The following is a 106,244-nucleotide window of genomic DNA, read 5'->3' on the forward strand; positions in this document are numbered from 1 at the left end:
CTGAAGTGCCTTTCATGTTCCTTGATTCGTGTTTGGACAATTCTGCTGTGTTGGGAGGTCTCTGTATAGATTTGTCCACAGCTGCATGTTATTCAGTAGACTTCTGCAGAGGTGAGAGGATCCCTCTTGTCCTTTGATGAACGTAGCATTTGTTGGATTTTCTTGGTGGGTCTGTAGATAGTTGTAGGTAGTGTTTATTCATCAGCTTCCCTATGTGGGCAGTGGTTCCCTTGCTGTATAGTAAGATTACTTTTCCTCTGGGTGGATCTTTGTCTGTACTCTCATGGCTTGTTCTTGGTCTTGTAGCTCTTCTGAGGTCTGTGGTGGAGTCTCCATTGGCCTGTAGAGCCCAGTAATTTCTCCTTACTTCCAGAAGTCAATTACATCATTGCTACAACACACAATCAAAACACATAATCATTTAAAAACACTCTGTGTTTGTTTATTTATTTATTTACACACATAAAACCTATTTCTATTAAAAACCTATTAACATGCACAAAACAAAAGTTAGACAGAGTGGAAGTTTAAAATTTGTAATTCAAACTAAATATAATAATAATAATAATAATAATAATAATAGCTTTTGATTATTTTGTTTCAGTGTCCGTGCCTTTGTTTTGTATTGATTAGATTGAAATTACAGGGTGTTTTTTTTTTTTCTGGAAACTGTAACACACACTCAGTAGTAAGACACAAAAGTCTTGGTGGGCTTCTTAAAGGGGCAGGAGCCTCCTTTGCAAGGATGGCCAGGTCTGGCTTGGAAACTAACCAGACACGTGTCTTTGCAGCTGGAGGAACTGATGAACCTTACATTTTAGGAGGAAAAAACCTCCTAATAAAAGGCCAGAAACGAAGCCAAGTGGGCCAGGCTCCAGCTTGCTCCCTCCCCTCTTCCTGCCCTTGCAAAGAGCAGTTTCAAGCCTTGCCCCCCTCCCCTTCCTTCCTTCTTTCTTCCTCTGCTTCCCTTCTCCCCTTTCTCTCCTCCTCTTCTCTCTTTCCTCCTTCAGCCAATGCGATCCCCGGAAGGGTGGGCTTGGGAAGGGAGGGGGAATGGAAAGAAAAAGCCAGGCTCTTCCCTTTGCCACTCTCTTTCTTATCCCAAAGCAGGGAAGTCCTCCAAGGGAGCGTCCCAAAGATCTGGGGGGTCAGGAACCAATCTTTGGCAAACTTTGGCAAACTTTTCTCCGCTTTTGCGCATTGGGTCGCAACTTCTTTCAGCTCCCCCCAGGCTCTAGTTACATATATAGAGAAATACATATATTTCTTCTCTTCCCCCCCCCCCCCTTTCCCCAACAGCAGGGCTTGAGCCACTTCGTCGTCCCTCCCAAACTGGACGCCTGAAGCCAAGATGTCCCAGCTGTCTGTTAAAGAGCATCTGGATGGGATACTTTCCGACTTCGAAGGTAAACTTAATCTGGGATTCCTAGGGTGTATTTACACTGAAGAATGGATGCATTTTGACCCCACTTGAACTGCCCCTATATATAGCAAGATAATAATGTAAATTTTCAAGATGCTTGTCATTTCTCATTTGCGTGACACACCTCCACATTGCTGCGGATGTAGTAACTTGTCGCAACACAGTTTGGAAAGGTTTTTTCATTGTATTTTAACAATGCTTTTACATGGGCCTTTTATCAATGTCGTTGACTATGTTGTGCCCCACCTCCCGCTGAAAGGAGAGGTGAGTAATTATTAATTAATCAATTAATTAATTATTATTGCTCTATTCTACAATGATGCATCCCAAGTGCTCCAGGTTTTCTCCCTTTTCTGGCAAACTTTATTTACTTATTCATTTATGTTGTATTTTATGTATATATATATATATATTTGTACATTTATAAAAATAATATAAATATATCATCAGTCTGTATTTATATTTTCCCAAGGCAAAGAGGTTTGCCACTCTCGACCCAGGTTGAGTGCATAGCATCTATTCAGTCAAATTCATGCAGTTTGACCTCACTTAGAATCATACAGTTGGAAGAGACCCAAGGGCCATCCAGTCCAACCCTCTGCCGTGCAGGAAAAGCACAATCCAGACACCCCCAACAGATGGCCATCCAGGTTGAACTGCCTGGAGCCAATGCTATGGAGTCCTAGGAGTTGTAGTTTTAAAAGATATTCAGTTTCTGCCCAAAAGGGCTGGTGCTTCAACAAACTACAACTCTTGGGATTCCATAGCATTGAGCCATGATGGTGAAAGTGGGGTCAAACTGTAGTCATACTGCAGTATAGACACACTCCTAGTAGGGGCAAAGAGTTTGACTTTTCCCTCTCTCCTGCCAAAAGGTATCTATTTAATTGATATGCCACCTTTCTTCCTCAAGGCCACTCTTTGCAACCCTTAACCCACATTATGGCCTCTTCTACTTCTATATAAAATTATTTGCTTTGCACTGGATTATATGACAGTGTAGACTCATATAATCCAGTTCAAAGTAGATATGAGAATTATCTGCTTTGATACTCTGAATTATATGGCAGTATAGAAGGGGCCTTAGAGTGGCTTTTGAAACAGAGCTTTGGGTGAGTAACTCCTATGGATTACCTTTCTCTGAATTCCTTAGCCAGGGATTCTGGGAGTTGGAGTCCACAGAAATAACACACCCCAAGTTCTAGGTTCAGGCTTCTGTGGTCTTGGCAAACTTGGGTACAGCAGTGCCGTACCTTATGGGGTAGCACTTAAAATAAATGCATTGTCCCCTTAAGAAGGAATTCTACTCTCTAGTGAAATTTTTCATCAGCTACCAGATTTCTAGAATTGCAGGCGAGATGTTGAAAATAGTTAACTAAACAAACAAACAAACAAACAGAAAGCTTTCTGTTTTCTTTGGTAATGTTGTTTTCCTCCTTTCTGTGGATGTTGTAGCAATGCAATGGGCCCTTGGTATCTGGTTTGGATATCAGACCTCCATGGATGCTGCTCATATCCTATTGTACATAATGGCATAGTAAAATGATAAATCAAGGTTTCAGACCCCCATGGATGCTGCTCATATCCTATTGTACACAATGGCCTTAATATAAAATGATAAATCAAGGTTTGCTTTCTGGTTTGTTGAATCCATGAATACAGAACCTATGGATACGGAGGGCAGTCTTTTAAATATTCAATGGGTCTCTTAAGTTACTGCAATGGATGGAGATTTGGGGAGTGGAAAAAATTGGAAGGCAGTATTTTTGTTTTGGAAGCAGAAAGTCCTCATTTTGGCTCCAATGCCTTTCAGAGGTCCATGCTCTACTCTCTTGGTGTACCATTAGCAGTAAGTATATGTATATATATTGAACACAAAGGAGCCTCCAGTTGACTGCAGTTTGAGCAGTTCCAAGGGAGACCTGAGTACAGTCATCTCTCCTTATTTGCAGTTTTGACTTTGTGAATTTGGATATTATTCAAGGACTAGCTTGGGTACCCAGCGTTGCCCGGGTTATTTGAAAAAGTCAAATTTTAATTGTACACAATGCATACAGTTGTTGGTGAAGTACAACTCATAACATACCAGGTTAACCTCGAAAAACTCCATCAGTACTCAAAGTCTGTTATGTTGGGCAAGTTTGCTCTAGATTCATCATTGGTGGGGTTCAGTGTGCTCTTTGGGTCTGGAGTAAACTACGACTCCCACTATGGTGAATCAGTCCCCTCAAACCTATCCAGTAGGTTGAGTTAGCCGTGAGGATTCTGTGTGCCAAGTTTGGTCCAGATCCATCATTGGTGGAAGTCACCGTTTCTCTGGTTGTGGGTGAACTACAACTCCCAGAAAGGAAGGTTAACACCCCCCCCCCTGAAAAAAACCCCCTCCAGTAATCAAATTTCAGCGTATTGGATATGTGTGCCAAGTTTGGTCCAGATCCATCACTGTTTGGGTTCACAGTGCTGTCTAGATGTAGGTGAACTACAACTCCTTCAAATCAATGTGAATTTTCCACAAAGACCTCCAGTATTTTTTTGCTGATCATGAGGGTTCTGTGTGTCAAGTTAGTTCCAGGTCCATCGTTGGTGGAGTTCAGAGTGCTCTTAGATTAAACTATAAATTCCAGTACCAACAACTCCAATAAATCATGGTGAATTCTCCACAAACCTCACTAGTATGTTCAGTTGCTGATAATTCCTCTGTTTGCTGTGTGCCATAGAAAAGAATAGGAAATGGTTAAGGGAGAGGCAGTGGGTGGGGTCATGCAAATTTCACACAAATTGAGAAAGTTTGAAACACTGGGATGCCCATGGTGGAGAAAAAACAGAAAATCCAGGATTACTATGTGTATAGATTTGATTACAAAACTTCTGTCTAGGAATATCTAGGTCTTCCAGTGTGATTCTATGGCCAGCTTCCTGCTGAAGTTGGTCAAAAAGTCATGAGCACCATTGCTGAAACATAAGGGACTGGAAACATTTGGTGATGGGCTGCATATACAACACGTGATGTGACCCCTTTTCCCATGTGAGAAATGTTTTAAATAGGAATTGTGGTATTTAATTGTCTTGGTTTTGTATTGTAAGATGACAGTCTGGAACTGACACTGAGAAATGTGAACAATCAATAAATAATCGCTGTGACAATAGAGAGAGTAATTGTGGTGTTGATAGTTTTCAGCATTGAGCTCTGGAGACCAAGGTTCAAATTCCGGTTTAGCCATTGATTCGAGGCTATTTGAGTCACACAAATAGCCTCGAAAGAAAGAAGGAAAGACAAAGCTCCTCTGTACAAAACTCGCCAAGAAAACCCTGTGATCAGTTTGCCTTCGGGTGTTGCGAGTCAGAAGTGACTTGGAGGCACATTTTAGCCACAATGGAGACATACACAAGAGTGTTGACTCAGGTCACATGTCCAATTGCTGGCCGAAAGGCATTCCCCATGGGTAGATGGCAGGGTGTTGGTATCCTATCCAGTTCTTCACCCCTCCTTTTGACTAGAAGAAGCTGATTTTGTTTTATAATCTGTGTAAACAATCCCTAGATTAAATTTGCAAGAACCAAAGCTTTGTCAACTGATGGGGAGCTGACTCCGTCATGGGTTGAACTGCCATTAAAAGTTTGGAAGAGTACTTGGGAGATTCTGGGATTGGTAGTTCATACACTGGCTAAATGATGCTGGGTAGAGTGGTCCAAAAAGTAATATTCAAAGCTGCATTATTAGGATGGAAACCACTGGCTCCTTTAACTTGGCATGTCCACATTGACTGTGGCCATAACTTTCCACCAATCTAGACAGAATTGATTCAGATTTAATAGAATCATAGAATAATAAAGTTGGAAGAGACCACATGGGCCATTTAGTCCAACCTCCTGCCATGCGGGAAAAGCACAATCAAAGTATCCCTGACAGATGGCCATCCAGCCCCAAAGCTTCCAAAGAAGGAAATTCCTGCTGAGAGGTGGTGGAAGTTGAACCAGGGACCTTTTCTTTGCAAAACCTCTTAACCAAGGCCCCTTCTACACATTATTTGCTTTGAACTGGGTTATATGGCAGTGAGGACTCAGAGCCCTTCCACACAGCCATATAACCTGGAATATCTAGGCAGCTAATTCACAATATCTGCTTTGAACTGGTTGTCTGAGTCCACACTACCATATAATCCAGTTCAACTTGGATTTTATATAGCTGTTTGGAAGGGGCCTGAAATAATCCAGTTCAAATCAGATAACATGGAGTTTCTGCTTTGATAACCTGGATTATCTAGCAGTGTAGAAGGGGTCTAAGACTGAGCTCTACCTGTTCTCCTGATACAATATGTGTGATGTAGATGGATGGATGAATGGATGGATACATTGATTGATAGGTATGCTGTATTGTTTTTGCATGCATTCATGATATCCCACTGATGGCAAACTGAAGGCAAAGATGTCACAAGCTTTTCTAGACCATATTGGTTCAGAAAGGATTTCTACTGCCTTCCTCTGAGGCTGAAAGTATGTGACTTGCTCAGACATGGAAATCACCCAGTGGATTTCCATGACTCGATTCGAACCTTGGTCTCTACAGTTGTCATCCCAACACTAAACCCATACCCCATGCTGGCTTATATTTAGACAAACTCTTGTACTATTCATCATCAATGCCATCTGCAGTGGCTCTCCAGAGATTTAGATAGAGATTTTTTCCTGATATATCTGGAGATTTCAATCTGAAGCTTTCTCAGTCTGTACAACAACAACAACAACATTTTATTACAGTCCATGACCAGCACAAAGCGCTGTCAGTACACATCAAACTGTGGATGTTGCAGTCCATAAATATAGCTGTAATAATGAGTTATTTGTAACTAGCAACTTCCATTGTTTGGATACATTTAGGACTCTTGTGTTTCCAGCTAGGCATTGGTGTTTGAAAACAGAAACATAAAGTATGCACAATGGAGGAATCTCTGGAAAAGATGCTGATATTGGGTCTGAATTCCCCGTCCTTTCTTTAAATGGGTGTGTGTGTGTGTATAGGTGTGTGCTGATAGATCAATAGATCATAGAATCATTAATTGAGTTAGAAGAGGCCTTATGGGCCATCCAGTCCAACCACCTGATAGATAGACAAATAAGATATCAATGTGTTTGTGTGTTTTCATAAGAATCAAGATGTATCAGGTGATATATCTGGGGGTTGGACTGGATGGCCACTGGGGTTGCTACTACTACTACTACTACTACTACAAAGTCCAGGTGGCCATCTATTGGAGGTGCTTTGATAGTGCTTTTCCTGCATGGAAGAAGGGAGTTGGACAGGATGGCTCCTGGAGTCTTCCACTGAAATACTGTTAAGTTTATGTGGATCTAAAAGTTTCCTCATGCCTCACACACACATACCCAAGCCGTCCCCTGCCATACGTTGCTGTGGCCCAGTCTGGTGATCTGGAAAATAAAGTTGTTGTTGTTCATTCGTTCAGTCGTCTCCGACTCTTCATGACCTCATGGACCAGCCCACGCCAGAGCTCCCTGTCGGCCGTCACCACCCCCAGCTCCTTCAAGGTCAGTTCAGTCACTTCAAGGATGCCATCCATCCATCTTGCCCTTGGTCGGCCCCTCTTCCTTTTACCTTCCACTTTCCCCAGCATAATTGTCTTCTCCAGGCTTTGTTGTCTCCTCATGATGTGGCCAAAGTACTTCAACTTTGTCTCTAGTATCCTTCCCTCCAATGAGCAGTCGGGCTTTATTTCCTGGAGGATGGACTGGTTGGATCTTCTCGCAGTCCAAGATCCAACCAGTCCATCCTCCAGGAAAATAAAGTAATAAGAATAATATGTGTAATTTCTTTATGCTTGTGGATAAATTGTATTTCTTGTTGTTTCTTTGTCAGTGTTGATGTTGAGATTGTTTGGTTTGCCTACTCTGAAACATGCAGCATACAATTGTCCTTATTTAGAAGTCTTTATTTATTTATTTATTTATTACTTTACTTGTATACCTCTGTTTCTCAGCCTAACTGGCGACTCAACGCAGTTTACAACAAAATACAACAATCAACAGTATTCAGTTAAAACCATAAAAAACATCATACACAATACACAATATTGGCCCATCAATAACAATCCAATGCATCTCCTGACTAAAATCGTAATCCAATTTCGTCGTCCATATTACCAATCCTTTAATCATCAAATTCATTGCACTGAATTAACCAAATTCCTGTTCGAACATCCAGGTCTTCAGTCTTTTTCGAAACACCATCAGCGAGGGGGCTGATTGTACCTCCATGGGAAGGGCGTTCCAAAGCCAAGTCCCATTCAAATCTTTAATACTATATCTGTCATATACATATATATGTGTGTGTGAATCATATATATCTATCAACATCTATGGCTGTATTTCTCTTTGTCAGGAGGGCTTTGATTATGTTTTCTTGTCCTGGTGAAGGGAGTTGGACTGGATGGCCTTAAGGTAGCATTTCTCAACCTGGTGGTCAGGACCCCTGGGGGGTCATGAGGGGTTGTCAGAAGGGTCGCCAAAGACCACCAGAAAACACAGTATTTCCTGTTGGTCATGGGGGTTCTGTATGGGAAGTTTGGCCCAATTCTATAGTTGATGGGGATCAGTCAAGGTCTATTCCCCCAAACTCCATCTGTGTTCATATTTGGGCATATGGAGTATTCGTTCCAAGTTTGGTGTAGATTCTTCATTGTTTGAGTCCACAGTGCTCTCTGGATATAGGTGAACTACAACTCCAAAACTCAAGATCAATGTTCACCAAACCCTTCTAGTGTTTTTTGTTGGTCACTGGAGTCCTAAGTGCCAAGTTTGTTTCAATTCTATCATTGGTGGAGTTCAGAATGCTTTTTGATTGTAGGTTAACTATAAATCCCAGCAACTACAACTCCCAAATGACAAAATCCATTTTTTTGAGTGATGGTCACTGCTTGGGTTAGTAGGTGTTTTGGGGCCAAATTTGGCGGCAATTCCTTCAGTGGATTTTGAGTTATGATGTCACTCAAAATGAATAGAGCATTTTAAAACACACACACATTTACACACACACTCTTACATGATGCTGGGTCAAAAGATTTTTCCTCATAAAAATGTTATAAATAAACATAGAACAGCAGAAGTTGCTACAGATCATAACCTGAACTGCCCTCTACACAAAACTATCATTCAACAGAGTCACCATCAATTTGAAGACATTTGAGCCACCGTTTAACCCAGGCATCAAAACCATTTTGGAAAAATTCAGGGTTTTGCGTTATGATCCATGAAGCTGTTTTAACATCATTCAATTCATTGAATCTGAAAACACATAGGCTGTTTTTTAGAGGTCCAAACAGGTAAAAGTCAGAAGGGAGCAAATCATCAACATCCTTCAAGTGATGATTTCCTTAGGTGCACAACCATCTTTTGCCAGAAATTCAATGATGACTCTTTCTTTTAGCCTCAGATTCATGGTTCTAATCAATCAGAAAAAGAAAAGACTATATCAATAGAGTAAGTTTACCTCTATCATATCATGTGTAGATAGTCCAGTAGCTGGGAAAGAAATAAAAGTTAGAGTGATGGAGGCATTACTTTTTGACCCACCCTCATATTTGTATAAGGGCCTTGGATATGCCGAGTGCCCTTTTTGAATGTGTACTTTTAAAATAAGGAATGCGAAGTGGCAGCTTGGGGTGTGAAACTGCCACATGAAGATCCCCACACAATTTCCCTCTGACTTTTATTGTTCTTAGCGAGAATTTATTTACATGAAAGCCAGGGGGAAATTGCTCTATTCAGTGGTGCCTTCTGCCCCAAAGATATTTTGCTGTCTGTGCATTGGTTCTTTCCCATCCCACAAGTTGCATTGGGCAATGCCAAGTGATTCCTGTAATAGTGGCCAAATGGGGCACATGCCTTTCTCCTCGAAACCCGAGTATTGTTTTGCAGACGTGGCTTTGTGCAAAGGCTTCCCAGAAATCAAGAAGCTTGAAAAAACCCCTTTTGCTCCCAGGGGCGAGTGGAGCATTTTCAATGAATCACAGCCTGACGCTGCTTGGGCCTGGCAACAAGCCACTCTGGGGAGCAACTGTTTGCCGACACAGGGCTGAAACGCAGGTAATTAACCCAGCCTCGCCGTAGCATTAAGATACACTTTTATCCCAAAGCGTCCATGGGATGGTGGAAGAAAGTACAATAACCGGCTTGTCTCTGTTCAATAGCAAGGGGAGAGGGAAGGGAAAGAGAAGGCTTCCAATTACCAGCTGTCGCTGTGGCTGTGTCTCCAGTTCAGCATTTCACAGATTGTAATTAAGGAAGGTTTTGGAGGAGGAACGAGAACGAGAGCAAAAGAATATGCCTCCAAGGCTGGGCCTCCGCACAGTTGCAAGGGAAATGGACTACTTAGCCCCTCTTTCAAAGGCGGCCCTAGGAATAAAAGGGGGCTCAAACTCAGGGACCCTGAACTATTATTGTAAGATTGGCATTATACAGGATGTGTCTCAAAAGTTTCCCTACATGGGGAAAGTTGCAGCTAAATGTACCATTAGGTATCAAACAGTCATTACAAAAAATACTCTTCCAGGATAAAATAAAAATGTATACAAATAATAATAATAATAATAATAATAATAACAACTTTATTTTTATACTCTGCCACCATCTCCCCAAGGGGACTCGGGGTGGCTTATATGGGGACAAACCTAAATCACAGGTAAAACAACAGTAATTAAAATCAGTCAAAATAAAAACATCATACAGTACAACAACAACAACATGAAAGCAGTATCCTGGCTGAAAAGCAGAATCAGAGATGGATCTGGGCGCACGTAAGTGCAGTGAAAATCCTAAATAGAGCTTGGGAAAGTGCAAAATTCAATTGTGCCCATCTAGCTGGAGTACCTATGGCCATAAGGTGTCAAGATTAGAGGGTGATGGGCAGAACTAAAGTGCAGGAGTTTAGATAGGATGAAGACAATTCTCTGGTGAAACTGCCTAATCACAGGCATAATGGAACATCCAAGTTTTTAAGTCCTTACAGAACGTGGACAAGGTGGGTGCTTGTCTGATCTCCCTAGGGAGGGAGTTCCAGAGCCAAGGGGCCACCACCAAGAAGGCCCTCTCCCTCGTCCCCACTAACCATGCTTGGGACAGCGGTGGAGGCGAGAGAAGAGCCTCGCTGGATGATCTTAGGGTACGTGATGGTTCGTAGAGGATGATGTGATTGCGAAGATAGGTAGGTCCTGAACTATTTAGAACTTTGTAGGTAATCACCTGCACTTTGAATTGGGACCGGAAACTTATTGGCAGCCAGTGGAGTGGCTTAAACTAGGGGATTGACCGCTCCTTGTAGCTAGCTCTGGTTAGCAACCTGGCCGCTAATCTTTGGACCAACTGTAGTTTCTGGGCCGTCTTCAGAGACAGTCCCACGTAGAGTGCATTACAGTAATCCAACCTGGAGGTATATATAAACAAATAAATTTGTTTGTTTTTCCTGTGAATTGAGACTTTGATCTTAGATCCGCTCAATGATCTTAGGCCCCTTCTACACTGCAATATAATCCAGATTATCAAATCAGGTAATCCATATGATTTGCTTTGAACTGGATTATGTGAGTCTACACTGCCCTATAACCCAGTCCAACTCAAGAATCTGGATTTTATATTGCAGTGTAAAGGGGCCTGAATCAAGTCACATGGCAATGGGGAGCCTCCTCTGAATACATCTTGGCCAGAAAACCCCATGATAGAGTTGCCATAAGTTGATTTATTATTATAATTATATTACTTTATTTCTCTTGAAGGAGGCTCAGAAAGGCTTAACATAAAAGCATTAGCATATACTTAAAAATATACAAATATGCAAACATTAAAACAGGATTAAAAATAAACAGTATTTTTAAAAATCCCAATTAAAAACCATTAAAACATATTCAAAGTTAAAGGCATAGGACCACTGGTGATGTTTCAACCTTGACTATTGATCAGTTTTCTAAAGTTTGGGTCCAACTTATCATGAACAGATTTATAGTCCTAGTGAGCTGATTGAGAATTTTTGAGTGCTTTTAATACATTATAATATATATTTAATATGGTTTTACATTGTATGACTTTCCCCCCAATTTCTTGCAAGCTGCCTTGGCTGCAGTAGTGGGAGAAAAGCAGCATATTGATTGATTGATGGATCCCAACTTTCCTGGGATGTAAGAGGGGAAGCAAGGAAACAGAGAAGGAATGATGGAGGAAGAAGGGAAGGAGGGGGTGTTAGATCCACCTGCGCCAGCTTTCCTTGGACCAAGGGGTATGTGTCCGGGGGTGTTTGCTCCTTGCTTGCCAAGGAATGTGCCCACCCCTATAATTAAAGCATTCACCTTTTGGCGACCAGTCCTCTCCATTACCAAAGAAGTGCATTCTTCTCGATTGCATTCCACAGGTCAGACCAGGAGTCAAAAATCAATCCTCAGTTCTTATTGCAGAAGAGTGAGTCTCTTTTTTGCAGCCTTTGAGGTGGAGTTTCCCCGGTGGCGCAGTGGGTTAAACCCCTGAGCTGGCAGGACTGAAGACCGACAGGTCGCAGGTTCGAATCTGGGGAGAGGCGGATGATCTCCCTCTATCAGCTCCAGCTCCTCATGCAGGGACATGAGAGAAGCCTCCCACAAGGATGATAAAAACATCAAATCATCCAGGTGTCCCCTGGGCAACATCCTTGCAGACGGCCAATTCTCTCACACCAGAAGCGACTTGCAGTTTCTCAAGTCACTCCTGACACGACAAAAAAAAAGCCTTTGAGGATTTCCAGAGATGCTTTAGTTAGCAAAGCATCTGACAGTGAAGCTCAGCCACCTTTAAGAGAAAAAAGTAGGATATTATTACTATAATATATAACACTATGTAACATGGTTTGTATTCCTAGGTGATAAATGTCATTTCCTAATTGGGTCTCATTATTACATTGAAAAAGTTAATTAAACTGTAAAAAACTTTGTTTTTGCAGGAGGGATATCCTGCTATAGCACATTTTGCACTAGTTTTTCAGTGACTATCCCATCAAGTCTCAAACAATTCTTTGCAGGTCAGCTGCTGTCCTCACCTTTTTGCCTTGTTTTTTACTCATGTTCTATTTTGAAATGATCATATGACTGGTCAATTAATTTTTTATTATTATTATGTCTCGACCAATTCCTCGTAAAAGCTGGAAGTTTTCTAGCAGCATCAGCGCTGGGAGAATAGTGGAGAATAGGAGGGCCAAAGAAACACAAACCTTCAGAGCAATAGGCAATAAATCTTGGGGTGGAATTCTACTTTAGCTAACTTTACTGTGTATGTATCTACATCTGTTTGGTAAACCACTGCTTTTTCCAGAATCCCTTATTGAGGATGCCAAAACAACATTACAGAAAGAAAAGAAAATAGATTAATTAAAGTACAATCAGCCCTCTGTATGCAATTCTGTATCCGCAGATTAAATGAACCACAGCTCAAAAAATATTCTGGAAAAAAAATCAAAATGAAAGGCTTGATTTTTCCATTGTATAAGCGTAGCACTTTACTACACTTTGTGATCCGCAGGGTTTTCTCCTGGAACCAAAGCCTGAATGTTGAAAAGCATAGATCTATATGTATGGCCACCAAAGTGGCAATTCATGGGAAAAGTGGAGGCTGATGAAATCACAAGGCCTCCTTGGATGCATTTTGGAAGTGGCCTCTCAAAAGCATTTGTTTATTTGTGCAAGGCTTTGCTTGTGTGATTGTATCTTTCAAATGCGCCTGTGTTTTGAACAACAACCAAAAATGGCTAAAACAGACCTTTGAGTCTGCGTGGGAGTCTCTTCCTGACTACTTCTTTTATTTCTTTTGAAGAAGTAATGCCAAGTGAGCAAAAGGTGTTGGATTTCAGATTTGGGGGGGGGGGGGGTGAGGGGGTATGTGTGGATTTTTGGATTTTTGGATACATGTGTTTACATATATATTGACAATAAGAAATCTTGGAGTTGGGAGCCAAGTCAAAGCACAAAATGTATTGATGTTGCATAGACACCTTATACATATAGCCTGAAAGTACTTTTATATACTGCAATGGGTTGCTGTGAGTTTTCAGGCTATATGGATATGTTCAGTAGCATTTTCTCCTGATGTTTCACCTGCATCTGTGACTGGCATCTCTAGAAGTTCTGTTGGCAGTGAGACAAGTACAATGTGTATGTGTGTGTATGTATATGCGTGTGTGTGGTATTTATATATAGATATCTATATATCTTATTTATTTATTTACGAGCGGCTTACAGGATGTATCTATATCTATATACCCTAGCAGCCTTTAAGAAGGCTTTAAAAACTTGCCTCTTCCAATATGCCTTCGGAGAATGACCACTCAACACATTTTGTCTATTTCCATCTACAGTTGTCCCCTCGATAAAGTACCTTCCCCTGTTTCCCTATAAAGGCCAAACTCCACTGGTCCTCCTTCTCGGGCTCCTCTCTCATAAATGCACTTTTTATTCCTAACTCACCCAGGATTTTAAACTTTTAACATTTTATCTCATACATCTGGCCCGCCCTCTGTGTTTGATTTTATTATGTCATTTTATATTGTTTATTTTATCTGTTATTTTATATATTTTGTTATGATGTTTTTTCCTGTTATTTTTTGTCTAATTATGTTGTATTATTTTGGGCTTGGCCTCATGTTAGTTGCCCCAAGTCCTCTTTGGGGAGATGGAGGAAGGTTATAAATAAAGTTTATCACACACACACACACACACACACACACACACACAATTAGCATAGCACAATATCAGTATTATATATTACTATAGTCTACTATACCATTATATTGTGATATTATTAATAATATCACATGTAATAGAAAATATATGATTATAATATTGTATTATTAGTAGTATTATATTGTATTACATTATATGTAATATAAATATAATATAAATATGTGGAATAATGTCCAGGGTGGAAAAAAGAAGCCCTGTCTGCTTAAAGCTAATGTGAATATTGCAGTTAGCCAGCTTGAATAGCATTGAGTAGCCATGAAACTGCAAAGTCAATCAGTGAGGGCATCTGCATAGAGGTAGCCTAACTGTTGTTGCTTGGAGGCAGCCTCTGTTTGGAAACTGTTAACTGGCACGTGATTGTTTGTTGTCTGGAGTTCCTCTGTTTCTGAGTGATGTTCTTTATTTACTGTCTTGATTCTGATGTTTTTTTTTTAAATACTGCTAACCAGATTTTGTTCATTTTCATGGTTTCTTCCTTTCTGCAGAAATTGTCCATGTGCTTGTGGATTTCAATGACGTCTCTGTGTAGCCTGACATAATAGTCTTGTATAATATTTTTAACACTTTGGTGCATGACACTAAATGTGCATCCATTGAAACATCAGAATGCTTTAGTTGCATGGGTAAAATTTCAGATTTTGGAATAGTTTGGGAGTTCTGGACAAGGGATGCTCAATAGCTTTCTGTGGATGCATCTACACTCTATGGCAGGCATGCGCAAGCTTTGGCCCTCCTCCCTCCAGGTGTTTTGGACTTCATTTCCCACCATTCCTAACAGCCTCAGGCCCCTTCCTTTTTAATGTTATGGAATCATGGCAGTTTTAGTTTTACAGAGTCCCGAGTCTTTTCTGCATTTTCTGCATTTTAATTCTACCTAGATTGTCCCGGTCCCTTGAGCTAGCCTTTCCATATTGTCATAGGCGCAATGGGCATGTTTTATGCCTCTCTCCTCCTGGCTTTGTCTGTTTCAGAGGTCAGCCCCAGACTTGTTGGGGGTTAGACTTCCGAGGGCAATGGGGGTCAAAGTGCAGAAATGAACCCCTCATTCTGCCCCGAAGGAAAGTAATGAAACCTTGTCCTTTTGTGGCAGCCGCTTGAGCTACGATATTCAGCCCTGGAGAAAGGCATTGTTTTGGGGAAAGTTCCTCTTTTTTTGGACAATAGCTAACCCACACAATTGAATGGTTTCTCAGTCCTTATATAGACTTTTCCCCCAAGATGGAAATATTAAACTATGAGGAATTCATCCTTATGAGTTTGGTTGACTTGGAGCCCCCATGGAAATTGTTGGAACGAGTTAATCCTGGTTTAACTTGCATCCGAATGATTGAATTAAGGATTGAGCGTATCTATCTCAGCCCAGGATCTGTTTGAAAGACTAAGGCTTCAAAGCATTACAGTAAGGTGGAGATAACAGAAAGGAATCGCCTTGTATGCTTACTCAAGCAATTTCAATAGTCGACCCTCCACCTGGATTTAAAACAAAGCAAATCTGTTGACCGAAGGAGATGAGAAATGATCAGGGAGATAGACTGGCTTCACGTTGCATTATATCTCCCTACCAGTTCCTCTCAGATGTTATCCATTGGCCTTGTGTTAAACCTTATCCAGAAAGAAAAGAAAAGACTAGAAAACCAAAGGGCTTGTGTCTTTGCTTGTGCCTGTTTAGCATTGAGGTCTGTTGTCTGGGATTTGAAGGGCTATGTTGGTATTTGCAAATTTACAAGGCACCATGATTCCAAAAGCAATTGTGGTTATTTTTTAAATTATGCTGTAACCTGCCTTGACCCACAAGGAGAGGTGGGTAAAAAAATATAATAATAATAATAATAATAATAATAATAATATATTTTATTACCTTACCATAGCACACTATATTGTGTTACATTGCACGATTCCAAAAGCAATTGTGTTTATGTGCATTCATTATGCTGTTACTTACCTCGACCCATGAGGAAAGGAGGGTAAGAAATAAAATTATTATTATTATTAAAATTTGTAATAATAATGACAATTATTAACACACTGTATTGTGTTTCACTGCATGATTCCAAAAGGAATAGCACTGCATTGTGTTGTACTGTATGGTGTGATAGATATTGTACGATTCCAAAACTAATTGTATTTTTGTATTGTGTTGTATTCCACTGAAGAAAGATCATAGCAGAGCCCCTGAGCACAGTAATTGTTCTCCTTATAGACTCGCCTAGAGCAGAAATTTGCATTTCCATGTGTTGCATGCAATGTTATTGTATAGCGTGAAAAATCTTTGGATTTTCAAACAGGAAACAATCAGGGCTAGCTAACACCTCCCAACAAAGGAGGATTTCCTCAGGCTTTGAAGCTGCAAGGCTATTCAATGTTAATCAAGCTGGTCAAGTGCAACATTCACACTTGCCTCAAGAAGACAAAAGTTCTGTCTCCCTCTCTGGACATTCCACAGATACATAAACCGCACTTGCCTAGTTTCCAACAGACCTCAGAACCTCTGAGGACGCCTGCCATAGAGTGGACGAAATGTCAAGAGAGAATGCTTCTAGAACATGGCCATATAGCCCGGAAAATTCACAGCAACCTATAGCAAAATGTGCTGCATTATGTCCCTCAGAAACAAAGTTTTTGCAATGTAATAAATTTATAATAATAATAAACTTTATTTATACCCCGCCACCATCTCCCCAATGGGGACTCAGAGCAGCTTACATGGGGCCAAGCCTGGACAACATATTACATCAAAATAAAACCAAAACATAAACAACAAGCAACATCATCAAAAAATTACATAAAAAACAAAAACCCCATATCAATACAATAACAAAATAACATTACAGTCACAGTAACAGTTACATGTTTTAATGACAGAACCAATTAGAAAATGACATTCATAACCAAATAGAGTTACAGAGTGTTACTGGAATACAACTCTAGAGATCAGGGCTCAAATCTGCCATTCAGCCATGGAAACCCATTGGGGCAAGTCTCCGTGGAGAACAAAGGCAAACCCACTTTGACTAAAACTTTCCCAAGAACCCCCTTCTGATAGATCTTCCTTTGGGTCACCATAAAGGAGCAACACATGGGGAGCTTTGCCTTGGACTTTCTTCCTTTTAATGCAACAAACCAGATGTGTAGGTCAAGGATCCAGCTTATTCCCTGGAAGAGCTTATTTAGGACGGGAAATTAGGCTTGATGATCACCAGCTTTATTCCAGACCTGGCCAATCGCATCAGTGATCTTTCATTGACCTTGTAAAATGAGGAGTTTAGCACTCGGGGGAAAAAAAAAGGAAACAGCCCAACAAAACAGAATGACTCTGATAGGGAATGGAGTGGGAAACCTTGTGTATTGCACATACCCAAAGCTTACAATGCAATCATGTTTGTGTCTATATAGATTTTGATGAGGCTTACTCCCATACAGGGCTAGGATTAGAATTTGAAACTGTTTGCACATAACACTATACAGTGGGTTAAACCCCTGAGCTGCTAAACTTGCTAACTGAAAGGTCGTAGGTTTGAATCCGGGGAGCGGCCTGAGCTCCCGCTGTTAGCCACAGCTTCTGTCGACCTAGTAGTTTGAAAACATGCAAATGTGAGTAGATTAATAGGTACTGCTCTGACAGGAAGTTAACAGTGCTCCATGCAGTCATGCCGGCCACATGACCTTGGATGTGTCTATGGACAACACCGGCTCTTTGGCTTAGAAATGGAGATGAACACCAGCCCACAAGTTGGACACGACTAGACTTAATGTCAGGGGAAAACCTTTACCTTATGCAACAATATTTGAAAAGAAATTATGTTCCGGGTTTGAAAGTGTTATTTCCTGTTTAATTGTGCAGTCCTTACTTTGAAAGTTGTTCTACTCCAGAAACTTTGCTTTTTGGCTGCCACAAACTAGGCTGAATTAGTTGAGACTCAATGATGAGATATTCATTGAAACCAGAGCAAAACGTGCTGCAGGATGTCCCTCCTGCAAAAGCAAAGTTTTTGCAATGTAGTAAACATTTTCCATGTTTTTATGACAGAACCAATTCGGAAATGACATTTATAACCCAGGAACAAAACATCACGTTACGTAATGTAATAGTGTGGCGATATTGACCCAAAACTCAATTTCTCCAGGGCATCAGACATTATAAAGCTAGCTTTCCATCTTTGCTGAGGTTAAATGTGCAGGAGCCCTATGAAAGTAGGAAAGCTACAAATTAAGGAAATACTCTTTCTGATCAGAGAAAACACCTTTCTAGGAATTCCTAGATGCTCCAGCACAAAGGGTATGGAGATTCCTAAAGAGAGACTTGGAATCAAATCTGCAAATAATCAAATTTGCAAGAGCCAAACTCACAAATGTGAAAGGCCAATATTATTGAATGAGAGTTTCTTCTGGTTATGCTGGTTATAGAAAGCTGCATTATAATCCAAAAAAAGGAGAGAAATGTTTCAAGCCATTGAGCAATTGAATGCTTCTGCATCACCAGTGATGCAACTACTACACTGTAGAACTAATGCGGTTTGGCACCCCTTTAACTGACATAGCTCAATGATACGAAATCATCGGATGTGTATTTTTACCAGGTCTCTGCAAAAGAGTGTTAGTACCTCGGAAATTGCAAATCCCAGGATTCCATAGCAGTTAGCCACTGCTATGGAATCAAACTGCATTCATGTTACAGTGTGGATACAAACAGTGACCTTCCCTTCATTTTTGCCATGTGTCTCTTTCTACAATAGCACCTTGATATCAATTTGATGGCTGTGACCAAATCCTGGGATTTGTAGTTCCATGTGGTATTCTCTGCTTGAGAGCTCTAATGCAGTGGTCCCTAACCTGTGATCTGTGGACCACCAGTGGTTTGCAAGAGCTAAAATATGGTCCGTGGACTCACCATTATGACACTGTTGCAATGGGAGTGACTGGTCTCCCGAAACCTCCTTATAGTGCCGAGGCTTATTAAATATGGTTTTCTGTGGGCAAGCAGATAACAACTACTAGATGGCATATGTTCTGTATCAGAAACTGGAGCTGATGTGGTCAATCCAATGCAGTTTTCTGAATCAGCACCCCAAATAACCAAACTGAATCTAAAGTTGACCAAAAGCTGATTTGTAACCCTTTTGGTACTAATGTTGGAGAGTGGTCAAAAAGAGATTGGGATCCACTGCTATAATGCCTCATGGAACTAAAAATCCCAGGCTGCAAATGACTGTTGCAAAATCATCAACAGTGCAATAATTCAGTAGCGTGAAGGAGACCTCTGTTCGGGTTTCCAGCTGGGAGGTGGGAGCACACATTCCGGGCCACCAAGAACTAATTTTATGGTGCAGCAAACTTGTCTAAACAGGTTCTCCTGCCTATATGGCTTCAACGGGAAGCCCTTTCTTCCGGGTATAATGTCGACTTGTTCTTGAGTAATTTGGAAAAGCTGTTTTCACAGGCAAGTGAGGGAGAATTTAGCTGTAGAGACACCTGCTCATTTCTGTGATGCACAGTAACAGAGATGGATAACCTGGGCTCATTTAACTGGATTTATTTATTTATTTATTTGCTATACTTGTATACCGCCGTTTCTCAGCCTAGCCGGCGACTCAACGCGGTTTACAACAACTTATAACAAACAACAGTATACAGTTTAAAAGCATAAAAACACAATCCACAGTACATATATCAATAAAACAATCCAATTCATCTCTTGACTAAAATCGCGATCCAGTTTCGTCGTCCAAATTGCCAGTCCTTCAATCATTACACTTATTGCACTGAGTTAACCAAACGCCTGCTCGAACATCCAGGTTTTTAGTCTTTTCCGAAATACCATCAATGAGGGGGCTGATCTTACCTCCATGGGGAGGGCGTTCCATAGCCGCGGGGCCACCACAGAAAAGGCCCTGTCTTTCGTCCCCGCCAGCCGCACCTGTGAAGCAGGCGGGATAGAGAGCAGCCCCCCCCCCCCCAGAAGATCTTAGGGTCCTGGTGGGCTGATAGGCCGAGATACGTTCGGATAGGTAAGTTGGGCCAGAACCGTTTAGGGCTTTAAAGGCTAACGCCAGCACTTTGAATTGAGCCCGGTAGCAGATCGGCAGCCAGTGGAGCTGGTGCAGCAGAGGAGTTGTATGCTCCCTGCGCTCCGCTCCAGTTAGTATCATGGCTGCCGAGCGTTGGACTAATTGGAGCTTCCGGGCCGTCTTCAAAGGCAACCCCACGTAGAGAGCGTTGCAGTAGTCTAAACGGGATGTAACCAGAGCGTGGACTACCGTGGCCAAGTCAGACTTCCCAAGGTACAGGCGCAGTTGGCGCACGAGTTTTAACTGTGCGAATGCTCCCCTGGTCACCGCTGAAACCTGGGGTTCCAGGCTCAACGATGAGTCCAGGATCACACCCAAACTGCGAACCTGTGTCTTCAGGGGGAGTGCGACCCCATCCAATGGGATTCCATCTCCCATCATATCAAGCCAGAATAGTTGTTCATGAGAGCCTTAATTTTTACTGGTTATCCTAGGGTTTGTAGAATGAATGCAGCTTGACACCACTTTAACTGCTTTGGCTCAATGCTATGGAATCCTGGGAGCTGTAGTTTTCCAAGGTCTTTAGCCTTCATTGCTAAAGAGTGCTGGTGTTTCATCAAATTACAACTCCCATTGAGTCATGGCAGTGAAAGCACTGTCAAACTGCATTAATTGTAGTGTGTAGATGTACCCAAGGAGACACTTTTTTCTCAGCCCAACACATCTAACAAGATTGATGCTAGGATAGAACAAAAATGTGTCCAAAAAGAGGAGATGTAATTTATATAAGTTGTTCTTAACTATTAGTCGTTTGTAAGTCAGATGTTTGTAACTTGGGGACTGCCTGTACCTACATTGACACATGGATAAATTGAGTCATATTTTTGTGGGTTAATTTTTGTTGTTGTTATTATTCGTTAGGGTACACAGCATTGCCCAGGTTATTTGAAAAGGTTGTTGAACTACAACTCACATCTGGCAGGTTAACCCCAAAAAACTCCATCAGTACGTACATTTTGTTATGTTGGACAAGTTTGCTCTAGATGCATCATTGCTAGGGTTCAGCATGCTCTCTGGCTGTAGGGTAAACTACAACTCCCACTATGGTGAGTTAGTCTCCTCAAACCCCTACAGAAGGTTCAGTTGGTCATGGGGGTTCTTGTGCCAAGTGTGATCCAGGTCCATCGGTGTTTAGGTTCACAGTGTTCTCTGGATGTAGGTGAACTACAACTTCCCCAAATCAAGGTGAATTTTCCCCAGAGACCTCCAGTATTTTTTTTTGCTGGTCATGGGGGCTCTGTGTGCCAGGTTTGGTCCAATTCCATCCTTGGTGGAGTTCAGAGTGCTTATTGTTTGCAGATGAACTATAAATCCCAGTACCTACAAAATATCCAGGCCAATTCCCCTCAAGACCCAACAGTATTCAAATTTGGGCACATTGGGTATGCATGCCAAGTTTGATCTAAATCCATCATTGTTTGGGTTCATACTGTGCTCTGGATGTAGTTGAACTACAACTCCTAGAAATCCCTCCAAAGACTTCCAGTATTTTTTGTTGACCATGGGACTTCTGTGTGCCAAGTTAGTTCCAGGTCCATCATTGATGGGAGTTCAGAGGGCTCTTAGATTGCAGGTGAACTATACATCCCAGTACCTACAATTCCTATAAATCATGGTGAATTCTCCCCAAACCATTCCAGTATGTTCAGTTGCTGATCAATTCCTCTGGTTGCTATGCGCCATAGAAAAGAATAGGAAAGTGTTAAGGGAGAGGCAGTGGGTGGGGTCATGCAAATTCTACACCAGTGGAGAGAGTAAGAAACACTGAGATGTCTGTGGCGGAGGAAACACATAAAATCTAGGATGAAATTGTCCCCATATGAAAGCCTTCACTTGGGTGGTGAGCAGTATGGTATTTGTGGAGGACATTGACAGGGCTCTTGGACATGTTCATGGTGCTCTCTATAACCTGCAATGCCACTAGAGGGAGGCCATTGGTGTCTCCTGAGTGGTGGGCGCTATAGTATGTGGAGGCAGGAGTGGGACAACCCAGCCACACACACATACATATTTTCACTTTTATTATTTGTTTAGACTACCATGTCGTATCCTGCCTCTAGCCACGAGAGGTAGGTGATAATAATAATAATAATAATAATAATAATAATAATAATAATAAATTAGCTGCCTCTCCCTGTGGTTTGAGACAGGATAAAACATGGTCAAAACAGACAAATACAGCACCATTAAACTGCATATTTCAAAATACACACAACAAAGCCCAACAGCGATATCAATTAAATGCAGGTTGACACTCACAATTCTAAACTTCTACATGAGTATATGTATATGGTCATCATTCCACATTTGGATTTTTAATTTTGGTTTGATTATTCACATGTCCTTTATTTGAAGCTTTTCACTTTCATAAGGGGTCCTGTGCCCCTAACTCCAGCTATTGTGGACGGCTGACGGTAGATATAATTCCACCAAAATGCAAGCAATGTAATGCAAATGTTATACTGTTATATGTGCATGTATTTCATTCTAAAACCTGAATATTTACCAATTTGCAAATGAAGCAATTCCTTAAACTGGCAACAGTTGGGCTTAGGAATGTGGGACCGGGGGTCTGCCTTATAATGCTGTTCTTCTGGACAGTTTGGCCATCTGTTTTAAAAGAGCTGAAGCAATCCTAAGGCAGTTTTGCCTCTTCAGCTGTCATGGACTCACACAGCTGTTCTGAAAAATCCCCATTTATAAAAAGCAGTGTGGTTATGGAACACATTGAGAGGTAGCTGTGCTGGTCATAGAACCAACAATAATAAAATCCATGAAAAAACCAATTACATCCCATAGAAGCATGCCTGGAGGATCTAGGAAAATACTAGAAAGGAGCATAGGTGCATCTACACTGTAGAATTAATGCAGTTTGACACCTCTTTGACTGACATGGCTTAGTGCTATGGAATCCCCAGAGTTGTCATTTGGTGAGACAACAGCACTCTTTGGCAGAGGGGGCAAAAGACCTTGCGAAACTACAGTTTCCATGATCTCATAGCATTGAGCTGTTAAAGGGACACCAACCTGGATTAACTCTGTCCTCCACTGTAAGGATCTTCCATCAGAATAATAATAATAATAATAATAATAATAATAATAATAATATACTTTATTTATATTCCATTCTATCTCTCCGAGGGGACTCGGACCGGATTATAGAATACATATATGGCAAACATTCAATGCCGTTATACCATTAACAAAGACAGACTATACAGAGAAAGAGGCAAGGCTTCTCTCTGTTTCATGTCTGGCATCTGGAGACTGTGCTTGACGTGGCCATGGGGAGGTGCTGTTGTTCCATTTTTCCATGCTGAGAAGCCTGTTGTCCACGGATGCTTTCCTGATCGAATTGCCAGCATGTTTTCAGAGGCACCCTTTACCACCCCGCCAAAGTGGTACCTATTTATATACTCACATTGCTGTTTTCGAACTGCTAAGTAAGCAGGAAGCTAGGGTTGACGGTGGGAGTTCAACCCGTCTCGCGGTTTGAACTGCCAACTTTCCAGTCCGCAATATTTTTTGTAGCTGGTGGTTTCTGTAGCTGTGCTAACCTCAGCCCCTATTTGAGTCCCCAAACATTCCTTGCAAAGTCTGAGCAGGAACATCTTGCTGAAATGTAGCTTGGTTTTCTCCAAACATCCTTTGTTTAGGAAATGCACCCCCATGCCTCCAGCAGGAAAGCGCTTTCCTGTCCCCCATGACACAACAAGGGCTTCAAAAACAGCCTGGCAATAGGGGAGCATCGGGTTTCCAAAGCTGTTGATGCTGCTGATGGACGGTTGGAGTCGCCTTGGGCTCCATATAAATTACTGGTATCTCTTGACACCAACTGGCTACTGAGATGCTTTGCCCCCCCCCCCCTTCCCCGCTTTCCTCCTTTCTCAGAATCAAGGTGCACCTACACTGTAGAAGTAATGCAATTTGATATCACTTTCACTGACATGGTTCAGTGCTATGAAATCCTGGAATCTGTGGTACGGTCAGGACCGGTCCTCTTTGGCAGAGAAAGCTAAAGACCTTGTCAAACTATTAATTATAGCATTTCCTAGCATTGAGCCATGGTAGCTGCAGCATTCATTCTACAGTAGGTGCAAGAGCATGACCCACTTGGACATCTCCAGTGTTTCGCAGTGTCTTCAGCAACCCAGTGGCACCAAATCCTGTCTGATCTTGGGCTGTGTCCACACTACAGAGTTAATACAGTTTGAAACCACATTAATTTCCATGACTCAGTGTTACAGAAGAGAAGCTGGAGCTCATCTAGGAATTGATACGGAGGCATTTTCCTCCAACACAACTCTGTATTATCTGTGGACCAGAGGTCCTTCAGTGTAACCGGGTTTGCTATTATGGCTTCACTTGTCTATGCAAAACCTGGTAATGTCTTCCCTGCATATAGGGAGTCATCCTATAGCTCAGTGTTTCTCAACCTGGGGGTTGGGAACCCGGGGGAGGGAGGTAATGAGCGGGTGTCAGAGGAGTCGCCAAAGACCTTCAGAAAACACAGTATTTTCTGTTGGTCATGGGGGTTCTGTGTGGGAAGTTTGGCCCAATTTTATTGTTTGTGGAGTTCAGAATGCTCTTTGATTATAGGTGAACTATAAATTCCAGCAACCACAACTTCCAAATATCAAGGTCTATTTCCCTCAAACTCCACCAGTGTTCATATTTGGGCATATTGAGTATTCATGCCAAGTTTGGTCCAGAGCCATCATTGTTTGAGTCCACAGTGCTCTCTGGATGTAGGTGAACTACAACTCCAAAACTCAAGATCAATTCCCACCAGAGCCTTCAAGTATTTTCTGTGATCATGGGAGTTCTGTGTGCCAAGTTTGGTTCAATTCTATCATTGGTGGAGTTCAGAATATTCTTTGATTATAGGTTAACTATAAATCCCAAGTGACAAAATCAATCCCCTCCCCAACCCCACCAGTATTCAGATTTGGGCATATTGGGTATTTGTGCTATATTTGGTCCAATGAATGAAAATGCACCCTGCATATCAGATATTTACATTACAATTCATAACTGGAGCAAAATGACAGTTATGAAGTAGCAATGAAAATAATGTTATGGTTGAGGGGTCACCGCAACATGGGGAACTGTATTAAGGGGTCGCGTCATGTTGAGAAATAACGGGGTCCAGGTTTGGGTCCGAAGACCTCCTACTCTGTTCCCACATGCGTTGCCGGCCCCTACTCTCTCTCTCTCTCTCTCTCTCTCACGCACTTCAGCTTGCCCTCCATTCATCACATCGGTTAAACTGCAGGCTGAGGAGGAGAGCAGGCCATCCAGAGAGCCAGATTTGGTTACTCGGGAATGCCATGGGCCGGATCTTTTACACACAGCGGCTAGAGGCAAATAAAGCAGTTACTGTGCTGCCCTCAGGGGGAAACGTTTGATGGGTACAATATCGCCGGGAGATAAAACACGCCAAACAATTAGATGTGAGAGATTAGAGGCCCCAAGGGGAGTGGATCCTCAACCCAACTCCGATTTCCCTGCTTTGGGAGCAGCTCTCAATAGCCCTCCGTTGTAATGGGACGGAGGATGGGGACCGAGCTGTTGCTGATGTGCGTGAGCTCTCTGTATTTTGGTACATCTGGGAAAGAGCTGCCTAACTTTTAACAGCAGGTTTCAAAACAGGACCTCCCATTCACAAGTCCCTTAAGCATTGATTTGAGTGTTTGACAAATCCATCTGGGTAGCTATTAGTGTGTTGTTGTGACAAGAACAGGGAAAGAACCTTGTGGCATCTCGAAGACAGATTTGACAAGATGTGTCTCAACTGCAAAAACTAAGCCAAAGTATGTGAAACCTTTGGAGCTGTGGAAACAGAGCTCACGGGCTATTCAGGTTCCAGAATTTATTTCTTCATTTTATTAGCAAGGAAAATAATAATGTTGTCACCAGGCACCCGCTGTTCCCCCTGAATGTAAATGTTATCTAGGTAGGCAAAGGATGACGTGGAGGCTTCATAAGGACCTCCAAGGCTGTCTTGTGATGTGTAGATTTGCAAACCTCATCATCATTTCTTTCTGAAAGTATTTGTGAGTGCCAGTTCAGCTTTTGAATAGGTTGCAAGGCACCTCATTGCATTCTTTAACATAAATAGGCTAGAGGAGGTATTTTCGCTGCCTTTGTGACAGAGAAGCTTGATCTGGTCCAAGACTCTTGATTCATTACAACAACAGGTTCATATATGTTAATGAAACAAGGTTTTATATGATACACCAATTGTTGCCTTTCTGTCTGATGATACGGCTTATAAGATACTTCTGGTTAATGAGCTTCATGAAGATAATCCTTGGAAAGGTTGCAGAAGAATCAACATCTGTACTTGGCTCTCCACTTGATTTATTTTTTTTACCAGCAATGGAGAACCAAGACCCTTTGGATTAAATCTGATGTATCAAACAGGGAAACTAATCCCTGTTTTTATAAAATGCTGGAGCTTGGAAAGATCTTTGTTTGCACAATAATTCCAAGAATAGATACTGGCTGGAATATTAGTTCCAAAAATGTGTTTTCCACCATGCCATTTACTTTAGCAAGCTTTGAGAACTTCTGGTCTGATGTCTTTTCTTTTTCCTTTTGTGCTACAGCCCTAAAGAGGTCCTTCGATGTAGAAGATGGAGAAGAGGAGCCAGAGTTTTCCCCTTCCTCTCCACCACATTCCCCCTTGAATCCCATCTCACCTGGAGTCCTCCTGACCCCTGGCAATGGAGAGGGGAGGAGAGCTGGGGGTCCAATGCTGCCCTCTTACCAGACTCGCGTCGGCTTGGGCTCCAGCCCAGCTCAGAACCCCAACCCCAAGGCACGGATCAGTGGCAGCCTCTCTTTCAACAGGGGCACCATGCAGCCTCCTCGAGCCAATGGGACAAACCTCACCAGGGTCTCCTCCTTCCAGACACGACTCAACCCCAATGGCTTCTCATCATCCTTGGGGCCTGGAAGTGACAACGAGAGCCTGCATAGCTCATCTTCCAGCTTGGAGTGCCCGATACCCATCAAAGGATCTCAGAATATGGCTCCACAATTGCAGTTACCCACGTCATCTGCTACCCAGCTTTCCAGTCACATCCTGAAGAAGTTCTCCTCCCATGGCAACGTCTTCCATGCCGAGGTGGACCAGCCCATCCAAGAGATCTCAAAAGCTGCTGTGAATCACAGCTCATTGCCCTCGCTGGACCTGCACATTGCCGAAGAACAGGGAATCAGCCTCCCTCTTTGCTCTACTCCAAAACCTGATGCCACAAAGAGCTACAGGGACCAGAACTGTACCTCACCTCCACCAAAGAACAACACATTCATGAGAAAGGAGGCCTTCATTCCGGCCGTGCAAGCTAGCCAGTTGGCAAACAAGGCTGCTCCTGCTCCAGCCTCTAGGCAGACAGCGAAGTTGCAGAAATTCCCCATCAGCCTTGATGGGTTGATTGGAAAGTCTCCAAATGGTGCTTTCCCTATGGCACCAAAGGCTGATTCTACATTCAAACCTTTGTCTAAGGCAGAGCTCCAGGTCAACCTTGGCCCTAGCCTGAGCATGGCCCAGAAACACCCGGAAGTCATCTGGGGAGATCAAACTGTCACAGGGAGCAGCATTTGCCTGCCACCTTCTTCCAGGAGCCTTCCAGGAGCTCCCTTCCAGCTTGTGTCACATCTCCAAATGCCACAAACCACTTCCCGGCCATCTTCTCATGGAGACCCAGCAACAGGATCTCCACAAGAAGAGCCAGGTCCATCAAGTCCAAGAGAAAGCAGCTATGTTCCGATAGAGAAGGTCAACTCTCCTATCTGCCAAGAAGCCCCCAAACTTCATGTTCTGGTGCCGTCTTCTTGCTCAAGTGAAGATCCCCTCATCAGAGCAAACAAGTCACTGGAGGCTTCTTTGGAGCAGAAGGAACTTCAAGACAAGGAGCCATTAAAGGAAGGTAGGTTGGAATCACTGCTGTCATTTTATCAGGGGCACATTTTGTAACTCCTTTGCAGGTGAAACTTCAGATGTGTTAAAAAAATCCAAAATATTGAACTTGGGAGGTGGAAGAGAACTGTCTACACTGATGGAAAAAAATGTACACCACATAGCTGCCTTGAAAGCCTGACATGAAAGCCTAAACAAATTACAGTGTATAAGAAGCACTTTCACTGCTAAACAGTTTATACAGTTTAGCAGTGTATTTGATATTTGCTCTTTCACTCACTGATGCTCCCAAACATATTTCTCCCAGAATTGTCTCTAGGTCCTCCAGTGCAGTACTGTGATACGCTTTTCTGGCTGGAGTGTAGCCAAAATATGGAATTTGCTGTTATCCATAGTTTCAGTCTCCAAGGATATAGGAGCTGTATTGTAATCATATGGATTCAGGGAGACCTTAAATGGTCCTTATTGCCTTTACTATTACCTATACTCCGGAAATCCAGATATTAATGGTGGCAAGATATAAGCACAGTTGAGTATAGGAAGGCTTATATGGCCCAACATGACCTATAAGTTTCTCTGTTTCTGAATGCGTTGGTTGAGTGAAGGTAAACATGGCAACCTTTTTAAACTGATACACCCAGGCCCCTTCTGCACTGCTGTGTTTCATACTGCAGTTTATGAAACTGTATTATAGGCCATCCCTGAGTTACAAACATCCAATTTTCAATCGACCCATAGTTAAGAACAGGGGTGAGACAACAGGAAGTGAGGAAAGTCTATCACTTGGAAGGGAAATTCACTCTGAAAGAGTTATTATCTGGGGGAAAAGGGGCCTCCACTGAAGCTTTATCCCAATCCTTGTTTCCACAGTAAGCCATATTTTTCTAAATCCAATTATCACAGGGATAGGAAGTGAGGTGGACTCTTCCAAACACAGGCACAGACTGCAATGCAAACATCACATGGGGTGTTAACTCTTCCCTGTGCTACCCAGTGCATGCATCTCTCTCTCTCTCTCTCTCTCTCTCTCTCTCTCTCTCTCTCTCTCACACACACACACACACACACACACACACACACACACACACACAGAGGAGTTATACTTAAAATGTACCTGTTCCAACTTCCATATGAATTCAGCTTAAGAACAGACTTACAGAACCTATCTTGTTTGTAACTTGGGGACTTCCTGTATATGGCAGTGCACACTCATATAATGCAGTTAACCTGCATTATAAAACTGTATTATATAGCAGGAGGCTTCCAGGAGCAGAAATTCACCTCACCCTCTGGCCAGGGAAAGGTCATCATGAGAACTTCAGGAGATATCAAGGGCCACAAAAATGTTATTGAGGAGAGGGGGAGAGAGAGAAACACAAGGATAGTCTGTTCTCTTTTGGAGCCCCGCTCCTTTGCTTCAAGCCATTCCTTTTTAATTTGCCATTGCATTTCACAGCATATAAAGCCCTCCAAAAGCTGGGGAACTTATGAAAGCTGTCACTAGAATGAGCCTCACCCAAGTCAGGGAAGATAATAAGGCCGCGAGACTTGTGCAATGCTGCCTTATTATCCCTTCCCTGTTCCTCATCCGAGGCAATAATTGCTGCTGGAAGGAGATCAACAGCATGGCTTTATAGCCTTTCCACCTAAATGTAGGTGGAATCTCTTTTCTTGCCACTTGAATCCTCTGGTTGGTGTTTTGGTCTCTGGAACATTAGAAGCCAAACTAGCTCCATCTTCTTCATGACATCCAGATATTGAAAGATGGCCACAGGCTGAGCATTAATGACCTAGAATCCCAAAATACTCCAGAATCCAAAAGTGTTCATCTGAGATTGTGGCACCTTTGCTTTCTTGATGGTTCAATGTACCTAAACCTGGTTTCATGCATGGCATCATTACAAATTTATCTATATCCATAATAAAAGTGAACATACATATGTATGTGTGTGGCTGGGGTGTCCACTTCCACAAACAGCTTTAACCCACAGGGCTGAGGAGCCACCAAAAGCCCTCCCTCCAGTGACATTTCAGGTTATAGCGAGCACCATGAACATGTAGCCCAACCCCTGCCAATGTCCTCCCCAAACATGATACTGCCCACCACCCAAGTGAAGGCTTTTATTCAGAGATAATTTCTTCCTTGATTTAATGTATTTCCTCCACCACAGGCATCCCAGTGTTTCTTACTCTCTCCATTGCTGTGGAATTTGCATGATCCCGCTCACTGCTTCTCCCTTAACCCTTTCCTACTGTTTTTAATTCTGTCTGCACAACAGAGCAGAACTAATCAGCAACTAAACTTACTGGAGGAGTTTAGGGGATTAACTCCACATGATGGAAGTTGTAGTTCACCTTGCATCAAGTCAGAGCACTGTGACCCCCACTGACAATTGACCTGGACCACATTTGGCACACAGGACCCCCATGAACAAAGAAAAATACTGGAGAGGTTTGGGGGGAATTCACCTTGATAGCCATTGTAGGTACTGGGATTTATAGTCCGCCTGCAATCAAAGAGCACTCTGGACCCCACCAGTGATGGCCCTGACCTAACTTAGCACACAGAACCCTCATGACCAATCAGAGTGCAGGAAGGCTTGGGGGAAATTCACCTTGATTTATAGGCATTATTGTTCACCTACATCCAGAGAGCACTGTCAATGTAAACAACAATGGCTCTGCACCAAATTTGACATGTATATCCAATATGCCAAAATTTGTATATTGGTGGGTCTTGGGGGGAATTGTCCTTGACATTTATTAGTTGTAGGTAGTGGGATTTATAGTTCACCTTCAATCAAAAAGCACTATGCACTCCAATGATGATGGACCTGGACCTAACTTGGCACACAGAGCCCCCATGACCAATTGAACCTACTGGAGGGATTTGACGGGACTGACCCACCCTAGTGAGAGTTGTAATTCATCCTGCAGCCAGAGAGCACACTGAACCACACTGGTGATGCATCTAAAGCAAACTTGCCCAACATGACAAACTTTAAGTACTTATGGAGTTTCAGGGCATGATGTGAGTTGTAACCTGGAATGATGTGAGTTGTAGTTCACCCACAACCTTATACATTTTGTAAAATAAAAAAGCCGAATTCTTCTAATAACCCTGGCAACGCTGGATAACCAAGCCAGTATTGTACAAAATTACCTTCAGGCTATGTGCATAAGGGATATATGAAAGAAATTAATTTCATAATTAGTCTCATCTCATAGATATCTATGAGATATCTATATCTGTGTCTATTGATCCTTCAATGTGTTTATGTATCCCTTTATCTGTTTATTTTTCCATGCAAATACAAGCATTCCACAATTCGGGGGGGGGGGGGGGGGAATCAATATCCGAAATGCTGTTGGTCTAAAACATTTTGGGTCAGGGATATTCAATTTGTTTTGTGCTGGCTTCTCTTATCCAAGCTAAACGTACTCAACACATTCAAAGTCATTCTTCAGAAGCCTTTGCCATTGGGAAACAGCAGTCCTCTTGATCGTAACTATCTTTGCCCACGAGGGATGGGTTGGGATGAAAAAAAAATGTTTTCAGCAGATTCTGAAATGGCTGGGCTGTCGTTTTCAAGTCTAACACAACACTTTTGTACCCATGCCAACCACAGCTATTATTATTTGGGGGAGGGGGTGTTTTTCTTCTGTCTTCTCCTAAGCCCTCTCCCCCGTTTCCGTGACTTCCCTTGTTCCTTTGGCTTTGGGACAAACTCTGAAGTCTTTTTGGCAGCGTTTTTGGCTTCCCACCCTGACTGTCCTGTACTCTACCCTGCAATAAGGGGGGGGGGGGGGGGTGGCGGCAAGGGTCCAAAGTGTTTTTTTTTAAAAAGAGAGGTTTTCACACCTACCTAAGCAATAGGAGGAAGGAACAGCTGTGTAATCACTCAAGGTGAGGTGGGCGTTGGGAGCGGTAAGAGAGGAATTCTGTCCTCTCCCGAAAATCGACTCTTGCAGACACGTTCCCTGTGTCGACGACCGAGACAGGCCCACCCACAATAAAAACCTGCGATGAAAACGACCTTCCCTTTTAGGGCTCTCTCTCACTTTGCGTTGCCAGTTCAGGCCCTGAGATTGTGAAATGTCAGACAAAAACTGGAGACATACAAATGGTTGCAGTGATGTCAGTAAGCATTGTGCATTCCGTTGCTTGCAGCTTGAATTGTAGAATCATCATTATCACCCTCACATTTAATTTATTACCTGCCTCTCCCTGTAGCTCGAGGCGGGATACAGCATCATTAAAACAAGAGTCAAAACACTATTAAAAGACATGCAACAAGATACACAGAGTTAAAGTAAAGGTTTCCCCTGACATTAAGTCAAGTCATGTCCGACTCTGGGGGGTGGTGCTCATTGTCGTTTCTAAGCCAAAGAGACAGCGTTGTCTGTAGACACCTCCAAGGTCATATGGCCAGCATGACTGCATGGAGCACTGTTCCCTTCCTACCAAGTCGATACCTATTGATCTACTCACACTTGCATGTTTTCGAACTGTTAGGTTGGCAGAAGCTGAGGCTAACAGCAGGAGTTCACCCCGCTCCCCGGATTCGAACCGCCAACCTTTCTGTCAGCAAGTTAAGCAGCTCAGTGATTTAATGCATTGTGCGACTCGAGGCTCCCCCACAAAGTTAAAATACAAGTTAAGATCCAGTGATAAAATGCATATTAAAATTCCAGGGGTGATATGCTCACTCCTGGATGTTTTTGTGACCAATCTAGCTGCTGTGTTTTTGAACTTGGTACAGAGGGAGCCCAATATAAAGTGCATCACAGATGTCCAACCTTGAGGTTGCCAGTGCAGAGACTACCATCTTTAGGTTTGTGGATTCTTTGAAGGGGCGCAGCTGGCGCATTAGCCAAAGCGCTCCTCACAGTTGCATCTCCCTGGCCTAGTCTTTGGAGAGACAGATCCAGGAATGTGCCATACTCCCATAATGTTGGAAGAGGCCCCCAAGGGCCATCCACTTCAACCTTATTCTGCCATACAGGAATATACAACAAAGCACTCCCGACAGACCAAAGAAGGAGACTTTGCTGCTTTCTGCAGAAGCATAATCCACGGACAAACAACTCTTACTGTTAGGAAGCATTTGCTGATGTTTAGGTTTTCTTGCAGTGTGAATCCGCTGTTATTCGTTCCCATCAAGTTGATTTTAGCATATAGGGAGCCCATGAATGAAAACTTCCCAATCCCTGTACCTTCAATAGGTCTTGTAAACTCAGTTTTGTAGCTTCCTTGATTGAGTCTATCCATATATAATGTGGTCTACCCCTTTTCCGACTGCCTTTTACCTTATTGAACATTACTGTCTTGCCCGTTTGGAAAATGGCATTCATAACCTTTTGGAAAAACACCTTTTGGAAATCATGATTTTTTAAGAAAAGCATGACCTTTCAGAGAAGAGCCAAAAACCCTTTAGAGTAGAATCTTCACTTGTGGTATACAACCAGATATAATTATGCAAGACAATGGTTTCACTTGTTAGACTGAATAATCTGTTATCTCTGATCTGTTGTCGAAGGCTTTTGTGCTGTCGCACACTGTACATCAGACTGTAGACAGGACACAAATTCTGTGTGCCCAACGGGACGCCAGGGCTGCCTCAGTTTAAAGGCCTTTGGATTTCCTTAAAACACAGAGTCTTTAGATTGCTTAAAGCAGGGGTCCCCAAACTAAGGCCCGCGGGCTGGATACGGCCCACCAAGGGCATTTATCCGGCCCGTGTGGCCTGGCCTGGCCTGGCGCAAAGCCCCTCGCCGTTTCTCTCTCTCCCTCCGGAGCGGCTTCAGGCGGGGTCGCGCTGGACCAGGCTTCTCCCTCTTTCCTTCCTTCCTTCCTTCCTTCCTTCCTTCCTTCCCCTTCCCCCTTCCTCTCCCCTTCCCCTTCCTTCCTTCCTTCCCTCCCTTCCCCTTCCTTCTCCTTTCCCCTCCCTCCTTCCCTCCCTCCCTCCCTTCCTTCCTTCCTTCCTTCCTTCCTTCCTTCCTTCCTTCCTTCTGTGTGGGAGGGAGAAGCCTCCTGGTTGGGGATGCCGGCCCGGGGAAGCCAGCGTTGCCTGGCCACGCCCACCCGGCGCCGCTTCTGCTTGTTCTCCTGGCGCGGCTGGGAGGGGAACAGGAGGCACCTCATGGCCACAGATCTTCTTCTGCTGCGCTCTCTTGTTCTCCGTGGCCACGAGGTGCCTCCTGCTTCCCTCCCAGCCACGCCAGGAGAACAAGCGGAGGCGGCGCCTGGCCCGGTGTCCCCATCCGGTAGGCTTCTCCCTGCCACATGGGAGAGAAGGAAGGAAGAAGGAAAGGGAGGGAGGGATGGAAGGAGGGAGGGGAAAGGAGAAGGAAGGGGAAGGAAGGGAAGGAAGGAAGGGGAAGGGGAGAGAAAAGGGAAGGAAGGAAGGAAGGAGGGAGAAGCCTGGTCCGGCCAAGTTTGGTCCAGATCCAACATTGTTTGAATCCACAGTGATCTCTGGATGTAGGTAAACTACAACTCCAAAACCAAAGGACACTGCCCACCAAACCCTTCCAGTATTTTCTGTTGGTCATGGGAGAACTGTGCCAAGTTTGGTTCCATTCCATTGTTGGCGGGGGAGGGGGGGTGTTCAGAATTGTTCAGGAGGGGGGGTGTTCAGAATTTGATTATAAATCCCAGGAACTACAACTCCCAAATGTCAAAATCAATTTTTTTGAGTGAAGGACATACATTGGGTTGTTAAGTGTCCAGTGGTTTTTGATTTCTGTTAATGCCACAAATGAACATTACATTTTTATTTATATAGATTTATTTTCTATATTTATACCCTGCCCTTCTCCCCCTGAAAGGGGACTCATGCTTACATATTCCAAAAAACCACTTTCAAAATGACAAAAAATATATTTTTTTTCCTCATTTTCATTGGAACTATTTTATTTTCAGAAATGCTAAAGCTATCTTTTTTCTATGTATTCCTATATTGCTTTCAGCAGCCCATGGTTGGGTGTGTGTAGAATTCTCCTTTTATTTATGGCGGCCCCATGAATTTAATAGGGTTTTCTTTGAGAGGAAATACTCAAAAATAGTTTTGTCAGTTTCTTTCTCTGAAATAGAGCACCTGCTATTCATTTGTGGCTTCCCATCCAAATACTAACCAGAACTGGCCCTGTTTAGCATTCAAGATCAGAGACATTTAATCTTTCATTGACTTTGCCAGGTATTCTTCTTCTGTGACCCCTGTGACCCAACCTGGACAGGCAGTCCCCAAGTTACAAACAAATTAAGTTTTGTCCTCACTGAGGGCTGAACAGTCAACATATTCATGGATTCCCTGCTGTTATATTAAGACTGTTACACATGCTGTGACATGCTTGAAATCAAAATTTCATTTATTTGTAATTAGAAATAAATATTTCACAATGTATATTACATATTGTTTTTGTGATTAATCACTATGCTTTATGTTCAGATTGTAACAATAAAAACACATCCTGCATATCAGATATTTACATTATGATTCATAACAGTAGCAAAATAAGACATGTGCAGTGTGCATAGAATTTGGTCATTGTTTTTTTAAAAAAACTAGTCCGGCCCTCCAACGATCTGAGGGACAGTGATCTGGCCCCCTGTTTAAAAGGTTTGGAGACCCCTGGCTTAAAGGTTCAACAATGTTCTTTATTAAGGAAAACAAACAGGTACTTTAAAGCTTTTTTAACAGTCTATAGGCTCTTTCAATCTTGTCCACAGGGAACAGGCACTATCTTCTTAAATGTAACTAATGGGGAAATCCTTAACTTCTAATCTGGGCAGTCTGTCTTTGCCTCTGTTGGCGTGGAGCCCATACACCCGGTACCAACTGCTTCTGGCTTCCGCAAGAGACCCTTACCAAGCAGAGCTTTGTAGACTTCCAGGGAAAAAGGAGTTCAGGTTTCGGTGATGGCTGGCTGAAGTCCCTCAGCAAAGGAGCTGTAAGGCTGTATGATCCTCGGCCAAGCTGTGGGGCTGTATCTCCCTGGCCAAGCCGTAGACTGTATATCTCCCCGGCCAAGCCGTAGGCTGCATATCTCCCCGGCCAAGCCGTGGGGCCTTTTCTCCCCGGCCAAGCTGTAGAAGACGAAGCTTTCTACAGGAGCTCTTGGCATTATGTCCTGTGCGAAAGGCTTCTCTGTGTGGACTGAACCCAAAATGGCTCCTATTCCCTCCAAAAACCCCAAAGGGGGCGGGACCAGGGAACCTAACTATAATTGACAGGTGGCTTGCCCTATGATTGCAACCAAAAGAAGCCACCTATCTGCAGAGTCCCTGAAACTTAGGACTACAACAAACATTAAATGCAAAGCAAACAAAATTGGAGCTCCTGGAACAGCTGTACCTGCACAGCTTTCATGGCCGGAATCACTGGGTTGTTGTAGATTTTTTTGGGCTAAATATGGCCATGGTCTAGAGGCATTCTCTCCTGACGTTTTGCCTGCATCTATGGCAAGCATCCTCAGAGATAGTGAGGTCTGTTGGAACTAGGCAAAAGGGTTTATATATCTGTGGAATGACCAGGGTGAGACAAAGGACTCTTCTCTGCTGGAGCTAGGTGTGAATGTTTCAACTGACCACCTTGATTAGCATACAATGGCCTCACTGTGCCTGGGGCAAACTTTTGTTGAGAGGTAATTAGATGTCCCTGCCTGCTTCCTCTCTGTTGTTGTGCTGTTGCAATTTTAGAGTTTTTTAATACTGGTAGCCAGATTTTGTTCATTTTCATGGTTTCCTCCTTTCTGTTGAAATTATCTCTGATCTGTTAGGAAAACAGAGATTTTGACAATGCATAAAAACAGCAGTGCTTCAGAAGTGTTTTCCAGTGCCCCCCCCCCTATCTATCTATCTATCTATCTATCTATCTATATATCTATCTAGTCTCCCATAAAACAACTTGTTTCATATCATACATTCAACAGACAAAAGTGAAGTAAACTTGAACACTTTGATGGAAGTAACATATTTGTTTTACTCAAAACTTTCGTGTGATCAGCATACACAGGTACAAAAAACACGTCAATCCATTTTCAGATATGTTTGAGGTAATTCTCTGTGTCATTCAGCCAGGACATCCTTTACAATAAAAACAACAAGTAAGTGTGTGATCTGAGGTCTAAAGTAATCTATAGTCTGTCTTGCTGCTTGCCTGAAGTGATCATATGGTCTGCAACCCCTTTTATAACTTCTCAGGAACCATAGAGTAAAGGAAACTGCATACTTGAACACAATATACTGGAAACAGCAAGCAACAGGATCATACCAGATAAACACTACTAGAGAAGGTTTGAAGAAGGTTGTCATTTCTGACATGCCCAGTGATTCAGGTCTCCCCATGATACGTCCAAAGTACAACAGCCTTCGTTTGGTCATCTTGGCTGATAGGACAATTCTTTTTCTATTGTGTCTGTAAAACTCTACTCTAGTTTCAAAAGAATATTCTGTTCCTTTGTATACCCTCCACCAATGATTGGGACCTTCTTGTGAATTTGAGATGAGCTTCAAATGTGTAGCTGAAATGAACACATCACCTTTTCCTGTTTATCCTCTTCTCTGTCTGACTGTATATTTTGCCTAAATTACCCCTCTGGCTGTCAAGGTAATTCTTGTGTTTCCCTGTTATAGTTGTTTCTGCAGAGACACGTATATAATACTTAAAGGGGTTGGTGATCTAAACAGAAGGCCCTTCAGCATGTTTAATTTCAGGGCCACGTAGCAGCCACGATCAAAGAGAGCTGGAGCCACCCTTACTGTCAGATAACGCAGGGCTGTGACTTCTGGAAAGTGTGGTCTTCCCCAAAAAGTAACTTTTCCAAGCCCTGCTACACTTCCAGGGCTTAGAAATTCATCGGCACCTTTCTGTGCTTGCTGTCTGATTGTCAAGCAAATACCTCAATCGGGCCACACTTGAGGCAAAGGACTATGTGGCACCACTCTGTTGTTCCTACCAAAGCCAGGAATAGAATTCTGGGATTGGTTGTTTGGTCAGGCAGATAGGCTTCTTAGTCAGGTAGTTTGACAAGTGAGTAAACTAGAATCCCCAAGATTCCATAGGATGGAGCCATTGCACTTAAAGAGAAGATCAAGCTCTTACAGTTGTACAGTGTGAACAATCCCTGTCTATCCACACTACAGATGTTATAGCAAATTGATACTACTTTAATTGTGCTAAGAAATCCCTAGAGTTTGTGCTTTTGTGAGATACTGAATAACACCTGTATCCACGGAGGACCCGTTTCCCACACTTTGTGTACATATGTGACTACTGATAACAGTGAGCCTCATTGAAATAGAGGATCTCTGGTCCAAGAATACTGTAATAAAATTATGTTGGAACACATAGAAAATACTTAAAGCAGATGTATTTTGTTAGACGTGGATATATGAAAGTGGATATGGATCCCACGAATATGGGAATTCTACTGTATTGATATTTGCCTTCTATGTTGAAACGGCATGACGGGTGCATGATTTATAGTTTTCTCCTTCCTCAATTATGCTCTCCCTAAATACGTTTCACACCAAACTGATTGTCTCCGAGGCAATAAAAACCAACCTATACATAGCAGAGTCCTTATAGTTGTCAACAGAGTTTTTACTGCACAGCCCAACTTTGTGTCGCTCACTGTTTTAGAAAACTCATTGACTCATTTTTCATACAGACTCACAGTGGAGGCTTTTAATCTTGACACCTTGCTTTATAATAAGAAGAATACATACACCAGGACATACATACACTATGTATACATACAGCAGGATCCCCTGATCTTCTATTAGTCAATGGCTTATATGGAGATATACTCACGACTGTAACAGATATCAACAACAGATATCCGGTGAGAAGCAAGAGAAAGAAGACATGCTTGCTGCTCTCTTTTGTACCCATTGCTTCTCGTTATCAGCCAGGGACAAGAGTGAATAATGCAACCTTTCTCATGCCTGTCACATGGTCATGCCTATCCCTTCAGTTCCACATCACCACCTTCTTAACCCTTCAGTAGATGTATGACCACATGTTCATTAGAACTGTATTTTCAACTAGCGTAACACAAGACGGTTACAGTCAATGCATTCCTGTCTAACAGTGTATTATCTATCTAACATTCTAGACATATCTAGAGTTGTAGGACTGTACTGGGTCTCTCAAGGCAAGTCACCAGACTAGAAGTCCTATGTTTCTTAGAAGTAAGCTGTGACAGATCGATCTGTCAAATAGTGGGGTGCCAGACTGGTTCTGTAGAAGAGGGAATTTACTAATGTCTTGCTTGTTGCGTGACAAGCAATACTTTCTCAAATTCCTTCTCCTACATAAATATGTAAAGGTACAGGAACCCTTTCCAGTTTCTGACTTGGTGACCCTAAACTGTTACAACTGGCTCTTCTTTGCCTTGTGTTGCAAAATTGGATCCATCGCAGTTAGTAGACTGTTGTGTGATATTGAGACCATAGATAAGGGGCTTTTATTGGTTTGGTATATATAAGCAAAAAGACAGTAAAACCACAAGGAAAAAGTGTCATAGCACTGACTGCCCTAGATGAAGTGTTGTGTTTTTGAAGTTACTGCCAAAAAAGAAAGTGACAGAATTTGACTAAAAGTGTAAGGAAAGGTAGAAACACAATTCCAGAAATATGAGATGCTGAGCTCTCCATTTCTCTGTGTTTCTCCGGGAACGAGACGGCGAAAAGGACATCTTTGCTGAGCATCCCCAAAAGCCTATTATAGCCATCTGTGGGTAGCGCTCTGATTAAACCCACATCCATAATTAAGTCGCCATTAATTGATCAGAGCCCTGGGATTACTCCTTGCCTTTTTGGAGAATAAAGCATCTCCAATTAGTCCCTGTCTGTAGGGGACCATTAACCTGTCATATCCAAAGGTCTCTTGGAGTGAAAATGCCAAAATGCCGTACAGCATTGTGATGATACTTGGAATAGTGGGTTGCTGTGAGTTTTTCAGGCTGTATGGCCATATTCAGGTAGGATTCTCTCCAGGTGTTCCACCTGTATCTGTGGCTGGCATCTATACACCCCACTTGCCTCACTGCTAACAGAACCTCTGAAGATGCTATTAGCTACAGATGCAGGTGAAATGTCAGGAGAGAATGCTTCTGGAACGTGGCCATACAGCGTAGAAAATTCACAGCAACCCAGTGATTCTAGCCATGGAAGCCTTTGACAACAAACTTGGAGTAACCTGCCTTTTTTCCGCCGATGCTTGAGGCATGTTGAAGCAAGACCTCAGGTTGTCTCAGGGAACAGAGTTCCTAGATATATTTTCATGTATTATTTCTTTGGTGACTGCAGTTAGTCCTGCCATGGGAGTCCTGGGAGTTGCAGATTGGTGGAGTCTAAAGACCTTGTAAAACCAAAACTCCCAGGATTATTGCATAGTATTGCATCTTTGCAGTTAAAGTGGTTGTTGACTGTATGAATTCTCCAATGTAGATGCAACTAGGACTGACCCTTATTTCATCTAAAGAGTGGTGCGGGAGTTCCAAAACCACATGCAGTCCTATACCCTGCAACCGTTCAGATTCAGCAGGGACAATCCCAATTAATCCACTTAAGCGGCTGAGGAGGAAAAGGAAGGGGTCTGAGGCTGTTAGGAATTGTGGGAGTTGAAATCCAACACACCTGGAGGCCCAAAGTTTGCCCATGGCTGCTGTATGCGCATGGCTGCTGTAGACTCAGGCAAGAGCAATCTGCTGAAGCCTCTCCTAGCTTGTATATTCTTCCTCATTAATAACCTTTGCCATTTTGAGCACTCTCTGATGTCAGTTTCTGGGTCATGCCACCCAATGGATGTGACAGACCTGTTGTCTCCTTTCCAACCCTGGTGAGAGCTCATCTGTCAATCACAGTTTGGTTCCAGCTCCAAGCTTTGATGCTTTTCTTTCTGCAAGGAAAATAGGGGTGGGAGTGCTTGATAAATTAGGAAACTATGCCTGCCAACACTCCTTACCCATGTATTCAGTGGGATTTCTCAAGTTGTCCATTAATCATAATCTCTGGAGAACAAGAGCCTGTAAATATATCTCAGCCAAGCTTTTGGAACAGTAACGGAAGGGAACCTGACTCATGAATGCATTCAAATATTTATGTTCTTGGCAAGCTGGTGGTTTTCACCCTAGGCTAGGGGAAGGCTTTGGGGTCGCTCTTTTCAACACCATGGTGATTTATGCTTCTACTTAAAGAGCGCATATTACAACAGGTCCCGTAGAATGCAACAAGTCTATTCTCTTGCTGGCAAAAATTACTAGAGAGGAATGTGCTCCTCTGAGTATCCATAGAGTGCTTTTCTGAGATATCTTGTAGGTCTTCCATTGCATCCATTGCTCTTTCTGACTTTGCCTATACTGACTCTAGATAACTGCCTCCTGCAAAACCTATCAGCCTGGAACTTCATTAGGCTAAACATAAAGGCTTGAAGCGAGTGTGATTTTATTTTGTAACTAGCTTGCCCGGGTTATTTGAAAGTCAGTTTTTAATTGTAAAAAATGCATAAGGTTGTGGATTAACTACAGCTGATATCATGCCAGGTTAACCCTGAGAAACTTAGAAACTCCATCAGTACTTAAAGTTTGTTCTATTGGGCAAATTTGCTCTGGATGCATTATCGGTGGGGTTCAGTGTGCTCTCTGGCTGTAGGATGAACTACAACTCCCACTATGGTGGGTCAGTCCCCTCAAACACCTCCAGTAGGTTGAGTTAGTCATGGGGGTTCTGTGTGCCAAGTTTGGTCCAGGTCCATCATTGGTGGAGGTCACAGTTTCTCTGGTTGTGGGTGAACTACAACTCCCAGAAATGAAGGTCACCCCCTCCCCCAAAACTCCTCTAATAATCAAATTTTAACATATCAGGTATGTGTGCCAAATTTAGTCCAGATCAATCGGTGTTTTAGTTCACAGTACTCTCTGGAAGTAGGTGAACTACAACTCCCCCAAATCAAGTTGAATTTCCTTCAAAGGCCTCCAGTATTTTTTGCTGGTCATGGGGGCCCTGTCTGACAAGTTTGGTCCAGTTCCATCTTTGGTGGAGTTCACAGTGCTCTTAGATTGCAGGTGAACTATAAATCCCAGTACACACAACTCCTATAAATCATGGTGAATTCTCCCCAAACCTTTCTAGTATGTTCAGTTGCTGATCAATTCCACTGTTTGCTGTGTAGCACAGAAAAGAATAGGGTTAAAGAAGAGGCAGTGGGTGGGATCATGCAAATTCCACACCAATGGAGAGAGTAAGAAACACTAGGATGTCTGTGGTGGAGGAAACACATACAATCTAAGATGAAATGGTCCCTGTATGAAAGCCTTCACTTGGGTGGTGGGCAGTATGGTGTTTGCGGAGGACATTGGCTAGTTTCTTGTACATGCTTACAGCGCTCTCTAAAACCTGCAATGTCATTGGAGGGAGGGCCATTGGTGTCTCCTGAGTAGTGGGAGCTATAGCTATTCATGGAAGTGGGAGTCTGTCTGTGTAAGTGGGCACCCCAGCCACATACATGCATACATGTTTTCACTTTTATTATGTGTATAAATATTCTATCATTACTAGGTCTAAATATACTTTGGAGGCAGTGCTTATGTATTCATGGACATATGATCATTGATGTTTTCTTGACTAAGGTGCATCCCTTCCTCACTTAAGAAGCATGTGATTCATCTATGCCATGACTATCACACTTATTTTTTTCGAAGGAAAAAATAAGTGTGATAGGAGCGCTGAATCTAAAGGAGCACTGAATCTAAAGAATGGAGAATCTGTGGATATTTATTTATTTATGGTATTTGTACCCCATCATTTCTCTACCCCCGAAGGGGGACTCAGGACGGCTTATGATGGACATCGATACGATGCCACTACATAACAATTACAATAATAAAACCACAATTGAACATAAATCATAATTAAAACAATACACCAGCAATCATTAAAGCATTAAAACAGTCTCATCAGCCATATCGCTGTTCCAGTCAATGTCCCTCTAAAGTGCTACATACATCTACTGTCTGAAAGCCTGTTCCCAAAACCATGATTTTATTTTTTTTCTGAAAGCCAGGAGGGAGGGAGCAGATCTTACCTCATTTGGGAGTGTGTTCCATAGCCGGGGGGCCACAGTCGAGAAGGCCCTGTCTCTCGTCCCCGCCAGACGCATTTGTGCTGTTCACAAGTGAGAGCAGGGCCTCCCTGGATGATCTTAGATTACAAGGCGGGACGTAGGGGTGGATGCGTTCGGACAAATAAGCTGGGCCAAAACCGTATACAGAGGGGTGACTATAATTTTTTCACATAGTGGCTAATGCTCTTTAGCTTTTACCCACTTTGGGTTCCCAGATGTTCTCCAATCACTTTTGATTGTGTGGACTGAGAATAATTGCAACACAACAGCACTTGTGGCTCTGAGGTTAGGGAAAGGTTAAAGGACATTTTAAAGTCAGGCATCATATCCACAAGCCTTGTCTTTTAATCAAACCCCATTTTCCTGACTAGAGAGAACAAAGTTCCGCCTTCTGGATGTTATTGCATCCCAACTCCCATCAGCTGTGGTCCTGGTGTTTAATGATGATAATAGTCCAGCATTTGGAAGGGAACCACATAAAAGGACAGGGCCTTGGGTTTAACACATGTGAAAAGAGATTTCATTCAAGGAACAAAACAGTCAGTATCCTTTGCCATGGCTTCTCCAAAAAAGGTGCCCTGAAGGCTTGGAGGTGGACAGTCTCCTTTAAGAAGAAGAACCAGTACTCACAGCACCCAAGATTCTGAGCAACTGTCAAATGACCGCAGTTCCGATCCTATTTCAAAAAGTCTCTTTACCGGCATTTTCCTCCTCCGTTTGTTTTAAGAGCATCTTGGGTTCAAGAACTGCAGCATCTCCACTTTACTGGGGTAGATGGGTTAAAATAAGAAACGCCATAGACTGTACCAAGCTATGGCCAAGCAGAGCAAGAGGGAAAAGAAAGTTTGGGGTGAAGACATGAAGCAAGGGTGCGATTGAGTGTCAGCAATGAGCTACCCTCTTGAAGACTGACTGGAGCGGGTTTCAAATGCAATAACATGGCATTGAGGTGTGGTGTGATCCAGCCCTCAATCTTGACAGCTTGAATCATCTCCCCTCCCCTTGGTGTCACTTGGGTCTCGTGTCTTCCTGGCACACTTCTCCATACAGCTGAGCACTCTTCGGAGGAGGAAGAAGAAACCACAAGGCAGGAAGTGCCAAGTCACTTGCGCCATGCCCTTTCATGGCCCCGGGATCTAACCAAACACACAAGAAACAAGACTGCATCATTGCTCCCTCTCTGGACATCTCAGGGTTTGGTTTGAGGTTCCTGGACCCCAGTGCCTGTTGAGCTATAAGAGGTAACTGCCCAGATAGTTTTGTTTGCCTTGGAAGTTGTAACCTCTGGAGGAGATGGAGATAGAACTTTATTAGCTTCTCTGTTTTTGCAACCCAAGTCTCTTTCTAGGGTTTTGGACTATGCTGGGCTGTATGAAGGAATTTGCTTGGAATCTATAAGACTAGAGTGATACTGAACACACAGTAATGGTATAAATAGGTTGAAAGAGGTGGGCTTTAAGGCCGTGGACTAATATATCTTTCAGACTGTCTCTGGGATCTGGCATTCATCTTTAAACCCTTGACTGATGTGGTTGGGTAGACTACTGCTTGAAACAGAGAGAGCTGATGCTAGTCAAAAATTTAAAATTCTGGAGAAATTGTCTAACTTGGTAGAGCTTTCCATTTTCGAGACAGTTCAGAAATGAACAGACTCCCACCAAAGTGGTCTTTGTTGACTCATAAAGTGCTGTACAAAACAGCCCAGATAGCTTGAAAGGAATTAAAGGGCCAAGTCACAAGTAAAAGCCAAAATGGCTAGCAAGTTCCTTAGTCCTTAGGGGCAAAGGGGGGGGGGAGAAGCAGTGGAAACCATGGTTAGCTCTAGATTTGGGGAGAACCTTGCAAAATACTACCCTAGATGCTTAGAATTATATGAGAGCCAATGGATTATATATTCATTGTAGGATATAATCCAGAGTTTGCGTCTCTAAGTCATTATGATGCTCCTAGCTGTCAACTATAGTTGAACATAGTGGATTCTGGATATTGTTTTGTAAACTAAAGGACTTTATTGTAGGAATATTTTCTTCTCTAACATTGGTGTCCTTTGCCTGTTCATATGACTTCATTCTCATATTATTCCAATTGTGTTGTCCTCTATCTTTTTCCAAAACTGATTTATAGTACAGCTTGAGTATCCCTTACCAGGATGCCCAAAATCCATATACACCAAAGTCCAGAGTTTCTATATTCGTGGCTGAGATAAGACTCTTTTGCTTTCTGACTCTTCAAAGTAGTATGTTTCATGCACAAAATCATTAAATGGTTGTATGAAACAACCTTCAGGTTATTTGTATAAGCTGTATATGAGCACACATACATTTCATACTTAGATTTAAGTCTAAATATGGAGACTAGGATGTGGAACAATGGCTTCAAACTACAGGAAAGGAGATTCCACCTGAACAATAGGAAGAATTTCCTGACTGTACTGTGAAAGTTGTTCAACAGCGGAACTCTCTGCCCTGGAGTGTGGTGGAGGCTCCTTTGGAGGCTTTTAAACAGAGGCTGGATGGCCATCTGTTGGGTTACTTTCAATGTGATTTTCCTGCTTCTTGGCAGGGAGGTTGGACTGGATGGCCCATAAGGTATCTTCCAACTCAATGATTCTGTGATTTTATGATTCTACACAAAAGCAGTTGTTACAGTATCCAGAAAAACCTACAATCCAAAACACTTCTGGTCCCAAGTGTTCCAGATAAGGGATATTCACTCTGTAATTATGAATAGCTTTGGCTATGAATTGCAATTGATTGGCACTTTCCTACTTGCAGTTCCCAGCAACTGGTAATATGTCTCATGGCCATTCACTATCATGATTAGTAACCATCAATGGCAGTATCATCCATTTGCTTCTCAAATCCCCTTTTAAAGTTAGCAGTTGAGATTTCTTCCTGTGGCAGGGAATTCCATAGTTTACACAGTATTGTGTTCTGTCCTGAATTTCCTGCCATTCAGTTTCAGTTGATAAGCCTGAGTTAGCGCTTTTGGAAAGATATGACTTTCTCTTTCAACTTCCCCTTTTCACAGCAACCCTTTGTGACTTCCGGTGTTATGCCTCTGCTCACCTTAAACAGATTGGCCCCACCACAAAATGGGGTGAAATGGTCATATCCCCTGAAGCCTGCAACTGGATATTTCAGGGAGTTGGAGGCTTTCATGCCTTCGACAATGCAGTCATAGAATCGTAGAGTTGGAAAAGACCCAGATACTATTCTGTCCAACCCCTTTTTTGCCATAAAGCAGTCTCTAATCCATGGACTCCTGGTAGATGGCCATCCAGTCTTTGCTTAAAACTTCAAGAGAAGGATCCACCAGACCCCCAGGCAGCACATTCCTCGGCCAAACAGCTCTTACCATTAGGAGGTTTTTGCTAATGTTCCAGTGGAGATTCTATTGCTGCATTTTGAATCCATTGCTCCATTGTGTCCTAGTCTCCAAAGCAGAAAAAAACAAGCTTGCCCCCTTCTCCTCAACATGACATCCTTTCAGATATTGAAACATGGCTATTATATGTCCCCTCTTAAACCTTCTCTTCTCCAAGCTAAACATAATCAGCTCTGTAAGCTGCTCCTTATAGGGATTTATGGTTTCCTTGGACCATTTTGATTACCTTTCTCTGGACACTTTCCAGCTTGTCAATACATTTTCTTGGATTGTGGTGCCCAGAACTGGACAGAGCATTCCACCTGAGGTTTGATCAAAAGCAAAACAGGATAGTACTGACTTCCCCCGATTTAGACAGTATAGTCATATTGATACAGCTTGGAATCATATTGGCCTTTTTGGCTGCCACATCACATTGGTGACCCATGTTCAGCTTTTGGTCTACTAGGTCTTTCACTAGGAAGTTGCCTGCTTCGTGCTGCAATAGAATATTGACAAACATTCACATTGAAGTAGTAAGAGAAGGGAAAGATCCAATTGTTTGAGGAACTGTTCACAGAACTTTTGAAGATCCAAAGAGTTCTGCATAGATCAGAGGTTCAGAAAATGTGTAATCTCTCTGTTTGTTCATATCCTCCCTGCAACTCCATGTACCATCCAGTATCAAAAATGGACAGGAGTGGATGTGAATATGTAAAAACTACCTGTAAGGCAGGAAAAACTTTTCCAGAATCACTCAGATCATGTAGACTTCATTCCAATCTGTTGACCGTCACATACATCATAAGATGTATTTTCTTACCCACAGAAATAACAAATGCACACAAATGCATTTGGGTTAGAACTATTCACTTGAAGCTAAGCAGTGCACTTCAGGTAACGAGATGGCGCCAAACAAAACCTCATGAGTAGAGATGTGGGTCCTTTTCCCCCTCAGACCTGGCTTTATATGGGAAACTTTATGGGACATTTTCTTTTCTTTGTTTTACCTTAAAGCGTTCCATTCCTTTGGGTCAGGACAGTAAATCTCTTTAATCTATTTTCCTATATCAGTTTCTGGTTAATACTTATTCAAAGAACATCACACACACATATCCCTCCCACACACAAAATGGGATGTTGGTTGAGCAAACAAAACCAAAAAGTGGGAAAGGGGAAATCCTACTGGCCTTTCTTTCTATCTCAAATGCAAATGGACAGGCTGCTCAGGGCAAACCAAGGCTGCTCTTGCAATTAGGCCAACTTCTTGAAAGGGTCTTTCTCCCCCTGCTTGGGGGGAAAAGGGGGCAGGGAGGATTATTGCCATTCTGGTCATGTGTTGGAGGCAGCAGCCGAGCTCTGTCTGTCTGTCTGTCTGTCTCTCTTGTGTGATCCCAATAGGGGAGCTGACAACAGAGGGGAGGGGACTCCTCTTTCCAGCATTGGAAGAGATGAGGATGTTGGGGCGCTGAAGGCAAGGCGGGAGAAGAAAGAAGGAAGGGGCGCACGGATGCGGTGGGCGCTGCTCCCATGGACTTGGGGGCCGAGGGGGACCCTGTGGTTGGAGTCCCCATAGTCTTCCCCTGGGGCTGAGGACGAGGTAGGATTTGGGTGAGACGCATTTTTGGAAGGCGAGGCGGGCCACGGAGGAAGCTGGCAGACAAAGGAAATGAGGACCATTCAAGCCTCTTTGTCTCTGCATGCTTTTTGGGGAGCATCTTTGTGCCGGCCTTTTCCCCCTCCCGACTGAACAAGGTCAGGGGCTGATGAGGGATGACCAGTACGGGGTGGGAAGCTATGCCTAGCAGAGCATCTTTTTGGGTCTCCTCGGCAGCATTAACCGGGTGGGTGGGGACAGCAACAGGACTGCTGCTTGTGTCCAGAGGCTCAGGCCCAGTTTGGGTGGCAACAGCATTTCTTGAGTGCAAACAGCTTTCTATGGGTCCAAGGAATGATTTCCTATTGATAAAAGATCATCCACCTGCTTTTCCTATCTGGCTGCAAAGATCTTGCAAGTGGGTTGGGTCCATCCATTCCTTTTGGCTGTGTCTCCCATCTCTCATTGCTTTCCTGGACCATAACATCTTTCTTTTAGCTCCCTGCTTCCTTCAATTGGAGTCTTTTTCTTTATTTGTAGACTGCTTTTGCAGTGTGATGTCTGCCCATGCAAGAATGCCATGGCTGGTGAGCTGCCAGGTTGCTTTTCCTGTGAAACGGCCATGCAAAGAGAGAGCCACTTGCCCCTTGGCAGGTACTGGCATCCAGTCTGGGAATAAAGAAATGTCCCCACTCTCATTCCAAGTCAGGGAGACTGTTTCTGGCTGAACGTTGTTTTTGTGATCTTTCGTGGAGATGGGCTAAATCTTCTACAAAGCAGTTTGTGTTTCATGTTGTGGGGCGTGGAACTGAATGCTCCTCCAGATGAATATATTATTTAAAATCAACAACTTTGTATAGCAATGAAACAGATCAGGAAGAAGATTGGGTTACAAACCTAGCATGCCAGCATTCTTTGTGCAAGGCGCCTTCTATGAAGGTGTGGCACACACACCTTCATAAGAGTTACTTACCCATTGTGGTGCATCTACATTGTAGAGCTTGGGCAGTTATACACCACTTTAACTGCTATGACCTAATGCTGTGGAATCCTGGGAGTGTTAATTTAACAAGGCCAAAGAGTGCTGGTGCCTTGCCAAACTACAAATCCCAGGATTGTATAGCATTGAGCCATAGCAGTTGAAGTAGTATCAAACTGCATTAATTCTACAATGCATCCTTGGTTTCTACATTCTTGACACCTGTTAATGGAGAACTGTGTAACTACCATCTTTGTACTGCCTATCGCAGAACCCCCAGCCAACAAATGTAAAAACAAATGCTATAATTTGCATTGGCATGCATTATGTGTAATTATAATGAGGAAAACATGTAACTTGGATGACTGTTTCCCACTCACCTGTCCAGGTGGTAATATGTATGGATGGTTGGGTGAATGCTTCCCACTCACCTCCCTTTGTTGGTAGGTGTTAGCTGGCCCTGATTGTTTCCTGTCTGGAATTCCCTAGATTTTTGAGTGTTGCTCTGTTTACTGTCCTGATTTTGTTAATTTTCATGGTTTCCTCCTTTCTGTTGAAATTGTCCACATGTTTGGGGATTTCAATGGCTTCTATGTGTAGTCTGACATGGTGATTGTGAGAGTGGTCCAGCATTTCTGTGTTCTCAAGTAATATGCTGAGTCCAGGTTGGCTCATCAGGTGCTCTGCTATGGCTGACTTCTCTGGTTGACTTAGTCTGCAGTGCCTTTCATGTTCCTTTATTCATGTCTGGGCAGTACTGCTGCGTTTGGTGGTCCCTATGTAGACTTGTCCACAGCTGCATGGGATATGGTAGACTCTTGCAGATGTGAGAGGATCCCTCTTATCCTTTGCTGAAAGTAGCATTTGTTGAATTTTCTTAGTGGGTCTGTAGATAGTTTGTAGGTTGTGTTTCTTCAGCTTCCTTATGCGGTCAGTGGTCTCCTTGATGTATGGTAAGAACACTCATTCTCTGGGTGGATCTTTGTCTTGACTGCCGTGGCTTGTTCTTGGTCTTGCAGCTCTTCTGATGCCTGCGGTGGAGTCTCCATTGGCCTGTAGAGCCCAGCTGAGGTGGTTCAGTTCACCTTGGAGGATGTGCGGTTCTCAGATATAGTTTGCCCTGTCTGCCAGGGCTTTAATTGTGCTTCTTTTTTGACTTGGATGATGGTTGGAGTTTTTATGTAGACATCTATCCTGTATGTAGGTTTTCTGTAAACTGTGTGGCCCAATTGTTGATTAGGTTTGCGGATGACTCGGATTTCTAGAAATTGTAGTTTTCCTTCATTTTCTTTTTCCATAGTGAATTGGATGTTTGGGTGAATGTTGTTGGGGTGGTCCTGGAACTTGCTGAGTTCTTCTTCTTCATGGCTCCAAATGGAGCCTCCCATGGCGCAAATGGGTTAAACCCTTCTGCCAGCAGGACTGAAAATCAACAGGTTGGAGGTTTGAATCGGGAGAGAGCGCCGATGAGCTCCCTCTATCAGCTCCAGCTTTCCTTGCAGGGACACGAGAGAAGCTTCCCACAAGGGTGGTAAAACATCAAAAACACCCAGGCATCCCCTGCCAATATCCTTGCAGATGGCCAGCTCCAAATAGTGAATGTGTCATCCACATATCTGAACTAACAACAGACCTCACAACCTCTGAGGGTGCCTGCCATAGATGTCGGTGAAACACCAGGAAAGAATGCCTCTGGAACATGGCCACACAACCCAGAAAACTCACAGCAACCCACGCAGTGATTGCGGCCATGAAAGCCTTTGACAACACATTGTCAAGATTGTTTTATAGCTCCTGGCTCTCCCTAAAACAAGAGGCAGCAACAAAGTCAAATCGCACTGGGAAACAATGTGGCTTTTAGCAAGTATAAACTGCCTCCTATAATTGTCTGAAATAGTTTCTTTTCTTGAAGTAGTTCATTTCCAATACTTGTTGTAAATATTTAGTTAGTTATTTGTTAAAATACAAATCCTCTTCTATATGCAGTGTAAATTGTTGCATAGCTTCCTTTTTGTTTACTTCCAATGCTTTTAACCTTTGGATTGATACATGAAGGGCATAAACCTTTGGCAATGCCATTAAAGTGCATTACAATTATTATAAGTTGTTAGTCCTTGTAGCAATACTGTGACTGTTCCTGTTCATCGTATTCCTTTTATATAGGATTTTCTTGCATCCTCATTACCTAGCAGACAATGATGCCAATGGCCCTAGCTCTGGTTCCTCCTCCAATATGTCTTTGGAGCAACGTGCAAAGGAAAATACAAAGAGCATCTGCCCACATTGTTCTGAGAATGCACAGATTGGTTCCAACACCTTCTGTCTCCATCCAGAGGGAACAGAGTGCAAAGGATGGGAAGCGTGATGGTTGCACATAAGCAAAAAGAGAGGGTTCTCAGCTCTATGTCCTTGTTTCTCTAGTCTGTTTCTCCTTTGTGAAGCAAGTTTTTGGGAAGCTAGACCTTAGTGAACTTCAGTAGTGTATTGGGCTGTATGGCCATGTTCCAGTAGCATTCTCTTCTAATGTTTTGCCTGCATTAGTGGCATCTTCAGAGATTCTGTTGGCAGTGAAACAAGTGGAGTGTATATATTCTTGTGGAATGTCCAAGGTGGGGGAAAGAACCCTTGTCTGTTTAAGGAAATGTGAATGATGCAATTAGCAAGCTTGAATTAGCATTTGAGTAGCCATGAAGTTTACAAAGTCAGTCAGTGAGCGTATCTGCATAGAGGTAGCCTGGCCTTTGTTGCCTGGAGGCACCTTCTGTTTGGGAGGTGTTCACTGGCACTTCATTGTTTGCTGCCTGGAGTTCTCCTGTCTCGAAATGGTATTCCTTATTTACTGTCTTGATTCTGGTGGTTTTTTAATACTGCCAACAGAACCTCTGGAGATGCCAGCCACGGATGCAGGCAAAACGTTAGGAGAGAATGCTGCTGGAACATGGCCATACAGCTGAAAACCTCAAAGCACTTTAGTAATGTAGTTCAATCCCAGTTTGCTTCTTGCCTACTCTTGTTATAAAGACTCCTAGATGTTTACCTTCTGTAGTTCTCATAGTGGTTTTGCAAGCTGGACCAGTAAACCAAGCGCTGGTTGTCTTAAAAATGCACATTTGAAGGCAAGCAAAAACTGCTATGCTAAAGCTATTCCAGAGTCCTATATCAACAGGTGCTCTTTTTCTGGAATTCATAGAATCATAGAATCAAAGAGTTGGAAGAGACCTCTGCTCCTTTTTTCTTTTGGAATTGTTTGTGATTACTTGGTCAAAAATAGGATATGGATTTCCCTTAGAAAGCAGCATTGGAGGAGGTCAGTTCATGTTGACTCTGCATCATCAAATGATCCAGGATGTTGTTCCTAACGGTGTCTAGAAATGCATCTCTGCAAAAGGCAGCCACTGCCTGAGACAGTGGACAAGATGGCATTCCTTACAGTAGCAGAGCATTGCTTCAATCATGGCAATAGGACAGAATCTTTCAGTGTATCGGGGGGGGGGGGGGGGGCACGGGGGACACCAATATTTAGAAGGTCCAGAATTGGAAGTGTGGTGCTAGAGGAGAGCTTGATTGATACCATGAACTGCCAATAAATGGGTCCTAGAGTAAACCAAGCCTGAATTTCCATAGAAACCAAAATGACTAAACTGAGGTTGTTGCTCTTCTAGACATAGCACAAGATAACATAGAATCATAAAATCCCAGAGTTGGAAGAGACCTTGTGGGTCATCTAGTCCAACCCCCTGCCAAGAAGCAGGAATATCCCATTCAAAGCACCCTCAAGAGATGGTCATCCAGCCTCTGTTTCAAAGCATCCAAAGAAGGAGCCTCCACTACACTCCAGGGCAGAGAGATCCACTGCTGAACAGTTCTCCTTTCAGTGAGGAAGTTCTTCCTAATGTTCAGGTGGAATCATTTCCTTTCCTGTAGTTTGAAACCATTGTTCCATTGCGTCCTGGTCTCCAGGGCAGCAGAAAAGAAGCTTGCTCCCTCATCCCTATGACTTCCCCTCACATCTTTATCCATGGCCCTTATCATCTCAGCCTTCTCTTCTGCAGTCTAAAAATGCCAGCTCTTTAAGTTGCTCCTCATAGGGCTTGTTCTCCAGACCCTTGATCATTTTAGTTGCCTTTCTCTGGACACATTCCAGTTTGTCAACATCTCCCTTAAATTGCGGTGCCCAGAATTGGACACGGTGTGATTCCAGGTAAAGTGGTCTGACCAAGGCAGAATAGTATAGAGGGGTAGCCTGGTGTCTGTGAATCTGCTGCATCGCATTGTTGGCTCATGTTCACCTTCCTGTCCATGAGGACTTCAAGATCTTTGTCGCATGTACTGCTGTCAAGGCAGGCGCCCCCCATTCTGTATCTTTGCATTTCATTTTTTTCTGCCTAAGTGGAGTATTTTGCATTTGTCCCTGTTGAACTTATCATTGAATATATCATTGAAGTAAGCTGCCCTGAGTCCCTTCGGGGAGATGGAGGTGGGGTACAAAAATAAAGTTATTATAAGTTATTATCATTATTGAATATATAGTGTTGTCTGTGCCATCATACTTCCCATTTTTATGTATGATTATGACACCTGATCAGTGAAGAAGGCTGAATGGAAGGAAATTAATTCCTTCCATTAGCATGGAGTGTCCAAAAGGCAAGTAAGTAGGTTCTTGAGCAAATTAATTCTGAACCCTAAAAGCCAAGATGACTAAACAGAGGCTAGCATACTTTGGATATATCATGAGAAGACATGATTCTGAGAAAAGATGATACTGTTTGGTAAGGTAGGGGACAGTAGGATAGGGAGGGAAGACCATGTCACAGGTGGACAGAGTCACAGAAGAAAGACAAATATGTCCCGAGTTTGCAAGATCAGAACAGGACTGTTGGGGGAAAGGGTGACTTGGAAGTCTCTCATTCATTGAGTGGCTGTAAGCTGAAATTGACTTGATAGCAGTTAACAACAACAATGCTCTTTTCGTAATCAATCAATGTTATTGATTTTTCCATTGTATTTCTGTAACAGGGCATCAGAGAGCATTGCAAATAATGTAGGAAAAAAAATATGCAACCAGTACAATGCAACACTCATATAATACAACAGTTGTGGGGCTATGTCGCATCAGGTTAAGTTTTTGTGAGCCTTCCCAAGGTCTCAGTAGGAGGAACTTCAATGCTTAGGCTCTACCTCTGATGAATTTGACAGCAGTTAAGAACCATTAAAACAAAAGGGGAAGACAGTGGGAAGAGAGGAAGAAAGACTGTACTGCGATTGGATTGATCCAGTCATGATGGAAGCCACGATCCTGAGTTTGCAGGGCCTGTTCACACTGTTGAAAACTGGATGTCTTGAAGGTCTCTCAATGACAGGGTTAGCATAAGTCAGAGCTGACTTGATGACGGTTAAGAACAACAAATATTGGCTGTATTCTCCAAACATGGGGAGCAGCCAAGGGGCTTAGGAAAGAGAGCAAGGGAACATCTGTTGCGTTCTCAAGCCTCTTCCAGCATCTGCCATATGCGACAGTACACTCATGCTCCTAAGTGCTCCTTGAGCCCCATGGAACAAAGCATTTGTGCTCAGGGCACAGCTTGAAAAGGTTATAAAAGTATCCATTCTGGTTATTGTTGAAGTCTGGGAACTATTGTCTCCAAAAGCTACTTTTGGAGAGAGAACAACACTGCTTTCTGCCTGTCCTCATGTCAGAGTTTGCAGTAACTGTTCAGTGTGTATGTATAGTGTGCGTATGTGTATAGGATTTCTTTCCCTTTACCACTAAGTAATCATAAGCAGTTTCCACATGGGGCTGGGATTGAGTCTGGAGCTCTCCTCCTGGGCAGGAGGCTTCTAGAACCGGTCTGAGAAAGAAGGTGCCTCTCGCAATGTCCTCCCTTCAGGACGACAGACTTCTGGCACGTTGCCGAACCAAGTCCCCCACTACGGCTCTTGCATTGTTTGTGGAAACACAGCCCAGGGTCTGACAGCTTGAGGGCTCCTTGCCATCTCTGCTTTGCAGCAGAAATACATGCGTGTGTGTGTAACATTTCTGTTGAACACTTTTCCTCCTGCTGAGCACACCAGACAGTCTGGATTTGGCCCGAGTGTCTGCTGCTTGGGAAACGGCTTGCAAAAGGCAAATAAATGAAGTCGTTTGGGAGACAGTGTGTTCCTCGAGTGTTGTGCCCATGCAAACCAGCAAGTTCTTGGTCCAGATTGTTTGCATTCCCTGATGAGAAGGACAAAGGCACTACTCAGCCTTTGGGGAGAAAGAGCATTTATCGTCATCATCTGTACTAACTCTTCACCTTTACTAGGCTAATCAAAAGGTGCATAATATATCATTGTGTGACCGTATCTCCTCCTACAAGCCCACATGAGCCCTGAGATCATCAACAGAGGCCCTTCTCTTGGTCCCACCATCGTCAAAAGTGAGATTGGTGGGAATGAGAGAGAGGACCTTTTCGGTGGTGGCCCTGTGGCTTTGGAACTCCCTTCCTAGAGAGGTGTGATTGGCCCACTCCTTGCTGGCCTTTCGCTCACAGATTAAAAACTTCTTGTGGAACTAGGCCTTTTCTGATGACTTAGAGTAGGCAACAACCAGATGAAGGTAAAGGTTTCTCCTTGACATTAAGTCTAGTCGAATCCAACTCTAGGGGGTGGTTCTCATCTCCATTTCTAAGCAGAAGAGTCGGCATTGTCCATAGACACCTCCTAGGTCATGTGGCCGGCATGACTGCATGGAGTGGCATTACTTTCCCGCCAAGGTGATACCTATTGATGTACTCACATTTGCATGTTTTCAAACTGCTAGGTTGGCAGAAGCTGGCGCTAAAGCGGGAGTTCATCCGCTCTCCAGATTCGAACTGCCAACCTTTCAGTCAGCAAGTTTAGCAGCTCAGTAGTTTAACCCACTTTGCAGCTACTGGTAATATGCTTTTCTGAATGTTATTTGGACTTGGTAATGCTGTTATATAGCCTAATGAAGATGAAGTTCCTAGGATTTTAGTACAACTGTTTTTATGGATAATGCCACTAGCCTGAGGCTCAGGGAATTTTAGTGGTATATCTTGTAAGTTTGTTATTTATGGTTGATATAGTGGCAGTTTGTTTATCTGGTTTGATTGAATTTGTATGAATTTGTATGTTATGTAACGTCTGTTGCTTCTAACTACTGTACGCCGCTTTGAGTCCCACCCACAGGGAAAAAGCAGGATATAAATAAATAAATAAATAATAAAATATTTAAATTTCAACAGGTAAACCTGTGTCTTCAGCATGTTTACCAAATTCCACTACCATCCCTTGTTCAAGGAAGAAACTTGTTGCATTCATTGAAAACAGTAAGCCAGGATTTCAGGATCATGGTTTATCCTAAGCTGGTGTGTGCTGATTCATGCAGACAGTGTGAGTCCTGTTTATCTACATCTGACAAAACATGCTTTCCCCAGACATTTTCTGGGTCCTCTAGCATGATTTTATGCTTTCTTTGGACCAGAAGTCCTTCAATAGCGTTTGCTATGGTCTGCCATTTCACATATCCACTCGAAGTCCAGGAGTATGAGAGTCTTACGTATATTAGTGGCTTGAAATCAGACCTTGACAATGAGAGGACAGTTTATGCTGGATCTTTAAGTCAGGCCTGGGTGAAACATTTCTCCTTCCTTTGCAACAACGGGCCTCAACAAAGTGCATGTACTCCTACCATCTCCTTCCCCAACATCGTCCTTTGGAGTTTTCCCCAGGTTCTGCTTTCTGTTCCCTTGGCTTCTCTCCCCAGTCTGAGGTCTGTCAGAATATTGCCAGGGAAGTTGGAGAGTATCATGTCTGAATTCATTTCTCCTTTTCTGGTGCATTCGGTTGCCGAGCTTGGGAAGGTCCCCTCTTTTGACTGCAACCCCTAATATTCCCAGCTAATATGGAGGATTCTGGGCACTGCTGGGCTACATGTAAGTAATGAAACATGAAACTGGGAAATTTAGCCACAAAGGTCCAGAACCCCCTTTCCCCCAGTGTGTAACTTTCACTGCAGTTAGTCCAGTTAGGTGTGGGGAGAAAGAAATCTCTGTTAGGGAACTACCACTGCACCTGAGTCTCTGCTTTAAGTTTCTCTTCTTTCTCCCTCTTTCTCTTCCTCTTTCAGAGCAAAGCTCCTTGAAGCAGGCATTCAGCATGGAAGAGCAAGCGCCTCGAGAGCAACTTCCCCGGGACGGCCCTTCCCTCAGCACAGGGGATCGGCAGCTCTTTGGCTACGTGGGGATCGATGCCGTGCTGGACCAGATGCGGATAAAGACCATGAAAACAGGCTTTGAGTTCAACATCATGGTTGTAGGTGAGCGGCAAAGTCCGTAACTCTAAAACTCTGTTCCTTGGAGAAACCGAAGACCAAAAAATGTACATATTTGACCTGCATACCCTTAACTGTCTTGATTTTCAGTGGCTTTCAAAACGTTTCTGTTTCTGAGTTGCTGTGAGTTTTCGGGCTGTCTAGCCATGTTCCCGCAGCATTCTCTCCTAATGTTTTGCCTGCATCTGTGGCTAATGGCATCATCAGAGGTTCTGTTGGCAGTGAAGTAAGTGGAGTGTGTATACATATCTGTGGAATAATGTCCAGAGTAGAATAAAAAACCCTTGTCTGTTTAAAGCAAGTGTGAATGTTGCAATTAGCAAACTTGAATTAGCATTTGAGTAGCCATGAAGTTTGCAAAGTCAATCAGTGAGTGTATCTGCATGGAGGTAGCCTAGCCTCTGTTGCCTGGAGGCATCTTCTATTTGGGAGATGTTAACTGGTCTTTGATTGCTTGTTGTCTGGAGTTCTCCTGTTTCTGAGCAGTGTTCATCATTTACTGTCTTGATTCTGTTGTTTTCTTAATACTGGTAACCAGATGCCCTCACTTATAGACTTTGTAAACATCCTGGCTACTCAAATGCTAATTCTAGCTTGCTGATTGTAACAGTTGCACTTTCTTAACAACAACAACAACAACAACAATAATATAATTATAGGAGATAGGCTGCCCTATCTCCTCGCAGACATACAAACACACACACACACACGCCACTTGCTTCACTATCAACAGAATCTCTGAAGATGCCATTAGCCACAGATACAGGAAAATGTCAGGAGAGAATGCTGCTGGAACATGACCATACAGCCTGAAAAACTCACAGCAGCCCAGTGATTCTGGCCTTGAAAGCCTTCCAGAGTACATCATCCCAGTTTCTCCTTCTTTTCCTCCTTTTGTGGCCACTGTACCCAATGTCCACCATGAAAATCCTTATGTTCAAAAGTTCTGTTTTCATTTTATTTTTTAGGGGTGAAGGAAATCCTTTCTCTTGGTATTGTTTTAAAACAATTCTGGTGGCTTCCTAGAATAGCAATTGCACCTTTCTGATCCTTTTCTGACTCTGAGGGAGGGTGGGATACACATAGCCAGAGAGGGGTCGTATGTTTTCCTTTCTTGCTCATTAAGAGAAATGTGCATTGCAGGACAACCGCAAAGTGTGTCCCACTTCATGTAATGGACATGACAAACTCTCTCAGATTTGGAGGAATCCGGTGCAGCTGTTGCCCTGGCGCCTTAAAATCCCCAAGAAACCTTCCTGCCGTGTTTGCCGTCTCTCTTTCTCTGCATGTAGTAACGGGTTGATTCGGGTAGCATTCACCCAAGCTGCCAGCTCTGCCACTGTGCCAACCCAAAGGCCACGGTTTGCTGGCCTCCAATGTACTCCCCCTGCAGTGGGCCGACTGGCACCCTGCTGCACCCACCAGTCTTTTGTGGGGGTTGAAGCTCTTGCTTCCCCCAGTCTGGGACTGAAGGGTAAACAGCCCTTCCCTTTCCTAGCAACCTTGTGCCCTTTCCCATCGCCGTCTCCCCTTCCTCCTCAATCCCTGTCTCCTCTGCCTCAGGTTGCAGACAAGGTCTTTGTATGGAGTCCTCCTCCAAAGCCACTCGCTGCATTTGGCAATAAATATCCCCAGATCAAAAGCCGGAGGCCCAAGTGGAGATGCCAAAAAGTAATCCCGAGTAAGAAGGATGGTCTTGTTTGGGGCCTGGGAGGAAAGTCGGGAGGATTTAAGGGATAACGTGCTTAAGAACCAAGCAAAGGCAGGAGCATGCCAGGAGCCTAGATCAGTCCACAGGGAGAGATTTCCAATTCTGGGGCAACCAGCAGAACAGGTGCAAAAGAAAATAGATGTTTCCTTTTCCCCAGGAGGATTTTAGGTCCAAGATAGATGACTGATCACTTTATAGAGATGGACCTGGATGTGTCAGGGGCTGGAGGTCCTATTGGCAAATGAAAAGTTACATAGGACAGTATACCAATCAGTCACTTCATTTATATGTGGTCTTTTCCTGGAGAAGAGTGGGACTTGTGTATGGCATGCCTTTAGGTCAAGACATCTGCAAAATTATCTATTCAACTCCCAAGGAGAGGGAGAGGGAGAGGGACAAAGAATACATTTCCAATGAAACATACCCTTGGCTATGTTGGCCTGTGCCTTGATTCCTTCAGAGGGTCAAGAAATATGCAGATTCCAAGTTCTGAAGAACCCCAGCTTTTAGGGAAACAGTTATATTTTCTAATCCTCCTGATTGCAGATACAAACCTGATAGTGCATGTGTTAGGTCTGCTAAATGTCGAGCCAGAGTTTCCAGGGTAGCAATTTGACCACCAGCATGGAAAAGTTACTTTTAGTTTCTAAATCTTGCAGACAGCATGTGACCATAGCAGTCTCAGAGGAAGAAAATTCAAAATAGGGAAATTGGTACCTACTCTGTTGCTAAAAGCAGCAAAAGCAAATTAGATGAAGGTAGAAAGAAGCAATTTTGGAATGTTTTTGTTTACTGTACCATTGTATATAGTGCGACTTCAGCGTCCATGGATTTTGGTATCCATGGAAAGGCAACCACACTGGATACCAAGAGCCCACTGTTCCCTTTCCAAAGGAATTACACTGTGTGACAAAATAAGAAAAAATATTCCGTTCCTGGTTTGAAAGTGTTATTTCCTGTTTAATTGTGTGGTCCTTAGTTTGACAGTAGTTGTTCTCCTCCAGAAACTTTGTTTTTGTGGCTGTCACAAACTTTGGTTGAATTGGTTGAGATTCGAGATAGTCATTGGAAAACTAGAGCAAAGATGTGCTTCAGGATGTCCCTCCTCCCAAAATAAAGTTTTTGCAGTTTAATAAACTTTTCCTGTGTTTTTATGATAGAACCAATTAGGAAATGACATTTATAACCCAGGAGCAGAAATTGTGTTACATAGTGTCATTTAACACAGAGATCCTTGGATGCAGAAGTGTGAAGCCAAAGTACTTTCCACTCAGTGAATCAAACAATAAGGAAGGTTGGTTAGAAATGGAACAATGTATCTAAGGGATTTTCCCTTTTTTGTGACGTGGGATGCAAAAGCTCCTGGATCCAGCAACCCACCCCAATGACTTTGAGCTACTCCTTGCGCCTTCATTCTGACCAAATGGAACAGTTACGATCAAAAGCAGACCTTGGGAAAGTTAACTTTTTTGGACTCCAAGGCCCAATCTTCTCTGTTGGCTGAGGGATTCGGGGAATTGTAGTCAAAAAGTTAAAAGACTATAATTGAAACCAGAAGCTGTCCACTGGCAAAGAAAAGGAAGTGCTTCATCACCCTCCCCAGTGCCAGCATTGCCCTTTTCTTTGGTTGGGCAACGGGGTCAGTGAAATGTCGGCCAAACACCCTTCCTCCAGCGCCTGCAGGGATTGTCAGCTTGCAAACTGGGAAAACTAAATCTTTTTTTTCCAAAAAGCTTCTCCAGCTGTAACTTCTCTGACCCTTTTCTGCACATCTGGTTTCAATCAATCTTGGGAATACACTCATACATACACATACACTTTTCCATGTGGGGAATGTTTTGAACTTAAAAGGGGTGTGTGTGTGTGTGTGGAGGGGTGGGATAGGAAAGCAGAGCTGCTTGTGTTAGGAAAAGGGAAAAAACACCCTCAAGCCAGATAAGCCGCTCTGGGGAAAAGTTGAGGTAAACAAGCAAGAGGGGAAGGGAGACCCAGAGGGCTTGGGGAGGGGGGGGGGGTCTATTTGCCTTTTTAAAAAGAACAGCACTGTTTTGTTTTTTTTAATTCAGGCATGCTTAAAAACCACTCTGGACAACAGAACAAACTAGGTCATAGTTTCCATGTGTCCTTCCTCTCCATGCAAACCTAACTGATTGCATTGAATCTCACTTGTAGGGATAAGGATTAGCTCAGGTTAGTGGGGATGTGCAAGCTACTGGATTCGGCTCCATGCTTCATCAGGCAGGTGGTTAGAAGTTTCTTTTCTGTTGTCTTTTGCTAGGAGTCTGTTTTTTAATTAATATTTTCCCCACAATATAATAATAATAATAATAATACAATAATAATACAATAATAATAGATCACACAGTCCTAAACACTTGGGAAGTGTTCGACTTGTAATTTTGTGATATGAAATCCAGCATATATATCTCGTTTGCTGTGTCATACTGTGTTTTTGTGTCAGAATATTAATAATAAGGAAACAAATAACATAATACAAAATAGAAAAATTAAACTATAAACAGTAGAAACATTAGTTAAAACACATTTAAAACACAGTGTTTCTGCTAAATTAAAAATAGATAAAAGTCAACATACCCGGGTTTCTATAGAACAAAAGACCTCATCCACATTAAGGGGGATATTATTCATCATTTTCAAAGATCTATGTAAATAACCATGTCTTTAACTCCTTCTTAAAGGTCATGTAGGTAGTTGCTTGTCTGCTTTCCCTGGAGAGGGTGTTCCAGAGCTGGGCGGCCACTATTGAGAAGGCCCTCTCCCTCGTCCCCACCAGCCTCACTTGTGATGGAGCTGGGATTGAGAGGAGGGCCTCCCCAGCCGATCTTAAAGCCCAAACAGGTTCATAAAGGGAGATGCGGTCGCATAAATATGAAGGACCGGAACCATATAGGGCTTTATAGGTAGGTAATAACCTACACTTTGAATTGGGCCTGGAAGCAAATAAGCAACCTATGAAGCTGCTTCAAGATGGGGGGTTGTGCGTTCTCTACAACCCACCCCAGTTAGTAGCCTGGCTGCAGATCTTTGAAATTATTGAACCTGCAGTAATCCATCCGAGAGGTAACTAAGGCATGGACCACCGTGGCCAGATCTGGCTTCTTGAGGTATGGTCGAAGTTGATGCACAAGCTTTAATTGTGCATAGGCCCTCCCGGCCACCACTGACACCTGAGCTTCAAGCATCAGCGATGAGTCCAGGAGGACTCCTAGACTGCATTCGGAAGCTTCCGCTCGTCCAAAGATTTGCAGCCAGGCTGCTTACTGGAGCGTTGTACAGGGAGCAAACAACCCCCTTGTTATGGCATTTGCACTGGTTACCAGTTTGCTTCTGGGCACAATTCAGGGTGCTCTCCCTGAATGGGTCAGGTCAAACCTATCTGTCTGACTGCATCTCCCGATATGAGCCTGCCTGAGTCCTGCGATCAGCTGAAGAGGCCCTACTCTCAGTCCCACCCCCGTCTCAGCTGCGGTGGATGGAAATGAGAGAGAGGGCCTTCTCGGTGGTGGCTTTTCAGCTCAGGATGTATTTATTATGGGTCATGCATTTTGAATTTGATGTTGTTTTTATGTTGAATGGCATCGAATTGTTGCTGACTGTTAGCCACTCTGAGTCTCTCAATGAGAGAGAGAGGGTGGGATATAAAACAAAATAAATAATAAAAAATCATCCTAGGATAGCTAGTGAATCAGTCAACCTGAAGTCCCATTGTATACAGAGGTGTCACGTATATGAAGGTGTGATTTACAACTTTGCTTTTTGGAATATTTTCAAATTTTGGATGGTGGAATTTGTAAACACGGAGACCATAGTTACAGAGGGCTGACTGCATATGCAAATATAATATTCCAAAATCTGAAAATGTCCAGAACCCAAAACACTTCTGGTCCCAAACATTTCAGATAAAGAATCCTCAGCCTGTACTGTTTTGCCTGCCTTCAAGAACCCCCCCCCCCCGCACTGTAATATTGCTTCCCCCCCCCCCATGACCATCCAGTCGCAGTCCTTCATTCCTTCCAAATTAATTTCAAGACTCTTTTGCCCTGCTCCTTAGCTCCGCAGCCCCAAGCAAATGTTGCTGTGACCCAGGCGAGGCCAAAGGTGAGGCAGTGTTAATGCCTTGGAGGAGAAAGATCTGAGAAGGACCTGAGGAGGCAGAGCAGAGACAAGGTTTCATTTGGGGCTAAAAAAACCCCACTGTTTAGGCTTGTCATGGCTGAGGAATCTTTGGGTTACTGTCAAACACACCTAGCTATAGCTTCTGTGATGAAAAGAAAAATAACTCTAGTTCGCTAACCCTAGTGACACCAATGACATCCTCTTTCTGCGGTTTTGCAACAGAGCCAGCTCACGCTCAGCTCTGCATCTTCCTAAGTAGCTCATAGATTTAGAAATCATGTCATTGTGCATTCATTTCTGACGGATTTCTGATTACCCAACATTGTGAAAGAGGAAATGTTCACAAAACAGAGGATACAGCTTTGCACGAAATCTAAATTTGCTTCCTGATAACCTATTAGTATTGGAAGAATCAGGGCTATAGTTTGAATAGGACTAGATATAATAATTCTCAATGGAAAGGAGAACTATGAACGAGATCTCTCTCTGGTTGCTTCTTGAATTGCTTCTTGGATTCCTGATGGGCTGGACTATGCGATCTCAACCAGTCAAAGATCCTATAAGAAGTGCAATGAAAATAATCTATTTTTTTCTTTAAAAAACTGATTGAAAGAAGTAACAGCAAAATGGGACATCAGGATGCCACAATCTTTGCAGTTTGAGATAGCTGAGCTTTCCAAGACTTTCCATAAATTGTGTTAATACTAATGCATTGTCAACAAAAAATGTGGATTACAACATTTATTCAAGTATATTGGGAGATAGATTTAAGGAGATATAGGAAACTTGGATACATGAAGACCAAACAGAATTTCTACTAGATAGACAAAGATTTTTTTTCCGTATCTACAGCGACTTGAGAAACTGCAATTCATTTGTGGTATGAGAGAATTGGCCATCTGCAAGGATGTTGCCCAGATTTTTTTACCATCCTTTTTACCATCCTTGTGGGAGGCTTCTCTCATGTCCCCACATGAGAGCTGGAACTGACAAAGGGAGCTCATCTGCGCTCTCCCTGGATTTGAACCTCCGACAATATGAGAATAGTCCTAAACACTATGGAATATTTACAAAGACATAAAGAACGGCAAGGAGCGCTGATGTTTTTGGATGCAGAGAAGGCATTTGATAATCTTTCCTGGACTTTTATAGAGAAACTGCTATTAACGATCAAATGTGATGAAAATTTCAGAAATGGTATTAAGGCAATTTATTCAAAACGAACTGCAAAAATCGGGGCTGCAGTGGCACAATGGGTTGAACTGTTGAATCTGCTGACCTAAAGGTTTGAAGCCGTGGGTTGAGGTGAGCTCCCAATGTTAGCTCCTCCTGCTGTTAGCTCCTGCCAACCTAGCAGTTCAAAACTGTAAATGTGAGTAGATCAAATAGGTACTGCTGCGGCGGGAAGGTAATACAGGCACCCATGCTGCCATAATGGCAACACGACCAAGAGGTGTCTACAGACAACAGGTTCCTCACCTTGGAAATGGAAAATCACCTCCCTATGCCAGAGTTAAGCACCGCCTCCAGAAAGCCAGAGATGAAAGGGGAAGCCTTTACCTTTGTTCTGTGTATTTATTTATCATTGTTATTCCACTGTATTAAAGGCATAAAATGTTTGGACATGAGAGAATCCTCCCACAGTATGGTAACAGATCCGGGTGACCCCTTGGCAACGTCTCTGCAGACGGCCAATTCTCTCACACCAGAAGTGACTTGCAGTTTTCCAAGTCGCTTCTGACACGATAAAAAAAATGTTTGCCTATCTGTGTATGTTGTAATCCTCTCTGAGTCCCCTTGGGAAGATAGGGCAGAATATGAATAAAGTGTTATTATTATTACTATTAAAATTACAAATAAACAAAGCTCTTACATGCACAAAAAGAAATTAAAAAAAGAGTAAGATAAGGATGCCCCCTCTCACTGCTACATTTTATTCTATCAGTGGAAGTGCTTGCAAAACAGAGCAGAGCAAATATTAACCTGGAAGGTTTAACAATTTTTTTTAAAAAATGGAGAAAATTTGAGCATAGATATGATTAAAACAGATTTACACATGCAGCTAAAAACCACAAGTGCATCTACATTGTAGAATGAATGGAGTTTGACTCCACTGCCGTGGCTCAATGTTACTGAACAGTTTTGCAAGGCCTCTTGCTTTTTCTGCCCAAGAGTGCTGATGCCTCACCCAACTTGATCTCCCAGGATCTTATAGCATTGAGTCATGGCAGTGAAAGTGGTATCAAACTGCATTAATTCTCCAGTGTAGATGCACCCATATTAGGCAATCTGGAAAGTAAGCCACATGGCTACCCTCACGTAGGGACCAGCTGGTATTTTCACTGATTGGCATTGCCTGTCGTGGTTTGAGAGCTTCCTCTTATCTTCCTTTTCCTTCACATCCAGGACAGAGTGGTCTCGGCAAGTCAACCATGGTGAATACTCTTTTCAAGTCCAAGATCAGCAGGAAATCCACCAGCTCCGGGTACGAGGAGCGCATCCCCAAGACGGTGCACTTGCTCTCCGTCACGCACGGTAAGAACCACTCCTGCTTTCACCGTTATTTCTTTATTCCTAAATTACATTCCAATAACCTCATCGCTTGCTATTTTCCACCTCCCTATACTCCACCTTTCCTTTATTTATTATCTTGGGTTACCTTTGTATTGGTTTGAATGTGTAGGAAGTCCCTGGCTTTTTCGTAGTATCCTTACAACAAACTTGTAGGGTAGACTAGTCTAGAAAATGATTTGAGGAGCTCAAGATGTATCGGAGCCTTTTTACATCAGATGGTTAGAATATGATGAATCCCCTTGACTGCATCCTATGGAATTATTATTATTATTATTATTATTATTATTATTATTACCTCGCTTTATTGCTCCTGAAGGAGACTCAAAATGGCTACACATAAAAGCATTAGCATACAATTTATAATATCTAAATATGAAAATATTAAAGCAGAATTAAATATAAACTAATCACAGTTAAAATCCCAAGATACTTAATTGGAATCCCAAGATACATAATTTTATGAGGCTCTAGCTCAGTGTTTCTCAATCTGGGGGTCGGGACCTCGGGGGGGGGGGGGGGTTGTGTGGGAGTGTCAGGGGGAGGGTCACCAAAGACCATCAGAAAACACAGTATTTTTTGTTGGTCATGGGGGTTCTGTGTGGGAAGTTTGGTTAAATTCTATCGTTGTTGAGGTTCAGAATGCTCTTTGATTGGAGGTGAATTATAAATCCCAGCAACTACAACTCCCAAAGGACAAAATCAATCCTCCCCAACCCCACCAGTATTCAGATTTGGGCATATCGGGTATTTGTGCAAAATTTGGTCCAGTAAATGAAAATGCATCCTGCACATCAGAAATGTACATTACGATTCATAACAGTAGCAAAATTACAGTTATGAAGTAGCAACTAAAATAATTTTATGGTTTGGGGAGCACCACAACATGAGGAACTGTATTAAGGGGTCCTGGCATTAGGAAGGTTGAGAACTACTACTAGCTAATGATCCTAAATGCCTATCTCTCTAAATTGCAAATCCTAGCATTCCTTCCTTTATTGCCAAAGGCAGGACTTTTCTGTACTATGCATTTGCAGCACTTTTCCTGTAGTGAAATAAAGATCTGCAGTTTAGATAGGGCCGCTCAGCTCTTGTCACTCTCCACACTAAAGATGCACCCCGCTTTGGCCTGTTTACCAATTGGAGTCCTTTTATACCACTGCAATTCCACATTTAATTCCTTTGTAGTTCAATTCCCAACCACTACAAATCCCAGGGTTCCATCGGATGCAGCTGCGGCCATCCAAGTGGCATCACAGTGTGGTCATTGCACATTGGAAAATATGCTTTCCCCTACCAAAAAGGGGACTCAGCCGTTCCTGGTCATGTCATCCTGACGTTGCCATTGAATGCAAATCTGCCCCCAGCCGTTGCTTGTAAGAAAGCCATGTCTGACCACATGAACTCTGGCAAACAATGGCTCTCTTGTGAGTCTCTGCCACTGGGCCACTGGAGCATCACCATGGCTACGTTTCAAAGAGGTTCAGACTAGTCATAATGCAAAGAATGGGCTATCTATGGCTCCCCCCCCTCCAATTCTCGGCTTGATTTGGGCAATGTTTTGCACTCACATCCTGTGGGGTAAAGATGCTAATTGGGTTGCTGTAAATTTTTTAGGCTGTATGGCCATGTTCCAGCAGCATTCTCTCCTAACGTTTCACCTGCATCTGTGGCTGGCATCTTCAGAGGTTCTGCTGACAGTATTGCCTGTTAAAAGCATGAGTTGATGTTGCAATTAGCCAGCTTGAATTAGCATTTGAGTAGCCATGAAGTTTGCAAAGTCAATCAGTGAAAGTATCTGCATAGAGGTAGCCTGGCTGTTTCTGCCTTGGGGCATCCTTTGTTTAGGTGTTAACTGGCCCTTGATTGCTTGTTGTCTGGAGTTCTCCTGTTTCTGAGTGATGTTCATTATTTACTGTCTTGATTCTGGTGGTTTTTTAAAATATTAGTAACCAGATACCCTCACTAATTGACTTTGCAAACTTTACTGGGTGGGGGGGGGGGATACCCAATTAAATAACACAATGTAACACATATTTTGTTTTTGAGTTATAAATGTCATTTTATAATTGGTTCTACTATTTAAAAATGGGAAAAGTGTATTAAACTGCAAAAACTTTGTTTTTGTGGGACACCCTGCATCAAATTTTGCTCTAGTTTTTCAATGAATATCTCATTGATTCGCAACCAAATCAACCTAGTTTGTGGCAGCCACAAAAATGAAGTTTCTGGAGTATAACAGCTACTTTCAAAGTAAGTACCACACAATGGAACAGGAAAGAACACTTTCAAACCAGGAACAGAAAAAACAAACAAACAAATTTTGTTAGATAGTGTTATGGGTGGATTTCAGAGCCTCTCAACTAATGATCTTCCTTCTGTTCCTGGCAGTTGTTGAAGAGAAAGGGGTGAAGATGAAGTTGACGGTGACAGACACACCAGGATTTGGGGATCAAATTAACAATCAAAACTGGTAAGAGAGAGCCTTTGTTATTTATGCCTCCGGGAGAAAATGGAGCATTTGTTGTGTATTGCTGACTCTAGGCTTGGAAGGAACTCATTAAAAACAATGGCAAATCAGATTGTTCAGCTCTGCATTGGGATCCATATGGCTATCAGTCAAACCCTGAAAGAGAAAAGAACATCAGTCTCTAGAGCAGGCATGGGAAAACTTCAGCCCTCCAGGAGTTTTGGACTTCAACTCTCACAATTCCTAACAGTCTCAGGTCCCTTCCTTTTCCCCCTTAAGCGGCTGAGGGGGAAAAGGAAAGGGCCTGAGGCTATTAGGAATTCTGAGAATTGAATTATTATTATTATTATTATTATTATTATTATTATTATTATTTAGTTTGGTGGGGCATTGGAATCCTTTTCTTGTGGAGGCTAAAAACCTTGTAAAAACTACAACTTCCAAAAGGTCAGTGTTTTCAGACTGGGCTCAGGTCTGATTCACCATCTAGCCCAGGATGATTACACTCACAACTGGTTCAAGCTTAACTTTAAAAAAACCTCTTCTATCCGTCTTTCTTCATCCCTCTTATCTCATCTGGGTTTTGTCATGGCACCAAAAGACTTTGGAACATTGCCTTCTGTGAGCTGCATTCTTGCTCATATGTTTCTTGTTCCCCAAGTGCCCTGAGTATACACAGTGCTGGGCCTCTCCATGGAGCAAATTATCTTAAGAACTTGACTGTGGTCAAATATCACTGCCTATTTTCCAAGGCAAGGTGCAATTTGTTCCCATACAAAGTGCTTTGTGGGAGTCCCATACAATGCAAGGCTTTGCCCGTGTAGTAACCAGGATGTTGAATGTATGTATCACATATTACTGTCCTGCAGTTTTTACCATCGATCACGGGTACATATTATTAACCCACTACTGAGCAACCTACTCAGTAGATCAGCCCAATTCCATGTAAAGTTTTTACGAGGTGGCAATTTTCTCCACATGACCTTGGCTGCTGCCAAGTTTCTCTCTGAGGTAGCCAGGATAAGACAACTTCCTGTATTAGACTCAGGCTGAAACTCGCCTTGTATGTATTTGCAGCATCTTTACCTTTATTCATATGCATCATAGCATTGCACTCATCCTGCTTTTAAGTGGTCTTATCAATTTATGAATCTGTTGTGCACTTTTTACCTCTGAGCAAATTGGGTCTTTGGAACATAATAAAGATTGATTGAATGATTTAACTCCCAGAAATGGTGCTCAGCTACATTCATTGTACAATCTAGATGCACCCCTAGGTAAAAGCCAGCTTCTAGTCCGGCAGCATCCGCTCTGATCTGCAGGAGTCTTTACTTGCCCCACTGAGAGCCCCGAGGATTGAACATGTGCTTAGCCAGCCATGCTTCCCTGGGTGCTTTAATCCTTTGTGCGCGCCCTGCTCCAAATTATCCCCCATCTGCTTCTGTCCTCGAAAGCTCCAGATGCATCCTTACCTCTCAGACTCTTGTTTAGCAGCACCTCTCTGGCGGCCTGGGTAGTTTAGAGGAATACCTTGGAGCAGGCATCCTCAAACTGTGGCCCTCCAGCTGTTTGGGCCTTCAACTCCCAGAAGCCCTAACAAGCTTGTTCAATTGTCAGGAATTCTGGGAGTTGAACAGAAAGTCAAGTGGGTGCACCGGTGCAAAAATCACTCCCGCTCAGAGCTACAGCTGTTGAGCTTTTACTACAGAGTTGTCATTCCATATGGAGTATCACAGCAGGAGACTGACTAATACAAAGGCTTTTTTGGGCATTTGGGACATCAGCTCCAAAAATTATAATCTATCATTCACTATGCCAGCTAGGGCTTCTTGGAGTATCAATCCAATATATCAAGTGGATGAAAGATTGGGGATGGGGCTGTGGTGGCACAGTGGGTTAAACAGCTAAGCTGCAGAACTTGCTGACTGGAAGGTCAGTGGTTCAAATCCATGGGATGGGGGTGAGCTCCTGCTGTTAGCCCCAGCTTCTACCAACCTAGGAGTTCAAAAACATGCAAATGTGAGTAGATGAATAGGTACTGCTTCGGTGGGAAGGTAGCAGCGTTCCATGTAGTCATGCTGGCCACATAACCTAGGAGGTGTCTATGGACAATGGAGATGAGCACCACCCCGCAGAGTCAGACTTGACTAGACTTAATGTCAAGGGGAAACCTTTACCTTTACCTTGAGAGACTGGGGATCATTGGACTCTCCTGGGAGAAGCCCACAATTTTCTTGCAGTGCAGAGATCAAGAATGTTTTTTTTTAATTTCACAACTCTCTCAAAAGAATAACAAGAACAACAAATAGCATAGACAGTGACTGTCCTGCCTAAGGGATTGTGGGAGATATAGCACCCAAAGCGCTCCAAATTTTGATGCATCCATTTGCTGAATGGCACTCTAAACAGGGAAGATGGTGGCGGTATCATAGCAATAAGACACTTAAGCATTCAAGGTGGCATTGTGTTCCATAATGAAGTATTATCTTGCAAAAGATGGACTGTCATGGCTCCACCTTGGCTGAACTTCAGGATGTGGGACCCCCGCTAAAGTGAAAAGCAGTAAATTAAAAATTGCTATTTCTTTTTATTCCGAGAGATCCGTCTCTTTAGGTGTACCTGGATCCTTCAGTGGGACTCGATGGTCAACATTAGCTGGAAGTTGACCACAGAATTTTCTGGAGGACCTAGAGCAGGGGTCCTCAAACTATGGCCCGGGGCCCGGATACGGCCCTCCAAGGGCATTTATCCGGCCCTCAGGGTCAACCTAAGTCTGAAACTACTTGAAATTACACAACAACAACAAAAACAATAACAATCCTATCTCATCAGCCAAAAGCAGGACCACACTTCCCATTGAAATACTAATAAGTTTATATTTGTTAACATTGTTCTTCATTGAAAGCACTGAGCTGTTAAGCTTGTTTACCAGAAGGTTGCAGGTTTGAATCCGGGGAGTGGTGTGAGCTTCCGCTGTCAGCCCCAGTTTCTGCCAACCTAGCAGTTCGAAAACATGCAAAATGTGAGTAGATCAATAGGTACCGCTCTGGCGGGAAGGTAATGGCGCTCCATGCAGTCATCGGCATATAAATGGAGATGAGCACCAGAGTCCCAGAGTCGGACATGACTGGACTTAATGTCAGGGGGAAACCTTTACCTTTACCTTATTTTTTTTAAAGTGTTTTTTGCACTAAATAAGATATCTGCAGTGTGTATAGGAATTCATTCATGTTTTTTTTCAAGTTATAATCCGGCCCTCCAACAGTTTGAGGGACTGTGATCTGGCCTTCTGTTTAAAAATTTGAGGACCCCTGACCTAGAGATTCCTTGCAAGATGTTCTCTGGCATGAATTTATGCTTAGTTTCTGGTGAAAGTTGGCCATAGAGTGACACTGGAGGGCCAAGAAAATCCTATAGATAACATTTTAGTTATACGATTATGTATGTGTGATTAATCAAACCTGCCATCATATTATTGATATCGAGCTAGAATTTAGAGGCTCCTGCCCAGGAGAGAGGAGCCCTTGGACCCACCAAAGAGAGTCCGAAACCCTTGGCAAGCGAAAGAGGAGAAAGGCCCAGAATTTTCCCTGATTTTTCCCAAATAAATCTCACCAAGGTTGAAGAAAAACCATCGAGGTTTATTTAGTGATCCAGCTGAAAAGGATGCAGAGCTGGAATCATTCACCAGCAGAGCATAAAGAAATACATTTGATACAGCCATATTTATAGTAAATTCAAAGTTGCAGAGTTCAAACTTCCCGCCCCGGCCTCCATGCTGTCCTCCACTGTGATTGGGCAATGGGCAAACAGCTGGGAGGCGGCCTTCACGCTCCCTGCGCCTTCGGACCAATCAGGAAGCTCCAGCGGTCCGTAGGATCCAATGGGGAAGCTCCTGCCGCCTAGCGGTGGCAGCAAATCAGGAGAGAGAAAGGCGGGATGATAGAACACAAAGGAATCTTATGAATGAATTCTTTAAAAAATGTCATGTGGCCTGCGAGACAAAGCGGGGAGTCTCAAGCAAGCCTGATCTATTGTGCTTTGATTGGAATGAATCAACATGTGTAAAGGAAAGTCTGGATTTTACCAGCCAGCAAACATGAGGACAATGAGGGCGAAACTGGGGTGAATGTTCCTTAGTGGGAAGTTAGTTAAATCAACCAGTGCAAAAGTGGGGGTTTTTCAAGGGTCCCCTGACCTCCAGGTAGAAAAATGATTAGGGGTCTGCCAGGGGGCAAACGGCATTGTTGGGCAATCCTCTGAGAACAAAGCCACCTGCCAGTTTATTTTTCGTGCAAAGGAAATTCTGGATTAAAGTTCTTTAGTGAATGCCTGGGCTCTGCAGTTTCCTGGGGGGATTTCTTCATGAGGAGAAGGGGGGAAAGGTCAAATGGGGGGGGGGGGCTCTGCCACGAGGAAACCATGAAATACATAATACTGTCCACAGTTCATAAGGGTAGAAATTCATAAGGGTTTCTCCTTGTAGAGGAAGGGAAATGTTTGTGGGGAATGATAAAAGTATAAAATTCATAAGAGAAAGTCTCAGAGGTTCCACTGAGCCAGCTAAGGGAGACCCACCACATTGAGATCAACTCTGGTCCTTTGTCCTTGGAAAACTGTTAACTCTTTCCAAGGGCTGGAGCCCAGAGACCAATCTGCTCCCTGAAAGCCTCCTGGGGTCCTTGCTGTTGTTAGTGTCTTGGCAAATTGACCAAGCCTTAACCCCTATTGTGCAGTCTGGTGCCCTTGCCCTTTACAGCACTATAAGTTACTATCCTTTATTGGGGGGGGGGGGGGGGAACATGCTCGGCTTCATTATTTCTCTTGTGTGCAGCTGGGAGCCAATTGTTGAATTCATCAATGAACAGTACGAACGCTACTTAAGGGAGGAGATCCTCATCAACCGCAAACGGAAAATCCCTGACACCCGCGTGCACGCATGCGTGTATTTTGTGCCACCCACCGGGCACTGGTAAGTCTTTCTCACCCCATGTTGGGTTGCATTGTCTGCTTTATTATTTATTTATTTATTTATTTGATTGTTTATTTATGCTTGTGGACCAAATGGAGTGCCACTGCGATTTGCTGGAAACAGAGGTGTGGAAGGACCTTGGAAGTTATCTAGACCAGGGCTTCTTCAAGGTTTTCCATTCACAACCCCTTTCTGCCCATTTTTTTCACAATCCCAGGTATATGAAGTACAGGCAATCCCTAAGTTATGAACAAGTGAGGTTCTGTAGGTTTGTTTTTAAGTTGAATTTGTATGTAAGTTGGAACAGGCACATTTTTAAAGTCTAACCCCAGCCATATATTTATATAAATATAAGCTTTCGAATACATAAGTAAGAGTTGACACTCCTGTTGTGTTTGTTTTGCTGTCTGTGCCCCAGTTCAGAAGATTTCACCTTACTAAGTCTGGGCTTTAGCACAGCAGGTTAATCACCAGCTGCAGTAAATTTTGCCAATCGAAAGGTTGACAAATTGAAGCCAAGGTCAGGGTGAGCTCCTGGCTTTTAGCCCAGCTTGTGCTTACCTAGCAGTTTGAAAACAAATGTGAGTAGAAAAATAGGTACCGCTTTAAAGCAGGAAGGGATTAAGGCACCCATAAGGAAATGCCAAAAAAAGGTGGCGATTCAATCAAGGAGGAAGTTACGAACAAAGCTCTTCAGCAGCGAAAATGGAGCGACAGCCCCCCCCCCCCCCCCGGTAGCTGGAACCAAGCACAGCATCCTAGCCGCCGAAGATGGGGCAGCCTTTATATACCTCTATCTATGTACAGTTTCTGTCTTGTCAATGTATAACAGCATTGAATGTTTGCCGTATATGTGTTCTGTGGTCCATTCTGAGATCCCTTCAGGGTGAGAAGGGTGGAATATAAATACTGTAAACAAATATTTTCTGTCCTTGTGAGAATTGGATTTTGAAAAATTTGGCTTGTTTTGGAAACAAGGTTTGGTGGCAAAGCTCCATTGGAGACCTCTTTTCCCCATGATAATAACTCTTTCAGGCATGGATTTCCCTTCCAAAAGGTAGATTTCTCTCACTTCCTGTTGTCTCAGCCCTGTTCTTAACTGTGAGTCATTTGTAATTGTGATGTTTGTAACTCGGGGACTGCCTGTAACAGCTGAAGCATTTTCTGCAGGGTGTTGCCAACAGATTTTTGTAGATGGGTTGCATTAAGAAACCTTTTGCTGTTGATAAACTTTTTCATGGCCCCAATATGGAGCCAAGGGGACCACATTTGGGGTTGGAACCCACAGTTTAAGAAGCAGTGACATAGGGTCCTTTCCACACATTTTCTGCCTTGATATAACCCAGAATATCAAGGCAGAAAATACCACAATATCTTTGAACTGGGTTATCTGAGTTCACACTGCCATATATTCCAGTTCAAAGCAAATAACGTAGGATTTTATTCAGCTGTGTGGAAGGGGCCTTAGTCCCACTCTGTACTCAGTGGGGCCATAAACATCTATATAAGTACCTCCTGCAAAGAGAGGATCCTATTTTGTAGGGCAAACTCTCTTTGAAACAGCTCTTGATCCAAATTGGGATGCAACTCATTAGTAAAAGTGACTACTGTATATACTATGAGCAACACTGTAGTAAAACAAGGTTTTGAAGTTCTGCATGGGGCAATTCTTTAGAGTCAACAGCCATCAATAGATCAATATAATTAGGCTATTTGCTCATTTCCTGACTTTACTCCAGGCAAACAAGGGCACCCAAGCACAGCTTTGGCTTATAGTTCCTAGCTGCCTCCTACTAGCATGGCCAGCAGGTGAGGTATGATGGGAGATCCCTTCCAAAAATACATTCTCTTTGCCCTGCTGCCAGAAAACGCTTGGGTTTGGCATGCGAGGGGATTCCATTCCTTCGGGGAAAGGTTCCCTGTTTACCTGCCCCGCGTCTATGAGGCAGTGCAGCCAACAGGTCTGATAGCGAAGACCACTGAGGCTGCTTTGATCAGCGAAGGGAAGGCAGGGGAGCGATTCGTGCCTTGCATACCTCAGTACCTGCCAGGAATCTCTGTCATTTTCAATTAAAACAAGCTATTCTCCGTCTTTAAAAAAAATGGGGAAAATGAACTGCCAGATTCCATCTCCCCACTCCGTGTGTTGTGTATGATAGGGTACGGTCTTGGCCTCACACTCTTTTTTTGACATCTCTGTGCACCTGCTGCCCAGCTGCCCTTCTCTGCCCAGCCTCCAGTCAGGAGGAAGCAGTGCCCCAAAGGCTAGGAAATGGTTGCTGAGATCTGGTGGCATTCTCAAAGGGTGAAACTACTGTTATTTGGGTGGGGCAGAGGGTACTTCTCGATCAGTTGCTAAATCAGAACCACGAATTGAATGTGAGTCAACAATGTGATGCAGCAGCTAAAAGCCAATGGGATTTTGGGCTGCATCAACAGAAGTATAGTGTCTAGAGAACAAGGGAAGTCATGGTGCCTCCCTATTTTGCTTTGGTTAGACCTCACCTGGAATACTGTGTCCAGTTCTGGGCACCGCAATTCAAAAGAGATATCAACAAACTGGAAGGTGTCCAAAGGAGGCAAATAAAATGATCAAAGATCTGGAGACCATGAATCCCTGTGAGGAGCATTTCAAAGTTCTGGATCTGTTTAGACTGCAGAAGAGAAGGTTGATGGGAGACATGAGAGCCATGTATAAAAATGTGAAAGGATGTCATAAGAAAGAGGGAACAGGTTTGTTTTCTGATGCTCTGGAAACCAGAACTCAATGGGGCCATATATTCAAATGACAGAAAAAGAGATTCCACCTGAACATTAGGAAGAACTTCCTGACTGTAAGAGCTGTTCAGCAGTGGAACTCTCTGCCTTTGGAGGCTTTTAAGCAGACTCTGGATAGCCCTCTTTTGGAGGTGCTTTGATTGTGCTTTTCCTGCATGGCAGGGGGTCAGACTGGATGGCCCATGTGGTCTCTTCCAACTCTGTGTTTCTATTCTTTTTTCACACCTTAAAAATACATAATACAGATAGCCCTTCTGAGTTATAAGTTCATAAATGCCCAACTCAGACTAAAACTCTTAGGAATTGCAAGAGGAACTTTTACTGGATGGGCGAATGTATTTTACTGCTTTTGGGCAGGATGCTGGAATGACCATGTCTGCAGATGAATTTGAGTCTTCATCGGGGTGGGCAATTTATTCAAGTATGGGGTCTACATTCCTTTTCCTCCCAGAATCCAAAAAGTGGCATACTTGGGGTACTTTACCAGCATTGCTATCTCCCCTCTCCGTCTTGGAAAGCTCCCTTGGCTTCATTCAGAGGCTAATAGCATCATAGCAGTGCTGGGAATCATGCATTTCCCCAAGGCTTTTTTGGCTTAGTGTCTCCGGAGGGCACAATTATCCAGTGAAAGAAAACATTCCCTTCTTCTAAAATGTGCTTCAACAAATCAACTTGTTTGCTTTAAGAAAAATGAAAGTGTGTGCGTGTACTTTAAATGCAAGATGACATTTGATCCCATTTGTTGGAAGACCCGGTCTCTCACCCAAGTACTAAATGGAGCTTAACCTGCTTAGCTTCCCAGAACAGATGGAATCTGGTGCCTTTCGGGAATGTACAAGCGATATATAGATATGGATATCACAAGGGATTTTTCTTTAAAAGTGTCACCTAGTGACAGAAAGTGGCACTGCCACCCTGAAGGAGAAACTTGGAGTGTCAAGATGAGGCTTTCAAACAGCTGTTGTTTCACCTCTGATAAGGCAGGGTCATTCTTTCTCTTCTGTGGAACCTGACCAAAATAGAATAATAATTTTAGTGCAGCCATGGGGTGGGATAATCTCTGGAAAAGACAGTTTTAAAGAGGAAATCCGGGCTTGGAAAATAGTCCAATGCTCAAATCATGCCTTGCTGGCTCTGGTCTTATCTAGCACTATGCATTCTTACTAATATGCCTTGTGATCAAATTATCCAGTATCTATGATGTTCTAATAGGGATGCAGTTGTATTTTTCTGCTTCTGTGAAGGACAGACATTGTTTATGTGAATGAACGCTAATGCTTAGTTTTGGCATAATGAACAACCAAAAAATAGGATCTCTTAACTCCAATCAGTCATTATAAGAATGAGGTAACTGGTATTATGTCACAATACTATAACTACACCATTTATAGGAAACATCCCCTTTCTTCTTCTACACATAGTACACATAGTAACTCATCTCAGGGTTCCTGTTCATCTCAAATGCACAACTGTGGTCTTCAAAATACTGTTGGAGTACAATTTCTATGAATCTGCTCTGTTGGCTATGTTGACAAGGGCTGATGGGAGCTAGAATCTGGCATAAACTGGAGGGGTATTAATGTCCAGTTATGATATGGAAGAACCAACATAATATTTCACTTGTTCTCGTCTCTTTGATATTATGTGCCTTCAAGCCTGCTCCAACTCCAATGGGTTTTCTTGCCAACATTTATTCAGGTTTCCCTTTGCCTTCCTTTTTGGGTTCAGAGAAAATGATTTGTCCAAGACCACCCTGTTGGTTTCCATAGTTGAATAAGATCTGAACACTGGTCAACTAACCAACTGGAGTCTTAGTCTAGTACTCAAACCATTTTGATGTGGTGCCTCTTAGCAGGCACAATAGAGGTACAGCTAGGTGCCAAACATGCATAGCTGCAGATGTGGATGGTCGAGAGGGACAGCCTCATTCTCCCCTGTTCTCATTCTGGACTAAAGTAATTTGTAGCTGGTAGAAGACCATGGCAGCTCCTGCCACATTGACACCGCACATTATGTCCTCTTTTTCTTTCCTCAGGCTGCGTCCCTTGGACCTGGAATTCATGCGGCGGCTCAGCAAGATTACCAATGTGGTGCCGGTCATTGCCAGAGCAGACACCTTGACCCTGGAGGAGCGGGCAGAGTTCAAGCAGAGGGTAAGTACATGAGGAGGATGCCATGCAGTTTTCATGGAGGAAGGATGTCATATTAGATAGAAGTAGCACAGCATTTCTAGTCATGGAAAAAATACTGTTTGATAAACATGTGGTATATTGATAGCACCAAGGTAATGGCTGTAAACGTCATGATGCAATACCCAAGGGAGTGTGGTAATGGCTGGGTCATAACTATGTGAGGGTTTACTGCAAAGGGGTAGCATTAGTCAGTGTCTCTTATTGATGACCCTAACAGGTGGTTGTATAAGCAGGATGAAAGAATCCACCTCTTTCTCTCCTGTGTGACTCAGTGTGAGTATCTGCCTATGTTGTATGTGACTGATTGTTTGCAAGAACAAAGAAAGCAGATCTGTGTATCTTGATTGTATATTTGTATATATTGCAATGTTGAAAATTAAAGCCTCCGGATATTTTGGATAAAACCTAAACCTGTGAGTTTACTCCAGTGTGTAGATAAAGATAAGTTCCTGGCAGTTGGACTCTGCTGATAGATGGGCTGAAGCATGTTTTTGCTGTGAAATGACTCTGCTGTAGTTTGCTTGCTTCTGGGACACTTGCTATCCCGCTTGCAGGGGTTCAGCGAAGTCATCACTACTCCAACCAAAGACCATTCTGTCTTTCCCATCTCAGTCTATATAGGCAGTTCCCAAGTTATGAACAAGATAGATTCTGTATGTTTGCTCTTAAGTTGAATTTATATGTGTCAGAATAAGTACATTTGTTAAGTTAACTCCATATATAGAGAGAGGGGGGGGGGAGGGAGAGGGAGAGAGAGGATTTTGGATCGCATAGGGAAGGGTGGCTGTCTGTGCCCCTGTTGAGAAGATTTCACCTCACTATTTCTGTCCCTGTGATAATTGGATTTGGAAAAATTTGGCTTGCTTTGGAAACAAGGATTGGTGAGAAACCTTCAATTAAGATGCCTTTTCCTGTGATAATAATTCTTCCAGGAATTAATTTTCTTTCCAAAGGGTAGATTTCTCTTATTTCTGGGTGTCTCACCCCCATTCTTAACTATGTTTGTAACTCAGGGATTGCCTGTCCTTCTATTTTGGCAGATTCAGAAAGACTTGAAGGCCCATGGGATCCATGTCTACCCACAAGTGGACTTTGACGAGGACCCGGATGACAGGCTTCTGAATGACAAAATCCGGGTAGGTAGCAGCCAGCCCCATAGAAATCTGAATTGTAGGTAGGACTGAGCCCAAACTAGGAGATATTTTTTCTTATTTTATTTAGAATTTCCAATACATTTGCAGCTGTAATTATATCACTGTTTCCTTTGTCAACATTTGGTTGTTTGTGAAACACCAAACTCTGCTTTTATTCAAGATGTCAGCATGTTGCCAGATCTGGACGGTCGTGTTCATGTTTTGTTTTCATTCTGTGAGACTTGGTGGGCTTCCATAGCAGTAGGGAAATAAATCAGATTGAACTGTGAAGGTCCCACCCCAGACAATTATGGAGTATGTTACATGGAAAAAATACAGCTTGAAACACTCAGAAACAACAAATCTTTACAAATCTCTCAGAACATTTCTGGAGGCATCTATTTTGTTTCATAATGCTTCGGAGGAGTCCCATTACAATTAATAATTTGGAGATTTGTATTAACGAATTATAGTAAACTCCAAATTACAAAACGGACCTCCGAAGACATTGTGGCCCTCCAGAAAGAAGGTTAATAATATTTGGCTATCTCTGGAACCACCTTCTCTTCTTCTCTTACTCCAGGAGAAAATCCCTTTTGCTGTGGTTGGAGCAGACAAGGAGCACCAAGTGAATGGCAAGAAGGTGCTGGGCCGCAAAACCAAGTGGGGCATTATTGAAGGTAACTTATGTTCTAGTTTTGCAACTTGGTGTGGCCTGCCTTGCCCAGGTTTTTTTTTTTCTTACCTGAAGCAGAACAGCACATACTGGCCGCATTGCAAGCTATTGGGTATAGTAGCCAAAGTAAGCCAGGATACTTGGGCATGTGGTGTGAAAGTCTTGCAGGTGTCGTCTCCCATCCCTGGGAGTAAGCATAAAAGGCCCTTTCACATTACCTAATTACAATAAGACCCACTTATGTGCATGGGATACCTTCCTGGCCCCATCACAGACACAACCAATCTCTCTTCTGGTCCCAATCGAAATAATAATAATAATAATAATAATAATAATAATAATAATAATAATAACAACAACAACAACAACAACAATAATCCAGTAAAGGTGGCCCCAGTGGTAACTGGCACACTGGGTGAAGTGCCTAAAGACCTTGGCTTGCACTTTAAAACAATCAGCACTGACAGAATTACCATCTGTCAGTTGCAAAAGGCCATCCTACTTGGATCTGCACACATTATTCGCCAATACACCACACAGTCCTAGACAGCTGGGAAGTGTCTGATATGTGTGATACAAAAGTCAGCATAGTGATCTTGTTTGCAATGTCCTAAAGTGTATCTAATGATGATGATGATGATGATGATGAACATCGAGAAAACCAAAGTGCTGTTCCAGCAGTCACCAGCCATCCCCTCGCCAATGCCAGAGATACAGCTTAATGGTGTAATATTAGAAAATGTTGACCATTTCCGCTACCTTGGCAACCACCTCTCCACCAAAGTTAACATCGACGCCGAAATACAACACCGCCTGAGCTCTGCAAGTGCAGCATTTTCCCAAATGAAGCAGAGAGTGTTTGAGGACCGGGACATCCGTAGGGATACCAAGGTGCTTGTCTATAAAGCTATTGTCCTCCCAACGCTGCTATATGCCTGTGAGACGTGGACTGTCTACAGACGTCACATGCAACTCCTGGAACGATTCCATCAGCGCTGCCTCCGGAAAATCCTGCAAATCTCCTGGGAAGACAAGTGGGCAAACGTCAGTGTGCTGGAAGAAGCAAAGACCACCAGCATTGAAGCGATGGTCCTCCAACATCAACTCCGCTGGGCCGGCCACGTTGTCCGGATGCCTGACCACCGTCTCCCAAAGCAGTTGCTCTACTCCGAACTTAAGAACAGAAAATGGAATGTTGGTGGACAGGAAAAAAGATTTAAAGATGGGCTCAAAGCCAACCTTAAAAACTCTGGCATAGACACTGAGAACTGGGAAGCCCTGGCCCTTGAGCGCTCCAGCTGGAGGTCGGCTGTGACCAGCAGTGCTGCAGAATTCGAGGAGGCACAAGTAGAGGGTGAAAGAGAGAAACGTGCCAGAAGGAAGGTGCGTCAAGCCAACCCCGACCGGGACCGCCTTCCACCTGGAAACCAATGCCCACACTGCGGAAGAAGATGCAGAGCAAGAATAGGGTTCCACAGCCACATGCGGACCCACAAGGAAACCCATAATGGAAGACCATCTTACTCGTCCAACGAGGGATCGCCTAAGTAAGTAAGGAAGGAAGGAAGGAAGGAAGGAAGGAAGATGATGATGATGTTTGGAGGATGTAGGAATTTGCTAGATCCAGGCTAAAAATATTATTATGTTTATACCCTGCTTTATTTCTCCCGAAGGAGACTCAAAGCAGCTAAAAATGCTGAATATTCTTTCAAAGCTGCCTATCCCAGGATTCCATCAGATGGAACCATATCAGTTTTCAGTGAAATCAAAGGGTTCCTTCTTCTCCACTCTCTCTGCTTTGCTGTTTCTCTCCTCTTGGTTCCTCAAAGCCTACCAGTTCTAAATGTCGCTTGTGAAAATAATGTCTTTTTTTCTTTCCGATTCCACACACTTTTTCTGCAGCCTGCATTGCAAGGCCTTTAGAAGCAGGACAGGTATTGCAAACAGCCCTGGGTGTTCCCTTCCTCTCTTGCATGACCCTTCCTGGCATTTGCAGAACACTGCCGTTGGTCCCTCAAGCTCAATATTGTATATACCAGGCATGGACAAACTTGGGCCCTCCAGATGTTTTGGACTTCAACTCCCACAATTCCTATCAGCCTCGGGCTCCTTCCTTTTTGCTTAAGCAGCTGAGGGGGAAAAGGAAAGGGCCCGAGGCTGTTAGGAATGGCCATACAGCATGAAAAACTCACAGCAACCCAGTGATTCAGGCAGGGCCGTAGCCAGAAAAAAAATTCGGGGAGGGTTGACAATTTCAGGGGGGGTTGAAAATTTTGGGGAGGGTTGAAAATTTCAAGGGGGGGGGGGGTTGAAACCTGGCTCCTAGCTCACGCTGAAGCAAAGAGCACAGCAGGGGGCAGAGCAACCTTCAGTAGCCTGCAGCTCCGCCCCTGTCAACCACCTCCACCAAGTCTGGCCTCCTTAATGCATTCAACACACACACACACCCAACTTAGTTGCTTCGCTACATTGGCTATTGCTGTAAGTAATGACAGTGTGAATAAATTGTCAATATTTGCTTGAGATAGTGCTTGCAGTTCTGGAGGGAGTCTTAATTTTTTGCATCTCATAGACTTAGCATGGGGATTTGGTTAACCAGTTAAAATTCATGAGTAAACCAGGTTTTTTTTAAAAATCTGAAACATTTCGGGGGGGGGGGTTGAACCCCTAAAACCACCCCCTCGCTACAGGCCTGGATTCAGGCCATGAATGCCTTTGAGAATATATCTCCCATTGGTTTCTTTCAAGTACAACATATGGGTCAGCATTTAAGAATCTGCTGCCCCCTCGTGTTCAGCAGGTTTCATGCAGAGTTTTTATTCTCAATCAAAACTATGTTCCGGAGGTTGCTTTCTTCAAAGGGTTGCCAAAGATCCCCAGATTAACACAAATAGCAGGACTAAATGTTCATAAATGGGTGTGGGAGCCACTCATGCTCTTGAATAGCTGCAAAAGGGTGTTGGAATCAAAGAATCCACAGTGGAGAATGTGCTTGACCCTCTGCCCTCCTGCTGTTTCCTCTCTGCAATCTCAACTCCTCCTGGTACTTTCTTCCCTCTGCAAAGATACACCCGGAATGTCAGTTGGAGAAGGAAGGGATTGAATGCCATCCCTCTCCCAGCCACTTTCCTCCCGCAGATTGCACCTGGCTCCCTTCCACTTGGTAAATGCACAGTGCTCCTCCACCTTTTCTCCCTTGTTGCTCCCAGTGCTTAGAATGGCTTCTTGGCCCGCCTGCATGAGGCCAATATTCTGACTCCCCTAATATCACTCCTTTTCCGTGAAATCCTCGTCATGTACCCCTTGTCCCCACATCCTGCTGTAACTTGGTCTGAAATGATGGATGTTTCAAGTTGAACTTTTTGTCACTCGCGTCAAACACAGAACTTTAAAGTTGTCCCAATCATCCCCAATCAGAGCTCTTCCATGTTTCTCCCAGCACTTCTCCCATCCTTTTGTTTCTTTCCTTTAAAAACATATGTTGAAAACTAAGCAAATAAGTTGCGCAGGATCTCTGGACTGGTAGCATTAGAATACATTAGTTGATATGTTGCATTTGAATGTCGCTTCCTCACAGCACATTCAAATGTGAGTAGGTCAATAGTTACCACTCCATCAGGAATGTAACAGTGCTCCATGCAGTCATGCTGGCCATATGAGCTTGGAGATGTCTACAGACAACACTGGCTCTTCGGCTTACAAATGGAGATGAGCACCAACCCTCAGAGTCAAACACGATTGGACTTAATGTCAGGGGAACACCTTTCCCTACCTTCCTCACAGCACAGAACCAAAGGAAGCTTTTGTCTGGACGCACCCATGTACGCAGCATCATTTGTAGTTTATTACTGACTCCCATTCCCTCCCCCCAGGTTGTAGATGATATGCCATTTGGGACAGCAGTCTTTCCAAGCACACCGATGTCTTAACTCCCAGGACAGGATGTCCTGGTTTATTATTTACTAGCTTGGGTACCCAGCATTGCCAGGGTTATTTGAAAAAAACAATTTTTAAATTGTACAAAATGCATAAGGTTGTGGATGAACTACAGCTCACATCATGTCAGGTTAACCCCGAGAAACTCCAGCAGAACAAAGTTTGTTATGTTGGGCAAGTTTGCTCTGGATGCATCATTGGTGGGGTTCAGTGTGCTCTCTGGCTGCAGGGTAAACTACAACTCCCACTATGGTGAGTCAGTCCTCTCAAACCCCTCCAGTATGTTGAGTTCATCATGGGAGTTCTGTGACAAGTTTGGTCCAGGTCCATCATTGGTGGAGGTCACAGTTTTTCTGGAGGTGGCTGAACTACAACTCCCCCAAATCAAGATGAATTTTCCCCAAAGACCTCCAGTATTTTATGCTGGTCATAGGGGCTCTGAGTGCCAAGTTAGTTCCATCTTTGGTGGAGTTCAGAGTGCTCTTTGATTGTAGGTGAACTATACATCCCAGTACCTACAACTCCAATAAATCATGGTGAATTCTCCCCAAACCTCTCTAGTATGTTCAGTTGCTGATTAATTCCTCTGTTTGCTGTGTGCCATAGGAAAGAATAAGAAAGGGTTATGGGAGAGGCAGTGGGCGGGGTCATGCAAATTCCACACCAATGGAGAGAGTAAGAAATACTGGGATGTCTGTGGTAGAGGAAACACATAAAATCTAGGATGAAATTGTCCCCGTATGAAAGCCCTCACTTGGGTGGTGGGCAGTATGGTGTTTGTGGAGGACATTGACACAGCTTTTGTACATGTCCATGACACTCACTATAACCAATGCCTTTGGTGTCTCCTGAGCAGTGGGAGCTATAGCTCTTTGTGGAGGCAGGAGTTTGTGTAATTGGACATCCCAGCCACACACACATAGATATTTTCACTTTCATTATGTATATAGATTTTTATACCACTTTTCTCCCAATGTGGTGTCCAAGGCAGCTTCTTTTTCACAGGTCGCAGCATCTCTTTCAAGCCTCACGCTTTTCTGCACTTTGCATTTGCTTGCTACTTGTGTTGGGTATGAGACACAAGACTAAAGAGAGTGGGCATGATGTGCTGAGGGGTCTGGGAATTGTCATTCAGAAAAGCAACTCTTTCAAGTTACTGGACACCGAGCCTTCTGTCACAACCAGTCTGTTCAGGGTTCTCCATTGGATCACCCAAACACTTGTAGCCTCTGCTGATGCAATGGGTTAAACCCTTTTGCTGGTAGGACTGCTGGCCAAAAGGTTGGCAGTTCGAAACTGGGGAGCAGGGTGAGCTCCCGTCTGTCAGCTCCAGCTTCCCATACGGGGACATGAGAGAAGCCTCCCACAGGATGGTAAAACATCCAGGCGTCCCATTGGCAACGTCCTTGCAAACTTCCAATTCTCTCACACCAGAAGTGACTTCAGTTTCTCAAGTTGCTCCTGACATGAAAAAAAATACCCAAACACTTTTTTTCTTGGTGAGCAAAGCAGGTAATTCTGCTAATTTGTGTATTTCTTGTCTTTCAGTGGAAAACCCTGCCCACTGCGAGTTTCCTTTGCTGCGGGATCTCTTAATCAGGTGAGTGGTGGGCTCAAAAAAGCATATTATTTGGGTGTGTGCATCTTTGTTTAGGAAAGCAATGTTTTGAGCTTCATCTGTTCTTTGCGGGTGGCCAGTGCCATTTAGGTAAAGTACTAGTAACTGAGTTCCAGTTTACCCAAGAATTCATTGCAACTCTTTTATGCCTGTCCACAAGCACCAACAAGTGACTAAGAAACTCTTGGCATCAGATTCCTTTCTTGGAATGTTGCTGGATGGAGCAGAAGGCAAACCGACCCTGGCTTTATTTCTTATTTGAGGGATTTTGACATCATTATACTGCAGGAAACAGTTGTTTTAGAGCTCTCCCAACCCAAGCCACCTGAATCTGAAAACCTGGCTGTTCCAACGTGCCTTTTCAGATTAGGAACCCCACTACCAAACCCCAGAAGCACTTTAGTAGAGCCAAGATCACTGCTCATCGCACACTGCACTTGATTTTAATCCCATATCCCTCTGACACGTCAGCACTTTTAATCCTGTACCCCTACTCCGGCCGGCTCAGTTTTTAATAATTGTCCTGTTGTATTGCTATTGTTTATTGTTTTCTGCTTTAACTGTTTTATTTGCTATGTACTGTATTGTTGTATTGTGTTGGGCTCCAGCCTGCTGTAAGCCGCATCGAATCCCTTGGGAGATGCTAGCGGGGTACAAATAAATTTATAATAATAATAATAATAATAATAATAATAATGCCACCCCCCATAGTTCAAGCAATTAACATCCACTTGGGGAAAGCTCTGTGTTTATATCCCCACAGGCTTAACTCAAAGCATGCTGTTAAGTAGGACCCAGGGATGGGAGGCCCCATGCTTCCAGATGGGGACCTCTTGTTCCAGGTTTGCATTCACCTCTGCTCAGGATATCCTGGTATAATCTTGAAGAATCTGGAGCTGTTTGATACAGTGCATAATGACTGGTTTGTGCCTTATAGTTTTGCACATTGAACATCTAAACATGTTGGAAAGCTGAAAATGCTGAAAAGCCAGCTGGGAATGCGGCATTAAGGAAGCGGAGGTTATGCAGCCTATGCATCTTCATAACGTTTTCTCACTTTAGCCCTACGTGTCAATGAAAATAATCACTAACATCATAAACTTTATTTATATTCCAACAACTTTATTCCAAACAGATGAAATGGTACAAAAAGTTCTTCCCCATTGCTGTGACTATGAGGAACATGAGCCTGACTAAGAAATAGTGACTGGAAATAGTGATTGTTGAGTGCAAATTTAAAACCGAATCTCTCTAGTTCTGGTTTCATAGTCTAAGTAATATCACAACACATTGGTTCCAGTGTTAGATATCTGGACAATCATGTGCAGGGCAGACTGAGGACATTTAAGTATTGTACAGTCAGAGAGGTGCACTCTTTGTATTCTTGCAGTGTCTTCAAGTAGGATGTCATTGTTGGTGGTGGTCTCAGATTGGGTTAGTCATTGAAAGCATGGGTTTTTGCCATGTTACTTCATTCTCTTCTCCTTTCCCAGGTCTCACCTGCAGGACCTCAAAGACATCACCCACAATGTGCATTATGAGCAGTATCGCGTGCGGCGTCTCAATGAAAGCAACCAGGCTTCCAAGGGAGGCGAGCGCCTGGCCCTGAGTTCCGTCAACGGAGAGCCAGAGAGCCACCTTTGAGCAGCAGGGATGGCCTCTCCTGCCCCATGCATCCCACCCCCAGCCTCACTGACCCCGTTCCCCAATGGCTTCTACAGACTGGTGTCTCCTTCCCATTTCCTCTTCTGCAATCAGCCAGAACAGGTTTTCTGAAAGATGTCCCCCTCCCTTGCTCCCTGTCTCTTTTGATCAGAAAGGGGATCTCTGACTTTGAAATCCCAGCGTCTTGTGTTGGGCACCAACACATCCATCTGCTGCCTTACAGTTTCACATCTCAGGGGCAGGACAGCCATCTCCTGGACTTTGCTCACCATGATCTTGTCTTCTCAGCCAAGGAAACCTCCTTCCTGCCTAAATGGGTTGTGCTCTTTATATGGACTCCAGAGCTAAGATCTTGAGGTCATCACTTAACCCACTCCTGAGCCCCATTTTGCCCATGCCTACCTTTCTTTCATATTCTCCCAATTTTTCTAATGTTGTACCATTCTTCTGTGATGCTTCTTGGCTCGGGAGATGGAGGCTCAGAACACTGAAGGATTGACATCGCATGAAAAGGTGAGCCCATCAACTTTGACAGCAAAGAATGGCGCACCCATTCCTGTTCTGGACTCCTGCAGGCTGGGATCGTAGCCTGCAAAAACAGTCTTATGGCAAAACATCCTAGCATTCCTATGCTATTTGGACCAGGATTGATTGCTGTTTGAAAGGATTCGGGGTGGGAAGGAGTGGTTTGAATGCTTCTGCAAGATCATCAGGCAAACCAGAAGAGCCAGAATTGGCCCAGACCATTATAATAGATGCTTTCTTGCCTTGTACTGGGTTCCTTTTACTTATTTTTTTGTCTCAGAAGGCAAAGAGGCCTGGGATTTCTGAGAAGACAGCCGATCCCCTGCTGATGCCAGAACAGTGTGAGAGAGCTCACCACCATCTCCTGGAAGCCAGCCTCATCCATCCGATTGCATTTTATATTCCTGGGCAAAGAGCACCCAGGCAGGTTGTGAATCTCCTGTTTACACATTAAAGAGAAACTCTGAAGAGTGTTGTGTGATTTTTAGATCTTCTTGAAGGGAAAGTTTCCCCTTTGTTGCCTCTTGGGAGTAATGGGGTGGGCAAGAAACTCCTGGCCCTTCAGCATCTTGCAAAACATATACACAGAGACAATGGTTAATGTGAAAGTGATCTAGGTGATCACATGCCGAACATAAGTCAACAGTGTGATGTGATAGCTAAAAAAGCCAATGTGATCAAGAAAAGTCATAGCCCCATTTTGCTTTGGGCAGAACTCAGCTGGAATAATCCTTTGTCTAGTTCTGGGCTAAGCAATTCAAGGAAGATATTGACAAACTAGAATGTGACCCAAGAAGGGCAAACAAAGATATGAAAGCTGAACCCTGTGTGGAGCATCATCATATTTCAATATGTGAAAGGATGTCATACTGAAGAGGAGGCAAACATGTTTGCTGCTGCTCCAGAGATAAAGGCTTGTCCAGACTATAGAATTAATGTAGTTTAAGACAGCTGCCGTAGCTCAATGTTATGGGATCCTGGGATTTGTAGTTTGGTGTGGCACAGACAGAGAAGGCTAAAGACCTGTTGAAACTACAACTCTTGTGATTCTCTGTAATATTGATCCATGGCAGTTAGAAGGATGTCAAAGTGTATTAATCCTACCGTAAATGCACCTGTAGATGGGGAGCAATGGATTAAAACGGGAGGAAAAAAGATTTCACCAAAACATTAGGAAGAACGTCCTGGTGATGAGAGCTGTTTGACAGTAGAATACGTTGCCTGGGAGTCTGGTATATCAGCCAGCTTTGTATACACAGAAATGTCTTTACTTAAACCCTACAGTCCATTTTTTCAGGGTAAACAATATATAGGGGGGAAAGGGCTGAAGGAGAGGGACACAACAGCCAGAGCTGTATTCCTTGTAAACTCTGCAACAATTAATTAGAAGCAGATGTGTTTTCCCAGTTCAGGGTTATAGTAAGGCACTCATTTCAAGATTCTGATTGTGAGTGAAAAGAAAAGTGGATTTGAACAAGGGTCACTTCCCTTGCAACCTACCCACTCCCAAATGTGAAAACATATGCAACATGCAAGAGATTATTTTTGCAAAGTAGCTGTAACTTTTAGTTATTTCTCTCATTACAAAAGGTGGGCTCACTAAAATGAAGAATGATCCCACCTTGTTTGAGTGCTGTACAAGACATTTCTGCCTTGTGTTCTGCTGAGGATGTGGAAGCAGAGAGGAAGCTGACAAGAAGACATGGTTTTTGATGGCAAACCAGAATTTTCAAACACTCTTGACATGCTCTTAAATATCTAAATTCAATCACAGTAGGCTCTCCACTTTTTCAGGGGCTAGGACAGGTATTGGCAAACTTCACCCCCCCCCCCCCAGGTGTTTTGGACTTCAACTCTCATAATTCCAAATAGCCTCAGGGGGCCTAAGGCTGTTAGGAAGTGTGGGAGTTGATCCAAAACACCTGGGTGGGGGGCGTGAAGTTTGCCCATTGGTAGCCCTTTTTGTACTATTGTGGGAGAGTGGTCCCTGGTCAAAAAAAGGTTGGGAACCACTGGGTTAGGGAAAGGAATTGTTTTTGAAACTGTTTTTCACAGGACAATGAAGAGCGGCAACATCATGCAATAAAGTGCAAATGGAGGAACTATTATCCTGCTGCTCTTACAATGTGATAAATGAGACCAAGGACTCGGCAGCCTAAACAGACAAAGGAAAATGTTTTATGTCCTGGGAGATGCAGCGCAATGATGTAATATTTGTGAATGATGATGTCAGTATCCATTGCAGAAACAGGAACATTCATTTGTTTTGGGTGACTAGGGTTGATAGGAATTAGTAGCCTGGCATTTGATGTCCTACCACCCTTGATTTAAAGCAACTAGCCTGTCTGCTGTATTTCCAAACCAACCGACACACTTCCTCAAGCAAAAATAGGTGGGGCGTGAAAAAGTATGTTTTCCTTTAATCTCGAGAGCTGTTGTTTTTAAAGTATATTGCTGATTAAAATAAATAAATACTGTAGTTGTGGAGATGTGAATAGGAAAGTATCAAAGATTTTCTGTGGCTCTACTGCACTTTGTTTTAAATAATTAAGGCTGGGTTTAAAAAAAATGTGGTCTCAACAAGCCACACCAAAACATAAAATAAACTAGTTTCTTTGTTCTGGTATACCTGGGCTTGGTGGTTAGACGTTGCTTTGTTTGCTCAGCAAACAAAAGAGGCTTTGAGTACAACCAGGCCTTTTCAGAAGCAAAGTGTTTCTGCCTCATTTGTGGTACCTTCGAACTGAACACCATTGAGGAGGCAGCCTTGCTGTGTGTTTTCCCCACCTGAATTCACAGATCCCCAAGTTCAATTGCTTTCTGTGACTCTTACAAAGCTGGAAGAAAATGAATGGAGCAGAGCACACACTGATTACACTATGTAACACCATTTTTGTCCCCGGATTATAAGACTCATTTCTTAATTAATTCTACATAAAAACATGGAAAAGCGTTATTAAACTGCAAAAACTTGGCTCTTGAAGGTCATCCTGCAACACATTTTGTTCTAGTTTTTCAATGAATCTCAACCAATTCAGCCTAGTTTGTGGCAGGCACAAAAATAAATTTTCTGGAGTAGAACAACTACTTTCAAAGGAAGGGCCACACAATTAAACAGGAAATAACACTTTCAAACCATGAACAGATCCCCCCCCCCCCAAAAAATTGTGTTACATAGTGTTGTTACAGTCAGCATAGTGCAAATACAGCAGCTGTTCATATTTGCTACCAGGACAGCTTCAACTTTCATATTCATATACAGAGTATTGCTAGCCCTTCTGGGATCTTACAAATTCAGTCCTGGTTCCTGCCACCCTCATGATACTGAATTTTGGTCATAGTGATAGTTCAGGCCACAAATCTCCCCCAAAAAACACCATGGGCTACATATGGCCCACAGGTTGTGAGTTGCTGACTTCTACTGCTGACTGCTACTCTGGAGTATACTTGCCTTTCCCCATTTCAGGACCTCTTCCACTATTTAATAGGGCTGTGCAAAGCTTCAGGGGCCAGTTTAGTAATTTGGAGATTTGTAGTGATTTGTTAATACAAATCCCTGAATCACCAATCAGAACGGGATCCCTCTGAACCATTAAGAAGCAAAACAGAAACCTCTGAAACGTTTCGGAGAGATTAGTAAAGATGTGTTGCTTTGAAGCATTTCAAGCTGGGTTTTTCCCCAGTGTAACATACTCCGTAATGGTCTGAGGTGGGAGGGGGCGAGGGGGCTGATGTGATTGACAATGGCAGCTGCATACTGATTTTTTCCTTGTCAGACAATCACACAGCTTTTTGCAAAGCTGGTCTCCCTTCAGCCTATGTTTCTTTGTGGAGTTAGCAGGAGAAACAAAAAGACTTTTAAAAGTTCCTAGAAATCAGTAGATGAATTAATCTTTCTGAAATTTTGCAGGATTTATGTTGTTGTTCATTCGTTCAGTCGTCTCCGACTCTTCGTGACCTCATGGACCAGCCCACGCCAGAGCTCCCTGTCGGCCGTTACCACCCCCAGCTCCCTCAAGGTCAGTCCAGTCACTTCAAGGATGCCACCCATCCATCTTGCCCTTGGTCGGCCCCTCTTCCTTTTGCCTTCCACTTTCCCCAGCATAATTGTCTTCTCTAGGCTTTCCTGTCTCCTCATGATGTGGCCAAAGTACTTCAACTTTGTCTCTAGTATCTTTCCCTCCAGTGAGCAGACGGGCTTTCTTTCCTGGAGGATGGACTGGTTGGATCTTCTCGCAGTCCAAGGCACTCTCAGCACTTTCCTCCAACACCACAGCTCAAAAGCATCGATCTTCCTTCGCTCAGCCTTCCCTAAGGTCCAGCTCTCACATCCGTAGGTTACTACAGGGAATACCATGGCTTTAACTAGGCGGATCTTTGTTGCCAGTCTGATGTCTCTACTCTTCACTATTTTATCGAGACTGGACATTGCTCTCCTCCCAAGAAGTAAGCGTCTTCTGATTTCCTGGCCACAGTCTGCATCTGCAGTAATCTTTGCACCTAGAAATACAAAGTCTGTCACAGCCTCCACGGTTTCTCCCTCTATTTTCCAGTTGTCAATCATTCTTGTTGCCATAATCTTGGTTTTTTTGACGTTTAGCTGCAACCCGGCTTTTGCGCTTTCTTCTTTCACCTTGATTAGAAGGCTCCTCAGCTCCTCCTCGCTTTCGGCCATCAGGGTGGTGTCATCTGCATATCTGAGGTTGTTAATGTTTCTTCCAGCAATTTTCACCCCAGCTTTGCATTCATCAAGCCCCGCACATCGCATGATGTGTTCTGCATACATGTTAAAAAGGTTGGGTGAGAGGATGCAGCCTTGCCGTACGCCTTTCCCAATCTTGAACCAGTCTGTTGTTCTGTGGTCAGTTCTGACTGTTGCTACTTGGTCCTTGTACAGATTCCTCAGGAGAGAGACAAGGTGACTTGGTATCCCCATCCCACCAAGAACTTGCCACAATTTATTATGATCCACACAGTCAAAGGCTTTAGAATAGTCAATGAAGCAGAAGTAGATGTTTTTCTGAAACTCCCTGCCTTTCTCCATTATCCAGCGGATATTGGCAATCTGGTCTCTCGTTCCTCTGCCTTTTCTAAACCCAGCTTGAACATCTGGCAACTCTCGCTCCATGTATTGCTGGAGTCTTCCTTGCAGGATCTTGAGCATTACCTTACTGGCATGAGAAATAAGGGCCACTGTACGGAAGTTTGAGCAGTCTTTTGCATTTCCCTTTTTTGGTATGGGGATATAAGTTGATTTTTTCCAGTCTGATGGCCATTCTTGTGTTTTCCATATTTGCTGGCAAATGGCATGCATCACCTTGACAGCATCATCTTTTAAGATTTTAAACAGTTCAGCTGGGATCCCGTCATCTCCTGCTGCCTTGTTGTTAGCAATGCTTCTTAAGGCCCATTCAACGTCACTCCTCAGGATGTCTGGTTCTAATTCATTCACCACACCATCATAACTATCCTCAATATTATTATCCTTCCTATACAGATCTTCTGTATATTCTCGCCACCTTCTCTTGATCTCTTCAGCTTCTGTTAGGTCCCTGCCATCTTTGTTTCTTATCATACCAATTTTTGCCTGAAATTTACCTCCAATGTTTCTAATTTTCTGGAAGAGGTCTACTTCCAGTGTCTCAGCAGACAACCATTTTGCCTTCTTGGTTTTCTTGTTCTTTGGAACGTACTTTGTTGCCGTCTCCTGAACAATGTCGCGGACTTCTGTCCATAGTTCTTCTGGGACTCTGTTTACTAAATCTAGTCCTTCAAATCTGTTCTTCACTTCCACTGTATATTCGCTCGGAATGTTAGTGAGATCATATCTAACTGGTCTGTGTATTTTCCCTGATCTCTTTAGTTTTATTTTAAATTGGGCAATAAGAAGTTCGTGATCTGAGCTACAGTCAGCCCCGGGTCTTGTTTTCACCGACTGGATGGATGTCCGCCACCTTTGGCTGCAAAGGATGTAGTCAATCTGATTTCGGTGCTGACTATCTGGTGAAGTCCATGTGTAAAGCCGTCTTTTAGGTTGTTGGAAGAGAGTGTTTGTTATACACAGCGAGTTTTCCTGGCAAAATTCTATCAGTCTGCGTCCCGCTTCATTTTGTTCTCCCAGACCATGCTTGCCTGTGATCCCAGTTGTCATTTGACTCCCCACCTTGGCATTCCAGTCTCCTGTGATGAAAATAATGTCTCTTTTTGGTGTATTATCCAGTAGGTCCTGCATATCCTCATAGAACTGATCTACTTCTGCTTCTTCAGCAGCTGTGGTTGGGGCGTATATTTGGATCACTGTGATGTTGAAAGGCTTTCCTTGCACTCGAATTGAGATCATTCTGTCATTTTTTGGGTTGTATCCAAGCACCGCTTTAGCGAATTTCTTATTAATTATGAAGGCTACTCCATTTCTTCGATGTTCCTCTTGTCCGCAGTAGTAGATCTGGTGGTCATCTGATGTGAAGTGGCCCATTCCAGCCCATTTCAGTTCGCTGACCCCCAGAATGTCTATCTTTAGTCTTGACATCTCACCAATAACAACATCCAATTTGCCCTGGCTCATAGATCTTACATTCCAGGTTCCCCAGGTGTGTTGATCTTTAGAGCATCGGATTCGTCGTTCACCTCCAGTACCGTCGGCCGCTAGCCTTCCTTTCGGCTTTGAGCTAGCTGCGTCATCACATCTGGGGCTAGTTGAACTTATCCTCTGCTCCTCCCCAGTAGCATTTTGGCCATCTTCCGACCTGGGAGTCCCATCTTCCAATGGCATACCGACATATCTCTGGTTGTACTGGTCCATTTAGTTTTCTTGGCAAGGATACTGGAGTGGTTTGCCATTGCCTTCCCCAGGGATCACGCTTGGTCTGACCTCTCTGCCACGACCGTCCCGTCTTGGGTGGCCCTTCACGGTTTCGCTCATGACATCATTGAGGTGCTCAAGCTCCAGCGCCCCGACAAGGCGGCGATCCTTTGCTGGAGGCAGGATTTATGCCCTGCTTACATTGTCTCATTGTGCAGAAAAGGGGCTACCTCTTGTAGTTTTTAAATATGTGTGTGTGTGTAAAAACATTTTTTTTAAATCCTAAAAATCATTGGATGACTAAAATGTTCTGAAACTTGGCAGGCTTAACATCGTAAATATTGCCTACAAGTTTAGTTTTGATAGCTATAAAAAAGACAGAGAAACAAGCCTTGAAATTTTCCCCATTGTCGCTAATGGAACAAATCTTAACAAAACAATTACGAAGCTTCAGAGACTTGGATTACGAAACAAAACAGGATCCCTCCAAATCTTTATGAAATGAAGCGGAGGCCAACTGAATCTCCAAAATGAATTACTAATCAGATCTCAGTGGCTTCACACACCTCTAGTAAAGGTAAAGGTTTTCCCCTGACATTAAGTCCAGTCGTGTCCAACTCTGGGGGGTGGTGCTCATCTCCATTTCTAAGCCAAAGAGCCAGCGTTGTGCGTAGACACCTCCAAGGTCATGTGGCCAGCATGACTGCATGGAGCGCTGTTACCTTTCCGCCAGAGCAGTACCTATTGATCTACTCACATTTGCATGTTTTCAAGCTGCTAGGTTGGCAGAAGCTGGGGCTAACAATGGGAGCTCACACCACTCCCCGGATTCAAACCTGCGACCTTTTGTTCAGCAAGTTCAGCAGCTCAGCGCTTTAACCCACTGTGCCACCGGCACACCTCTACTATTTAATAAAAGTGTTGACTTTGGCATGTGGGTTGTTTCTTTGTTGCTAGGGTGGGGAAGATAAGGATAGGATATGCTCCTCTAGCTGGTTTCATGTCAAAGGAGAAGGGAAATATGGCCTCCCTCCCTCCCTACACCTATCACTCAATCATTATTCATTTCACCTGCTTTGCTACTTTGTTACATGTAGCTACAGTGGCACCTGTCCAGCCAGCCATGGCAGGATGGCCGGGGGCAGGGTTACTTTTCAATCCTGTCCCTTGTTAATCATCAACTTTCCTCTCACCTCCCAAACGGATCCGTTGCCAAGGGCCGTATTAAAAAAAAAAACCACAAGAACTTCAATATTCAAATACACCCATGCATTCCAACACACCCCTGTTCATTGCTGACTATTTGGTGCTCAATCTTTCCCTGGCAGGGCACCTCCCTATGCAAGCATCTTCCAGAAGTCAAACTCCTCCCTTAAGAGAAGACCTGCCAAGACAGAGAGAGCCACGCAGACCCATATATGGCTCCCCTGCTTCTCACCTTCCCTTTACATCAACACTTCCACTTCCCTCCTTGGACTCCCAGGTCCCTCCCCCAGCAAAGAAGGAAAGAAGGCAGGCTAATCTCTTTTACTCTAACTGGGCGTTTCTCTTCCAGCAACTGTTTGCGCTGTTTCTGACACACACCAAAGGAAGAGCCTCATAGCCACACTCCAATTCCCTGCTCCGCATCCCACCAACCTTCATATTTCTTCGCCACAACTCCACACCTGTGTTGGGTCCGAGGTGCCACCATGCCAACACTGGAGCCTAACGTCCGCTCCCTGATCTCTCCACTGGGCATCGTCCGCTTCCTGGAGATCCTGTTGTCCTGCACGGCCTTCAGCCTTGCGGCTGCTGACCACAGCTACTATGGCTCCTACGGCGCCTGGTCCATGTTCACCTGGTGCTTCTGCTTCAGCATCTCTGTCTTGATCGTGGTTGTGGAGGTGGCTGGCTTGACAGAGTCCTTGCGAATCTCCTGGCAGGACTTCACCTCCGCTTTCTCCATGCTAGCCGCTCTAATGATCTTCACCACCTCCATCATCTACCCATCGACTTTCATCCCAGGCTGCTCCAAATGCAGCTACAGGGCTGCAGCGACTGCCATGTCCTGCTTTTGCTTCGTCGCCTATGCCATTGAAGTGGGATTGACTCGAGCCAAAGAGGGGGAGATCAGCGGCTTCCTTGCCACTGTCCCTGGCCTCCTGAAGGTCTTTGAGGCCTATGTGGCATGTCTCATCTTCTCCTTGGTGGCCAACAAAACTGACTACAATTACTTTGCGGGCCTGCAGTGGTGCCTGGCTGTCTACTGCATCTGCTTCATCGTCACCTTGGTCATCATTATCCTCACTGTCGGACGCTGCCTTGCCTCCCTGCCTTTCCCTTTGGAGAAAGTCCTGGTGGGCTACAATGTCTTGGCTGTCCTCTTATATATTACGGCTGCCGTTGTATGGCCTCTATATAGCTTCAGAAACTATTCAAGGCCATCTTCATGTAACAGTCATGCTTGCGACAAGTGGAACAACCGGCTAGGTGTGACCTTTCTCACTTATTTCAACCTCATCGCCTACATTGTGGACCTGGTCTACTCCTCCAAAATGGTTTTCATCACCGCTCCAGCTTAGGCTTCCTCACCCGAGAAGAACTGAACCTCCTTAGAATAAAAGTTATGACTGAGTACAAAGACAGCAACCAACATCTTGCATCTGGCGATGAGCTGGTTTTTGAGTTATTGTCATTGCTTTTATTTGTTGTTTTTTTCCTTTGGGGAATATTTCATCCATTGTTCTTTAGTTTAAGATAGTACTTTGTTGCCAGAGCCTTTCTTCCTCAAAGCACTGAACCTTTCCATTCTTCTGGCTTCCGTGAAATATAGGCACCTCATAGAAATGACACTGTAAGTTGATGTTTCTAATTTGCATGTCCTCCTATTGTCTCTGTTTGGTAGGGAGAGTCCCAAGTCATTCTCTGCTGTCTCACCTTTTTATGGCCTGTCTTCTCTCTCCTCCCCCCACTTCCGTCCTTTCTCCTTGGCTAATTTCAATAGCTGCAAAAACAGTTCTCTCACTGTTTTTGCAGCTATTGAATTGAGAAAGACGAGAAAAGGGTGAAAACCTATCCTTCCCAGTTATATCTGGCAAAAGCAAACTCCTAGCTTGTGTTTCCTCCTCCTTAATAACCTTTGATCACATTCAGATGCTTAATTTTAATCTGAAATGTTAGCAAGAGTGATTTGGGCCAAGAAAGAAAAAGATTCTTGAACACACAAGTTGCTTGAAATAAGAATGGCAGCTCTTCAGAGAGAAAGAAGTGAGAGGCAATTCAAAATGGGGAAAGTGAGTTTCAGGATGAGAAGTGGGACAACAGAGTAAAATCCAATTACAGTTGCACTTGGGACCTCAGCAGGTAAAACATATTGTAACCTTTGCTCTCAGGTGGGGATGCAGATAAGCATTTTCCGCCTACTTTTGCCTGATAAATTTGCACCTGTTGCAGAGTAGAATCAGTGTGTGTGTTTTTTCAACTGCATTCCCAGTAACCACCAAGCAGCTGGATAACTAGGCATTCTGGCTGGGGATGCTGGGTCTGAGTAAAAAAAAACCAACAAACTTCTGAGGTAGTTTTCTCTAGGTAGAATTCTCTTTGCGGTTTTGTAGGACCATACAGTGACAGCTTAAACCGAGACCAGGGGCGGCTCAACCCATTACGCAAAGTAAGCATTTGCAGTATAGTTGATTTTGCCCAGGGGCGCTCTTGAGGCGCTCTTGGGGGGAAATAGACCTTGACATATGTGAGTTGTAGTTACTGGGATGTATAGTTCACCTACAATCAAAGAGCATTCTGAACTCCACCAATGATGGAATTGAACCAAATATGGCACACAGAACTCCCACGACAAACAGAAAATATATATCAGTGATTGGTTGGGGGGAGGGGGCAAAATAACTGTTTGCTTACCGTTGAAAATTACCTAGGGCGACCTCTGACCGAGACCGCTGTATTTTGCTCATATCATGAGAAGGGAGAGGCCTCATAGAAAGAGAGAATGATGTTTGGTAAAGCAGAGGGTAGTAAGAAAAGAGGAAGAGCCCATTCCAAATGGAGAGACTCAATCAAAGGGCCCTTCCACACAGCCCTATATCCCAGAATATCAAGGCAGAAAATCCCACATTATCTGAGTGTGCACTCAGATAACCCAGTTCAAAGCAGATATTGTGGGATTTTCTGCCTTGATCTTCTGGGATATAGGGCTGTGTGGAAGGGCCCAGAGAAGCCACAATCCTGAGTTTGCAGCACCTGAGGATAGGTTGACTTGGAGGTCTCTCCAAGCTGAAGTCAAGTTCAAGTTCACTTTATTAGTCAATGACCAGTTCAAGAGAAGAGGGACATGGTACCATACAAGCATATCATTGTTAAGGGTTCAGAGATTCAAAACTTTAAAATGAGCGTATCATTGTTAGAACACTAAGATAATTAACTTGAGAATATAAGCTAGGAGCCATATACAGGATTATATTAAAACCCAACACAATTTATGGAATTAAAGGGAAGGGAATCTAAAGGGAGGGAAAAGGGGAGATGTAAAATTATCCACAGTGTCCTGGGTCTTTGTACAGCCATGGTGCAATGAGACAGGATCGAATATGCCTATAGAACAGGCACTGAAGAAGCACATGTTCTGTTCTCTTTCTGTCCTGAGTGACAGGGGCACAGTCTCTCCAAGTATGGTGTCTTCCGGTAACGGCCTTCCAACATGGCAGATGGGAGGGCATGGCAATGTGTCAGAGTGAAGGCCCCTCCAGTGGCTGGAACCTCCAGCATGGTTAGATATTTCATGGGGTAGGCACAAAACCTACTGACTCCATTGATGATAAAGAATGGGGCATTGGCTAAGTCTATTGGTGCTCAGTGTTTGTTATTGGTCGTTGCCAATACTGGTTAGCAGTCCTGGAGAGAAGCCCAGGGTGGAAATTTTGACTGCTATTGCTTATTCCCATCTGGACTGAAAGTCATCCAACATAGTAAATGGTGCAAGGCCAAGGGAAGATAGGGATAGTCAAAGCCAGTGGTTCTCAACCTGATGTTTTGGCCTTCAACTCCCAGAAATTCTAACAGTTGGTAAACTGGCTGGGATTTCTGGGAGTTGTAGGTCAAAACACCTGGGGACCCACAGGTTGAGATCCACTGGTCTAAGCCAATAGACAACCCACAACTTGGCCTCAATTAACAGGAAGCCCATCTCCAGATAAAGGGTGGCATTGGAGACGCACCTTCGTACCTGGAGCTGAAGTCAACTTGAAGGCAGATAACAATTGCAACAGTGACATGCCACCACTGCCCAAGGGATCCTGAATTTCTTTGGACTCCAATTTGATCACTGGTGATGTTCCGCTAAGGAATAAGAGAGTTAGCCCTGGATCCCCATGTAATAAAAACAGTGCTTTTTAAAATTAACTCACAAGGCATGTACTGTGGATGTTTTGAGAAAGTGTGGGGTCGAACGCAAGCTATGCGCAGTGAAAGATGGGGTTTGGGCAGGATGACCAAAGTGGCACTCCATCATTTCCCATACAATGCATTATTTTCTCCTTTGGCCCCAATCTGCAGAAATGGCAGCCTCCACAAAGTGGTGAAGGTTGACTTATTCAACAAAATATCGAACAGATAAAGTTAGCAATGAAGGGGAATGACCAAACACTTCCCAATAAGGAACAAACCCTAACAGATACCAATTTACTCTCCAAAAGTGTGTTATATTGTTCCTAGTAGTGATGAATCCTCTGTCATCCCACTTTTTCACCTCCTTTAAAAATGTCCTGGCTTCTCTTTTCTTCCCATGTTCCTCCTTTGTCTTCAATAGCCGCAAACTGAATGCAAAGGACAAAAGTATTAACTCAAGGAGGAGGAGGAGGGGAAGGAACAAAATCTTGTCCTTCCCAGTAAATTCCATCAAGAGCAAACAGCTCCAATCTCTCCTAGTTTGTCATTGAGTCTGACATTCAAGTGGGGGTTTCCTTAACACAAAGCAGTCTTTATTTAAAGGCCGGTTTCTGGTTTGAAAATAACCAGAAAAGCAGATAATAATCTAAGCATCTGATAGTTCTCTCTATGATGGTGTGATATATTTACATTTATAGCCTTTACTTTGTTTCTGAGCATGCCTTTGTATGTATAAAATGCAGACATCGAAACAAACAGTTTTTGTGCAAATCTCTTTTTGGTGAAGCATTTCCTCTTTTTCAGCAATGTATTAGAAGCCCTTCAGTTTGGTTTTGTTTGAGCTTTTTTTTTTGGTGGAGGATAAAGGTTAGTATTAGGTTTTCCAAGATCAACTCAAGCCCTGAGGTTTGTGAGCTAGGATTAACTACTCACCGCAGCTTGTCATTTAGGCAGACATACAGAAAATGTATATTCCTATTTGGAAAGTAAGAGGGAAATCATAAAAAGGTGAAACGAAGGGATTATTCCTTCTCACTTACTATCACATAATACTTAACACATCCCTTCTGCTTCATGTTGGGTGCCATATACAGAGCAGAGTGGAGAGTAAGTACTGTCGCTGAAATGACTGGAAAGGAAAGAGGAAACTAACATAATAAACACATCGAGCCCACCCTGGTGTGTCTTTGCATATTGTTGCAAGAAAGCAATTAATCCCTGCAAACTGGTGCTCTATTAGCTGGCTGGAGATTTGCATACAGCCTTTTCCTCTCTCCTGAAACCAGTCAAACTTTGTGTCTGTTTGAATAAAAAGTACTCTCGAACCCATCCTGGATATAATAAATCCAACCAATCTGGAGTATGGATTAGAAATGAGCCATGGAAACTAGAGATCTGGGGCCAAGCCTTGGGATCTGGCAACCGTCACCAGTTGATGAGGGCCAAAACTATTATTACTTGTATGATGCATTCAGCTCTTCACTTTGCTTGATTTAATGGGCATAGGACTCCCATAAAAGTGGAAAACCACGAATTAAAACACATCCGAAGACCTATCTCCTCTAGCAAGCCACCCAGTCAGTTCTTATCATGAATGTTAAACTCGTGCCTTGTGTTCACTGTATTGTAATCTTTGTTCTGTGTATTTTAAATATATGTATTTTGTAGAAATACATCTTAATATCTGTATTTTCCATAATGATGAAATGTTTTTATCTATATTGTAACTCACCTCGAGCTACAAGAAGAGGTGGACAAGAAATAAAATGATGATGATTATTTTACTGACACAAAAGCACAGTATGGCACAGCAAATGAGTTCTATATGTTGGATTTTGTATCAAAATATTCAAGTCGAACACTTCCCAATGTGCGCAGATCCAAGTAAGGTGGCCTTTTACAGTTGACAGATCATGATTTTGTCGATGTTTATTGTTTCCAAATGCCGGCTGAGATCTTTTGGCACGGCACCCAGTGTGCCGATTACCACTGGGACCACCTGTACTGGTTTATGCCAGAGCCTTTGCAGTTTGATTTTTAGGTCTTGATAGCGGCTGAGTTTTTCCTGTTGTTTTTCCTCAATGCGGCTGTCACCCAGTATGGCGACATCAATAATCCAGACTTTTTTCTTTTCCACAATCATGATGTCTGGTGTATTGTGTTCCAAAACTTTGCGGTTTGGATTTGAAAGTCTGGATTTGAAAGTCCCACAGTATTTTTGCATGTTCATTTTCCACGACCTTTGCGGGTTTATGATCCCACCAATTCTTTACTGCTGGAAGGTGGTACTTGTGACATAAGTTCCAGTGAATCATCTGGGCCACAGAGTTGTGCCTTTGTTTGTAGTCTGGCTGTGCAATTTTCTTGCAACAGCTTAGGATATGGTCCATGGTTTCATCAGCTTCCTTGCACAATCTGCATTTTGGGTCATCCGCTGATTTTTCGATCCTGGCCTTAATTGCATTTGTTCTGATGGCTTGCTCCTGGGCTGCAAGAATCAGATCTTCTGTCCCCTTCTTCAGGGTTCCATTCGTGAGCCATAATCAGGTCTCCTCCCTGTCAACTTTTCCTGCAGTTTTTATTTTTATTTTATTTTATTTTATTCTATTATTATTATTATTATTCACTATTTTTTTAACTTGAGAGGCAAACTGTAGGAATTTCACCTGAAGTTCATCATAGCTTCACCTGAAGTTCACCATTGGAGGACCTAGAAATTGTTAGAGAAGTGTTCTCACTCGATATTTCTAGTCCCCATGGGGAGAAAGGCATGGTATAAATAAAGATAATAATAATAATAATAATAATAATAATAATAATAATAATAATAATAATATCTAGGTCCTCCACGGCAACTTCTGGTGGAAGTGGACACAGAGCCACATTTCAGAATCTAGACAGAACATATAATTATAATTATTTTATTCCTCAAATTCACAAATACCTGAATCTACAAAGGCAAAACCAACAAATGTGTGGGGCTGACTATATACCAGTCATGGACCCCATTGATTATAAAGACGTTAAGGAGAACAATTTGCACACAATCTGCCTTTATTTCCAAAGCTACCTTGATGGAAAACTCTTGTCTTTTTCACTTCTGATGGATTACTCTGTCCAACTTTTTGGAATGAAGAAGAACCATTATCTCCTCAACCTTAGGCAGCCAAATCCTCCTGGTTGGCATTTTGAGTCATAGAAATACACCCTTGAGGATATAGCACCAACCCTTGAAAGAGACATGTGTAGCTGTAACTCACAACTCACAACATATATATAGCTTTTAATTGGGAATGGGGGCATGAATAATGTTAAATAGGGCTGCAGTCTTTCGTGGCTTAATCAATGTGATGGATTCATGGCTTAATGCATTCCGCATTCCTCATTAATATAGGACAACACGCTTCAGTGATTGCTCCATAAGGCTCTGTGATAACTGCATTAAAAGCAAGAAGAGAGGAACTGGGAAGAGTTAATAATTAACACATTCTTTTATTAAGCTCCAATACGGTGCAGTGGGCAGAGTGTGGCTGAACCTTAATTTCTTGACCAGAACTACAGAACAACCCATCTTGTGTTGGGTTTAGCCTTAGATTGTTGCTGTTGATTTCACTCATGCTACACAAATGTATACAATGTTAAAGGAGCTATTTGTATATTTATATAAACATATCAATGTGTATGTACGACAAAGTATATAATTTTCATTTCTGGGATTAACATAACTCAAGAAACCACTGGACGGATTGACACCAAATTTGGACACCTATCAGGCCAACAAGTAACCATCACTCATAAAAACAAAAAAACACAGCAGAAAGAACTTAAAAACCCAAAAAATAAAAAGGACATTACAGCGCATGCACGAAAACAACTCTCTGGCACTGCCCCCTCCATTTCTACTTAAGCCAAGTGTGAATGTTGCAATTGCCACCTGGGTTACCTTTTTTATATATATATAATTTTTTATTAGTAAATTTTCTTTGTACAGCTATAAAAACGGGGGAAGTGATCATAGGGATATGTGGGGGGGGGGGAGGGGGGGGAGGGGAAAGGAGCGGAAGGATATATATATGTGTGTGTGTGTGTATATCCATATATACATATACATATACATACATACATACATATACATATATATATATATATATATATATATATATATATATATATATACACACACACACACACAAGGAAAGGGGGGTATCTTCTTCCGTTTCTCTTCAAAGTGGGGTTTTCTGCTTGTATTTCTTCCTTCTTAAGTTGGGGTATTTCTTTGGATTATCCCTGGAGGTGGGACCCTCCTTCTTTTATATTTATCCTTTGCAGTCTCCTAATCCCATTTCTTATATTAGTAATTTCACTTTGCTTTCTTTCAACCATGTCTTCACTGGTGTCCAATCTGTCATCTTTCTTGGTTTATTTTGTATTTTAGATAGCAGAGATGTTAGTTTATCCATATTCATTGTGTCAAGGATTTTCTTTATCCAGTCTCCTTTTTGTGGTCTTATTTTCAGTTTCCATAATTTTACATAACTCAGTCGTGTCGCTGTGGTCATGTAGACAAATATTTTGTCCTCATTTATACTCCATTGAGTGTCTGAGAAACTTAACAGGAAATAGTCTGGTTTAAAGGGGATCTTCTTTTTCAATACTCTCTGACAGATGTCATGGATTTCTTCCCAAAAGGCCTTGGCTATTTCGCAATTCCACCATATGTGGATGAAAGTACCTTTTCTCTTCCCACACTTCCAGCATCTGTCACTAAGATTTCTGTTGAATTTCGCTATCTTCTCCGGGGTCATGTGCCATTGATGGAACATCTTTATTATATTTTCTTTATAGTTGTATGCATACATATAATTAAGTTTTTTGGTCCAAAGCGATTCCCATTCTTCCAGGAGTATAGTTCTCCTGGTCAGTCGCAAGGCCGAGCAGGGTATAGGGTTACAGCCTGTGCTGGATGGGGTCGCACTCCCCTTGAAGGCGCAGGTTCGCAGCTTGGGTGTGATCCTGGATTCATCGTTGAGCCTGGATCCCCAGGTTTCAGCGGTGACCAGGGGAGCATTTGCACAGCTTAGGCTCGTGCGCCAGCTGCCCCCGTACCTTGAGAAGTCTGACTTGGCCACGGTGGTACACGCTCTGGTCACATCCCGCCTTGACTACTGCAACGCTCTCTACGTGGGGCTGCCCTTGAAGACGGCCCGGAAGCTTCAGCTAGTCCAGCGCGCGGCAGCCATGTTACTAACAGGAGCAGGACGCAGGGAGCATACAACGCCCTTGTTGTTCCAGCTCCACTGGCTGCCGATCTGCTACCGGGCCCAATTTAAGGTGCTGGTGCTATCCTACAAAGCCCTAAACGGTTCCGGCCCAAAATACCTTTCGGACCGCATCTCGGCCTATGAGCCGACGAGGACCTTGAGATCGTCTGGGGAGGCCCTTCTCTCGATCCCGCCTGCCTCACAGGCACGCCTGGCGGGGACGAGGGATAGGGCCTTCTCAGTGGTGGCCCCCCGGCTGTGGAACACCCTCCCTGTTGACATCAGACAGGCGCCCTCCCTTATGTCCTTCCGGAAGAGCCTGAAGACATGGCTATTCGAGAAGGCATTTAACTAAATGCTACAGTAACTGGAAATGACAACTGGAACGGAATATAGACTACGAGATTGGTTATGATTCTATGATAAGACGAAGCGGATTATTTTAGTGTAATTAGATGATAGTGTATTAGTGATATGTTTTTTTTTGTCGTTGTAGTTATTGTAAAATGTGTTTTTTATATGTTGTACACCGCCGCGAGTCGCCCTAGGGCTGAGAGCGGCGGTTAACAAATGCAGCAAATAAATAAATAAATAAATAAATCTCTGGCCCATTTGATCATGCAGTTTTTTATTTGTTCTCTTTCTGTGCTCCATATCAGTAGCTGTTGGCATATCTTTGTTATTATCTTCTTCCTACCTTCAAAGATTTTCTGCCATATTGATGTTTTTTCTTTGAAACCCGTTTTTACATCTTTTTAAAAATGCTCTTTTATCTGGAGATAGTGGAACCAGAATATATTTGGGAAATTCATGCTTAGTTCTTCCTGTGTT

At 43.3% G+C, this 106,244-nt stretch overlaps 2 protein-coding genes across 5 annotated transcripts; both read left to right on the forward strand.

Moving 5' to 3' along the window:
* Window positions 1-915: 915 nt before the first annotated feature.
* On the forward strand, window positions 916-88,439 carry LOC132781885 (septin-12-like). Of its 4 annotated transcripts, XM_060786411.2 has the most exons (11): window positions 916-1,406; window positions 26,864-28,189; window positions 57,384-57,572; window positions 65,842-65,970; window positions 68,398-68,479; window positions 73,311-73,448; window positions 78,262-78,379; window positions 79,459-79,554; window positions 80,135-80,231; window positions 85,712-85,763; window positions 87,275-88,439. In XM_060786411.2, exons 1-11 carry the CDS (start codon window positions 1,352-1,354, stop codon window positions 87,423-87,425), a joined length of 2,433 nt encoding a protein of 810 aa, XP_060642394.2. In that variant the 5' UTR covers window positions 916-1,351; the 3' UTR covers window positions 87,426-88,439. The 4 variants fall into 4 exon arrangements, with proteins under 4 accessions (XP_060642394.2, XP_060642398.2, XP_060642397.2 ...); XM_060786415.2 differs by lacking the exons at window positions 916-1,406; window positions 26,864-28,189 and adding an exon at window positions 44,413-44,551; XM_060786414.2 differs by lacking the exons at window positions 916-1,406; window positions 26,864-28,189 and adding an exon at window positions 48,019-48,276.
* Window positions 88,440-96,124: 7,685 nt separating this feature from the next.
* Window positions 96,125-101,931, forward strand: LOC132781883 (myeloid-associated differentiation marker-like). The gene has a single exon (XM_060786410.2). The coding sequence runs from the start codon at window positions 96,465-96,467 to the stop codon at window positions 97,335-97,337; it is 873 nt and encodes a 290-aa protein (XP_060642393.2). The 5' UTR covers window positions 96,125-96,464; the 3' UTR covers window positions 97,338-101,931.
* The last annotated feature ends 4,313 nt before the right edge of the window (window positions 101,932-106,244 follow it).

The sequence above is a fragment of the Anolis sagrei genome, chromosome X (genome assembly GCF_037176765.1).
Source record: "Anolis sagrei isolate rAnoSag1 chromosome X, rAnoSag1.mat, whole genome shotgun sequence".
NCBI classification, from domain to species: domain Eukaryota; kingdom Metazoa; phylum Chordata; class Lepidosauria; order Squamata; family Dactyloidae; genus Anolis; species Anolis sagrei.

Excerpts from the sequence above, each read along its gene's own strand:
- LOC132781885 (XM_060786411.2), top strand. The coding sequence starts at position 1,352 with ATGTCCCAGCTGTCTGTTAAAGAGCATCTGGATGGGATACTTTCCGAC. Across the intron at positions 1,407-26,863 it reads GATACTTTCCGACTTCGAAG|CCCTAAAGAGGTCCTTCGAT; the intron begins GTAAACTTAATC and ends TTTGTGCTACAG. Across the intron at positions 78,380-79,458 it reads GGGCAGAGTTCAAGCAGAGG|ATTCAGAAAGACTTGAAGGC; the intron begins GTAAGTACATGA and ends CTATTTTGGCAG.
- LOC132781883 (XM_060786410.2), top strand. The coding sequence starts at position 96,465 with ATGCCAACACTGGAGCCTAACGTCCGCTCCCTGATCTCTCCACTGGGC.